The 144,179-nt window shown below is 48.4% G+C and overlaps 1 protein-coding gene across 10 annotated transcripts; it reads right to left on the reverse strand.

Annotated features, from left to right (window-relative positions):
• Positions 1-3,134: 3,134 nt before the first annotated feature.
• Positions 3,135-120,139, reverse strand: Tox2 (TOX high mobility group box family member 2). 10 transcript variants are annotated; one of them, XM_057780729.1, is made up of 9 exons: positions 119,990-120,139; positions 73,468-73,533; positions 45,608-45,853; positions 10,117-10,356; positions 9,222-9,449; positions 7,500-7,580; positions 6,371-6,763; positions 5,495-5,622; positions 3,135-4,065 (listed from the first exon to the last, which is right to left on the reverse strand). In XM_057780729.1, the coding sequence occupies exons 1-9, from the start codon at positions 120,086-120,088 to the stop codon at positions 3,999-4,001; spliced, it is 1,548 nt and encodes a 515-aa protein (XP_057636712.1). In that variant the 5' UTR covers positions 120,089-120,139; the 3' UTR covers positions 3,135-3,998. The 10 variants fall into 10 exon arrangements, with proteins under 10 accessions (XP_057636712.1, XP_057636715.1, XP_057636711.1 ...); XM_057780732.1 differs by having other exon boundaries at positions 3,135-4,259; XM_057780728.1 differs by having other exon boundaries at positions 119,978-120,139.
• Between the last annotated feature and the right edge of the window lie 24,040 nt (positions 120,140-144,179).

Raw genomic sequence — 144,179 nt, forward strand, 5'->3', positions numbered from 1 at the left:
CCCCTCTCTGACTGGTGTCCCTGGGGCCCAGTGGGGAGAGACAAGGTGGCTCTCAGTTTCATTCTTGACGCACAAGCAGATTGAGTTCCAGCATTGTGGACATTGGAAATTCTTCTGCCTGTTGCCCACACTCTAACATGGATAACCTTCCGGGTCTCTTCCAAAGGAAGAGGTCCCTGGACCATCTCAGGGTCAGCCAAGCCTTCCTCTAGGAAAGGACAGCAGGAATAACTGTCTCCTGTTGGGGTCCCCTCCTAGCTGTGGGAAGGGGTGGACAGAGGGACTCAGGCAGAAGTCTGACTTTAGGAAAGAGGGGAGGCTCTGGAGTGGCGGAGACAGGCTGCTACAGCAGTTCAAGGTTTTCTCAATGACAGGCTATGGCTCTTAGGTCCAGACCACAGATTGGCCCTGGCCATGGCGGGCACTGCAGCTGTGGGAGTCCCTGGCCCATACCACAGCTATGAGATGCAGAGCCCAGGCACAGCCCACAATGCTGGACTGGGTGCTCTGTGGGGTGTGGCTGTGGTTTCTGTAGAATGAAGGGGACTCCACTTCCCACGGCTTGGGCTGGTGCTCACAGGCTGGGACTTGTGTGCATAGAAACAACTATTTATGAATAGCATGGATGTGGCCCGACTGTGGCCATGGACTCAGCTGGCATCCGGAGTCTGCTTCTGTAGGAACACACAGGACCGCAGACGTAGATTCTGGTTGAGCGAAGCTCTCAGAGTGGAGGGAGGCATTGGCTCCAAGCGGTTAAGGGAGGACAAGACTCTTGCGACCCTGCTCAAGCTGCCTCCATAGTGAGGCTTCTCCATTGCCAAGGCATTAGCTGTGGGCAGCTCTGGGGGTTCTCTGTCCCCTGCCCTTCCTTCTGGGACAAGGGTGTCCTTATAAGTGGGAACAGCTGCCAGTAAAGGAGACCTGGGGGATATCAAAACACCCACTGTATTTGGTGCTACAAGCTGCATGTCTGTCCCTCACCTCTCTGGCTCCCAGAGTCATTAGAACCTTAGCCCTCAATATTATAGATGAGGAGGTTGTGGAAGACCATTAGGTCGAGAGATGAAGCCCTCATTATTGGGATTTGTGCCCTAATAGACCCCAAACAGTTGCCTGGACCTCCGCCGTGTGAGGGCACGAGGCACGTTTCTATGATTGGGAATTCATCCCTCAGAAGCATCTCAGCCTCACCAAAGATATCTTTGGTGATGAGCCCACCTGTGTACCCTGTTATGGTGGCTCAAATGGAAGAAGACAGTTGGCATCCACTTCAGCACCCAAAAGGCCAGCCCAGGCATGCAAACTATTTGCAAATGACCCACCCACCTGGCACGACCATGAAATGTGGGCACACCTTGCTGGACTCCTATGGCCTCAGGCTCTGCTGATTTGGGACTGTCCTTGTTGGTCTAGTGGTGTCTTATAAAAGCAAGAGATGGATATTCAGTTGTGGAAGCCATTACTACGGCTCCAGCGAGTTCCACATGTTCACAAAGGACAGCGCAGCTCCACTGAGGTTTGTGTTCCGCGTTGCCAGGCTGTGCCCGATGCAACTGCGCGGTGATTGACTTTGCTCGGAGTTTTCTTCTGTTTCTCTCCCAGGAGGATTACAATATGCCCTTGAAAGGAAACTGCTCTCAGCAAGCCCGCCCCTACATCTAAGCGTCCTCTGGATGAAGGGTGTGGCTCGCTGGGAGGATGGGAGGTTCTGAGATGATGTAAATGCGGAACCCCTCTGTGGAGAGCAGGACAGCTGCCTCTGCCTCAAAGAGTTGGGTCAAACACTGGGAAACCAAGCCAAGAGCGGTGTCACGGGGTGTGACAGCGGCCTCCCGACCCCTCCCTGCCGGGCCGCTGGCATTCCTCCCCACGAAGTTCAACTTGTGACAATTATTACCTTGAAGTGTCACCACTAACAGCTGCTGGGGAGCCTGGGTGAAGGAGTCTCTGGTCTAGGATGCTTCCTGAAGGAAGGTTTGAAGAAAACCCTCCCATCCCTTGGCCTCACACTGTCTCTAGCTGGTGTGTGTTTCTGAGGGGTGACACTGTGCCCAGAACCCCACTCCTTGCCGCCAGGAGCCCACGGCTCTGTCTCATTGATATTTTCCCCTCGGACATTATGTTCACATCTACACTGCATAGTCAGATCTATTTCACACCGACATCTTTTTAGAAGATGATTTCTTTATGTAGTTCTGAGAATGGAAACTAGGGTGTCTGGTCTGCTAAACGAGCACAGAGACACATCCCAGCCCCGCCGTGAAATCGTATAAAATCTGACTGTGCATATGAAAACACCAGTGTTCTCCAGGATATGCTGACATTTGGGGACACTCTAACCGCTGGGATTTTAGCCATGCTTTTCAGTGGCTGGAGAGCTAAGTCTCACCTGGAAAGTTCAAGGTTGACCCTCTCTTGTATCTTCACACTGTTGGGTATGATCACCTTCACCCCGACAACACAGATCTACTGAGCATTTACTCTGAGCCACAAAACCGAGAGAGTTTGTTATCTCCTTCTGCCCATACCACAGCTGAGGTCAGGGGTGGCTTTTGCCTGGACACAGGCACTCAAGCGGCTTGCGGAGTGGCAGGCAGGCCTCTGCTCTTAGTTTCGCTCAGAAGAAACTCTGACCTAGGGAAGCCGTCACCACGTGCCACTTCGGGAGTCCAGGCCTGGCTCAGATGCAGGACCAGTCTTGCAGTCATTGAATGAAAAGAACTTGGTCATGATGTATGATCTCCTTAATGTGTTCTTAACGTCTTCTTAAAAACTTATCGGTACATTATTTGTGTGTAGAGGTCAGAGGACAACTTCCAGGGATCAGTTCCTCCTGTCTACCAAGTGGGTCCCGGGGCTCAAACTCAGACTGTCACATTGGCAGCAGGTGCCTCTACCAGCTGAGCCATCTTGCCAGTCCTCAATGTGTTCTTAAATCCTATTTGTAAAAGCTTTATTGCAAGTTTTTGTCCCTGTGTCATCAGGGACATCACTGTAACATTCTTTTTTTGTTTGTTTGTTTGTTTGTTTTTCACTGTAACATTCTTGTATCTGTTGTTTATTCATCTGGTTTGGGGCATTGGGTAACCAGGCCTGGGTGAAAAAGTGCTGGAAGACACAGGATCGCTTGCCACTTTTCAGAAGTTTTATTACAAAGAGGTCTGAGCAAAGCACGGGGGGCACCAGGACGGACATTGCAAGGGCCGGGAGACAGCTGCGAACAACACAAACCAAAGCCTAAACCAAACCCAAACCCCAAACCACACACACTTGGGAGAAACCACAACATTGTTCTCAACTTTTCTTCATAAATAGATGGCCAAAATTGTTGCTGGCAATTTTAAATAGGTGGGTATATGATCAAAAAAGAAAAAGAAGAGGAAGAGGAGGAAAAAGAACATGAAAAGGAGGAAGAAGAGGAAAAGAATGAAGAAGAAGAGAAAGAGGAGGAGGAGGAGGAAGAGGAGGAGGAGGAGGAAAAGAAGAAGAAGAAGAAGAAGAAGAAGAAGAAGAAGAAGAAGAAGAAGAAGAAGAAGAAGAAGAAGAAGAAGAAGAAGAAGAAGAAGAAGAAGAAGGTGGAGGCCCTGCCCATTCCCTCTGTGTGCAGATAAGAATCAGTTTGACAGCTGTTTGTGCACATGTCTCTCTTAAGATAAAACTTCAAAAAAAAAAAAACTGTGCTAAAGGTCTTATAAAATTTTTTTTACTTTAAAGGAAACTTTCTTTCTCCCCACAAAATAATCTTGCAGATGTCTTCAGCACGGTTCTAAAACAGTGAACTACTTACACGGAACCCACAGCACGTGGGTTTCAGCATCTTTTGTGTACACCGAGAGCACACCTGTAGCTGGCCCAGCATCTGGGGTGGGTGTCTGTTGCTAAGCAACCTCGAGGGGGGGCAGCCCGGTGAGCTTGGGCTGGGGCCAGAAGTCCAGACGCAGGGGACTGTGTGCAGGCCAAGGAGTGGGGTCCACAGCTACCCTGGAGCAAGCAGGTCAGCGGGCGGAAGGTTCCTGCAGGTTCTTTGGGCTGGTGGTGGGCGGTGGGCTGCCTCTGCAGAGTCTGGTGGGAGGTCGAGGGAGAGACTCAGCCCTGGGGCATAGGTGTATCACTGCTGGCCGGTCACCCTGCCTGCTGCCATGGCCTCTCTCCTGCGGTCAGCCCTTCCGGCTCGGAGCAGTGCCCTCCGGAGAGCCTCAGGGAGGGAGGGGAGGCGGGATTAGGTGAGGTAGAGCGATTTATCTCTGGGGAGCAGGCTGCAGGAGAGAGTAGGGGCCGTCAGCTACTGGAGCCCACCCTGGTGCCCCTGCCCTGTGTCCCTCATTCTCATTAGCTGTCTCTAAGGCTGAAGGAGGGGCTGCCCATCAAGCAGAACCAAGCACCCCTCCTGGCATCCTACCAGGGACCCTCTAATTATTTTTTTTTATCATTTGTTTCATGTCTACTGTGTTTGCTTGTATTTTGAGGCAGGATCTTATGTATCCCAGGCTGGCCTTGAACTCGCGATGTAGCTGAGGGTGATCTAGAACTTTTGATTCTCATGCTTCCATCCCAACCTCCACCCTGAGTTCTGGGATCCTAGGTATACATCACCACACCAGGTTTGGCGGTGCTAGGACCAAATCCCGAGCTTTCTGCATTCTAGGCAAACGTTCTACCAACTGAGATATGCCTCAGCACCCCCATCATGTCTACATTTAATCATAACACCATCATCTGTACACTTCAAACAGAACTACAGGAAAGTAGACACCTTCCTCTCTGTAGAATACTGCACAGGATGAGCCAGATATGTTGACCTTTGCCCGTGGGAGGATGAGACAGGAGGCTCAAGAGTTCAAAACTAGCCTGGGCTACATCGAAAAACTTCACATTTAACAAGCAAGACTAGAACAGGCTGTTGAGGATCAAACACTGTCACCCAGGGGAGAAGTTCACATACAACGTACTTACTCTTCCTTGGCCCTGACTTTTGGGGAAAAAAAAAAACTGGGTGGAGGGGAAGGGCTGGGGGAGAGTCTGTGCCTGTGTGGGCTATGAAGGGAACCTTGCCTACCGGAGTCTGCACACCTTCAGGGGCTCTCCCTAGGAGGTCAGGAGTGGAGGCAAGGGCAGGGTTGATAAAGGGCCAGGAGCACTAGCAAAGCGAGGAGCCCAAGTCGGAAGGCTGGTGGCCAGGAATGGGGAACACACTGCCTGGTGATGGAGATGGCCACTGTCTGCTAAATACTCAGACCTCACCCTCCATTCGTGAAAACGTGGGACAAAAGAAGAAAAGGCATGAACCAAGGCCAGCCCCAGTTTCCCTGATGGCCTGGGCATCCAATCAGCTGCGCCCCCCTGGACCTTTAATCTGTGTTGTTCCCTGTACTCTAAACATCCACCACGTGGGCTGGGGGTGCCCACTTCACATCCCCCAGTGTCCCCTGCTCTCCTGCCACCCCTGCCCCTATCAGGAATGGAGAGTGAAGGGGACCCGAGGAGGACTGACCTGCAGGTGCTGAGGCCGCGCTCCCCGCTGGGGTAACTCCCATCCCAGTCCGCACTGCTGGAAGGGTTGGATGGGCCAGGTGAGCGGGAGCCAGAGCCACTGGGGAACTCAGAGATGTGTGGGAAGTCCTACAGGGGAAGGAGGGGTGGGCAGTGAGCAGAGGAGAGATGAAGGGGAGCCTCTCTAGCAGTTGGCATCATCGTGTGTTTGAGGGTGTCTGTGCTTCAGAGACACATCTGGGTCCATGCAGAATGCCCACTCTGCCTCTCCCCCCGTTTCCCTAGTAGATCATCTTTGGGAAAATTCAATGTGAGCTGATCATGTGTCCCTGCCTGGTGTGTATGAGACTCTGGCTTCCACCCCCAGCATGACAGAGAAGAAAAGGAAAGAAAAAGTGAAAATGAAAATCCAACCCCTGTCTCAGCTGAGTTCTTTTGGAGGGCAGGGGTGGCTTTGCTTTTTTTTTTTTTTTTTCCTTTTCTGGACTTCAGTTTCCCAATCTGTAAAATGGGGTTACTATGCTGAATTCCTGTGCTGGAACCATTTGTGGAACCATCACTGGAAGCTAGGGCTTTGGAGATGGCAAACGAGCTGGGACAATCTGGCAGAGGTCACAGCGGTCTAAAAGAAGGTTCTGGAGCAAAGCTTAGCTGGCAACTAGTCAACTGCCTGGAGTAGCCAGTGTCTCTCTGGGTAGGTAGGTGTTCTAGACCCATTTCAGAGAATTGGAAACTGAGGCTTAGAGAGGTACAGTGCTGTGGCTGATGTTGCACAGCTGTTGAGTGGCCTGGCCAGTATATGAAACCCCCCACCCCCACCCCAGCTGCCTTCACTCCTGGTGAGAGTCACAGGCGGCTGCTGCTTGGTCCTGCTTACCTGTGGCCCTGGAGGCGAGGGGCTCATTGCCAGCTGCACCTGGAGTGCCATGGAGGCAGGCAGGACAGGAGGCTGAGGGGCAGGGGACATGCTGAGAGGTGGGCTGAGGAGGGCGCCCTGCGCGTGAGGGGGCAGTGGCAGCTGCTGGTGCAATGAGGGGCTGAGAGGAAAGGAGGGTGGTGGTGGGGATGTGCTGAGGCCTGGCAGCAGGGCCTTGGAGCCCAGCGTCCTGGCCAGGCTAGCGGAAGTGGCTCCGGTGCGGAAGGCCTGCAGGTCCGAGGGCGTCAGGAAGGAAGCCAGGCTGGGCATGGCGTACATGGGCTGCTTGGGTGGGAGCATTTTGGCTGGTGGATTTGCCTGAGCAGTCTTGGCCTCGCCTTGGTCCGGAGGGCTCTGGAGGAAGATAGAAGCCAGGGATAAACCAGAGATAGGGCAGAACCTGGATGTGGACTAGGTAGGCTTGCAGCCTGCAAGGCCTCTGGACAGCTCTGTGTTGTGCTACGGGGCCCACTGTGAACTAATAAACCATAACTATGTAGGGACCTGTGGGTATGCAGTTTTGATCAGGCAGTCAGCCCCACCTTTACCCTCATGTGGGCTTCCCTGGAAGTATGGTCCCGCTGTCCTCACCCTGGCAGCAAGATCAATGCCAGCAATGCGCCACGCTGTTTATGCCACCCCAGCCCCCCACCTTTGCCCATGCAATTCTCTCAACTCTGTAAGCACCCTTTGCTTGGCCCTTTCGAGCCCAACCCAGGTGTCATTTTCTTTGTGACAGCCTCCAGGACAATGCTCTGCCTCCTTTGGGGCCTCAGACCTACCCCTTACCCCTGTGCTCCTGGTGTGCACAGAGAGGTAGAGAGCATGGTCAGGAGTTAGGACAGCAACGCTGGGTTGGAACCTACAACAGCCACTCACATGGCCAATCCCAGGCTCATTGCGGAGCCCTCTGAGTGCTAGCCCCTCCTGCTGAAGGAAGCCAATGAAATGAGCCTCAAATAAAGCCTGCCACATTGGAGGTGCTCCCAAGGTGTGACATACACATGTCACTCATCCTCTCTGAGCCCCAGCCTTTGCTCTACCCCTCCCGTGGTACACTCATCAGGACGTTGCCTAGGGATTTAGTTACCTTGGAGACGAGGCTAGCTCGGTAGGCCGCTAAGGCTTTCAGGTACTCCTTCTTGGCAGCTTCGGTCTTCCTCTTATACGCCTGAAAGATCCGAGACATTGGGCAACTCTGGAGAAAACGTCACAGAGGAGCCACAGGGCAGAGGCTGTGATGACAAGAGGGGCTTCCAGGGCCAGGCATGGATGAAGGTTGTGGGGACAGAGGCCAGGATACCCTCCAGTTCCTCAGCCATGATGTTGGCACAGGTGACGACAGAAAGGTCACCCAGAAGCCTCTCTTTGGCCCAGAACACCACCAACGTCTTAATGCCGCACTATCTTTGTATTCTGACACAAACCCGGCTCTTACTCATACGGCTGCCATTGCTCCTCTTAGCATTAGACCTAGGTTTCCACATTCTAGCAGGAGTGGCCCACGTGTCTCACACTCCCTCTGCCCATGCCCTGTAAGTAGAACTCTTCCACCATGACTTGGGGCTCAGCCTTGAGACTATTTGGCCAGTGGCATAAGAATAAACTAATGCAGGAGACTTGGAAAGTGTTTAGACTCTGGAAGAGCTCTAGAGCCCATGCCAGGCCCAGGATCTCTCTCTCTCTGTCTCTGCCTATCTATCTATCTATCTATCTATCTATCTATCTATCTATCTATCTATCTATCTGTCTCTCTCTACCTCTCTCTCTCTCTCTCTCTCTCTCTCTCTCTCTCTGTTTGCAGATCAAGATGTCATTCTTGGTTACTTTTCCAGCCCCATGCCAGCCTGCCACCATGTTCTCTGCCGTGATGATAGTGGACTAAGCCTCTGAAACTGTAAGCAAGCCCTCGACTCAGTACTTGGTCATGGTGTCTCTTCACAGCAATAGAACAGTGATGAAGACACCTGTCTAGCCTGTGGGACCATGAGACACGCAGCTATCTATCTTCTTGAAGAAAAGTTGCCTCGTGTGTTGCAGCCGAATGTAGAAGCACAGACAGTTCTTATCAAGGTCAGCTGATGAACCACCCTGCTGAGCCCAGCACAACCCACAACACAAGGAAAGGACAAAGGTCTACAGAATCTCTACACTGCCAAATAGGACCACAACTCACATCTGTGGTCCAGCTTGCTACTGCTCTGGGCTTCCCACAGGCTCAGTGGACAACATCTCCATTCCCCGAGGTGCAAGGCAGAATCCTAAGGAGACCCCACCACACACTCCACTTTCAAAAGAGCCAATGGATGGTGACTCCCTGGGGTGTTGTAAAGATGTGATGTGGTGATGGAGGGGGGATCCCCATGGCGCTTAGCCTAGGTGTGCTCCAAGCATGGTAGTCAGTAGGTAGGGAAGCCAGGACTCAAAGAGGTTAGGCAGTCAATCTGAAGTGAGTAGCTGGTAAGGCATTTCCAACGGCAGGAGCCAGCTCAGCTTCCTTCCGCCTGGAGGCCTTCAGAGAGCCCACATGGCCAGTGGAGCAGAAAGGACCGAGTTAAGGGGACTGCTGGATGTGGGGGGAGATGTTCCCTGGTTTATGGATGGGGAAGCAGGGGCCCAGCAGAGGTAGTAGGACACAGCACTGGAGGTCAGCAGGGATGGAAGAAACCCTGCTTCCCAGCTTATAGATGGGCAAACAAAGCAGCAAAGCCCCTTGCAGGAGCCTCTAGCCCCAGAGGCCAAGCCTGGTATCACACTCTTGGTTCCAGGGCCCCAAGTCTCAGGGACAACTTAGAAGGGGACCAAGGCTCACCTGTTTCTGCTCTTCTCCCAGGCTGTCCCACATGGAGGCCACTATTTTGGACACATCCCCAAAGGTGGCACTGGGATTCTGCCCCTTGATGGCGGCCTGAGTGTCTCTGAAGAAGAGAGCATAGGCTGACACTGGCTTCTGTGGCTCGTTGGGGTCCTTCTTCTTCTTCTTCTTTGGGTTCTTGGCCTTTTTGCCTGGGTCTGCTGAGGGTCTCTTCTCTCCCGAGATCTGCCAGGTGGGAGGAGTCGGTAAACTGAAGAGGTCAAGGGGCTCCTAGCCAAAGTGACTCTAGCAACCCTTGGGTGAGCTAGGCTTTCTCGGCAGCTTACCTCAGACCCATCTAGTCCTGTTCTCTCCCAAGCAGAGAAAGGGCTGCCTAGCCAGAGGTTCATACCCAGGCAAGGATTTAGGGTAATTCCCCAGGAATGTGTAGAAATAAAGGAAAGCAAAACAGGGGGGAGGAAAAGACAGGGGGAGAAAAGAAGAGGTGAGGGAGAGGGGTGAGGAAGACAGAAGTCATCCCCACTTGGCCTCTGTTTTGGCCAGGGTATCCTCAGAATGATGCTGGATCAAATTGAGAAGCATACAGACCCCTGGTCAGTTTAGGGCCTCCTGTCATGGACACTGTGGCTGGACCCTGGGCCTCTTCAGGGGCAGCATTGCCTGGAGGAGAGGGTCTCTAGTAGATTCAGCAGCCACAGCCGCTACAGCCTGATGTCCCAAGGGCTCAGGTGCCAGCCCTCTGACCAGAGGTCCACACGCTGACTCTTGGTTTCCAACAAAGGACTAAACCTCCTTTCTAGTCTTTTCCAGAGGGTCATGGTGGAATGACCTGGCAGAGTCCCTTCTCCACTTGGGGAGATAACCTGGTAGCTACACCTTCCATTTCACGCACCTTGAAATGGGCATCTGACTCCTCCTCCTGTGTGGAACTGGATGGAGAGGGGGTCGCTGACTTGCTCCCTGGGGGTGATGGGGAGCTGTGGGCAATGCCACTCCGGATGCCCATCTGGGAGATGAGCTGGGACTGGCTCAGGGCACTCATGTGGCTGGCCAGCATTGCTGGGCGACCCAGAAGAGGCCCTGGCCGGCCGGAGTCATAGGCAGCTACCTCCGAGTGGACCATCTCCTGGATCTGAGAGAAGACAGGATGATTTCGTTAGAAGGCTCTGCCTCGCCAAATGCTGCACTTGCCTCTCAGGCTCAGAGGAGAAACCTGTGGATGAGAGGAGGCAAGTGGCCATTTCCATACTGGCTTGTGCTTCCCATAGGGATCCCCTTAGGAGGATCTCAAGGTGGAGTGCCATTCTCCCTAAACCTCTGCATAGTGTAGAACACCTGCGAAGCCCCGAGGGTCCCTTGGCTGTAAACGGATCATCTCATGATACATGCTCCATCCTGAACATGGCTCTGCCTTGTCTGCTGTGTGACAATAAGCAGCAGCGAGCGCAGATGCTGGAAGCACACTTCTGAATCCCGGCCCAGGCCCTGGCCAGGTGACACTGGCCACGATTGACCTCACTGGGCCTCAGCTTCTTCATCTGTAAGATGTATAATCATACTGCTCCCCAGGATCTAGAATACTGTGTACTCGTGACCCAAACAGACACAGTATAGATGCGTGATTCATGGAGGCTTATGTGAACATTCTTAGAATTATTTTTTATTTCCTCTACATTTGTTATTTATTCTGTCCGATTTCTAACGTTAAGCACCCCCTTGTTCTCAGCTTTTCCTTCATTAAGCAAGCAAGTGGCTTCCTATTTTATGTGGGGTTCACAACTTCTCTTTAAAAGCATGAGATCTTGCTGGGCAGTGGTGGCGCAGGCCTTTAATCCCCCCCACATGGTAGGATCAGTCCAACTGTCTCCATCTCATCCCTCCCCATAAATGTTCCTCCACAGTTGGCTAGCAAGATTAGCCATGTCTCTGGTGTCACTGAGCTCTGTGTGTGACAGAGAAGAGACAATGGGGGGATAATTCCTGCCATCAAATTCAGATGATTGTGACCACTCGAACATGCATGCACACACACACACACACACACACACAAATGAAGAAAGAAAAAACTCGAGGGGAGTAGAGGAGAAGGTACGATGGTTGCCTCTGGCTTCCACACAGCCACTACGCATGGGCGCCTTCATGCCCACTCTCCCTACAACTCAACTCTTATTTTAAAGCTAAAAATGTCCTTGAGTGTTTCTCATAGACGTTACTGTGAAAGTTTTTATTTTTTTCATCATTTTATGTGCATGGCTATTTTGCCTGCATTCATGTGTGTGCACTTCTTGTGTGCCTGGTTCCCTTAGGGACCAGAAGAAGGTGTCAGATTCCCTGGGACTGGAGAATCCAGTGGAGAGTTGTGAGCTGCCATGTGAGTGCTGGGAACTGAACTCGGGTCCTCTGAAAGAGCAGTAAGAGCTCTCAACTGCTGAGCCATCTCTCTGGCCCCAAAGAACACTGTTAGACTTTTGCTATTGATCTCTTTTATATATAAGTATTTCATTCTTCAATTTTTTTTTTGACCCTAGAGTTTGGAAGCAGAATCCAGTGACTTCCAAGTGGATAATTTTGCTTCTTGCTGTTTTGTCTTGAATTTCTAGTCACAGAAGAGGTGAATGTTTTCACAGTGTGCCATTTGTACTTCTGAGAATTTGTTAAGGTTTCCTTTGGAAAACAAATATAATTAAAACATTACCTGTTCCAAAGTACTTCCAGGCAAATGGTGGGCCGTGGCCATATTGCAGGAGGGTACCATCTACTGAGGTGGGCCGTGGCCATGAAGCAGGAGGGTACCATCTACTGAGGTGGGCCGTGGCCATGAAGCAGGAGGGTACCATCTACTGAGGTGGGCCGTGGCCATGATGCAGGAGGGTACCATCTACTGAGGTGGGCCGTGGCCATGAAGCAGGAGGGTACCATTTATTGTACTGTTTAGATTCTATTCTTAGTTTTGGGTCTCTAATATTACATTAACTTGTCTAGGTCAGGGATTTTTAAACTTTTTCTACGTGTGACCCCTTTATCATCTAAGAAACTTTTATATGACCCTGCAAAAATAAAATAGGCATATAAATCAAACACTTAAATGCTGAGAAATTGTGAAGGGATTTATTTAAAAACCAGTATTTGGTACACATTAAAGATGGAGGCAAACTACATATTAGTGAGATTGATGTGTTTACTTATTGCTTCTATATGAAGATTAGCTCTTGGCTGACTCTGGAACTGCGAGATGGAGAACAGGGTCAACTTTTCAGAACTGATCAATATTTTGATTTTTATAATCATTGAGGCTGAAACTGCTTTGCACAAATACATAGCACAGAATGGCAAAAGTATATTTAGCACCATTTCAGACACAGTTGGCAATCCTGTCCTAACCCTAAGACAAAATCCACCAGACAACTTCTTATGAAACACGTCAGAAACTCGAATGGCAATTAAGAAAAAGAACATTCAAAAAAAACAAACAAACAAACAAAAAAGAACATTCCACAAAAGTAGAATCCAAAGATGTAATAATTTAATGCTTAAATGCTGAGGAAGCTGGTGTGAAAATATCAAATTTTTGTTTTCCACAACAAAACCATGATTTTAAAAATATTTTTAAAAAATTAATATACATACATACATACACACACACACACACACACGCACGCACACATATGTCCACAGAGGTCAGAGGACAACTCAGGTCCTTGGTTGTCAGGCTTGAAGGAAAGGGTCTTTCATTTATTGCTGTCATTTTGAGATTTTATATTTTTGTGTACAGGTGCACTGCCTTCATGCTTGTCTGCGAACCGTGCGTGTTCAGGGCCTGTGGAGGCCAAGAAGGGCCTCAGAAGAAGCAGTTCTTCCATTAAAAATTCAATTCAGCAGCTTCCCTGTCCTTATTGAACCCTAACCACATGTGCCACAGGCTATTTTTGATTCAGATGTTTCAAATTAAGCAATCTACGGCATGCTTTCTTTATTTGGTCTAGAACCGCCAAGATCCAGATGAAGGGCTCAGACAGGAGCAACTTCACCAGGAGGAAACTTCAGAAGGTGTCTAAAGACATTTTCCGTTCTCACAACCGGGGGTCTGCTTCTGACACCTGGTGGGTGGGGCAAAGGACGCGATTAAACTCTCTACAGTATGTAGGATGGCTGCCCTCCACCCTTGCCCCCAAACAAAGACTCTGTGTCCCCAAATGTGTGTATGCTGGGATTGAGCAGCTCTGCCGCCCCCCACTCCCGCTGCCCCCCAGGAAAATCTCTGCTGTGTTCTGTTCATTTCTGTCAAGACTGAAGATTTGACTTTCTTCTCTCAGGTTGTTCGGAAGAGCGCGTTAATAGAATGTATCCTTTGCTATCATTGTGGTCAGGGGACTCGAATCCTAGAATTTTGTGTTTTGAATATGCCAAGGCTTCCATTATGCCTTAGGACAGGACCACTTCTTGCAAAATTTTCATGTAGAACTAAAACAACGTGGCTCTGGGGGTAGAGTGCCTGCCCTGCATGTGTGAGGCCCAGGGTTTGATTCCTAGCACTGAGGGAAGAAGTGATTGATGTTTATTCTGTCACATAGAAAATTTCCCAATGTCTATTGAAGGACTGTTTTGACATCGGCTGTGAAACTGAGGAAACTGAGCTAGAGCCTAGCGTCCCTCCTGTGTCCCTATCAGTTCTCCGGGGCATTTGGAGTGAAGGGGTTTTCTTCAGGTGTGCTGACGTGAAGCCATCCAGATGTCCCAGAATGCTCTGTCTTCATGAGGGCTTCTCTTTATGAATAGAAGCATTTTTGCTCTGATGAAAACGAATGCTTCTGCCTCCCATCCTACTCTGTCAGCTGTTGTCATGGTTTCCTTCGTGTTTTCTTCTCATCCTGCACCATTTCAGATGTGCATCATGAAAGCAGCATATGGGTGAGTGCTGGTCTGCAACCCAGTTCGCAATACATTGTGAGCCGTGTTAGTACGTTAATTGCAGAAACCTGAAAAATAGGCTTAGCAAGCGAACTTCTTTAACGTGTAGAAGGTTTTATGATTGAGCCTCTAAACATCCCCCTCCCTTTCTACCACCAATACGTACACGCCTTTTATTATGTGTGTGCGTGTGTGTTTCTTTTAGGCATGGCCTTACTATACAGTCCAAGAGATTTTAAATTCTCTATCCTCACTTCTGGAGGTATCATAATCCCTGAATTCAAATTCTACTACAGAGCCACAGTACTGAAGACAGTCTGGTATTAGCACAAAAACAGACAGGAGGAACAATGGAATTGAATCGAAAACCCGGATATCAATCCACACACCTACGAACACCTGAGTTTTGACAAAGAAACAAAAAATATCAAATGGAATAAAAAAGCATATTCAACAAATGGTGCTGGCATAATTGGAAATCAACATGTAGAAGAATGAAAATAGATCTATATCAATCGCCATGCTAAAACTCAAGTCCAAATGTATCAAAGACCTCAACATAAAACCAAGCACACTGAATCTCATAGAAGAGAAAGTGGGAAATACAGTTGAACGCATTGGCACAGGAGATCACTTCCTAAATATAACCTCAGTAGCAGAGACACTGAGAGAAACAATTAATAAATGGGACCTCCTGAAACTGAAAAGCTTCTGTAAAGCAAAAGGACATGGTCAACAAGACAAAATAGTAGCCTACAGAATGGGAAAAGATCTTCACAAACCCCATATTGGGCAGAGGACTGGTCTCCAAAATATACAAAGAACTCAAAAATTAGTCATCAAAAGAACAAATAATCCAAAAAAATGGGGTATAGACCTAAACAGAGAACTCTCAACAAAGGAATCTAAAATGGTGGAAAGACACATAAGGAAATGTTCAGCATCCTTAGTCATCAGAGAAATGCAAATCAAAACAACTCTGAGACTCCATCTTACACCTGTAAGAATGACTAAGATCAAAAACACTGATGACAACTTACACCTGAGAGTATGTGGGGTAAAGGGAACACTCCTGCATTGCTGGTGGGAGTGAAAACTGGTACAACTGCTTTGGATATCAGTATTTCTCAAGAATCAAGATCCAGCAATACCACTTTAGGGTATCTATCCAAAGGATGCTCAATCATGCCACAAGGACATGTGCTCAACTATGTCCATAGCAGCATTGTTTGTCACAGCCAGAACCTGGAAACAATCTAAATGCCCCTTGAACGAAGAATGGATAAGAAAAATGTGGTACATTGACATAATGGAGTACTACACAGCAGAAAAAATAATGACATCTTGAAATTTGCAGGCAAATGGATGGATCTATAAAACAGCATATTGAGTGAGGTAACCCAGACACAGAAAGACAAATATCATATGTACTCACTCATAAGTGGCTTTTAGACATAAAGCAAATAAAAGCCAGCCTACAATTCACAATCCCAGAGAAACTAGACAACAAAGAAGACCCTAAGAGAGACATACATGGTTCTAATCTACATGGGAAGTAGAAAAAGACAAGATCTCCTGAGTAAATTGGGAGCACGGAGACCATGGGAGAGGGTAGAAGGGGAGGGGAGAGAAAGGGTGGGGAGTGGAGAAAAATATATAACTCAATAAAAGCAATTTAAAAAAATTTCTATCCTCCTTCCTCAGCCTCTCATGTGCTGGAATTGTAGGTGTGCAACACCGTGCCTAGATTTTAAGTTTCAAACAAGAAATTGACATGATTTTCTCCAGGGAAAACTGGCTATAGCTTGTTAGGGCATGCTGTATTCTTCTTCCCAGCTACCTGCAACAGAATTCTTCAACCACATATTCCTGACATTGTGATTTAATATCTTGCTGATATTTGATAAATTTAAAGGCATTTAAATTGTTATTATTATGTTTTACAAATACCCTAAGTGGGAAACATTCCAAGTCTGATCACTGGTGAGGCAGAATGCCATTCATAATCAGTTAGGTCACTTGGGTTTGAACCAGAGGGTGTGGACAGTGGCAGAGCTCAGCTCTTAGGAAGGCTGGGATGTAGCACAAAGTCCTGGGATTGATCCCAGTACCTCATAAACTAGATTTGGAGGTGCTTGTCTATAACCCCAGCCCTTGGGAGGTAGTGGCAGGAGCATCAGAAGTTCAAGGTCACCCTCCACTGTATTTGGAGTTTAAGGCCAGCCTGGGCTAGGAACTCTCTCAGAAACAAACCCAACAAAACTCAATCCTTACTAAAAGAGTTTGAGATGCTCAGCATAACACAGTTGCATACATCTTGCAACCTGGTGATTCTCACTCTCCCACACACATGAAACATACAAGCTGTAGGAAAAATTGTGAGACTTTGCCATGGACAAATGAATGTCCTCTTGATGTTCTGCTGGGCATGGTCTACTGGACCTCTGGGGTTATATGCTTCCATCTGAAGGTCACCTCTGAATTCGACTAGGCTATTCTAATTCTACATCTTTGTAAATCATGGGGGAAAGGCATTATTACAACTGGTTCTCTTTTAAATCATTAAAGATTGTATTGCGGCAAAATAAAATTTTTCTTGTAACAATTTTATTATTGTTGTGTTTACATAGGCTGTGTGTAGGTTCATACACCATAGTGTGCATATGTCAGTCAAAGGACAACTGTGTGAAATTGGTTCTCTCCTTCAACCTTTGTGTGGGTCCTGGATGTCAAACTCAGGTTGCTAGCTTTCTCTGTAGGTGCCTAGCATCTGAGTCAACTCCCCAGCACCAATGTAAGCATTTTTAGACATACAGCTGTTATTACATCATCATGATACTATTCCTACCATACATTTACAGAATTATCTTGACCTCAACACCTGTTAAATAATAACTTTCCATTCCTGTCTCACCTAAGTCTCTGAAAAACACAAATCTACTTCCTTTGTATGTGGTATGTGTGTGTAGGGTGTATGTATACATGTGTACGGGGATGCTCGTGCCTCAAGGCTAGAGGAGGGTGTTGGGCATCCTGGTCTATTGCTTTCCACTCAGTCCCTTGAGATGGTATTTCTTACTGAACTGGAACTAGGCTGACGGACAGCAAGCCTCAGTAACTGGCTGGCCCTGCTATTCACAGCACTGAAGTCACAAGGACGCACCCTGTTCGTGGCTAAGGATGTGAACGCGTGTACTGTGCTTGTGCAGAAAGAACTCTTACCCACTGGATCATTTCCCCAGCTGCCATTATTTTACTTTCTTTTTCTAGGTACCTCATAGCAGTGGAATCATACCATATAAACTTTCTTTGGTGACTGGTTTATCTCCCCTAGCATGATAACCTCAAGATTTATACACTTGTAGCATGAGTCAGAATTTCTTTGTCTTTTTAAGGTTGGATAATATTCTGTTGTATGAACATGCCATATTTTGCTATCTATTTATCTGTTAATGGGCCTTTGGAAGATTTTTTTTTAAGATCCAAACTTTAATACCAACATTGGATGAGCGTCAGGGAGATGGCAACTAATTCGTGTCCATAAAAGCACAAATATATTTTTTTGGTAGAGATATTGATCCTGCACTACAGAAAAGACGATTCTAATCATCATATTCAATTGCTCTATTACACCAATCAGTTTTCTAGTTCTTAGTACATTTATTCCAGCATCCCCGATTGCTTAAGCGTTTGTCTATTTTTCAAATTCTTCTCTGAACTGAGTGTTACTGTCTTACTGGCTTCCTCATTCATACTCAGTTAAATACAGTTTTGATATGTTCACATGTATTGTTTGTATGAAAGTCATAGTTCTACCCTTAGAAATTTATACAAAAAAGATAATACAGAAGAATTTTAGATTCTAGAGAAAGCTGGAACTATCGTGGAGGCTCACCATCTGAGGAAAGTGACCAGGGCTTAGCCACATAATAGAGTTCTTCTCCAAGCCAGCGTGAATGGCTAGAGCCACACTCACCAGTGTGGGTGAATGAAAGAGAAGCAAGGAGCAGTTGAATGAGAAAGCACAAGGAGTGAGAGAGCTCGGAGGACATAGGCTGCCCCATGCCTTTAACTCTTTATGTAAAATGTGTCGCATGGCGATGCTGTGTTCAGAGTGGAGGCCATGAGGGAGAGCTGAACTGGCTCCTCAAACACCCTTTATTCTGTCAAAAGCAGAGCTGGTGCAGAAGGGTGATCACAGAGGCTTGTCAAAAGCAGAATCTCCAACTCGAGGGTGATGGGCCCTCGGAAGTCTGGGATGCAGACGTGGCTGGCATCCCCATGGCTTAATTGGCCATATTACATATCATGAAACATTTCACATAAGATGATGTCAAAGACTGGGCCCCTCGTCTTCAGGCTAGCTCCAGGCTCTACATTCCCCTTGATTGGCACCCCTTTTCCAGAAACACATCAGGCAGAGTACGAAGAAAATCCTTATTTCTCCCTAGCTCTACCAAAAACTGCACATGGCACCTTCATTTCTGCAGCTACCCAAGCCACGGACATGGGAAGTAACTTCCACCTCCCCCTTCCCAAACACCCATGGCCTAGCCCTGGACACACTGAGCACTGTTGGCCCTTCTTCACGGTGAGTCCTAGACTTCACACACTTCTCCTTACGAGAACTGTCACCCTTCTAAGACATGAAAGCCAGTTCCGTCTACCCTTTACTCTCAATTTAAAATGCTCATTGCACCAGGCACAGTGGCTCACACCTCTAGTCTTCGTGCTTGGGAAGCAGAAGCAGGCTGATCTCCGAGTTTAAGCCAGTCCAGTTGTCTAGAGAGTTCTAGGCCAGCCAGGGTTTCATAGCAAGACTTTGCCTCAAAACAAAGACACAAACAAGTTTCCATTGGCCTCCTGAGGTGGATCTAAATTGTCTAATAATCTGATAGTAAATAATGGCTTAGTGTATATACATGTGTATGTGCATACATAGCTGTGCATGTGCACGTATGTGCTTCTTGGGGGTAGGTATGGAGACTAAGGACAACTTTAGGGGTCACTGTTCAGATGCTGTCCAAGGCTCTCTCACTGCCCAATGAGGCTAGGGTGGCCACCCCACCTGTCTCCATCTCCCCAGTGCTGGGACTCTAAACACGGGTCCCACATCCCAGCTTCTTCTTCTTCTTCTATTTTTTTTTTTTTTTAAATTGAGTCCTGGGAATGGAACCCAGGTCCTCATGCTTGCAAGATAAGCATTGCACCAACTAAGCCATCACCCCAGCCCCAATAACGACTTTTTAAACTTTAAAGGTTCTTTGAGATTAAAAAAAAATCCCTATGACCCATATTTATGGAGGCAATATTTTTAATTTTACTGGTACTCCATCGATCCCTTTGAGCAGAGCATTTTCTGCTTCGTCAGATGAGTGATGTCTACGGCTATTGATTCGATGGCTGCTCTCGTCTTTCTCTGACCCTTCTGCTCCACACACACTGACTTGTTAGGCTCTTTCATCCTTGGCCGTATGTTGAGCGAGGAGTTGGGAAGAAAACCCTGAGCTTCTGGCTTCTGTGTCAGTGGTCATTGCTGTGCTGGGCCGTGACGCCACTAGATTTTAAAATCCGAGCATCCCTCGGTTTGTCAGAACACATTCTCTCCTGATTCTGAATTTTCTGTCACTTGGACAGTTTATCAGGAAGAATCCTCCGACTCCCATTTCCCTGAGCGTGGGCCTCAGAAGGCATCTTTAGATCTAGAGATTTCTACAGTTGTTCAGGGGGTTCCCTCCTAAATCCTCCAGGAAAGGCTCCGTGGAGCACTTGGGAAAAGAAAGAAAAAAAGCCAGACAGCACATCTGGATGCCTTCTGGGGAGATTTCCAGCTCACTATCAAGCTTGCTCTTGCTGAGCTCACAGGCGCTGGTCGGCCTTTCAGGGACTTCTGTGTTGACGTGGACCCGGTGCTAAACCCCAGGGATGAGAGCCCTGAAGGCTTCACAGTCAGTCAGGGCACAGGTCTTTACTTTGGGACAATATGCAGTTACAAACTAATAAGAGTGAGAGTGTGGCCACCAAGCATCCCCAACTTTCTAAGGTACTTCATGAACTCCGTCTTAACTCCCCAAAGTAAAAACGATACCCCCAATTAAAGGCCTGCCGCTTGAGGCTGTCTGATGTCAAAGGATATGTAGTGGTCAGACCTGAGCCCTGTCTCATGCTGATGTTGCCAGCTCTCAGGTGCTGGGGACACTGGCACCTGGCTCTTTACTTAGAGAAGCATTGACTAAATGGGAACTGCTTACCAACCCCCATGCCTGCCCAGCAGCAGACTCCCTGGGGTCCTGAGGGCTTCTCTCTAGACAGGAACTTTCTTCTGTCACCAACCTCTCAGAGCTGGCATTCCTCCCCCAAAGCAGCTCCCACCCCTCCTCTGCTGCCAACTCTCCAAGATCCTGCCCTGGGTCCTTGGTGGCTCGATGTGCAGAGACCTTTATCAGGGTGAGGGCCTGGCTGGCACAGCCTTGCTCAGGAGATGCCTAGGAATGGTATGAAGTGTTCTGCTCCTACATGCAAACACGCAGCCTGGCAGGAGCCACATCTGTACCCCCTCCTGCAGACCCAGGCAGAGGAGCAGGAGGGAGGTGGCAGCCTTGCAAACATAATTAGACTTAATAGATTCTCAGGGTTGTAGAATGCCAGGAGCTTTTCACACATGGCCAGCTGCAGTCTCTGTGGAACGTGCTAGATGCCAAGAGCAGTCCCACTAGGGACAGTGAGAAATTGCACCTCCCCTCAGCGTCTGCCAGTCCTCAGAACTGAATCCCATCCTCCTCCTCAGAGGAGATCAAGGCACTGAGCTATCTTGAACAGACCGGGGAGTTGGAATATTTTTGTTTTTTCCATGTAAGCTACAGACGTTTCCTTTCTGTTATATTCTGTCATGTAAAGCACCAAGTCCAATCTCATCAGAGACCAAAATGGGGCTAGAGGCCACTGGCTAGCATTTTATTTTATAATCTTTTGACAGTCTCGGGGAGCCTGTAGCAACAGACGTTAGCACCTTTGTCTACGGAGCGCAGTAACAATAGGTACTTTGCTGTGTTTGCTGTCACATTAGTGAGCGCTCACTATGTGTGTGGCCCCGTTGTGCATGTGTGAGCATATGTGCACCATCTATGTGCAGGAACTGTGCCCAGAGCGCTGCATAGTAAGATTGTGAGTAACTCTTGGGTGCAAACACATCCCCAACTTTCCATGAAGCTACTGAAACTTGGGATGGAGTACTGTAATCTTGCGACTGCCTCAGAATCCTGCATCTAGGAAAGGGGGGATTCAGAATTCCACCTAGCTGCGGCCTGGGGTCCTCTGTGCCCACAGAAACCCAAGCAGTTCTGACAGGGGAACAGGGTGACCATGAGCCTGCCCTTTGGGTACCAAAGAGAGGTAGTATTCTACAGAACAAATCATATGAGTATCCAACCCAGAATTTTCCCTCTTCTTCTCCCATGAACTTGCTCATAGTGTGAGTTTGAACAGGATCTGACCTGAACTAAGATGAGTTTCTGGGAACAGGGGCAAATAGCCAGGAGGGAGACATCCTTGATGATATACACAACAGGATGAAGCCTGGACCAGAGTTGGCACTTCACAAACGAGACATCATAGTGCTTATTACCAACCAGGACTGGCGAGCTTCTGTGAATGGCCAGGTATTAAGTATTTTAGGCTTCAGATGGGGTCTGTTGTAACTGCCTAACTCAGCTGCCATAGCAGAAAGGCAGCTACAGGCAACAGGCGAATGAATTGCTGGGGCTGTGTGCCAATAAAACTTTATTCACAAGAAGACTCGAGGGCCTGTAACCCCTGGCTTTATACTGTCAACTTCCTTATTACTGAAATGCCATTTATAAAAATAACAGTGGTACCTCTGCCCACCCTTCACCGGCAGTCCCCACTTGCCTGGCAGCAGCCAGCTCCCCATACTGAATTCTCACTTGGTTCTAGAAGGAGAGTTTGTCTTATCTTAGATTTTACAGATGTGGCCGTCACAGAAAGGAAGGACATTGTTCAATGTTACTTAGTGCTGAGGTTCACGTCTAGGTCTGGGTGACTCCCAGGCCTGTGTCTTTAGCTGTAACCAGCAGTCCATCCTCCTGCCCTCACAGCAGAGCAAATACCTGCTGTATAGTCTTCCTGTGCCAGACCTTGCCTTGGTCACCGCTAGGGTCTGGTTATGACCTCAAGCTGCAGTCTCTCTCTCTGGCGCGACCACTGTGGCTCCTGTAGGGAATGCTCTGGCATATGGCCAAAGCTACTTCGGGACCTCAAGACTCTGCAGCCGACTTCTTCTTCTTCTTCTTCTTCTTCTTCTTCTTCTTCTTCTTCTTCTTCTTCTTCTTCTTCTTCTTCTTCTTCTTCCTCTTCCTCTTCCTCTTCCTCTTCTTCTTTTTTTTTTTTTTATTTTCGAGACAGGGTTTCTCTGTAGCTTTTTTGGTTCCTGTCCTGGAACTAGCTCTTCTAGACCAGGCTGGCCTCGAACTCACAGAGATCTGCCTGCTTCTGCCTCCCGAGTGCTGGGATTAAAGGCGTGCGCCACCACCGCCCGGCTGCAGCTGACTTCTAATAATCTATTTACTTACATTCATCTCTAGGAACTGCCCCACCCCCTGGCTACATTCCTTCCCAAGGGGTTCGAAGCCAAGTGGGGTTCGAAGGTCCTGTCTCCTTGATGAGTTCATTTCCAGGAGGGCCTTACGGCCTGCAGTCCCTGATAGCCAAGAACTTCTCAGCTTAACCACATCTATGAGGACCCTTGAGCTGTGTAAAGGGACAGACCCATGGGCAACTAACATTCTTAGATGTCGCTATGAAGGGGCGGGGGAGCCTTTTAGTCCACCATCCCTTGGAGCCAGTGCTATGGGATGTCACAACTAAACTCACAAGCCGCCTTTCCCATGTGCATTCCACTCTGAAATATCTGTGGGCTTGGGGAGACAAATGTTTGAAAATCGCCCCCTTTAAAATGTCCAGGTGCACGCATGTGTATGCGCCCCCCCCCACACACACACCCTTAGCAGCAGAAGAAAAGAAAGCCAATAGCAAACCTTTCCCAGTGCCTGCCCCTCGCCTGCAAGCTCCGTTGGCAAGTATTTCTAATAAACTTTCATGCTTGGCGGGAGATCCTTTGCAGGCTGACAAATTCCTCCTGAAATGTAGACGTCTTGTTCAGAGTTATTACCCACGTGCACAGGTGCCCAGCTGCTATTGCAAAACCAGCAAGCATTTAATTGAAACAAACGACTATAATAATAGTACATTATCCCCGCAGGCCAAGCGCCATCCTAGTTTTAATTATTGAGTTAAGAGTCTCACTAATTTATCCTTTAAAGCAACAGCCCACTCCCGGTTAGACTGATCATCTTGTTATGAATATGAAGGCCCAGCAGGGAGGATGTGAATCAAAAGCCATTTGTCCCCTTCAGGGCTGTTTTTGTCTTTGAAGAAAGGTTTGCAAACAGGCAGCTGAGCGGCTTGGCAGGCCCCACCAGGATAGGAGGTTTCTGTTGCGGTTGCAATGGGGCCCGCCAGGTCCTTGAGTTTCTTCCTCTGGGAGGCAGGCTCTCCTTACAGAGTCAGCGCTAGCTTTCTACTTGGTCACAACCAAGAGTGCGGTCCTTCCTAAGCCACAGTCCCCCAAGCAGTCTTAAATCCCAGTGTCTGGTACCTCTCTGGTCTCACCCCTCCCTACTGTTCCTTGAATACTCAAGTGGGCTCTTGCTTCTGGACCGTTTTAGAATTGGTGTATTTTTGCCCCCCCTGGGGACATTGGTTGGCATTTTTGGTTGTTGTAACTAAAAGACAGAACTAAAATAACAGGAAGACTTAGAATTCAGAACAGCTCACCTCCAAAGTCACTCACTTTGTGTGGGCTGCCCTGTTCATGAACTGCTCTTCCCCATGGAGGGCAGCGTTCACTCTGCAAACTCCTTCACTCCTGGGGGACTTGGTTCAAGCCTCACCTTCCCTGGGAATCTTCCTGATCAAGCAACACAGTGCTGCAACCTGTCCCCCTAACACACACTGGGGAGCAGGCAGAAAGTCCTAGCCCCTTGGGCTGCTGTTGTCTTTTCTCCAAAGCACCTGCCAACAGTGCGCGGCATGTTTATCAGTTTGTTGCCCCCCCACACACATAACCTGCACAGGGCAGAGACCTTTGCTTTGTTCCCTGACTACTGGCCAGCACCTAGCAGGGTGTGAAGGCCAGTGAGGACCAAGCGTGCTTTCTAGAGTTACGTGCCTGAGGACGGGTCCTGGTTTTCCCTGTCTGCTCACGCTTGTCATACCTGGAGTGCTTGTCCCAGCCCTGTTGTGGCTGTAAATAGTTATTTTTAGCATTTGGCAGCTCTTTGGCAATGAGCTGTTGGATACATGACAGTCGTCATGTCTGTATGTATCATTTCCTCTGTACCAGGCACCGTATGGAGCCATCAGGGAGTTGCAGTGACAAGCACAGGTGACTCCTGCCTCATGGCGTTAACGCCTCCACCCCAAGAAGCGGTGAAGTCGAACATCAAAGTCAGGCTAGGGCATCAGTAGGGTCCTGCACGGAGTGGTGGAAAGTGGGAGGGAGCGGCAGGGATGGGGAAGGACGAGCTAGAGGACTAGGCAGGACAGGACTGGGGGGATCTGAATACCATGCCTGAGTCCTGAAGCTGCAGGAGGCTGTAGACAGCGTGGCCACTGAGAGCCCCTGACAACAGGAGGTGAGCTGACCCTTCTGAGACTCAGCTAGAAGGGGTGGGTCTGAGAGCCAGAGGAGGAGAAGCAGGGTGGAGACACACAAAGGGTCCGTGAGTGGTGTCACGAAAGACACCAAAAGTGTGTCGCATGGAAGGGCAGAAGGGGGAGTTTCTGGAAGAAGGGAGAGAGGTCAGTCAGTCTGTCAGGCATGAGAAAAATGTCACATATCAGTGGATCTGACAAATCAGAGGCCACCAGGGTTCCTAATCAGGGCAGCTTTACAGCCATGGGGAAACAGAAGCCAAAGTGACTGGGAGTGAGGGTGTGACCAGAACCAGCAAGGTACATGAGACTGGGGCTTCTGGAAGTTGTCAGGGGCTGCCTGGCTTTCCATTGAGGTGCTAAAGGGAACTGGGGAGGTGGCACTGTGACCTTGACTCTCTGGGTCCTGTTTTCCTCTGCATCCTCAGGCAGCCCTTTTAATGCCCCCAGGCCCAATGCTGCTGTGGCTTAGGCATGCCAGATGGGGCAAGGGTACTGCATGCAGGCGTATGAAGTCTACTGCTCCCTGTAGGTAGCCTGTGTGGGGCAGGACCCGCCTCTGAACCTGGGTGATGCTAAGCCTTGTATCAGCTCCTCACTACTGAGAGCAGAGGGGCTGCCACGGGTTTGCTGGCTTGACCGTGTCTCCTCGCCTGTGGTGACAGTGTTGTCCCCAAGGGTCTGGGTCTTCTCGTCACACTACAGGGAGCCAGCACAGTTACCTGTCTTGCTTTGATGAATCTCTGTGACTTATCTTTCTGTGTCTTTGAAGAAACGGGAGGGACCTGTTGAAGAGTCGGTGACTAACCACCTCAGAACTTCTGTGATCACAGAAGATGTGTGTGTGTGTGTGTGCGTGCATGTATGTGTGTGTGTCTGTGTGTGATGTTCAGAAGCATTTCAAGAGGCACAGGAGCTGTGAGGACTGTTGCTCTCTGGGCTTGCAGCAGGAATAAAGCTGGAGGAGTTGAAGGGGCCGATCACTAAGGAACTGAGCTCCGTCTGTAAGTACAGGGAACCCTGGGAGGTATGTGAGCCAAGAATGGCCCAGGGACCTCCTGATTCAGCTTCATAAGTGAGAGGTGGCTCTAGGGCCAGCCTTGATGGACAGGATGAGCTGAGGAAGTGGAACCAGCTGGCCTTGGCCACGAGTGGTGGCAGTAGGGGTTGGCAATCAAAACCAGCCTGTTTATGCTCTGACTCTTACGTGTTCCTACACCTGAGAGCTTTCACCTCTGCCTTCAGCCTGGGGCTGTCAGGATGGAGGACTTCCAGAAGGGTGCACCTGTGTACATGGCAGAGACCTTTGCTTTCCCATCTGGGCAATGGGCATCTCTTACTCCTTTATCTCATCTGTCGTCTGTCCCACTAGAACGTCAGTTCCACAGGTCAAGGAGGGTTGCTTGCTGTGTTCACTGCCTGGGGTTCGAGAGTGACTGGGGCAGAGCAGGGACTCAGTACAGGTCTGTAGAATGGGAGAGTAAATGCCGGAGTACATCCTAATAAAACAGGGCGGAGGAACGCCACAGGTCTTGCTCAGGGTCGTGCTGCTGCAAGCACTGTGCCCAGGACTTGGCACCAGGAAGCAGAGGATGACTTCCCCACCTAGAGCTAAGCTCCCCCTTTCCTGTACCCAGGTAAGTTTCTCCTGGAGGCTCCTCCAGCCCCATTCCATCTCATCCCATCTCTAGTACCTCCCTATGGAGTGAGCAGTGCCAGCGCAGGCCAGCCCCTCCCCCACAGACTCAGTTCACCTTTCTAACCAATTCTCACGTTAAAAAAAAATAAAATTAAATACCAGGCATGGTGTTGCACATCTTTAATCTCAGCACTTGTGAGGCAGAGGCAGGAGGATCCCTGAGTTTGAGATCAGTCTGGTCTAGAGCAACAGGACAGCTAAGGCTACACAGAGAAACCCCAGCTCAAAAACAAAACAAAAAATCTTTTAAAGTGATTTTTACTAGTTTGTACATGTGGGATTTTTGTCTGTCTGTATGCATGTCATATATGTCTGTGTGCCGTATGCATCGAGTGCCAGCAGAGGCCAGGTGAGGGTTCAGAATAGGGCATTGAATCTCCGGAGACTGGGGTTACAGATGGCTGTAAGTCACCGTGTGGGTGCTGGAATTTGAACTCAAGTCCTCCGGAAGAGCAGCCAGTGCTCTTAACAGCTGAGCCAGTCTTCCAGCTTCCTCAATTTTCAAGGCTCTGCTCAGATGCTCTGCTTCCAGGAAGCCTCAGCTCTATCGCCTCACCCAGGCTCCATGAGCTCTCTCGTGTACACTGTCATGCTTTGCGGGCAAGGTGTCACTACTGTCACCAAACCTCCATTTGAGTGGTCACACGCATGCCCGGCTGTGGATGGGGAATGGTGGCTGCTTTACTTTGGGCTTAGCCCAGGCCTGGCAGACAACAGGCACTCGGTAAAGGTGACAGGGTGAGCCTGGTAGGCTGGGAGTGGGGAGCTCAGGGGCAGCTTCCTGCAGCTCCTAAGCGAGACCTGTCTTGAAGGGACAGGGACATCACAGCTGGATTCTGTCCTTGACTTGCTTCTCCTGGCAGTCCCTTAGTGAGCCTGTGAGCCCATGTGCCTCCTCACCATTGCCCATGTGGTTCCCTTTGCAAGGGATGCCCCATTCACTGGCAAGTACCTAGCCATTGACTCACATCAGCCGGCAGTGTCCTCCGACTTCACATCCCTCAATTAAGGGCAGATGGGACCAGATCTGTCCTTAGGAAGGTTACACTGGCTGCTCCAAGGGCATGAATGGGATCAAAAATACTGGGCCAGAAACCCAGTTTAAAGAGTGGTCCCTGACTGAAATGTCTGAGCTGGGATGCCAGATACCGGAGCAGGGCAGAAATCAAGGAGTGGGTTGCCAGAGCTTGGTGGTGGGTTCAGGTGGGCTGCCCTACTCTGTGCTCCCTGGCAGAGGTGAGAGGCTTGGGTGAGAGGGAAGCCGAAGGAAGAGCCAGAGTGATCCATCCCTCCTACCTTCACATGGAACAGTTGACATTCTAAATTAGCACATGCACTAATTAAAACCGTCTTTCCAAAGAATTTATTACCGGGTGTCCTGAGCTAATTATAGATTCTCTGTGGCTGATCCCGAGCCGTCTGCTAATACAGTGTTGAAATCTCTCCGGCCACCCTTGTTTAAATTATTCACCAGCCCCGGCAACAGTTGTGAACTGTAATTTAAACAGTCAGCTCATGAATATTCAATCAACACAACAAACACTGCCGTGTTTTACTGCCTTGCCGCTCAATATTTTGTATCCTCGCCTGTGTTTACGTGTTTTTATGAACTCTCGAGGAAGGAGGAGTGTGCACTGCCTGGTTAAGCTGCGCCTGGAGTGCCGGGGTGGGGGAAGCAGGAGGGATGGGAGTATGGAAAGCCGCTCTCAGAAGATGGGGCTCGGTGGCATCACCCCCAAAGGGGCTGGCGGGAGGCGCAGGTTCACAGAGGTTAAGTCTGTCCTGAAGTCGCAGAGTGGGTCCCTGGCACAGACAGGACTCGGTGTTCTGGGGGTGATTCCTGCTGCCTACTTGGCCACAAATTAATCAGCAAAGAGATCTGGGGAGACCTGGCCCTTGGGACAATGCCCAGAAGGCAGATGAAGGCCATTATTGGCTCCAGACCTCCATGGTCAGTGGTTATATATTGCTGAGTCATGCTATGCCACTCAAGGCCTAAGGTTCCCCTCAGTCCTTCAATCTGAGGTCCCATTGCCATGTTCCTTCTCCCATCACACACTTCAGGGCCTCCCAAGCCACGAACACCTGGGATGGATGCTTCCCCAAGTGGCTCCTCATTTAGCCTCATGGATTTCCCAGGGGCAGGTGAAGGTTCTGATGGTTCCAAAATTGTCTCTGATACGCTGGCCTGGGTTGGAGCCTGCTAGCCCTAAAGTTCCTTCTCTTTCCCCTGCTTTCATTTGCTCTGCCACTGAGGGTAGAGGTCATGCCTTGGGGTCCAGGGAGGGCCCCTCATTCTTCTTAGGACTCAGAAATGGGACAAAACAAATCATTCCAGTCATCATATTAATTAAAAGAAATATTAATCCACAAATCCTGGTGACAGAGGGGGAAAGAGTGGCATCCTGGCACCATTGGTGGAGGAATGGCTGTTACAGCCTGTTCTTGGGAAATCGGGGTAGCAGAGCAGGCCTGATGGGGGCACTTCCTCAGGGGTTCCCAAACCCTCAGCTGCCTTTCCTGTAAAATAGGAGACTCTCGGCTGGTTGCGTAAGCTTGAGACAGGGCAGATGACACGGCATGAGGCAGACAGTGTGTGAAGAAATCTCTAGATACTTTGACTTCCCTGCTCGTCCCACCAGCTCCCCTAACTAGTTACTTGGCAATGGTTACAAAAGTGCCTACCTTCTAGGCTGTTACCCATTCAGGTTTGTTACAGTTATGACGTGCCTCCCCTGTGCTGGGCACCGCGGCGATGGACAAGAGAGACCTGCTTCTTGCTTTCAGGGAACCTGCATTCCCATGAAGAAGACCAAAGTCACAGAGGACCCGCCTGTAAGTATATTGTATTTTAGATAGTGCTAAATGCCATGGAAGAAAATAAGGCAGGAAAGATGAATGGATGGGGAGTAACAGATGGGGGTGGGAGGCAATTTTAGAAACGGGTGGCCAGACAAGGCCTTGTGTAGGATGGGACATTTGGGATCCATCTAAGATGTGTGGGAACAACAGGCAGCGAAGGAGAGAGCTGCAGGCTAAGGGAACAGGTGGGTCAAGAACCTGCAGTCAGCGCATGCGTAGGAAGGAGGCCTTGGGGAAGATGGAGGTGGGCAGGGGAAGTGGAAGAGCAAGGCAACGGCCAGGACTTTGGCCATGGAGATTTTAGAACTTGGAGAAATATTCAGGGATTAAAAACAAGTTATTGACACATGTAGAACATTCGGAACCACAGACCCAGATGAGAGGATGATGTGCCCAAGGGTAGACAAGAGGGGAGGAGTCTGAGGTCTCAGCCTGGAGGCCTCCTGTCCCTAGAAGGTACCCCACAGACCATGACAGGAGAAGCAGACTGGACAGAAGAGTTTGTCCTGGGAGCTAATGAACTGAGTGTTTGAGCAAGGATGAGAAAGTAATTGTGTCAAAGGTTGATGATACAGGTGGGATGCAGAGCTTAGTAACGGGGAGCCATTAAAAGCAAGAACAGGGCAGTTTTCGGAGGAACTTGAATGAAAACCAATGGAGGCGTGACACAGAATTTGAGAAAAACCAGACAGCTATTGAAAGGAGCCACTGAAGTTCCAAGCCTCCCACCCCTTTACACACACACACACACACACACACACACACACACACACACGCAGAGAGAGAGAGAGACAGAGAGACAGAGAGAGACAGAGAGAGAGACAGAAAGAGAGACAGAAAGAGAGACAGAGAGAGAGAGAGAGAGACAGAGATCTTAACTGGTAAGTTGAGCTGGTCACATAGTTCAAAGGTAGAGTACTTGCTTAGTGTGGGTAAGACGTAAGATGGTTAGCATCGCCCATAGCCTCTCCCAACTCCAGTTATGACAATAAAAAAAAAATCAAATATCTCCAAGTTGGGCCTGGTGGTTCAGACCTAGAATTCCAGCTACTCGGGAAGATGAGGCAGGAGTTTTGCAAATTCAAGGCCAGTGTGGGAAACTTGACCAGATCCTGTCTCAAAATAAAAAGCAGCAAGTGGAGTAGAGTTCAGTGGTGGAGCATTGCTTAGCTAGGACGAGGCTCTGCATGGGTTGAACTGTCTGCAGGGCCAGGGAGATGGCTCAGTGGGCAAAGGCACTCACCACCAAGCTTGACAGTCTGAGTTCAACGCCCAGGTCCCACATGGCAGAAGGAGAAATGACTGCTACAAGCTGCCCTCTGACCTCCACATATGTGCTATGGAGCGCGTGCACGCGCCCGCGCACACACACACACACACACACTAAAAAAACCTGTAAGCATTGCCAAATGTCTCCTGGGATCTAAACTACCCCAGTGGGGCATCGCTGAGGCAGCAGATGCTCTTACGGCCCTGTCCAGATGAGGCCAGCATCCCAGGTCCAGCTACTAGGAAGGCTGGCCAGCTCAGCTACCCCCTCTCTAGTGAATACCTCTCAGTCAACATGAGGTGCTGACCTCAAAAGGTCACTCATGCCCCAGTCTATGGCCAGGCTGGTATGGTGTAGAAACTCCATGATGTCACCACACTTCAGCTCTCCATGTGTACAAGTAAAGGTACAGCTTGACTCTGGCTGAAAGGGATGTCTTCTCTTGATCTGACCCCCTTCACCCAGGACTCCAGCCTCCAAAATGGCTTTCACCTCTCCTATGCAGCCCATCTTGAGATTATAAGGAGACAAGTAAGAAATAGATCAAAGTGCCAAGTTCACAGGCTGGGCACACAGCTCAGTGAGCAAAGTACCTGGTGTGCAAGCATGAAGACCTGAGTTTGAACCCCCAGAACCTATGTAAAGCAGATGTGGAGGCCATGTCTGTAACCTCAGCGCTCCTATGGCGAGATAGAAGGCAGAGAAGGGCTAATTCCCAGCAGCCTGAAGGTCAGCTAGCCTGCGGTCTGCAGGGGCAAACAAGAAGGTGAAAGGAAAGAAGGACACCTAAGGTTGTTCTCTGACTTCTGTATGCATACCGTGGCACACACACGCTCACACACACACACATACACACACCATACATACGAAGAGTTGTTTAAGTTCTTGAGGGAACTTCAAACCATGCAATGCTATGATCCTACCATAAGAGGGCACTGTGGTGGCCTGAATCAGAATGGTCCCTATTTGCTCATCTATTTGAATGCTCCATCACCAGGGAGTGGAGCTGTTTGAGAAGGATTAGGAGGTGTGGCCTTGCTGGAGGAGGTCTGCCACTAGAAGTGAGTTTTGAGATTTCAAAAGCCCACACCAGGCCCAGTCTCTCTCTCTCTCTCTCTCTCTCTCTCTCTCTCTCTCTCTCTCTCTCTCCCCCTCCTCTCCTCTCTCTCTTCCTCTCCCTCCCCCTCCTCCTTCCCCCCACTCTCCTCTGGGTCTACTACCTATGGAACAGGAAGTAAAGCTCTCAACTATTTCTCCAGGGCTATGCCAGTCTGCTTCCCACCATGATGATCATGGACGAAGCCTCTGAAACTGTAAATGAGCCCCAAGTTAAATGTTTTTCTTTTTTCTTTTTTTTTAAAGTAAGAGTTGACATCATCATGGTGTCTCTTCACAGCCATAGAACAGAGACTAAGACAGGCACCATCCATAATCCCACACATGGAGGCATGACCATTACGAAGGCCACAGAAAACTGGTGGCTCACAGATCGGCTCTGACAGAACAGTCCAGAAATTACAGAAAAAGATGCCATTTTGTGGGGTTGTCTAGGAGTCTAAAATGTGAAAATGACTGAAAAATACTTAGCAAATGGCAAGACTAAAAAAATTATTTATGAGTAGTAGCATGGTTTTAATAGATTTCCTTCCTTTTTTAATATTTAAAACAATGGAAACATGACATTTTAATAAAATCCACAAAGCTTTGTCTGGGGAAGAAAGAAGAAAAAGATGTAAGAACACTTCGTTGTGCAATTTATAGGGCACAGCCAATGCCATACTCGGAAAAAATATGTACTGCCATAACCTTTATTATTAAACAATAAACAATAAAAGTAAATGAACAAAGGGACATGAGGTTCAAAAATGAAAAATTGAAGATGCTACAAAGGAAGGTAAGATTAATAAACATAAAGACAGAAATGAATAAATTAAGAGGAAGAAAAATAATAGAATTCAAACATAACTCTGATGGCCAACTCTAATAAACAACTAAATAAATAAAACAAAGAAAAACTAGCAATGGGGCGATCTCTGGTAGAGAAGAAGTCGGAAATGTAGCATCTTAGGAATGTGCCTGGGGCCTAACAAACACCTTCAATCAGTGCTGACAGCTGAGGAGCCCAGCGTCAAACATATCTGTTTCCTGAAGCTGGTCTAACCCTGCCACCGACTTTGTAAGGAGCTCTGTGGAGATGGCTAGTTGGTCAGGGACTTGCAAGTCTGAGGTGCTGCATTCAGTCCCCAGCATTCACAGGAAAAGCCAGGCATGCCTTAATTCCAATGCCGGGGAGGCAGAGACAGGAGACATTCTAGCTGAGCCAGTGGGCTCTGGACTCAGTGAGAGACCCCCTCTCAGAAAAACTTAGGTAGAGGGCCAGGGAGATGAATCAGCAGGTAAGGGCACTTCCCACTAAGTGTGATGATCTAGGTTCAATCCTCAAGACCTACGAGGTAGAAGAAGAGAACAAATTCCTCGAAGCTGTCCTCAAACAAGGACTGCAAAGCTCTGGGCTTCCAGTGAAGGGTTTGGCACTGGCTGCCAACACCACAGCCTGGCCGCAACACCTCTGCTGGTAAGCCCCACTCTCCTACTCGGGAGGCAGAGGCAGGCGGATCTCTGGGAGTTCGAGGCCAGCCTGGTCTACAAGAGCTAGTTCCGGGACGGACACCAAAGCTACAGAGAAACCCTGTCTCGAAAAACCAAAAAAAAAAAAAAAAAAAAGAAGAGTTTCCTGGAAACACGTGTATCTGGAGTCTCCCAGGGAGCGCATGCGCCCTCCTGGAGCTTTTCTATTTAGATGAGCTGTGCCTGTCTAGCTGTCTTTTGTAAAGACTCCTCCAAGTTCTACATGGCCAAAACCACAGCTGAGAGAAAGAACGGACTTTTTATTATCCAGCCGGAGCAGGGGGGAAAACAACTCCCATAAATCTCAAGTTTTATGTGCTCCTGACACTCCGCGGAACCCTCGATGGCTTCTCAGCTATGCCGATGGTACATTAAAACCTCATTTTCCCAAACATGGTACTGAATATGCCCTCGGAGGAGAGGGCCATTATACACAGCAATATCGGCGCTGCAGCTGACGAATGTCGCTGTGATTTCCCCAGAATTCTCTCAGTTCACACTCTGCTGCTGAGCTTGGCATCTTGCCTGGGAGACTGTTAAACACCTGGCCCCTGCGCGCTCCAAGGCCAGGGGGTCACGGCTCCGATTAGCAGCTTGGCAGGGGGTGGAGGGGTCGGTTCCAGAGGGCAGCTAAGCAACCATAAAACATCTCAAACTGTTTCCGAGTCATAGCAGGAGGGTGGCGCCTGGGACTGACAGAGAGATCGCTACAGGGTCACGATTTTTCTCTGACTTTTGCAGATGTCTTCTTGTCTGTCGCCAAGGCTCAGTCCTAAAGTCACCACATCCAGGAAGCCCTCCCTGACACTGTGCCAGAAGAGGGTGGGGAGAAAGGCATGGAGATTCACAAGGATAGCAGTGGGTAAAGATCTAGAAATCTCCCCATCAGGGCTACACGTAAGGGACAGAGCATGCCCAAGAGAAGTAGGAGGCATACCACTGTAGGAGAAGGCGGGGCTGGGGAGCCGGCTGTGGACAAGATCCATAAAAGGTTGAGATCCTCACGGCCCAATGGCATTTGAGCTCCCAACCTTTCCTAGCTTCTGGCCCTCTCCCACGATCTGTTTCTGTTTATTGCCACAATCGTTGTGTCCCTGGTCCAAACCTTCTTGTTTGTTTATTTTGTTTGTTTTTGAGACAGGTCTCATTGTAGAGCTCTGGCAGTCCTGGAACTTGCTACACAGACCAGGCTAGCCTCGAATTCACAGAGAACCATATGCCTCTACCTCCCTAGTGCAAGCGTTAAAGGTGTGGATCACCACACTTGGTTATATGTTATTTTATTATGTGTATTATGTGTCTTGTAAGTATATGTCATGTGTGCGTGGGGTGATGGTGGAGGCAAAAAGAGGAAGTTGGATGCCCCTCTCCCCCAGACGGAATTACATGCAGCTGTGAGTCACCTGATGTGGGTGCTGGGATTCAAACTTGGATTATTTAGGAGAGAAGCAGGTATTCTTAACAATGGAGCCATCTCTCCAGTCCCCCAACACCCTGCCCAACTATTCTTTATTCCAGAACACAGAAACCTGGAGATCTCAGCATGTGTCCTCTAAACTCCCATCCATGCCTACAATACTAGACACTGCTTGTCTTGGAGCACCAGGGAACTTCTAGCTTGGAGTACCCCACATGTCATGTGATTTTCAAGAGCCCAAAAGCCTCCTATCAGAGTGAAACACACAAAGCAGGTCTCAGTCTTGACTTGCTCACTGGTATAGAACCAAGGCTGAGGGGAGTCAGCCTTCTTGCATTCAGACCTTGACCTCTCATCTTGATAGCTGGGTAGCCAAGTCATTTCTCTCTACACTTCGCCATCTCAACAAAACAACACAAAACAAAAACAAAAGCAAACTCCCAAACATCAAAACAAAACTCCCAGCACTTCCTCCCCAGAGTGGAAGAGTAAAGGACATAAGAAGTACCAAAGGAGAAGTGTGCCAGGCTCTTAGTCAGTGGGAACAAAGTTAGCAGACTATGGTTAGAGAAAAATGGACTCATTCACTTAGGGGAGGTTCACAAGAAGATTCATGGCCAAACAAAGTGTGCTCTGTGTGCACCAAAATGCCAGGATACACAAGACCACATGTTCATGGGCAGTACCTAAGGCCAGCTACGGTGCTTCTGTTCCTGAGGATGTTTGGGTCCTTGCTAGCTCTTGCCTGCCATGGAGTTTGTGAGGCTGAAGTGAGGCAGTCTCGGGGAGGGCCACGTGGATGTTAGCCAAAGTCAGGGATTGCCGTTCGAGTCCCACCCCCATACCGGGAGCACCCAGGCTGCCTTTGCACCTTTACAGCTTGAGTACAACTCTGGCAATGGCAAGCCAGCCTATCCATTTAAAGGGTGCCAAGAGCAAGGGCTTGGAGTCCCAAGCGTGGCCTCAGGTTCTGGCTCTGTACTTTTCTAGATAAGTGATTTTGGGCAATTAATTCTCCTTTCCCATTCGCCCAGTGCTGACCAAACATCAGCAGCTAACTGTCCTCTTCCAGAAGCCTGTGTTGGAGAAGGTAAACACAGGCTTGTCTCAGGTTGTCCCATGTAGTCTAGAAACAGATAGTGGATGCTCCCACCTGTATGAGGATGCCTGATACACTCACAGTCTGTGCTGTCGTGTGGGCTCTGGTATGTAAAATTACTGGAGTGGAGAAATGATGCCCACACCCGTGTTTGATGGCCCAAGTGTGATATCTGGGATCCACACGGTAGGTGGTGAGACCAGCTCCTGTGAATTGTGCTCTGACAGCCACCTGCAGACCATGGCCTGTGTGCAGGATCCCCGCTCCAAACACACTAAATAAATCTAATACAAATCTTACAAAAGACTGATCAAAATATTATTTGTCCTGACTTCTGAGCTTTGTGGCACTCCCTTGTACTGCATGACTGATACCTTTGCCTTTCTCAGTCCTAGAGCATAGAGAAGCCTTCTGAGCAGAGGGAACTGTGCCTAATGGTTCCCGGTTAGAAATGATCATTGCTCCCCCAAGGGACATTTGGTAATGTATAGAAACAGAGTGAGTGGGGGTGGGTGGGGGGTGCACGTGAGTGTGTGCATGTGCATCTGTCTATCTGTTTGTGGGTGTGTGCATGTCTAAACAGATATACACACATTGATATACATAATTCATGAATGGAGGTTGGAGGGCACTCTCACAAGTCATTCTTCAGATGCCACCCACCTCTGATTTTTGATACAGGGTCCCCCCGAACTTGAAGCTCAGTAAGCACACTAGTTTGTCTGGCCAGCGAACCCCAGGAATCTGCCTGTCTCTGTTGCCCCAGCATTGGGATTACACGTACATAGCACCACACCTGACTTTTTAAACTAGGGGTTCTTGGACCACACTCATGTTCTCACACTTGCAAGACAAGTGCTCTGTGGTTTCTCTGACTGAGCTACCTCCCTGGTCCTGGAGAGATTGTCTGCGTTTGCTTTTGAGGAGGAGATAGGTACTGGACCCTGGGCATAGGGAGTGGCAGCCAGGGCAGCTGACAGTCATCACGCTGTACACATGACAGCCCTCCACAGTGGGCTGTCCTGCCCAACATGTCAGTGGGCTCGAGACTGAGAAATCCTACACTAAGACACATATGAGGACTTCATGGCGCACACTGTTACCCTCACCCCTCCTAAGCCTTCCTTTCTACATCAGACAGATGTTGAGGGCGCAATGGACCCACACTTTACACAGCAGGTACTCAGTGCCCCAACCTTGCCCCCATTCAGCACACCCCCAGACTTCAGAGCAAACGGTTCCTAGAAGAAACAGCGTCCCTGGATTCCAAAGAAAACTTCGACACCGCGAAGAACATGCTTTATTCTGCTCTGACTTTCCTTCTCAGAAAAAAAACTCCATGAATCTTATCTCTCAACAAATGTGATCCATTCGTGGAGAACCCGGCTGTGTGCTGGCTTATCGCTGCCCTGAGCCCTAACGGGAAGTGAATTTTTATGACCGAGTTGTAAACCTTCGCAGAAACCATTTTTAAACTAAAAAAAGAAACGCTGACAGCTTCTTAACTACTCTAGTTGTTAAATTAAGCATGAGGAATGGGATGGCGGAGGGTGCAAAAGAAAACAAAAGTGCTCAGTAAGAGTTAGTGGAGGTAAAGTGATGTTCATTAAAAATAGAAACACACACTCACACACACTCACACACACTCACACACCAATCTTTTGTGTTCAACTTCACACTCGTACATCATAATGTGCCAGTAAAAGGGCATTTCCCCTGAGATAATAAAAGAATTGAATTTTTCCTTATCGGTCATCTATTTTTCTAGCCCAAGCTATTACTCCCGCTCTAGGGTTGCTAGGCAACAAGAAATATTAATAGCAGCTTTTATTAGCTTAGCTTTTGCAGCGGAGAACCAGAATGAGAAAATGGGAGACATAAATGTGTTACATAAATCTTTCACCCTCTCAGAGCTGGTGTTAGTCTCTGTTTTCATAATGATTTATTGAAGTGATGGTTCATTTATGAGCAAAAGGAGTCCGGGATAAGAAGACGGAGCAGTCCCCTGCAGGAGTGTTTGAAAATAAATAATTATAGCAGGGGAGTAAAAGCTGTTTAAAGCCATTTTTTCCCTGAGTTTTATAAAATATAAAAAGACACATTTCTTTGGCTTACGGCTTCTGAAAAATGGGGGAAAGAGTTGCACCCGGACTCCAGTGCATACCAAGAATATTTGGGGCCTCTGAGTGTCCCCATTTCTGTCCTTCCAGAGTCCATTTTGGAAATTTGTCTTTCTCCCACTCCTGAGATAAAAACATGTCTCCCTCTGTTTTCCCTGTGATGGGTGCCCCCACCCCGGCCTAGTCATGGAGCTAAGATGGGTTGTTTCTTGGGCCCTCGTTCTTTTAACTAGAGGTAGGGCTGTCACTGATGTTGGTTTTAAATGCCAAGGCCCGAATGACATCATGACATCCTGCCATAATAGATATGCTCCCTCCCACAACCCGACTCCTCCCACTTCATCTCCAGCCATCAGAGCATCCCACTTGGTTTTCCAACTGCCCGTCTTGTTGATTTGCATTGGCGAACAGACTGGAAACTTGCCACGGCAAAGCTTACACCCAGCAGGTCAGGCTGACGGAACTTAGAGAAGACAGAGTCTGGTCATACCCAGTAAATGAGCAGAATGCTTTACTAACCACAGTAAGTCACTGAGGTTGGACCTACTGTGTGCCACGTAGATTCCTCCAATCACAGACTTTTTCCTACAGGGCAAGTGCCTGACCTCCATGGTACAAATGAAGAAATTGGGGCACAGGACGATGAATACCTTGCTCTTGGTCACAGAGTGCTGGAAAGAAGTACGGGATCTGGGTTCTAAACTGAGGTCAACCTGAGCACAGGGCCTATGACTGTGACTTTTGGAAGGTGCTAAAAATCAAGAAAGCAAAGCAAAGCAAACAAACAAAAAACACCCAGAGAAGCAAAACAATAAGTGTCCTAGTTTTATTTCTATTGCTGTGTGATAAAAATATCCCAACAAAAGCGACTTTTGGGGGTGGGGCCAGTAAGATGGCTCAGTGGCTATAGGAGCTGGCTGCCAAGCTTTATGACCTGAATTTGATCCCCAGTTCAGCATGGTGGAAGGAGAGGGATTTGATTCCCTCAAGTTGTCCTCTGAAGGACAGACAGACAGACACACACACACCAAACAAGATAGATAGATAGATAGATAGATAGATAGATAGATAGATAGATAGATAGATGGATGATAGATAATTTGTTTTAGGTAAGGTTTATTCTACTGTGATAAAACACCATAATCAAAAGTAACTTGGTGAAGAAAGGGTTTGTTTCATCCTATAGCTTACAGTCTGTCATCCAGGAAAGTCAGAAGCAGGGATTCAAGGCAGAAACCTGGAGGCAGGAACTGAAGCAGAGGCCATGAAAGGGAGCTGCTTACTGGCTTGCTCCTTATGGCTCACTAGCCTGCTCTCTTATAATGTCCAAGACAAACTGGTGAGGGATGGCACCACCACAGGGGGCTGGGCCTTCCCATATCAATCACCAAGAAAATGCCCCACTGGCTTCCCCATAGACCAATCTGGGGTGCCTTTTTCTCAGTTGAGATTCCCTTTTCCCAAATGACCCAATTGTGTGCTAAAGTGGCAAAAAACCAAAAAACAAACAGACAAATAAAAAACTCACCAGGGAAATGCTTTAAAAAATGTTTTAGGGAAAAGGGGGTTTATGTGGTTATTCTGGACCACAGAATATCATTTGGGGGAAGTCAAAGCAGACACTCAAGCAGCTCCTCCCACCGTGGCCACAGCTAAACCAGGGAGAAGAGAATGCATGTTTGCTGCCTGCTTGCACAACAGGGGATGCTGCCGCCCACGGTGGGTTAGGTCTTCTTACATCAATTAACAATCAGTACGATCCCCTATAGCCATGCACAGTCCAACCTGATCTAGACATTTTTCCAGTCGAAAGTCTCTTCTAGGTTGGGTAAAGTTGACAGTGAAAGCCACAGGTTACAGAAATGGCCAGCATCCTGTCTCTTGAGCCCTTTCCTTCTGCATGGCTCTGCCATTTCTCCCTCGGCGAGGTGGGTTTAGCACTCCATTGCTTGGCTCTCGGGGTTAGTCATGTGACTGGCTTTGGCCTAAAACTGATAAGAAGTTTGAAAGTTTGCACCCTAGGGCCACCCTTTCTCCATGCTTCTCATAGCTAAGATACCTCAACTGGTTCCAGGGCACACAAGACAGGGGCTGAAGTATGACTATCCTAGACTCTGGGCTCAGGAAAACGGCTACCTGACCCCAGAAATCACAAGAGGCAGTTCAGCTGACTCAGGAATCATAGGAGATAATTAAAATAAATTGCTTTATGCTGTTAAGGGTTGTATCAATTTGCTACAGAACAGAGCTAACTATACAAGCACAAAACAAAAACACACATTAAAAATGATAAAATCAGTGGGTTAGCCTTGTGGGGGGGAGTTGTCCACTCCCACGTCACTAGGAAGTTTGGTGAACAGTGGCTTGAGTTGGAGGTCTGTTAAAGACCTGCAGAGGTAACACACAGGCGGGGCCCACCACTCCCAGGCTCTAGGCCCAGCCCAAGGCTGTGTAGATTCTCTCATGGAAACCATCTCTAAGGCAAGCTGGCCAAGGGCACGTAGACTGCGGGTCTGCCTCTAACAACTACCCCGAGCTACTTCACCTGGGTTGGGAGCCCCCAGGTCCGGCCCAGCTCTAGTGTGTTGGGAGAATAACCCTGATCTGTGAGCACTTCAGAATAGGAACTAAGGCACAAAGGGATTAAAGCTGAGCAGTGGGGACTTTGATCTTAGTTTTTGTAGGTTCCCAACTAGTTGTCACAAGCAGTGGTGGCTCCGGGGAGTCTCCCCACCCCCAACCATTTGCTTGCTTAGTCTAGTGGAGCTGGCAGAGCAGCTATGCCATTCTTTCAAAGCTGGGGTCCTAAACACAGTTCACTGGTAGGAAAACTGAGGTTGAAGGAGGAGTGGCTTGCTTAAAGTCCCAAGAAATCCAACAAGACACAAAGTAGGGGCTGGGAAGATGGTTTGGGGGAGAAGTGTTTGCTGCATGAGAATGGAGATCTGATTTTGGATCCCCAACACCTATATAAAAAAGCAGGGGATCTCTGTGCCTGTAATCCAGTGCTAGAAGAGAGACTGGAGGATCCTGCATGCTCTGACCAGACCATTAGCCAATCGTTGAGCTCCAGGGGCAGTGAGAGACCTTGTCTCAACATACAAGATGGAGAAGGGGCTGGAGAGACGGCTCAGCAGTTAAGAGCACTTGGCTGCTCTTGCTGAGGACCTGGGATTGATCCTCAGCACCTACAGGGTGACTCACAACCATCTCCAACTCTAGTTCCAGGGGATCTAACATCCTCTTCTGCTCCCTAAGAGCAACGTACATAAGGAGTATGCAGACATACATGCAAACGAACATTCATACACATATAAACAAATAATTTATATATAAGGTAGAGAGTGATTAAGAAAGACACTAAGCATCCACCTTCAGCCTTCACACAACTAAGCACACAACCAGAGTCCTCAAAGATGGGAGGAGAATATTTGCATGACCTCTGTCCTGCTCCTGCGCTGAGGACTGGGATGAGACCACACCACTCCAGTGGACCAAAGGGCTCAGGATCCCAGTTTCCTGACTACCATTGTGGCCATGGTGAGTCTGCTTCCACCTGCCCAAGTCTCTCCCTTTCCCTTGGGGTATCTCTGGTTCCCCAAAGGTAGGGTTTTCCTTTGTGGTAGAGATGAAGCCCCATCCCTTCCTGGCTTACCCCTTCCCCTTAGTACTCAGAGACTCTGAACTGTTTCCCAGAGGATTCCAGAAGTGATCTCAGACTCCACGAACAGCTCCATAAATTCCACTCTCTTGAGTTCTGCGAGCATTTTAGAGGCTGATTTATAAATACAATATCTCTCTCAAAATGAAACAATCAACATAGGATAAAATTATCGAGTTATGAAAATAGAGGTCAGACGGAGGTACAGTGCTTTAAATTAAACTGGCAAAATATATCTTTCATACTAAATTGACTCTTTTTGTCTTGGAAATGAATGTTTAATCAGTTAAGACATGGAAGTTGAGGGGGAAAGCGGTGAGCATATTTAATTTTGTAAAGGGGTCTGGTTCCAGTGTCGTTCATAATCCCCCCTGGCGGCATCAGGAGAGGAGCCGCCTCCACATGCCCATGAGACTTAATAATCAAGCAGGGGACCAGAAGGCATTGGTGGCCTCTGGAGTCAGCACTACGGGGGCTTTGGCATTGATGAAATGGCTTTCAAAGAGCAAAGTCTCACCTACTCATGTCGAGATGGCATCTCTGGGAACAACACCTGACATCCAGACATCCTCGGTGCTCCCCGAGCCTGGCTGTGCAATCCTTCACCCTCTGGTCAAAGCGGGAGGTGGTTGGAAGGACTTGGTAGGTGTGACTTCCGGAAGTTCGTCTTGAGAGTTGGTGGCATTTTCACTCACAAAGACAGCATACAGGTCTGCCTCCTGCCCAACTGTCACTTCCCATGTGAGGGACAAGGCAGTTTACAGAATCATCTGCTATCCTGTGTTGCGCTGCGACTCCACCACTCGCCAAGCCACAGTCAGTATTGCTAACGATGGCCTCGGGCAGACAAGGTCGCTGAGGTACTGGGGTCTTGTATTCTGAAGAAATTGTGTTTTATCATATTCCCACCTGATACGAAGCTATTGCCTCCCCCGTCCTAGTCAGATGTCTATTCCAGGCACACAGACCCCATCCACTAGCTGAACATCTACAACGTTGTCTGGGAAGCAGACTACATCTGTTAGCTTTCCAGCACAATAACACAGGGTTAGCCAAGGATTGCTTTGACCTGGTGGAGGGAACGCATGGCTTTAGGCCTCTGTTGAGGGTAGCACAGCATGATGGGAACATATGAGTGAAGGACCACATCTGGAACCAGAGAGAAAAGAGACCAGAATACCACAACCCCTTTGTCCCTAAGGGCCTTCCACTAGGTTCCTCATCTTAAAGGTCCAAAGCATCATCATCCTGGGGTCTGAGTTTTTCATATAGGCTTCGGGGGACAATACCACATCTGAACTTCATCACAGACTCTTGATCCTCTCTCTGCTTGCATCTGGTGTATGTAAAGGAGTCCCAGAGATCACAAAGCCTGTAGCCATGCCTGGCACCCAGAAAGGGTTCAAGAAGATCAGTTGGCAGGGCAGGTGGGAAAATGCCATACCCTACTAAAGATATTAAATCATGGCCAAGTGAGAGGGCTCAGAGGGTAAAGGCGCTTGCTGCTAAGTCTGACAGCTGGAGTTTGATCCCTAGAACCCACATGGAAGAAGAAGAGTCCTCCAACCTTCACAGGTGTGCTGTGACACATGCATGCACACACACGCCACACATCAGAAAGAAAAGATACTAAGCCGTAGTCCTTAGAACCTGCAAATGTCACAAGAGCAAGTGGCCTTTACAGACGAAGTTCAAGCTAGGAACCACAACATTGGTCTAATTCTAGATTAGACGTACAGTCCATCATAAGTGTCCGTATGAGAAGGGCAGGGAGCTATCGTTAATAAAAGAGAAGCCAGAGACCAGGGAGAGACAGAACCACAAGCCAGGGAAGCTGCTAGAACAATGATTCTCAACCTGTGGGCCATGACCCCGTCACATATCAGATATTTAAATTATAATTCATAACAGTAGCAAAATTACAGTTATGAAGCAGTAGTCAAATAATTTTATGCCTGGGGTCCCCACACCATGAGGAGCTGTATTGAAGGGCCGCGGCATTGGGAACATTGAGAACCACTGTTCTGGAAGCTAGAAGAGGCAAAGACGGACACCCCAAAATCTCCTGTGCAAGCACAGATTCCCAGAACCTTGATCTCAACTTGAGGTACTGGTTTTGGACCTCTGGGGCTGTGAGTAGTTGGATCTCTGGTGCGTTTGAGCCAATGGTTTGTGGGGATTTGCTAGAGAGGTCATGGAAAGCAGATGCCTCCAGCCCTCCGCATCACTCAGTGGAGTGGCCCTCCCTGCCTCTCTCAGTGGAGAGGAACGCAGTGTGAGGAAGCATTTACAAATCCCTCTGCATGCTGCTTGACACCCAGCAGGTGCTTCCATAATCCCTGCTTCACACACACAGCTGGCGTGGCACACCCACACACACTTCATGCTCGCAGTTCTCCCAAATTCAGAAGTCCTGTTTGTTGTCAAGGCCTCTTGCCTTCTTACCACCCCACCTCACCCCAGCGTATAGCTCTTATCCGGCTTTCCCCTTCGGTGGGGGCCTCTGCCCTGGGTAACAAGGTCAGGCTTAGCTCTCATTAAGTAAGGAGGGGGATATAAAATCGAATGAACCCCCGCAGTTCTAGACTAATGGAGAGCTGAGACCGTGCATTTGAGACGCATACTAAACATGGGCCAGTTGTGAGGAAAGCTGCAAAGGACTGGTTTGCACGGTGCTCGCATAAGCGATGGTTTACTTCCAAGGGGAGTCAGGGGTGGTGTGTGATCCACTGACAGCAGGCCGTGTAAGGATCAGAGCTGTTGTGGTCGGGTAGTTTGGGAAGGCCGCTGCGAGACTGGTCACAGTACATATGTGTGAAGGCCAGGAGGCAACTACAGGTACTGCCCACTTGGTTTTTTGGACAGGGTCTCCCATGAGCCTGAAACTTTCCTCGTAGGCCTGGTTGTCAGCTGATATAAGCAGAGGCAAGAAGGTCATGAGTTCAAGGCCAGACTAAACTACATGGTGAGACCTTGTCAATAATTAATGAAAAACTCAATGGAAATGTGTGCTCTGCTCTCCAGGGATCCTGATCTTCTGTCCCTCTCAACACAGCAGTAGCCCAGTTTCCTCTTCCAAGTGGGTGACTGGTTCAGACTCCACAGTCATGTGGCCTCTGTCTGGTCCGCCCCTGCCATTTTCTTAGCTCATTTTCTAACACATTCTTACTACTCTGGGTGCCTTTGCTGTGATTTTCCTACAACACAAGGCAGGGCAGAGCCAGGCCAAGCACTCTGAGAGCCATGGTACAGGGATGAGGAGTGTCATGGTCCCACAGGTCCCTGCCCTGGGCTGCCACACTTATAAAGACTGGGAGGGGAGTGGCTGCTGGACTTTGGAGCCCTGGGATTCACATCAGGGACTCTTTCCTTGTCTCTGAGTTGTAGCATCGGCCATCAAGGTCTTGTCACGGTGTTTGAGATGATGTAGGTAGAGTCCTAGCCACTATTTGACAAAGTGGACAAGCAGGAATGGTTGCTCTTGATGTTAGTCACCAGGTTGAACTGGGCTCGAAAGGTATCACATTAGTAAAGTGCTTGCCTTGCAAACATGAGGACCCAAGCGCGGTGGCATGCGCTTGTGTTTCCTGCGCGCTGGGATTGCAATAAACACTACTTGCAAGACTGAAGCCTCTTCCAGTGTGTGTGTGGGGTGCGGGGAGAGGAAAACATTTTCACAAGGATTGTACAGTTTCCCACTCTATGTTTGGGAATTGATGACATGCATATATCTCAACAAATCTGCTAGAAATAAGATTAAGGTCATACTATCAACAACCAATAAAATCAGTCCCAAGTCGCCACAAACAGAGCTGTAGAAGAAACAGTTTCCTTCCATGCCACTCCCACACTCTGCAGATTCTCTGAATTTAGCCAGCAGAACTCAATCCAGGCACAGGATCAGGGCTCCTCAGCTCAGCCCTGACAGTTGCTCCCCTCAAGCCCACCCTTGCTGGAGCCATGCGGCCCATGCGGAAGAAGGACTCACCGTGGGCAGCTGTCCAGACAGCAGGTGGCTATCCTGGGCCAGCATGTTGGACACCATGATGGCTGGGAGGTCCATAGCTTGGTACGAGTAGGCAGGGAGCAGCCCGTTGGGCGCAAGGCCGTGGCACAGCGAGTGGTAGCCGGCTTCGTGGTCCCCCAGGTGCAGGAGGGATGGCTCAGGGAGGTTGGGAGGCGTTATAGGAGGAATCTCATAGTCTTCATTGCTCTCACTCTGGCTGCTGTAGGTCTGAAAACATCAGAGGGACGGGGGCGGGGTCAGTGCCTCAAATTCTCAGAACACATTTGATAGCATCAGTAACAGCAGCAGTGGAAAACAGTGTCCTTGACAAAGAGAGGACCACCATACGAGGCAGAAGGCCTAGCGACCTCCTGACTCAGGTCCTGCTCCACTCCTCAGTGAATCTTCCTTCCGCTGAGAGTCTGCAGACAAGAGCCTGGACTCCTGGAGAGCGGATTTCCCTCTCCTGATTTCCCAGCAGACCTGGCCCATGGTCACCTGAGAACCACCCTCCCTCGGCCACCCACTTTACAGAGCGGGACTTGGTCCAGAGGAGAATGGTCAAGCAGAGTAGGCAGATGAGCTGGGGACTGGAGGCTTCAGGCAATCAACATCTCCTTGGCATCCCTAGGCATCTTGTGGTCCTTATCTCGGTGAGTGACATTTGTGCTGTCGTGGTACAGACTAGCAGTTAGTAGCCCTCCTCTAGGTCAGTCCTCCTCTAGGTCTTACTGGGCCATTTTTCCCACCCCAATGAGCAGGCCTCAGGACAAGGCTAGTAGACGGTAAGCACTACGTTTGGCTTTCTCCTTGTCATAACTGTCCCAAGTTTTACTGTAGATCATGGTGAGCATGTACTTTGAGCCCTGTTTTTTTGGCACAGGTCCTGGGTGTGCTTCAGTAGGTGGAGGGGACCTCCATTTGTCATTGTGAGTGAATTTTTAAAAATCATACATGGGTTATAAAACTTTAATTACGTGTGTGTGTCTGTCTGTCTGTCTGTCACACCATGGTGCATATGTGGAGGTCAGGAGACAACTTGTGGGGGTCCTTCCACTGTGTAGGTTTTGGATATCAAACTCAGTCCTGACTTGATGACAGGAGCCTCTTGTCATCTCAAAATTTTCACTTTAATCTCATCAAACTATTTCCCCCATAGTCTACTGAAAGTCTCGGGTGCCCTTCTCATTGTCATCTAGTTAATATCAGAGCAAACTTGCCTTGTTTCTTTTTATTCCACTTCCTCCCTCCCTCCATCCTTTCCTTTTTTTTTCGGAGAAAGTGTTTACTTTGTAGGCCATGCTGGCCTTGAATTCTCAATCCCCTGAGTGTTGGGGGTCACAGGTATGTTGGACACCTTGCGCCCCTAGGACAAATCCTGCTTGGCCCTGATCTGTCACTCATATTGCAATGTTGGACTTGGTTGGTAACAGCCTTCACATCAGGCCCACTTGTGAGATTAGCTTCGATCTCCCTGTCTTTGATGGCCATGTCTGGAGAGCCAGTCTTCCCTCTCCATGTTCTGGAGATGAGACCCAATAGAAGACAGCCATGTGAACTAGAAGGCAGAGCTGAAGAAACTATCCATGACCCACCAGAAACAGACAAAGAGAAGATGTACACAGAGGATAGCAGATGTCTCATGGGCTCTGTTTTAATGGGCCAGAGGAGTACCAGAAAAGGCAATGCTTGAAGATCTTCCAGAAGCGATGGAAGACACCAGAGGTATTTGTGAATAGGAGAAAACCTTCTTTAACTTGTATGTGCAGAGAATGGAAGGCCTGAGCCACAGGAGTATGTGGGACTGGAGAGGTGGCTCAGTGGCAGAGTGCTCACTCAACACTTGTGATGTCCTGGGCTCTGTCCCAGAGGGAGGAAGAACATGGTTTGCTGTTCTGTAATTGCTCTGTGAATCCAGCATGCAGACTGAGCAGCTAGCTAGCTATCCTCTGAAGTCTAGCACTTGCCTTTTCTCATGGATTGATGGATGAAGCTGCGCATATAATGAGGTTTGAGTAGAGCTATGACAGAGCAGGGGCACATGGCTTATTCTTTATGTTCCAGAATGAACATCGCTTCTTGCTCCCTGGCTCCCTCTACAGGGTTATTGTGGAGTTACCACACAGATAGGTAAATTGGTCTGGAAGAGGTGGCCACACCTAACTGCTGACTTCCCTTGGCTTTCTTCTCAGGTTGGAGTTTGTCTTGGTCAGTCCTGAGCTCTCTTCTCTTTCTCCCTTACACTCCCTTCCGGATGCCCCAACAACCCTCGTGCTCAAAGCCCTTGTAGGGGTCAGGTTCAGCCTCTGTTCTTGGTTGCTCACCCAAGCACCACAGCGGGACATCTCCATACCCACATGTCATCCCCTTCTTCTACCTTGCACTCACCCGTATTCTCTGACCTCATCAGATGACATCACCCTCCATGCACAAACCCGACGCTCCCCTTCACTCACCTCTCAATTCCAATACAACTACTCCAAAATACGTTTAAACTCTACATAGTCCACCGCCATCTCTCACCCCACCCGGGAAACGATGACAGCCTCCTCCTGGTCTCTCACAGCTCTTTCCTATCCCTACACTCCTTCTTGTAACCAGAAGCTTCTCTAAAAAGAATTATCTCGTTCCTGCCCCATGCCATGCAGCGGGGCAGTGGAACTCAACGGATCGCAGCCAGCAGCCCGGGCTTTCTAGCCAGACTTGGAGGTCTCCAGCAACACCTCCGCACCAACCAGGAGCTCACTGAGTGAGACTGGGCACTATTATGATGTTTTTAAGTTGAGGGAGAGTGGTCCTGTTATGGGCCACAATGTTCTAAGCTGGACAAGGAGCCCCACACTCGGGCCTGGGACAGTGAGCCCCAGGTTCTGAGGAGAAAACACTGGCCCTCCAGGCACCTTGAGGCCACAGGCAGATGGGCACTGCTATGGTGTGTTGGGACTAATGAGTCCTGGCTTTCAACTACTTCCCTGCTAGAACCTTCTAACTGAAGTTACTAGAAGCTGTACCTAGCTTAGAGGATCAGAGGATGGGATTTTCACCTGTTGGCCAGTGACTGCAGTGTATTTAAGCCTCCATGGTGCTATTAAAGAGGGGCTTTTGGTACCAGTGTTGGAAGGTCTGTGTGTCGGTCTGTCTCTGCGTGTGTATTCTCAACCTCCAGCCCCTTGCCCGAAGCTCGCAAACTGGATTCTAGCGCATAGAGCGCAGACGGGGGCCGCGGTGCGCGGCAACGGTGAGCAAATGTATGGAGTGATAAGGGGCAGAGAGAAACAGAATATTTATGTCCTGTGGATAGAGGCATAACTGGAAAGGTAAAAGAGATCGGGAGAGGGTGAGGTGGATGGTTCTACTGCCACCCAGGTCCACAGGGATGTCTGGGCCTGAGCTTCTGCTCGGGACATGTCTGGGTTCAGACTCTGATGCAGCTCCGGGCTCTGCTGATGTCTGTGGCTCCTGAAACCACCAAAGGCAGAGAGGATAAGACTGTGCAGAGTTGACTCCGCCCCTCACTGGCCGCAACACTGGGGAGAACTGGTCCTGCCCCTCATTGACTGAAGCACTCAGGAGAAAGGATTCTCTGCTCTCCTGGGCTGCACAGCAGAGCTGAGCCTGTTCACAGGGGCATGGGTGAGCGGGAATGGGAGTGTGGGAATGGGAGGGCTGACACGCCCCTCACCTGCCAGGTGGTGGCAGAGGGGAGGGAAAGATTCCCTCCTAGGACCACACCTCCCCTGGGCATAGAGTCAGCCCTGTCCGTGGAGGTGTGGGTGAGCCAGCACCAAAGCCGTGACCATGGGGGAGGTGTCCCTGCCTCTCATCAGCTGCAGCACCTGGGACCCAGTCCCAGAACCAGGGTTATGAGTTAGCCCACCCCAACATCTGCCCCATCTGTGACCTGCTGGAGCACAGGGGAGGAGCCAGAGGATATCTACGACACAGGACCCAACAGGATGTCCAGGAAGAGTCCCAGTGAGGGCCCAGCATTGGTGGCGCAGCAGAGACCAGGGGCCTTGAACCGTACCAATGATTGTTTTCAATAAATGCCTGCATGTAAAGATATATGGATAAAGGGTTTACTGCGTGACTCACTGTGTCATACTGCAACTTCCATGACAAGATTTTCCTTCCCTCCCTCCCTTCCTCTTTCTTTCTCCCACTATTTCTCTTAAATTTTATTTTGTTTTATTTTGGGTTGGGGCAGGAGATGGGTGGGATTGGGAGGCAGGATGTAAAAGACAAAGAATGAATGAATGAATGAATGAATGAATGAATGAAGAGACAGAATCATCCCACTAGTTGCTTGTGCTGCGCATGCTCAGACAGCTGCCCTGGCTTTATCACTATTGCCAGCGTTTCACTGCACAGAATCACGGGTTCAGTTCCGACATTTTCACAGAGGTGTACCATGTACCTAATAAATTCCTCTCCTTTCCCAGTTTATCCCCCCTTCCACTTTCATGCTACATATATATGCCTATGTATATGTATTTAAATCTAAATTTCACATATGAGAGAAAGCAAGTGATATCTGCCTGAGTCTGGACACTGAACACGGGGAGCTCCAGTTCCTATCTTTGCCCTGCGAATGACATGGCTTCCTTCCTCACGTCTGAGTAAAACTCCGTCATGCCACCTGGACGTGTGGCTATGCTGGCTCAGTTCCTTCAGGTACACATCCAGGAACCCCATGGCCTTTGGGTTCAAGATCTTGGTCTCAAACATGATGCTGTAAGTCCTCCCATGGTCTGGCCGTTGCCAGCTCGGGACTGCTCTTCCTGGATTTGCAGGGCATTAAGGGAGCTTTCCAAGGAGACAGAACAGGTGCCAGCTGCTCACTGGCTCGGCATTCTCACTGGTGTATTCTTTAATGTCTATGCCACAGGTCCATGTCCCGTGAGTTAGCTTGTCTTCAGCTTCACCACCAAGATGGGTTGGGAGCAAGCGTCTGGATGGACTCAACCACGGGTATCGCATCACTTGAGAATGCAAAGGCCAGTGAGCATTCTCCTAGTGCCTGCGCCCCGCCCGCCCCCCCCCCCCCACCATCTGCGCTCTATGCGCTAGAATCCAGTTTGCGAGCTTCGGGCAAGGGGTTAGAGGTCAAAAGTCCCTCTCTAATAGCACCATGGAGGCTTAAATACCCAGCAGTCAATGGCCAACAGGTGAAAACCCCATCCTCTGATCCTCTAGGCAAAGCACAGCTTTTAGTAACTTCAATTAGAAGGCTCTAGACAGGGAAGAACAGCTGAAGGCCAGGACTCAATTGGTCCCAACATCCTAGGGCCCTTCTCAACTGTCCCGCCCATCCTCTGCAAAGACACCTCCAAGCCCCACACATCGCAAGTCTCTCACGGCGCTCGGTACCTCCTATAGCTGTTTGTGGTTCATCTCTACCTTTGGCTTGTGTATCCCTTCCACAAAGCCCTGGGCTCCATGAAGGCTGGAGGTAAGTCTGGTTTGTTCCTGGTACCTAGTACAGTGATTGACACCTAGAAAGAACTCAGTTACAATGCACTGAACGAGGTCACAAAAATGGATCACTCCAGGATCTAGATTCAAGCCTCACCCAGGTGTTTCTGTATCTGTCCCTCCCAACAGACTACTGTCCCTTGGCTACCTCTGTCTCAGGCTATCAAACGCTACCTCCCTGCCTGTCCTCCAGCATCCAGAACAGGTGCTGACACAGGGCAGGATGCCAATAAATCCCAAATGACCACAAAAGTCCATTCTTTTAAATCCAAGCCAGAACCCCAAGGTTCTGGAACACATCCAATCAGCCAGAAGCCTTTGAGAAAATTAAGCATGTGTTGTATCAAAATATTGAAATAACACAATTATGATAATCCCTCTAAAGAAGAAATTAGCACACTTAAAAATAAGCATGGAACACACACTTGCCTCTTTGGGGTGTAGTCAGATCCCCGACACCTGAGCACAAACCTGCCTGTCCTGGGGCTGATCCACACTGAGTCCCCACTGTGTGCCTGCCTCAGTTTCTGGCAATTTCCTACATTCTCCCCTAAACATGTCTGTTCTGAAAAGGCGTGTCTATTGTCTTTGTTTTTCAGACAGGGAAGGCGGAGCACAGAACATGAGAAAAGTGTCTCGTAGCCAGAGTCTCTGACTCAGGCCTTGTGAGTGTGACGTCAGCACCCCCCACACTGGGTTAGAAGACTCACAGATGCTATTCCAGACCCTGCTGTGCAAGAGATCATGCCTACTCTGCTCCTCACCACAGGGGTGGGGCTCATGAAAACCCAGAGGGCAGCTTCAAGGTGCCAAGGGTCCTAAGGGCTCTGGGACACACAGAAGGAAGGCGTCGGATGTATTTCATATCCCAGGTCAAGGGAGAGAAGAGTGTGGGCCCATTTGAGTGACCTGGGGCTAGCTATTGGGCCAGAGGAGAGCTGATCACCCCTGGATCTCTGGGAAGAGGTTCTTAATGCCTAGCATTGTATCTTACTTTATTATATGTTTTGTGTTATTATATAAGGATCTCACATAGCACTATCTTAAGCCAACCTTTCTGGAAAGATCCTCAGAGTTAGAGCCTCAGGATAAAACTCGAACCCAAGAGATTCTAGTCACAGTATCGAGCTGAAAACCACCACAGTGTCTGTCAGACTAACTAGATGGCTGTCAATCTGTCTGTCAATCTGTCAATCTAACTAGACAGCTGTCTAGTCTGTCAGTCTAACTTGACTGTCCAGTCTGTCAATGTAATTTGATGGCTGTCCAGTCTGTCAGTCTAACTTGATGGCTGCCTAGTCTGACAACTTAACTTGATGGCTGCCTAGTCTGTCAATCTAACTAGGTGGCTGTCCTGTCTGTCATTCTAACGTAGTGGCTGTCCAGCAAGGCTTGCTGAGATGGAAGGGTAGCTTTAGATTAAGGTAGACCGAGAGGAGCAATCCAGACTTTGTTGGAAGAGGTCCCTGACACCGAGGTGTCATTTAGATGGCAAGGAAACTGAGACCTAAATATATTTGCTACAATGACTAAAATTTGCTGAGACACCAGATAATGTTCAGCAGTCACAGGTACATCATAACCATGCCAGCTATGTCTGGTTCTTAAATGTTTTCATCATCTCAAAATGAGACTCCATTCCTATTAGGCAATCTCTACCTGCTTCCCTTGGCTTCTCAACCATCGGTGTCCACCAATGTCACTCTGCCTCTAAGAATTTACCTAGTCTGTTTGTAAGTAAACTGAATCTGACTTCTTTTACTTTGCATTATGTTTTGGAAGCTCATCTATATAATATTCTACTTAGAATAAAGTTTACATAATGTTCATTTAGCACAGAAGCGTTTTGAGATTTGTGACCTATATCAGAGCCTTATTTCTTATTTCATGGTCATGAGCTATTCCAATATATGGATGTGCTGTTCATTCGTCCTCTGATGGACATTAAATCTCCTTCTAACTTTGGCTGCTGTGAGTTGAGTAACCACTAATAAATGTATACATACATTTGTTTATTTTTCAGGTTTTTTTCATACATACACAGGAGTGGAATTGCTAGGTTCATGTGGTAATTCCGTTTGACTTTTGAGAAACGGTCAAGGACCTTTCCACAGTGGCTGCTTATCTTCATGGTTCTGCTGACAATATGTGACAGTTCCAATGTCCCCACATCTTCAGCACCAAGATTTTCAATATTTTTGTGATAATTATCTTCATGGTATGAAGTAACAACCTCTCGTGGCTTTGATTTGTATTTTCCTAAAGACCAATGACTACCTTTGCATGTTTTTGTTGGCAGTCTGAACTTTAGAGAAATGTTTTAGTTGGGACAAAGCACTGAAATAGAGTCATTCCAATTTAACTTTTGATAATTTTTTTGTTGTCCATAGTTTATATTTAGGCTCCATATTCAGGATATCCTACTCAGGAATCCACAGCCCTGATCCACAGTTGCATCATTGTGTATGCGGCAGGAGATAGAGTCCTACGTGGCTGTGACTGTTCACATGTCTGTCATGACATCATTTGGTGAAGAGACAGTTCATTCATTGTAAACGGTCCAGGCACCTCTGCCTGGACAAGAGGCCCATGGACATATGAGTTTAGCCTTGGACTACGAAGTTTATTACATTGATCTACATGTCCTTATCCAAAGACTGTGTTATTTGTGCTTAGAGAAATTAGCAACTGTGAGTCCTGTTCCGTGTCCCTCTTTCAAGATTACTGGTGCTACCGAGAGCCCTTTGCAATACCACATGAATTTTCAGAGTCATATATATTTTTTTTCATTTCTGCAATAAAAGTGTCCTGACTCATTTTAACTGTCAGCTTGACACAGCCAACTGTCACTCGGGAAGAGGCGGTCTCAATTGAGGGACTGCCCAGATTAGATTGGCCTGTGACCATGTCTGTCTTGTTGACTTGTCTGGTTGTCTTGATGATTGATGCGGGAAGAACCAGCCCACTGTGGGCGGAGCCACCCCTAGGCAGGTGTCCTGGGTAGCATGAGAAAACAAGCTGAGCAGGAGCCAGAGGGAGAAAGCCGGTGAGCAGCCTCCTCCACACTTTCTGCTCTTGTTCCTGCTTGAGTCCCACCCTGTTTCCTCAGTGATACCGGGAAGTGTAGGCCAAATAAACCCTTTCCTCTCTAGGTGGCTTTTGGTCCTGGTGTTTAACACAGTGACAGAAAGCAAACCAGAGCAAAGGGTCAGTGGGAATCTGACAGGAGCAAACTGGGCATCCACGCTATCGTCTAATGGCCACACACAGGGCAGAGCGGCCTTCGCTGTGAAGGTTTCTACTCCCGTTCAGCTGTGTTCTATAGCTTTCCATTGTTGAATCTTTCACATCCTTGGCTAAAGTTACCCCTCCTTATCTCCTTATCCTGGTGCTGTTGCCTGTGGAGAGTCTTCTTAGTTTCTTTTTGAGTTGTCTATTGTTGGTTTATGGAAACAAAATTGCTATTCCCACGCTCCTTTTATACCCTGACCCTTTGCCAAGTTCATTTACTAACTATCTTTTATAACTTTAAGGGAAGGAAAGCAGAAAGTCCATACCACTGGAAAGGGGGGGGGGGAGAGGAGAGAATAGAATTTGATTAAACTAGAGTCTGAAAAGATCAAAGTGCTAACTACGATGATGTTCATAAGGAACTGTCTTAGAAATGGCAGCTGGACCATGAAGACCAGCCACAAGGGATCCTCAGCCTCTCAACTGACTTCCTGAGAGATAAAAAGTCAATATTCTGATTTAAAACAAATGAGTCTAGCCGATAATGTTTATAACAGACACGCTCCAAATAAAATGTCAGGAACAGTTTAAATAAACAGATGATAGCAGGCAAATGAAGAGTAATGTGGCAAAATTAATAGCAAATTAAGGACAAATTCAGAGCAAAACGTATTAAAGAGACTTCGAGGAATACTTTTGCTGACAAACGATACAATCCATGACGGAGTGGCAGACACAAACTTTCGTGAACATTGATAAATTACAGGAGTATAAAACGTTAAAAGCCATTAAAAGCATAAAAGTAACCTGGCACTGGTGACACTCATTTGAAATCCTAGTGCTCAGAAGGCTGAGGCAGAAGCACTGTGAATTCCAGGCTAGCCTCGGCTATGTAAGGGCCCATTTAAACAAGCAAATAACAGTAGAAACCCAGGCTAAAGCCATAAACAGAGTGAGACATTTTGACACATCTCTAAGGAAATGAATAAGGGGGAATGGAAAGCTGCTGGTCCAGTGGTTAGGAGCTCTTGTTGATCTTACAGAAGCCTTAGGTAAGGTTTCCAGCAACCATGTGGAGACTCACAACCATCTCTAACCATCAGTTCCTGGGGATCCAGCCCCCTCTTCTGACTCAAATTATAAAACTATTACCTTGATAGAATCTGATACATGAACAATTGGAAACTGATACCATTTACTTAATATCTTTATTAGAAGATTTAAAAAAAAGGGCAAAGCAAATGGATTCAGAACTCACTTGAAGAAGGTAAAAACAGAAAAACTAAGCAACAGTCAATAGATGAAAGAAAAATGAAACAGAAAACACATCATAGATAAGAAATAAAAGATAGAGTTAGTTTCCCTAGAGAAACTAACAGAAAATTAACAAGGGGCTGGAGATATGGCTCAGTGTATGAGGTGCTTGCTGCACAAGCGTGGGGACCTGAGTTCGAATCCACAGTGTCCATGTAAAATGCTAGACAGAGCTCTGTGCATCTGTAGCCCCTGCACTGGGGTCCGTGAGACAGGATTGCTGAACAAACGCTGTGCATCCATTCATCTGCTGATGGACACCTAGACTGAACCACCATCTTGGCTGTTGCAAACTGGGTCTCAGTAATACAGGTGTGCAGAGGTCTCTGTGGGGTGCTGACTTAGCCTCCTCCAGGTCTACATAGGCATTCTAGCTTCTTTTTTGTGTCTGTGTAAAACACATCAAACAAGCATCTTAGGGGAGAAAAGGTGTTCATTTCAGCTTTCAAGTTACCGCTCATCATTGAGGGAAGACCAGATGAGATCTCAGGCAGGAACTTGAAACAGAAACCGTGGTGGGGGATACTGCTTGCTGGATCACTCAGACTCCGGTTCAGCTTAGCTTTCTTAAACAGACCAGGACCGCCTGTTCAGGGAATGGTGCCACCTACAGTGCTCTGGAGCTTCCTAAGTCAATTAACCCCACAGACCAATCTGAGCTGGGCCATCCTTTCATTGAGACTTCCTTCTCAGGCAGCTCTAGGCTCTGTCAAGTTGATAAAACAACACAGCAACATTTAAGGCTGTTCTCTTTCTCTCTAAACGCGTTCCGGATTGGACATTAAGTTATGTGACCACCTGCCACCACTTTACCAAGAAAACCCTGCACTCCGTAGGTGCATCTCAGCTGAATGCCTGTAAACACAATTCACCATTGCACAGGTCTGTTTTCCCAACAAGGAAAACGTTATCTTACCCAAATTCTATCAACTAGAGTGGCTATCCCAACCCTTAACCATCTTATTATACCTGCAGAGGTTTAAGAATTCTGCAGGGAATGGAATGTGGGTTGTTTTTTTTTTTTTTTTTTTTGTCAAGCTTGTCTGTGTCCATAATGCCCAAGTCAAGTTAATCATCTTTGATAATAATAGCCTGCGTCACCCACCCCAGAGCTACTTAATAGAATCTTTCTGACTCATGTCTTACAAGTATATCAGATATGGAATCGGGGAGATTATGCCTGCTGACTGGTCTACCACCTTCCTGCACTCAAAATGCTTCTTGATAAATAAAGAAATAAAAAGCAAAGCCTGTAGTATACATTAAGCAAATGGGAGCAGGAAAGCGGTGCTATGCAAATCAACTGTGGACTCTGTATGATGTGGGGGAGGGACATGACATTTGTTAACCCTTTGTTCACTGGCAGAACCTCAATCAGATCTGGGCAGGGCCATCCGGAGGAGTATGTCCAACATCCTCAGCTACTGGCAGCCTCAGCTGCTTCACGGCTGTCCCTGACAAGCTTGGATTGCCACAGATGGACATGGAACATGAGCTTTGTTTAGCGATGCTGTCTATGGGAATGAGTGTGATAACACCATGAGTTCTGGCTCAAGAAATTACCAGTCTCAGAGGCTCTGGGGGCTTCCTGGATGATATTTACCTTTGAGGGGGGACAATGGGCTCTGGAAAGATGCGGGGCTATAGGTTGGGTTTGGGGCTTTGTTAGGAAAATGTACTCCCTGGAGAACTTCGAAGCTCAGGTAGTCTGGAGACACTGGCACTGGAATGAGACATAGCAGTATGAAGAGGAAGCCACCATTCTACACAGGAGGACTCTCACTTCCATGGCTAAGGACAGAAATGCTTTGTTCATTTGTTTGGTTAAATAATACTTTAAATTTGTGGACAGCTGGGGCTGGAGAGATGGCTCAGCGGTTAAGAGCATTGCCTGTTCTTCCAAAGGTCCTGAGTTCAATTCCCAGCAACCACATGGTGGCTTACAACTATCTGTAATGAGATCTGGTGTCCTCTTCTGGCCTGCAGGCATACACACAGACAGAATATTGTATACATAATAAATAAATAAATTTGTGGACAGCTATTTTGCTTGTGTGTATGTATGTATGTATATACATATGTGCACCACGTGTGTTCAGTGCCTGTGGGTCAAAAGAGGGCAACCTCAGGGGCCAGTCTTCGTCACCCACCTTTTTAAAGCAAACTCTCCTGTGTGCCTCTATGTGCTCCAGGCGCTGCTGTCAGCTGCCTGAGGAAGGAGTGCTGACTGCTCTGCCCAGGGCAACATCTTGGCAGCTGCTCCACTGCCCACCACACAGAAGGCACTTAGTCAGCAAGCTTTGGTTTTGTTTTGAGACACAGTCTCACTGTGTAGCTCTGGCTGACCTGAACTCACTATGTAGACCAGACTGGCCTTGAACTCACAGAAATCTGCCTGCCTCTGCCTCCTGAGAGCCAGATAGGATTAAAGGTGTGAGCCACCCTGCCCAGCATCAGCACATCTTTGAATGGGGACGTGTGTGTCTGAGGACTGGTGGCCCGCAGTCCCAGGCCCAGCTCTGTGTTCCCTTCCAAACAAGTTCTTAGAAGCCAGTCAAGCTCAGAAACAGCTTTGCCCTGAGAGTAATTGCAGGGGATTCTAATTTAGACGCAGGGTGGTGGGGGTTTCTTGCCCCCGGTCATCTTAGAAATCATTTTTTTTCCATGAAGTATGGAGTCCTAGCGGTGGTCCCAATGGGCTGTATGACCTTGGCCAAGTCATTGTCCTTTTCTGGGCCTCAAAAGTTGCCTGTAAAAAGAGGGACCTGGCCTGGGGGTTTTCAACACAGACGTCATTCCTGCCCCTGGGCCTGGTTTGCAGGTAGGAGACAGACCTGGGCAGAGCTGCATTTAAGAGCATTTTAAACTGATGAGCATGCTTTCTGGTCCTTTCTGTGCTAAAATAGCTTCTGGGGAAATGTCTATTATGTCTCTCTGCAGTTCCCACCCCCCACTACCCACTACCACCCCCCTTTCCATCCCTGCCTTTTGGAAACCACAGAAGTAGCTTTATCAAAAAAAAAAAAAAATGTGCAGAGCCAGCAGCGGAACAAAGCTGCAGGAGTTCTCAGAGCATGCAGCCCTTGCATAGGCCTGAGAGAGGCTGAGCAGGGCAGATGCGAACTCTGGGTTACCTTAGGAGTACTCAGACACTACAAGGTTGGCTATCTTCTGATCAAGGTTCTAGCACTGTCATAGCATTGTGGGTGCTTGGACCAGACAATATAACCTCCCCTGACACCAGCCACACGCCTCATCCCCCCCCCCCGCAGACAGTGCATACCTCTGGATGTGCTGGCTCCACTGCTCAGGCCACTAGCCCGTCCCCCTCCCCATGCCTGCCCAGGTGATGCTTGCTCATTGACAAGGCTATCATGACACTCCTCTGCCTTGCCAGATTGGAACGAGCACAGCAGGCCTGCTCTGAGCAGAATGGATAAAGGTCTGTTCCTCCAGTAGTCGGGACCCCACGCTCCTGTAAATGACCTCATTGTGGGGCTGTAGCTTGAAACTGATCCACTCCCCTGAGATTTACTGAGTACCCATCCTAAGGCTGGTGCTGGGACCTATAGAGTCACTAATGAAGAAGTGACTCGGCCCTCAGGTTTGTCCTCTCTTTCTCTCTCTCTCTCTCTCTCTCTCTCTCTCTCTCTCTCTCTCTCTCTCTCCATCCTTCCTTCTTTCCTTTTTGCTTGTTTATTTGTTTCTGTGTAGCTCTGACTGTCCTGGAACTCACTCTGTAGACCAGGTTGGTCTCAGACTCAGAGATCCGACTTCCTCTGTCTCCTGAGTGTTGGCATTAAAGGCGTGCATCACCACTGCCTGGCTCATTCCACTTTTCTACATCTCCATTAAAAATATAATGGCTACATTAACATTTATATAGTATGTACCATGCTATATAAAATTTCTGCTCCGTGAAATTTTCATGTATGAATGCTGCCAACCATGCATGGTGCTGTCATCTTAGCCATGGTATGACCGTATGTCATCTTAGCCACCATATAGACCGAATGACCTTGAGATGAGAAACTTGCCCCAAATTCAAGACAGACTATGAAGCCAGGGATGCACCTGACAGTCTCGGTCAGGGGAATTGGCTGTGGGAACGACTATCAAAGCGACTTTGAGATGTTTCTTCCTTCAGCAGCACCCTCTCACTAAGCCCACAGTCCCAACTACCATATTAAACTTTCCCGAGAGACCTTGAGCCAGAGGCACCTAGCTAAGCCACTCTGAAACCCTCATCTGCCAGAAAGATTTGTATTGGCTTTAAAAAGAAAAGAATTTGGCTTGTGAATTTGCATTCTCTCTTTTATTTGTTTTTTGCTTGGGTATTTTTTTATTTTTTTTCTTTTTCTTTTTGCTTGGTTTTTTTGTTGTTATTGTCTTTTTGTTTTTGAGACAGTTTCTCTGCAGCTTTGGAGCCTATCCTGGAATTCACTCTGTAGACCAGGCTAGCATCGAGCTCACATAGATCCACCTGCCTCAGCCTCCTGAGTGTTGGGGTTAAAGGTGTGCGTCATCACAGCCCAGCCCCTTTTAAATTCTTATTAGTATATATATTTTGCATGCATCTCTGGGTGTGCTTTGCATGCAACATGTATTCATGTTCTTATGTGCATGGGAGCATGCCTGTGTGATGTCACGAATCATCCTCAATCCATCTCTCACCTTATTCGGTGGGGCAGGATCTCTCAATCTGTAACCAGAGACTGCTCATTTGTTTCCCGGCCGCCCAGCCCCGAATAATCACATGGAAACTATACGATTACAACACTGTTTGGCCTATGACTCAGGCATATTTCTAGATAGCTCTTATATCTTAAATTAACCCATTTCTACTAATTTATATTTTACCACGAGGTTCGTTGTTTGTTACCTCTTGCTTTCTGAGCTGCTACACAGCGTCTTTCTCCTTCTGCTGCTACATGGTGTCTCCTTGACTCCCCCTACTCTCTCTATATAATTCTGTTCGAATTTCCCACCTGACTTTACCCTACTTAGCAATTGACCAAAACAGCTTTATTCATTATCCAATAAAAGCAACACATATACAGAAGGACATCCCACATCATCAATCAAAACCAGTACTCAGCAATATGGCTTGTCTTACCAGGCAGCTTGCTTTGGGGATTCCGAGTCTCTATCTTCTGGTGCTGGAGTTATAGGTGGGATACAATGCCCACTTAGCATTTATGTGGGTTCTGGGGACCTGACATCCAGTCTTCTTGCTTGCATGTCAAACACTGAGCCATCTCCACAGACCTGTTTGTGATAGTGTGTATGGTACTGGGGGTTTGAACCTAGGGCCTTATGCCTGACATTTGGCAAGTGTTCTACCACCCAGCCCTATTCCCAGTCCTCTTTCCCTTTTTTTGTCTCGAGACAAGATCTCACTTAATTGCCCACATTAGCCTAGAGCTTGTATTCTTAATGACCATGTACTTTTGCCTCTTTAGAAACAGAGGACTTGGGCTTTCTTGTGCACGCTCCTATGTTTCCCTGCTGTCTTCACAGGCAACTCCTTCTCTTCCATCTTTAACTGCTCTATAGTGTGGGTCTGTTCCAACCCCACCTAGACACCCCTAAGCACAGGCGCTCTACCTGCCAAATAATTTAGGCAGGCAGTGCTCCCCACACCAGGCTTTTGGTCTGTACTGCCCACACAACAGAGGCCTTGTAATGGCAATGCACTCTGACTCCAGAGGTGGGTGAAGTTGGAAACTCCAGGATGCTGCTGGTCCCACTACACTGTGGGCACCATGACCTGGGGTATCAATAGCATAGACTTTGCCGTAGACAGACAATGGCTCAAAGCCTAGCTCCATCACATCCTGGCTGGAGAGTCCTTAACCTCACAGAGGAAGAGACACTTTCTTGGACTCACAGAATAAATTGCAGCTGCTTAAAATCAAGATGGGTGTGGCACTGGGTACCTGAAATCCTAGCACTTGGGAGATGGAAGCGGGTGAATCTTTCTTAGTTATACAGTGAGTTTGAGGGTTAGCTTGGGCTACATGAGACTTTGTTGAAGGAAAGAGGGGGGGGGGGAGGAGAAAGGTGAATGACTAGGTTAGAGACATATACAGAACTCTGTTCTATCCCAATCCAGAGTCTTTTAACTATAGCCAGACTCACCCTCCTGTGTGCTGAGTCTAGACACTTGTTTGCACTCATTTCTACAAGGCAACATGTCTGCAGATGTATAAATCCCTTCACAAACCCACGTGTGAAAGAAAAATTCATCAGCACCTGAACCAGGGGGCCTTGGGGAGTTGTTCTCTAGCTCTCTTGTTCTCTCTCTCTCTCTCTCTCTCTCTCTCTCTGAATTAACTCAGCTCTTCCTAGAGGCCATGTCCCCAGAAACTCACAGATTAGAAGAGAGATAGTCATTGAACAAACGAAGATAAGAATCTCAACAATGTGTGTGTATGTGTGTGTGTGTGTGTGTGTGTGTGTGTAGGAAGTATAAGTGAGTAAGCCCCGCCTCATAAGATTATTATCTTCATTTCTGGGAAGAAACTGAGGTGCTGAGACCCTGATTAATTGCCCTGTGGAGGAATGCTTGTGAGTGACTGTGTCTACATGCACGTGTGTGTGCATGTGCTCGTATTTGTGTATGATTGTGCCTGTATACAATTGTGTGCATGTGTGTGTGTATGAGCACACCTGGCTTGGAGAAACTTCCACGGGCATCTTCAAATATTCTATCAGCCAGATCTTCCAGGTCTGTAGCATCAGATCATTACCAAACCCCATCACACACGTGTGTGCAAACTTAGAGAATCTGTGATCTGAACACGCCCTAAAACTCTGTTAATGAAGATAAAAGTATTAGCCCCAGGCTGCCCGGCCAAGCACATCCCAGGAAGCCCCCATGTCTGCTTCCCTGGGGCAAGCCATTGCTGGAGCCAGGCCCGACCTCGCAGTCCATCAGTGGCTAAAGGAAATTTCCCTCCCAGGAAGTTACACAAACTGTACAAGGCAAGTCCAGCCTGGCTCCTACTGGGAGCACACTGTCCAAGATATAAATGACCAACCCTGGCCTTTCCCTTCCCAGTCATGGCCAGGCTCCACACGTAGGGACACCTCAGTAATGGCCAGACTCTACACATAGGGACATCTCAGTCATGGCCAGGTTCTACACGTAGGGACACCTGAATGAGACTTGTCTTGAGGGCAGTTTCTCTCGGAAGCATCTTGTTTCTCTCCTCCTGATAAGGACCCTGAAGCACCATGGTGGCAGGGCATGGGAGTGGGTGCTACCAAACAGAACCACACTGAAGTCTTTATTCCTGCTACAAACAGAGCTTTACCTCGTTTGTCTTAAATTTACACGTCCTTCTCTCCTGGATGACCATGACTGCAAAGAGGACGTCACTGACACCTGATGGTAGGAAGGTAGTTTGTGACACCACTCTGTGGATGCTCCAAATGAATCCCCTCCCCCCAAAAAAGCATACTTCACAAGCAGATGCTGTGCATAATCACAAGGACATGTGACCACATGTAGAAGACCAGATTAGATGACCACAGCTGTGGAAATGGTTCTGTGGGTAAAAGCTCCTGCCACACGAACCTGACAACTTGAGTTTGGATCCCTTGTCTCCAGGCAAATGCACATGTGTCTGCCTGTCATCCCAGCAAGCACTCTTAGGGAGATGGGAAGCAGAGACGAGACTGCAGAAGCTTGAAGGCCAGTGAGCCTGGGTTACACAGAGGCAGAGACCGTCTGTCTCACACAAGGTGAAAGGACAAGGAAGGACAACTGAAAGATGTCCCCTGGTCTCCACACATGCACCCTGACACTCAAATAGTCCCTCACACACACAAGCATAAACAAACACATTGACACATCACACACACACACACACACGACAAAGGCAAACACCTTGAACAAGAAGGACCCGCAATAGAACAACACAGCAAGGTATTCTTCACCACCCAGCCATCGCCAGCATCCTCATGGAAGGGACCATGGCAGCATCCAAAAGACAAATGGTTGAAAGTGGGGCTCTCCAGAGAACCCTAGAAGAATGTTACCCCATGTATCACTCGCTGATCATAAAACGTACTTTGGCGTATTTACTAACATATGATCTAGCAAAATCATATAAGTGTCCTCCATCTAAAGGAGACGCCTGTCTGAATACAAAGTCTTGGTTGAGTGTTTCCTTTCAGTGACCAACAGAAAAGTGAACAAACCGCCAGCAAAGAGCTCAACAAAACTTCACAAAGTGTGTGTACATGTCCCACCAGCTCGAGGGGAGAAAGATGGAGCCACCCCTGCCTCAGACCTTCAGATCCCCTCTGTTCTTACCTACTCTCGAAGGCAGGAGTTCTCAACCTGTGGGTCACGACTCCCCTGGCAAACCGCTATATCGAAAAATATTTATATTACTTCTCATAACAGTAGCAAAGTCACAGCTATGAAGTAGCAACAATAATAATTGTATGGCTGGGGTCACCACAACGTGAGGAACTGTATTAAAGGCCGCAGCTTGAGGAAGGCGGAGAGCCACTGCACTAAGGGGAACCAGACTTCACCTTTCTATCACCCTGGACAAGTCCATGGGATCCGTGTCAGAGGCATCAGACAGGATGATCTGTTTTGTGGTCTGGCTCCTTTTTCTCAGAGTGTTGGTGAGTCATGCACATTACTGCAGATTGTCATAATCATTCAATGCCACCACTGCAGAACATGCCCCGGACAAGATTCATCCCGTCTTCCATCCAGTTTACCCTTGATAGATGCTTGGATCTCTGCCAGTTTTGTGTTTTAGTTTTTTGTTTGTTTGTTTGTGCTGCTTGGGACTGAGCCCAGGGTCTCCTGCGTGCTAGCTGTGCTCTCTGTCAGTATTCAGTATTCCTCTGTCCCTTTTTAACGTTTGATTTCGAGAGGACAGGACCTTCAGCTGCATTTCCTTGGAGGACACTGAAGAGCCATTTCACGGTACAAAGCAACTTCTTCCTCGTCCCTTGTCTCTCCCACTTTCTGAGTGACAGCCACTCACAAAGACACCTTTGTCCTTCTCAGTCCAGCCCCATCTCATCTCTAAATTGCCAAGGCTGACCTTGAACTTTCAATCCTCCTGCCTCAACCACTTAAGGAGCTGGGGTTTCAAGTCTATGCCACTAAATCTAACCAACTTTATTTATTTATTTATTGCTTTTATTTTTTAAAAATGCTGCTATGGACATTCTTGACGCATCCTTCAGTGAACTTCCGGATGCACTCACGGTGCTGATCTGCCGGCCACAGGGCTGTGCGCTCAGCTGTTGGCCCTGAGAAACGGTTTTCTAAAGCGGTTGTACCGGTTGACCCAGCACCGGACGAGCACGCCAGGTCCTCCAGATTCTCGTTAATACAGTGCTTTCTGTTTTTTTGTCCGTGTGGGGGGCAGTATTTCTCAACTTTAAAGTGCCTTTCCCGGCTATGCCTCTATTGCCTCCTCCAGTAACCGCTCAATGGGGGTGGCAGTAAGGATAGACTACTCAGTGATCGCTCAGTGACACAAATGTAACCACAAGTCACAGCCTACCTTCATCTCAGCACAGTGGACAGCTGAGAGTAACACAGAGCCGAGTCCAAAAGCCCCTGAGCCTCTTCTCCAGGCCTTCACGGTCTATTTTCTTATAGGACAAGCCCATCACAAGGTGCAAGGTAGACCCACCTCTCAGGCCTCCTGCTTCACCCTTCCCTGTTTAGGTGGCACCCCAATCCTTCCCAGCTTGGTCTAACCTCCTCTGTAGAATCCATACCCCGTTTCCTTAGCTCTTTAGGTCCCCAATTCACCAGTCCTATGAACCACCTCCTCTACATCAATCTAGATGCCCCTAGGTGTTTGTAAGCAGGGCTCGGGCATGAAGCGAAAAGATGCATTTCTGCAGTCCAGGGCACTAGCCTGGCTTGAGGGTCTCTGAGCTGAACCTTCTCCTCATCCCAAACACAAGCTTTAACCCTTTAGTCACTGTGCCCTGTCCTAGGGTAAACATCCAGAGAAAACAGAACAAACCTCCTACCTTCTCCACTGCTTCTCGCTTCTAAATCACAATGCAGCTTTATCTGAGGAGCGGGCTCAGATCAGCACACACAAGCCAGTCACCCCACGTTGCTTTGTGGGTCTCTTGACTTCTCTAAAAGCTGGGCATTCACACTCCCATTTTATAGAGGTGGAAAGAGAGACTGAGAGAGGTCAAGCAATCTGGTCAAAGTCACAGGGCCAGAGCTGGGAACCACAGGTGCGCAAGGGCTATTTCAGGCTCCATCCTTCCTGAGGAATCTTCAGGCGGAAATGCCAGGCCTCCATGAGGCACAACCTCACTCCTGGGCCGTTTTTCCCATGAGAGACTGGGCTTAGAGTGTATGGGAAGCAGGAGAAGGGCTGCCGGGTGCCATTGAGACTTGTGATCCAGAGACCTAGGCAGACCAGGCACTTACATGGCAGGGGGTGGTGGGCGGGGAGGGACTGCCTACCTCCAAGGGACTTGAACAGACTGGAGGCATCTTTTACTAGTTTGTGATTTTTCTAGGGACTTTCTTAGCACATTTGAAAGCAAGACAGCTTCTCTAGAATCCTTCTAATTTCAATGCCTACCCTAATCTGATTTTCACTGAATAAGCAAGCCATTAGATCCCGTGGGCTCATCTTTCTGAAACTGCATCTGACTCCTGAGCTGGCCACATCTGGGGCAGATACAGCCTCAGTTTTTCCTTCCACAGACAAAGGAACCTTACTAACCCTTTCCAATCACCACCGCTTGCCATGTGCCAGATGCTGAAATACGTTTATCTGGGTGTCCACGCATCTTATCCACCCTTCCCTGCACCCCTCTAAGGGACTTCTAAAGATGCGCTGGTGTCTTGGGCAAGCTGGTTAATTTGTCTAAACCCACAGTCTTCATGTTAGCACCGTGACAAGCCCATGGCACCAGTAAAATGCCTTTATTGGAGCTTCAGCAGATTGACAGCTGTCTCAAAGCCACTGACCTCATCTTCAGGTCCCGTCTGAATTGGTGTGACTTAGTCAGGTAGAGAAGGACACTCACTAGCTTTGTGGACAGACATTGTCCCTCCTGAGCATTCCTGGACAAGTACAGAAGAGAAAACTCCAAGTGCTGAGAGAACCTGGAAGGTTCCTCAAATACATCTATCGGTGCTTACCCCCAGTTGTTGAAGACAAGGCCCAGAGAGGGCTAATGACCTGCCCCAGTGCACAGAGTGAGAGATGCCACCTGGAGGCCAGACTCAGGCTCACAATCCTCTAGAAGCTAAGAGTCCAATGCTATTCTATGTGGTCCCTATGTGCGGTCATGTTTCTCATGTTCGTGGGGTTAGCTCACACACAGCGATGAACACATGGGGCAAACCAGGGACTCTGTGACTCTCGCCCAGTAAAAAGCTAGGCCCTACAGGGAATAGTAATTTCGAGATGGGCTGGGAGATGGGAAGCGGCTCCATTTTTATGAACACCCTTGAGATTACATTTCCAACCCGCCGCCAGCCCCTCCCTAACCCGCACCCCCCAATCCTCTTTATTTGCATCACGTTTTAAAGAGCGAATGTTTCCTGGGTTCAATTTTGCTCCTAATAGTCGGAAGAAAACAAACGGGAGGCTGTAAACACTGACTGCTGCACATGAGAAATCTCTTTATGACGGGGACCCACGGTGACTAGAACGCAAGTTCCTCCCCTCAACCGGTCCTCTAATGTCTTCTATCTGGACCCCTCACAGGCAGGGACCTGGAGCTTTAAAACAAATGTATTTTTAGCCATCGGGATGCAAACATAGGACCGGAGAGACGGAAACACCCGCTCCCTCTCGGAGCCTTCCTTCAATGAATCCCAGAGACTCATGCATTTTTCTGAGCCTGTGCTTCAGAAGGATGTGTGCACATCGGCTCCCCGTGATACACACTCCATTTTCTCCCTCTTCATAGGGTGGGGCTTTGTTCCCTCCCTGCATTTTACTCTCCAGCTGGGAAATGACATTAAATTTCATCAGATCCGAAGCAAATCTATAGTCTTGAAGCCCCTTCCTTCCCGGCCCCTCATATTTATTCAGAATTCATGAATCATGTTCCAATAACATAGCCATAATTATTTTTAAAGTGTGATGTTTGTGGCTTCGACAGGAAATGGTTGCAAAAGACCTTTTCTCTCCGATTGTTTGTAATCTCAGGCGTAATCGCTGTCGCTGCCTTCTCCACACCACAGTGGGCGAAACACAATTTTCATTTTAAATCTGAATTGCAAGTCTTCACCCCAGTTTTAATTAAAGCAATAAAAGCCATGTCATCTTTGCCCTTTGCAATGTACACAGACTTGGAAGCCAGAGTGACTAAGCGCAGAGCCTCGGATTTCAACCCTGGCGGGAGGGTCTCCTGTCTTGCCATGCATTTTCTGGGAAGTGATTTTGCTTCATGAGCCCTCAGCCACCTAGGCTCTTCCTCACGCATTACTGTGCCTAAGTAACAAGGGATGTGTGTGGAGTAAAGGGAACCTTTGACTCCAATGTCTAAACCCAGGGAAGTGCACAGCAAATATTAAATATTACCACCATCAATTTAAAAACTATTGTGTGTGTGAATATTTTGCCTTTATGTATGTATTTACACTACATGTGTGCTTATTGCCCTTGTCATAAGAAGGCAAGGTCATCAATGCCCTGGAACTGGAGTTACAGATGGTTGTAAGTCACCCTGTGGGTGCTGGGACTTGAACCAGTGGTCCTCTGCAAGATCAACAAGTACTTACAACTGCTGAGCCATTTCCCTAGTGGATTTGAGTGTGTGTGTGGGGGGACAAATCCAACACCCTTTCCTGATTATTAGTGAGAAAACTGAGGCCCAGCAAGAGAACAATATAGGAACTGAATGAGGAGAACCTTGAGACCAGAGTTTTTTTCCTTTTTCCCATTCTGGGCATCCTACACTGCCCCCTACTGGAAGGAGGCTTTTAATACAAAGCCACAAGGAGTGGTGTATATACTCTATACAACAAAGTGTAAAATGTTTTCCTACAAGAACTCTGAGGGAATGTGTCATCAGACCTTGGGATCTGTTGCTGGCATGAAACGTCAAATGAGAACTTCAATGTTTCCCTTATGCATTTCCTTTTGGTAAAGTATTGGCTCGGATCTCCTTCCCTTCTCTCCATGACGATTTTGAATTGATTTCTCGTAAGTCTTTATTTCTTAAGGAAGTTCATCCTTCATCTGGGTTGTGAGCTGAAAGTGCCTTTGCCCAATTTTCCACCTGCATCTTCACTCTGGCGTTCTTGTATTACAAAAGTCATTCTATGTTAGTTTGCGGTCTAGTTTTTCAATCTTTTTCTTCTAAAGTATACCGTAGAAGTGTCCCCTTGCCCAAAACTGTGAAGTACTTTAAAGGAGGTCTTATTGGTTCACTTACAACTTATCTCAGACATTTAAATCTTCAATTGATTTAAAATTTGCCTTTAAATTTTTTGAGACAGTTTTGTGTAGTCCATGCTGACATTGAATTTGTTTGTGCGACTGAAGATGACCTTGAACCTGTGATCTCCTTGCCTCCAGGGTTCTGGGCTGCTGTGCCTGGTTTTAATTTTATCACTCTAGACAGGAAAGGCACTGTGGATCCATTTTCCCCTAACCCCTCCCTTCCTCCTTGACACACTCTGCCTGTGGCTTTTAAGACTCTATGGAAGGACACAGAGATATTCCATCTGAAAAGGAGGGGATGGGGCCTTCGTTCAGCAATCTGCTCTCCCCATTCATCTCACTTTTCATAAGTTTCATTGACCCCCAGGGTTTTGTATGTGATGGGCCCAGACTCAGATGGCCATCTAACTACTTGGATGTCTCCATTAAAATGAGCCCCTCATGTGTCAGATGGCCAAGACGGCTCCCATCAAGCCTGCCCTTCCCCAAGGCAGAAGACAGCACAGCCATGTAGCCTGTGGATGGAGCTAGAAGCAGTGACAGACCAGCTGCACGCCTTTCTTCCTTCCTTCTTTCTCTGCATCTGTCATCCTCAACATCTACTAGCTTGATTTCCAAGCTCACACCCCCCACCATCTACTTGTCCGCATCTCCTCTACCTCTCCTACAGTCTAGGATCCTTCGCCTGCATAATCCAGACCCTCCCTTGGGTCTCCTTGTGTCCATTCATGCTACTGAGAGATTTGGCAAACCTTGTATCATTCATCTCAACCCATTCACCCCTTCCTCCCTCCCCGCTTCTCTCTCTCTCTCTCTCTCTCTCTCTCTCTCTCTCACACACACACACACACACACACACACGTTCATAGGAAAAACTCTTGAGAACTCTCATGTAAATATTATTTACAGTCATAAAATTGGAAACTATCCACAGCCAGGAAGGCGTCATGAGACTAACATTTGCGGTACCTGGAAGGGACAGACATTTGCTGGGCAGGAATGCCTAGGGGCTTCCCATAGAGGAAGCAGTGTTTGTACTGACACGGAGGTGACCAGATGCTCATCCCGTGTAACCAGAACTTTATTTATGGGAATAAAACAATAGAAATAAGTCGTCACTGATTTCTCTGAACACTGGTGTTTTGCTCTTAGTTTAGATTCGCCCGAAGTAAGCCTGAGATGAGACTTCCTCTGACGAGACTCAGCGTAGGAAGGAGCGGGAATGTCGGGAACAAGAAAGGAGTGTGGATTGCAGCATGGCCAGGATGCAGCCTCCGTGGGGGTTACAATGGGGATCTGCAAAGCAAGTTACCCTTTGGAAAAATAAGCTTGGCTTTCTGACTGCCCCTCTTCCTCCTAGGACCTGGTTCCCATTTGTCAAAGGCCAGTTTTCTAGCTAAGTTAGCAGTCAAAACTCACAGCAGCTTGACCTGGGTACCTTACACTGGCACAGTGCCAACAGCCCCTACGGCCCTGCCTCATTTACTTCTCCCAGAACTCCAGGAGGTGGGTGCCATCCTTCCTGTTAGTAGAAACCTGACATCATTACATAAAGACATCTGGCCTGTACTGGGCACAGAGGAGCAGGGATGTGAGTTCAGCTCTGTGGGAGTTCACGTCCTTCCCTGGTAGGTTCCCCTTCTTCCTGGAGCATGCAACATGAACCTATGGATCCCAGCAGCTCTGGGGCTGCTCTCAGCCAGGAGAGAACTGATCTTTATCAGGCCGACTCCTAAGGCTGCTGCTCGGAACATCCTAGAAGCTAGTGTTTGCTTGACACGGCTTCCTGCTCAGATCCAGGACCTTTGAATCCTAAGGTGCCCAGGGAACCTTGCTGCTTTGGTGAACCTGGGAGGTAAATGCACAGACAAGAAATAAAATGTCTTTGGCCTTTGACACCTTCATTCTCTCTATGCACACATGGGTCCTACGGCAACTGGAACGGGACAGTTCCTGCAAGTGATAAGAAAACACCCCATGATGGGGCATGTGTGTATGCGTGTGTGTGTGTGTGTTCAAATACAGACTCCAGGGAAAACAGAGAGTACCTGGCCACCTCTCGCCATTAAAAACCAGAGGTCAGTAGAATCCCACTGAGCCTCAGCGTCCTAGAAGAGCCTGAGTTACTCCATCAGCAAGACCAGCATGAACTTCATATTCTCCATTTCCTTCCTGGCCATTTGAAAAAAGCCTCCAGTATCTTCCAGTTCCTCTGTTCAAGAGCTAGCATCTACTTTCCACTGCTTGGATCTACACTTGCCCTGTGCCTAGCTTTGACCAGTGGATGGAGCCAGAAGCAATGATAGACCATGTCCATGCCTACGCCTCAAGAGGTCTGGCAGCTTCTGAGCTTGCTACTCCAGGAAACTTGTTCCTCACCTGTGAACAGCCTCAGGCTAGCCAGCTGGGGCATGGTAGCTTTCAAGGAGCAGAAGCCAACTTCTCCACCAACTAGCGAGAGGCTTTTCCGGATCCTACCGCTGCCAGCCAAACTGCCAAACAATACAAGCCTGGACCGCTACACACGGAAGTCTTCATCACTGCATTGTGAAGCGCTTGCCTTCTCAACAAAATGGTATACTATGAGAAGTGTGGGCTGCCTTTGCAAAGTTGATGATAATAAATTTGGCTTGTGTCACTGGCTGAGCTTAATCTTACAGAATTCTAGTTATTATTACTATTGCTGCTGCTGTTATTCTATGGAGTATTGCTAAACTAGGTGTATGCACTCGGTAGCTAAGCCTGGTCTCAAGTTCACTATCTTCCTGCCTCAGCCTCCCAAGTGCTGGGACTCCAGGTGTGCATCATTATACCCAGCTCCTAATGTCCTCTTTTAAGGTAGGCAGACCCTCTGGTGACAGCAAAAAGATCTAGAAGAATTCTTAAGAAGCCCACCTGTCCTGTTCTCCTGTTAGGGAAGGTGGGATTCAAAAGACAGATTAAAAGGCCACCTTCACACATCACACCAATGTTCCTGGAGTACTTTCTGAGTGACAGCCACAACCTCACGGAGTGCATGGCAATTTTTCCATGGAGGTCACAGTCTTGAATGGAAACAGACAAAAGCTAAGTCATCACACACATACAGTAGATGACCACAGACAGTAACGAAGGCGGAAATTAAAACCAACTGGTGTCGTGACAGAAAATCATGGTCCCAGTTTGGAACTGGAGGTCACAAACAGCTCTCTGAGGAGGTGCTGGGTAGTTTTTGAAGTCAGAGCATGAAGTTCGCTGTGGACTTGGGGACTCAGAGGTCCAGAGTAAGTCCTGATCATCTGGGATGACCGTATTTCCAAGCTGATTCTGGACAACCAGATATAGCATTGCGACATGCCCAGGACTTGGAATTATTGCCCACCATTCCTGCAGGCTGGCACATGCAATAGCAACATAAAGGCAGCTTTGCAGTGGCAACACAGTGCTCATGTGGGGCAGGCCAGAGAAGGGGTGGGGTGCGGCACCCGGTATCGGCATCTCTGCAACTTGGACTACACTATATTCCTCATTAGCAGAGTTTTCCATGGGCCATGGGCTCATGTCTTCTTTATAGCCCCCTGGGACCTGCCACAGAATGAGGCACATTATGCCTGTGAATTAAGAGGCCTTTGTTTCCTCCAGCCAGAAAATATGAACCAATCATGATGGCTGAGGGGCCAGCCAACTTCTGTTGCCAAGCCAGAGGTAGAAGCCAAGAGCAGGGTCAGGTTTGTCCTCCAGCTCCCCAAGGAAACTCCTTGGCTCCATCTGGCATCTTTAGCTGTTGCTATCCTGCAGGCTCTCCTGCCCTAGGGTGCCATTCTCCATATTGTCACAGACATCAGCAAGGACCCCCTCCCTGGTCACAGTCTATAGTGAAGATGCTTACAGGTGAGAAATGTCAACTTTCTATTCTCTGTGGAAAATCTGATCCCATCTATGGCCCCAGAGGCCCAGATCACCAGAGAGGACCTTCCAGGAAACCTCTTCCCTTTGCCCTTTGCGCTACGCCCATCAGCCTCCTCAGTGGTCTCAGACAACTGATTCTGTGTGATGGGTAGAATCCTGTGTGTAGACATGCACTCCAGATGCTATGTAGGCAGGAGACAGTAGCAGAGAACATGGGGCACCTCAAATCACTGTTGTGAAATCTGCCCCTCACACAGGAAATGTGGGCAAGACACTTGGAGTGTTAAGGTCTCAGCGATGCCCACTGTAAGCCAATGGTGTTCAGGGACTTCATTCACAGCCGGCACCACAGTCCTGCCTTGACTGCCCCTCATGAGGACTCAACTGAGAGAACAGCTTTAGGCCATGTCCTACAACTCTGGCAACTGCAGCCCTCCTACCTCGATGCCAGCCTCATCTTGGCTCCACCAGCCCAAGGCTCAGACCCCCTCGGGGAGGAGGGGCACTCACCTGGCTGGTTGGCAGGAGCTCTGGATTTCCGTCACTCATCCCCACGTAGGCACTGTCACCATCAAACTAGAACAAAGACAGAAGTGGCTCTCATTAAAATGCTCCTGGAGGGAAACAGGACTTGTGTCCCAAGGAGGTCGGGGGATGGTGCTGAGATAAAGGGGATGTGAGGGCTGCAGAAGCAGGCACCGGCACCCAGGATGCCAGCGGCCCCTGTTCTGTTCTGTGGCCCTTAGAAGTTCAGGTCAGGACCATCAGTCTCACAGAGGACAAAGACAGGCAGTGCCTTCTGCTGTTGGCACTTTGCCTTCTGACACAGCAGGCTGCCTTGCCGGTCCCTGAGCTGCCTGCCCCTGCAAGTATACAAATGACTGATGCTAAAGCTGGAATCCCATGTGCCGGGGAAGGGCCTTGAAGTCCATTGCCTTGGAGCCAATGACAGCCTGTCCCCCAGAGATGCCAACCACATCTTTCTACCCTAAGTGACTTTGTCCCCACTTCTGTCTCCTTTTAGGCTCATGGCCACAGGTGTGAAGACTGCAGTGGACCCTGACAAGAGGACACAATGTGTTGGAGAACCTGCTACTTCTGCATTTGGGCAGAACTGCCTACCATGGGCAGAAGCAGCACAGGCCCCATCAGCAGTTACTGATGTGTCTCATTTTTCTGATGGAAACCCATCTTGGAATGTGACCTATATCAGAACATAACCACTTTTGCCAGTCCCCAGAATTCCACAGTAAGAAGGCAGCATAGACAACTAGCGGAGCTTGTGGCCCAGCGAACTTTCTCTCTTTTGGATTTCAACATGGCCACATTAGTCATTGCACAAGGGTGTGCACTTCTCTGGGGAACTAATTTGCGTGAGCACAATTGTGCAGCCTCATGACGTAGAACTCTACACTCCCTCAGCCACGTGGATGTCTGCTCAAGCCCTTCCCTTAGAACTGTGTTTTATCAGCCTGCCCGGAGGCCAGACCCACCCCGTGAGAAAGCCTCTCCTGCTCCCACCTCCTGTCTAAAGACAGCCTGTGTCCTTCTAGTACGCTTTAACGTTTACTGTGTTCACTGCTCAAACTGGATTCCCCTACCACGCCCGATGTTCCCAGGGATCCAGGACTTCATGCTCTGCATGGAGGAGAAGCTTAACCACCGAGCTAAGACATTTTCTAAAACAACAGCAACTACACAGAATGCTGCAAGTTAGTGATACATCATAACAAGAAAACAGACTAGAAGATATCGCCCAGCTTCTGTGTAACAGCCATCAATTATTAAACTCTGGTTAAAAGACAGTTAGAAAAAAGAAAAAGGCCTGTCTGACAAAACCCAATGTGGTGAATGAATGACTACCTGGCTCTGAGCGGCATTCTTTCTCTGGAAGATTTCAATGCTCCAAAGAGGACAACATTCTTTCCTCCCTGAACACCAAGGAAACACAAAGAGCAAGCTAGTCGCTCAGCGGGGAAGAGACCACACAAGTGCCATTTGCTTGCTTCGCCAGGTTTCTTCCCAATCATGCTGCAAGCTCCCTCTAAGCAGAGACCAAGGCTTTTCTAGATCCTTCCATGCCGTCAACATTAGCCCAGGGCCCTAGACACAGCAGACGCTTGAAAAGTGTGTTAGAGACTTGGGAGAGGCAAGAGTTACCCAGAGTGAGCAGTGGAATACGGCCTTGGACGGGAAGCCCTCCTGGAGTTTGACAAGGGGGTTGGGGGCAGATAAGGGGGGTGGGGTAGTGGACTCCTGTGAGGTCACCAGAGTCTCACGAACAGGCTCACCATTCATTCATGCATCCGTCCATTCAAGCAATCGACGGATTGAGGAGGAAAGAGCTGTCACAGGCTAGAGGAAAGCTTGCTCTGGCTTAGAGAAAGGACTTTGTTGGTGGAGTCTTCCTGCAGAGCCTTGGTCTGCCTCAGTTTGGGGGAGTCGTGGGCACCTCACACAGTGTCCTGAAGTATGCTGGGCTAAGCAGCTGTCTCCCCACCTCTGTCAAAGCCATGTCCGGCAGAGAACTCGGATTCAGGAAATGAGGTAAGGGTGATCTCCAAGGGCTCAGGAGCTTCCTCTTCCTTGGCCTCCAGGAACAAAGGCCTGAGGTTTCTCCCTTGCTCCCCTCCTCATGGAGGACTCTTTTTGGTAAAAGGACGAGAAAACCAAGGAAAAAAGTCACAGGCTACCCCTTCCCTCAGACAGAGCAGGGCCTCCTTCCTGCCTGTGTACTCAGACCCGAAGGCAAACACATCTTCCCAACAGAGAGTATGGACACCCGTGTTCCTCAGACCCAGGCTTGTGTGGACCCACGTCATACCCAGCTCAGCCCCACATCCATACACGACACAAGCAATGTGCTCAGAGCACAAGCACGGGGTACATTGTCAGCCTGTGGGAAACGGGCACACACTCCCAGTGCACAGTCGGGAAAGGAGGGGCCGGCGGCAGAAACACACCACACACGCGCAGCTGTTTGTGGAACTCACACCAGTGCGAAGGCGACATGCATCTCTTGTTCCGAGACACATTAAATGGCGGCACGGGGGCGAAAGTCTGTGTATATCTCAGTCTCTCGGTCCCTCCACCAAAAGCCATTTCTCACACGACACAACCTCTGCGTGCTTTAAAATGTGCAGAAGAAACACAGGGGGACAACAGCCTAAGAATTACTGTGAAACGTCAGGACATCCTCTTACCATTGCCTGGAATAGATTAATTTTCCCCATTTCATATTCTAATTATAATTCCTTTCCCTACTGCCATCTTCAGTACTCATTACAGCTGGAAGATTGTTCTGCAAAAGCCAGGCCTTCATCTTCTCTCCCCAAGAGTTTTGTCATGGAAATGAGTTTTGGAATCTGAAAGAACCCACATTTTTTTTTTTTTTGCAAATATTGAATGTGTGGGGATAACCCTTTCATGTCAGCCACCAGGGATAGGCTCACAGAGGCTTCTAAAGGGTCTGTCTCTCTCCACACTGTGTGGTCGCCTCAGGGATAGGAGCTCTTAGGCCTCTATTCCAACAGCCACCCCCAACATAAGCTTGTCATGTTCACCCAAAGGATTGTTTTTATCTTAAAAGATATCTAACAAATAAGCAGCCAAAGTGAAAAACGAGGAGCCCTGATCTGATAGAAACAGAGCCTAGTTCCATCTGTCCCACCTTAGGCAAGTTCTTTATAGAGAAGCCTTGGTTTCCCCATCCTTCTGACCCTCAGTCTCTGATTTATATAGATAAAAATATCTATCTCACAGATACGGGTTATGAAATGGAGATATGTGGTAAGTGAGAAAGATGAAAGAAGGAAGAAAATAATGGACAGATTGCTGCAGGTACAGATGAATGAGGGATGGATGAGGGATACACAGGCGGATCAGTAGATGTGGGCTGATAAGTGATGGATGGATTGAGGCAGGGACTGATGGAGGATGGATGAACGGATGGATGAATGGATGGATTGGTGGCTAGATAGAAAAGGGATAGATGAATGAATGATGTATGCATATTTATATGGATGGGTGGATGAATTGTGTGTGAATGCATAGATAAAGGAAGAAACCAAAGAATGATGGGTAGATGGATGGATGTATTAATATATAGATAGATGGATAATAGGTGCATTGGTTGATTGATCAATTAATACAAGGACCAATGAATGAATGATGGACAGGGGAATAGATAGGTGAATGGTTGACGGATGGATAGGTGGGTAGATGAATTATGGGTAGAGAAGTGGTAGGATGGAGGATACAAGGATGACGGATGACGGATAGTATAAATTCTCACTGTCTAATGGGAATATTAGGTATGAATGTGAGCCACGTGTGTAATTTACATTTTTCTAGCAGTCACGATGTAAGAACAGGGGAAACTCATTTTCATAATGTACTCTATTTATCCTAGTATGTTTATAATGTGATTTCAACATTGAATTAACATTAACCTATTAATTGTTGATTAGATGGCTCATTAGTGAGGTGGAGGAATGAAAGGATGCCTGTTCATTCACTGATCCTTAGGTGATGAACGGATGGGTAGATAGGGTTGGGATTTATGGATGGGATGGTTGAGTCAAGAGGGAGTGGTGGACCTCCCGCCACCTAGGGGCCCTAGGTGGCTGGGAGACACCCAAGCACGCACCCCGGCAAGCACCACTATGATGAACAAATATGTGAAGGGAGATGGGAAAGATAGCGTTACATGGCAGAGAGATATGAGAGAAAGAGAAGCAGAGTGGTTCGTGTGCCATGGAGAGAGGTGAAACTGGAGACACGTGAGAAACAGGCTGAGAGGAGCCTGCACAGCCCCCTGCACAGCTCCCGGAGGCCATGGTAATATCCAGGCCTGGGCTACTGCAAAGGGTCTGGGTCTGTGGTCCTACCGTAGCCAGAGTCTGTGTTGATATCTGTGACCCGTGTTACCACCAAAGGCCATGCAGATGTCTGTGGTCTGGGCTGCCATCTGAGGGTATATTGATGTTCTGTCCTCAAGCTGAGCTGGCCCCACCCTCACTGGCTGCAGGAGAGCTGACCTCACCCCTCTCTGGCCTTGAGCACTCTGGAGAGCTGGTCCCACCCTTCACTGACCTGCAGCATCAGCAGTGACATGGGCACAGGACAGCTGGCCTCACCCCTCTGGGGTGGGAAGGCCCGGCAGAGCCCAGATCCGGGGCCTTGAGTTGGCCCACCCTAACATCTACCCCATCTGTGAGCTGCTAGAGAAAGAAGGGGCTGGTCCTGCAGAACCATGGCCTCAGGATCTCCATGACTCTGGGCAACAGCAGGACATCCAAGAGGACTTTTGGTGAGGGTCCGGTATCAGTGGTGTAACAGAAGCCAGAGGCCTTGAACCAGGCCAGTGACTCATTGCAATGAACATTCACAGGTAAAGCTGCTTGGGTGGAAGGTCCGCTGCATGACATCGGTGGTTTCCAAAGCCACCACGAGGAACTAATGTGTGATGGAGACGAGGGAAAGACAGAGGAGCGCGTGGTACATGCACGGCGGAACTGGAGACGCAATGGCTGAGACTCCTGTGAGAGAAGACGGAGGTTGATAGAGGAGCAGGTCACTGCCCGGAGGGGTTGCCAAGACTTCTTCGATTTCTTTCTGAGAAAACGATTGGAATGGCAGAGAAGACAGACAAATGGGTGGTGGGGGTGGGAGTCTGGGAAGCATGGAGAGCTGAGTGGGTGCCTGGGAGAAACAGGCTAAACTGCATGAGTGAATTAGCAGAGGGCTGGTGAGTTGGTGTGTCCTCCCCACTCCGTACTTTCCCTGAGCAGGAAGACTGTGTGCTCACCGCTGCAGTATGCCACCACCCCTCGGTAACTCATCTTTAGCTAAGCCACCCCAAATTCCAATCGGCAGTTTCTCCCTGGCCACTTTCCCATTTGGTCCATGGTCACTTCCAAGAAGACACCTCCATGACTGACATCATGGGCACGGACTGATTCGTTCCCCAGCAGTCTCTAATCATAACAGATGTCACCGCACCCAGGTCTAGCTCAAGGTCCCTGGGCGACTCTAGAATTCTACCTACACACGTTTCCCCAGCCTGACCACCCACAAGAGCTTTCTGCTCCGCTCCTCCACTGACCTGGCATTGTTAGTCAGTCTCTTCATTCCTCAGACAAGCCCTTTTGGTCTCTATAAAAGTCTTGAGCCTTGTAACACACTATCCTAGATGCTGTTGTCCTAGACACTATTGGCCTAGATGCTGTGAGGGCCTCTGCTATCTGACTCCTTGTTTTTACATCACCGCAAGCCCACAACACTCTTCTCCACGTCTCTGCTCCCTGAATCCCAACTCTCTCTGAGTTCTGTTTCTTTGAAGGGGATCTGTCTACGCACTCTACCCTAGAGTCTAGCACTAAAACTCCACACTTCTGAGTCCAGCCTAAAAGCCTCTGTCCCAGGAAGATCAGCTTTGGGCTGTGAAAGCTTTGGTGACAGTAGGGATGTTGGAATCTGGGCGCTGCTGCCTCTGTGTGCCAGCTGGACGGCCTTGGACTTCATCTCTCTTGCTCTCATTTCTCTTACCTATAAAACAGCGATGAGGGGTTGGGGAGGTCCGTGCGAGTGTAAGGACCAGGGTCAGATCCATAGAGCCAAGGTAAACGCCATACATGCTGAGATGGCAAGGAGGCCCACCTGTAACTCCAATGTTTGGAAGGTGCAGCCAGGGCGCTTCCAGAGAAAGCTGACTAGTGAGACGGCCCAAATCAGTGAGCTCTGGGTTCAAGAGACCCTGACTCAAATAATAAAACGGAGAGCGATGGAAGAAGACTCCATATGCACACATACATATGTACCTGTGCGCCCGCACGAACATATGTGCCCACATGAATTTGAGCATGTATGCACACATGCACACACTTTTTAAAAAGCTATTATTCCTATCTCGTGACAATTATGATATCTTTTATCAGACATCCGATAGCAATCAGATACCAGCGGCAGTTGATGTCTGCAATACAGTAACGCAGTGTTTTAAAATGTTAATTATGTCTAACAGTTGCTTAATAACTTATTTAACTTTGTAATTATAAGCTCACGCATATCACTTTATCGGTCCCAATCCTCTCATCTCACTGATGACCTTGTCTCCTATGTCACTGAAAAGCAGCGGCCCTCAGGCACGTCCCTGACTCCCCCAACCTACCCGGCTTGCTTACATCTCACTCATTCTGGTTTCCTTCCCTTCCACCCGGAGAAGCTCAGCACTTCCGTCCAGCTCACGGTTGGTCCCTTCTCTTTTACCTCACACTACTACGACTGCCCTCCCCCCACTCTTGGTCCTGGTTTAAGATCTGATTTAAGTGCTTGCCTGCCATGTTCAAACAGCGCACTAGATACCAGGTAGGTCTTGGTGATCAGACGTCGCCCCAACTTAAGGCACCAGTCCAGTGGGTAAGCGATGGCTCATCACCTCCTGCCTTTTTCCCTGGCTTTGCAGATGACAGACCAGCTGGTTTCAGTCCAACTCTAAGCCACCCCAGATGCCCACGACCCAGCTGACAGCCCATCTTGACCCGCCAGCGAAAGCTTTGGATTGACCAGCCTCTGAGAGCCAAACAGCCAATAACAGTCCTACTTCAGCAGCCTCAGGGACACAGCTGGGTCACCGTGCCAGCCCAAACACGTCCTTTTCCTGACTATTTCGTCTAGGCTTCCATGCTTCTCCAAACCATGCAAATACCAGCCTCAGCTTGACTTGTAGCTCCAAAGCCAAGGCAGTGAGCATGACGTCTCATTGCACACCTAAGCAATGGTGTATTCTTAGATGCCTGTGACAGGACTGGGTTAGCAGAGGAAGAAAAGCAGGAAGGAGGGCTTTTCAATACAGGTGCTGAGGCAGGGGTCATGCGTAGGAACTGACAAGACAAAGAGGAGGAACATGACATCCAGGTTGTTGTGAGTGTGCCAGTGACCACGTTCCCAGACCCAGAGCTATGCCTGGGTATCTCATTAGAATCCCCTAGAAATTTCAAGGTTGCCCCACTGTAAAGATGAACAAGGTGAGATTCAGGGTAGTTGCGAGCTTGTCTGGAGCCAGCAGAGACTTTTAAACCTGGCCTTGATCCTGCGTACCAAAGCAGCAGCTGTGAAGAAACGGCTGATCCCCCGCTCTATACAGAGACATGGGTCAAAGATGAAGGATGCACAGCTCTCTCTGCTCAACCAGTCGCAGGGCACCAGGCAATGTGCCTGTGGTGATCTGAAGAGAAATGATCAAAGCGGCTTGCTGCTCCTGCCAGGCCTGATGCAGCCTGTGACAATGCTCGGTCTGCTCAGACGGGGTTGAACGCAAGAGACAGTGACAGAGTGTGGCAGCTGTGATCTGGGCTCTGCTGAAAGTGTGGAGAGCCCGGTTTCACACGGAAGTCTCAGGAGACACACACGGGAGAAAGGCCTTTGCAGACAGAGGAGAATTGGCCTAACTAAGGGAACCCTCAGCCTTGAGCAAACCCAGGCCCACCATCACATGGAGAAGTGCAATTACAGCTCATCCAGACACAGCTGCCAGACTGCCAGGGTTCAAACGCTGGGCAGGCCACATTCTTCAGCCACATGTCATGTTTACTTTTAGCCGATGACTCAATCTTGCCTTCCTCGTCTGAAAAATGGGTATGACCACCAATGAGATTAAACAAGTCAAATCACGAGGAGTGCTTGGAACCTTTTCTTTCAGGTCAGAGAAAGGTATCAGTCACCTCTAGCTAAACAGCTTGGTTGAAGTCTGTAGAGGGGCCTCCATTCTGAGGTCTTAAGTATGTCTGCCTATAGCATACATGACATGAAACATGTAAGAAAGTCCAGCTATCGGGTGATTTTTTTTCCCTACATGATAACTTGTTTTGCTTCTTAAATACAACCGTTGATTTCCCTCCAATGACATCAGCCTCCTAACTGATGCCCCTGCTCTGCTGTGCACAATTCTGGGTGTTCGTTCTTAATGGTACCCACGTTGGAAATCCAGCACTCCGACTGAGGCCCAGAGAGGTTAGGGGTTTCACTTATGATCACACAGCCTTGATACCCAGGCTGAGTCATATGTCTAGGCTGTGCAGAACCCCCAAAAGCTCACTTTCTTTGGTGGTATAGTCACTGGTAAGTTCCCACATTCCTGTAAGTGACCCTAATTAAACTAATCAGCTCACCAGAAGGGGGAAAAGGAATGGAAGTAGAGAAGAAAGAGGACGGGGTCGCAAGTATGAAAAGAGGACATAAAAGAGTAACGGGGAGCGAACGCTGTCAAATACGCATGTACGCTTACGAAAGTGTCACGTTAGAACTCATTAGGTATCACTAATTTATACTAATTAAAAAAAATCAAAAATAAAAGTCACACGGTTTCCCACCTCAATTTCATGCAAGCTGTGTGACCAAATCAGGTGACCTCATCACCCTTCGCTTCAAGTTTTCTTGGTTTATGAGGAGAGGCAAAGTCTTGGCCATAGCCTGGGAACAAGGGTCTGGGAATGGCCTTGTGGGCAAGCCCACAGCCCCGGGCCACTGGGGGACCTTTCTTCCCACTGCCCACAGAAGTGGTAGCATTTTTTCTGCCACTAAAACCATCAAGAGATAGTGTGATGGTAATGGTACCATGGCTGCCAGGTGCCAGGCTCCTCTGGAAGGTGGACCGCATCTCCACCTCACAGATGGGGACACCTAGCCCTCCCACCCGGCACTGCTCACCAGCCTCCTAGAAATGTGCTTTGTCAACACCGAAGCGTTTGAGTACCAAGTGCACACCGGATCTCAAAGGCACCAGGAGAGAAAGAATGTCCAATACTTCATCAATATTGTCATATTGATTACAAATAGAAATGATCCTTTAGCTGATCTGGGTTAACTATAAGACACAATAAGTTAATTTTGCTTATCTCTTTTTACTTCCTTTGCATGTGGCTAAAAGGATATTCAAAATCATATTATGTGGTTTGTCTTACATTTGATGTGTTTCTGTTTTCCCAGCATTGGTGGACGGAACCCAGGGTTTCCCACATACTGCCCAGATGCTTTGTCACTAAGTTACAACCCAGCTCCATTTGCACTTTTTTCTACTTGACCATGCCCATCCACCATTTGCCCCAGACCCAGAGCTCTGGACAGTGGAGACTCAGTATCAGCAGTAACCGAATCCAACTCTCTGTCAATATGGGGAAACAGAGGCTCATCGAGAGAGAGTTGCAGAAGATAAGAGGCTGACAGAGTCACTCATTCATTCAACAGACATCAACTGGAGACTTATAATGCACTCTGAGTTCTAGGATGCAGCCAAAAACAGAGTCAAGGACCGTGCTGCAATCCAGGGTTCTGCCTTGCTGCCATTTTACAGGATGGGGTGAGTTTGCCTGCGGGGTCTGGCTTGGTCAGGTCATCCTGGGGCCAGAGCAGGAAACTGAGCAGAGGCTCCTTTCTCCCACAGTTGGCTCGGTGACAGATCTCTCGGCCTGCAGGTGGGTGCTCCAGTTCTAACCCGGAGAAGCCCCCTCCGCCAATACCACTGGTGGGTCCGAGCGCAGCACCTCCTTCAGCTGCAGCTGCCCAATGGGCATAGCATGGTGGCCTGGTGCTGCCTCTGGTAACTCGCAGATCGAGTACATTACCGCAGATTTATGGCAAAAATTATCCTCTCTCTCAGCTCCATTTAAAGCCATTTGGAGCTCGCTCCCGTCCCCGATTATAAATCTAATTGCACATTCCAAACAGACAAGCACTCATTAAGCTTTAATTATGCACATGTTGTTTTCAACAAACATTTTCATTTGGCCGCTGTGAGGGGGAATGGTGCCAAGGGGGCTGCAGGCTTGGCTGTGGTTGCAGGGGGCCAGGGTTGGGAAGTAGGTCAGGGTGTGGTCAGATGTGCTTGCCCAAGGGGCAGGGCTGGGAACCCATCAGACTGGGCTTAGGACCTGGTGATCTTCCACCTGGCTCCTCCGTGGGAGTCCTAACATATGTGTACTCAGCTGCTCCCAGCCAGATCTGTATGTCTCCCTGGTCTAGCCTAAGCTATGCCAGGGAGCCTCTCTGAGGATGGGGAGAAGGGAAGCTAGGGACCCCCAACCCCCACAGTGCAGTTGGTACCCTTGATCTTCATTCCCGCCCCTTCACTCCAGACCCCCATATCACTGCTTTCAGCCAAATCACCTTCCACTGAGGAAGGCTCCAAGTTTTTGTTGTTTCTTGGTTTCTAGACAGGGTCATGTGATATAGCCCATGCTGGCCTTGAACTCACAGCAATCCTTCTGCCTTGACATTCCAGGTGCTGGGATTTTTAGGCTTTCACCGCCCACCAAATGTCCACTAAGAGGCAACATCCCTGAAGTAGTTCTCAAAGCACTCGACCATCCGCCCAGTCAGCCCAACCATCCAGCCTGGGCTCACACCACAAACCAACACATCCATGGCTCTCTTCTGCCACAGGGCGGCTTAGGCTCCTGCCAGCACCCAGCTGGCTGCATCCTGGAACTGTATCTCTGCAGCAACTCTCTTCCCATCTCTTTCTACACAGCTGGTCCCTAGGCAACTTCTCCACTATCCCATCCAGAAGCCACACCTCTGCCCCACGTCCCACATACTGGGGACATTTATAAGGTAAGATACCCGGTGACTTCCTCCAAGGAAGAAAGGGACTCGGTAGCTCACTGAGTGAGTATAGACAAGTCTTCTACTCTCTCAGTATCTTTATATGTGTCTGGAAAGACTAAACAAACCCTGTGGGTCCCTTGTTCAATAGCCAAGTTCCTCCTTCCATCTAGAGTGCTGAGGGATGGAGGAGACCTGTCCTGGCAGAACCGCCATCAGGCAGAGGTGCCTATGGGGTACACACTCCGACCCTGGAGGTCTGGGTGACAAGGACCCCAAAGCCCCTCCGAGATGTTTATGTCACATAAAAGTGAATGAAGTAAGCATGGATTTTCATCTAGAAGCCAGAGTTCCCTCAGCATCTAGGCAGTTCCCTGGAAACAGACTCTGAGGGTGAAAAGCTATAAGTGGAAGCTCTCTGGGGAGCGCGGCAGGGAAGCCAGGAAGGAGGAGCCACAGTGGGGCATATGCAGCCTGTCCCAAGGGGACTCAGGAGCCAAGACAGTCCTAAGGAGATGTCCCAGATCAGAGAGCCAAATGCTATGTTCATGAATAGGCCAGCCTTTAGCTCTAGGCTTCCTCCTTCACCCGAAACCATCGCCAGGGTGATGCCAGACTGAAAGGTACCAGGAACACGTAAGATGAGTGTCTGAGTTCTATAGAACTGGATGGATCCTATGCCCATGTTAAGTAACTTGCATAACAATATCATAGAGCCTGCTGCATTGATGTGGCCACATTAACTCATTGGATCCTCTGAAACCCGTAAGATAAGTTACCATAAGGATTCAGGCTTCCATTCTACAGGAAAGGGATGAAGAGGTCCAATGAGGTGAAGCAGCTTGCTCAAGACCACACAGCTAAGAAATAGGGGATACACGGTTTGAACTCAGAGAGACCATGCTCCCATGACCAGGGTAAGCCCCTTCTGAGCTCTTGCCCTGTCCTTCTCTGGAGACCTGCTGTGGTTAGCAGCTTAGAGCCCCAGGCTGCCAAGAACTGCCAATATTTGTGCCTGACAATGATCTATCTTGTGTGCGGTTGGGAACCAGTCCCAGAACAGATTCTTGCCAGAGACAATTAACTAAAAGCCGCAAGAGCCCTGTTGTAGGGTGGGACACTGTGGTGATGGGGGACTGGGGCGGGGGTGGGGCTGAGACAATGAGCGGCAGATGATCTGGAAGATATTTTCTGCCCAGTGCTGCAAAACAAGCCCCTCAATCATTCCACAAAGAGCTGGCATTGTTGGATGGGAAATATGTCAATGACAGTGCTCAGTGTTGGATCGCAGGGTGGTTTTAAAAAGAGAGAGAGAGTCCTTTGAAATTGTAATTCGACCTAGAAAGGCTTTTCTAGGTCACCTGAACCTGCCACTTGTGCGTCTAACCCCAAAGTCAACAAAGACAAAATGCCAGGATCCCTTCCCGCTATCCAGCTCCAACAGAGGGGAGCGTGTTTGTAAACACCGTTGGTAGATATTTAAAGCGCTGTGTTACAATCTGTCTTTGGACTGCCTGCACGTGGAGAGGGTACTGGCTGCATCTCCGAAAGTCTGTAGACTTGGGTTCGAGTCCAGACTTGACTGCTGTGTAGTTATGAGCAAAAATTTTGGCTCTCTGAACCTCAGATTCCTCCCCTGTAAAACAGGACTGGAAGCAGGTCTGGCTGCTTACTGCTGCAAATAGCCTAAGGCAGGAGAATCCAGAGTTCAAGGTCAGCCAACACTACTTAGGAAACAAAACGGGGCCACGTGCCTGACAGTGAGCAGCACGACACAATGCCTTAGAGAGGCTAGCTTCCTCCTTTCACGTGGGCAACTTTCTAGGCCGAGGGCCACCTCTGGTTTCTTGACCACTGAACCCTTATGCTCCAGATCTTGGCTCTCTCCTGGAGCCCAAGGAAGCAGTGGGGGTGGGGGGCTGTCTTAACAGGCTTTTCCCCTCAGAAAGCAGAGATGTAAACTACCGTCTACAGCACAGCCCATATCTAGGAGTTACTCTAAGCTTTCTTCTCAACTGTGCTGCCCAGCTCAGGAGAAATCATGAGGTGTCCAGGCTGGTCACACTTCAAACTTCCCTGCATACCACTAGGACAACCAGGGGCAAGGCTGGTGGATGGCCCCTCAGTTCTTGGCAATATCATATCAGGAGTTACCAACATCACAGTGTTGGATCCCCTGAGTCTGTGTGTGCCTCCAGAACGTTCTAGATACTGCCCCATTCCTATCAGAGCTCAAAGGCCTTTCCCAAGCCTTGACTTGAGCATTTGTGATATTGTAAGCCAGGTGTGGCTGTAAGGCGGCACCTGAAATACAGCCAGATCTCCAGGGAAGCCCAGGACATCCTGGCCTTCAGAAGCAAGAAGCACTATGGAGGGGACTGGCCACACAAATGCAAGTGACAGACATCTGTCATATAGAGACAGAGTGATTCATAGGTAGACCGCTTGGGGGTGGAGTGAGAAAGCTGGTGTGTGTGTGTGTGTGTGTGTGTGTGTGTGTGTGTGTGCGCGCGTGCGCGCGCGCCCACTAGGGGATGATAACTGTCTCCCAGTCACTGAGGTGGTTTCCAGTGCAGAATGGGAGAGATGGGACCAACAAGCACCAAAGAGAAAGATGAGGAAAGCTTGCAGCACTCTTCACAGAGCAGGGGCAGGGAGCTCGCTTTGGTGAGAGGGTGAGACACTCTGCAGAGCAGCTGGCAAAGCAAGATGGCAGTGACAGAAAATGAGAACACGCGTGGATCCAATGCCATTTTCTGACCTCTGCAGGCACCAGCACGCGCGTGATGCGCATATGTTCATATAGGTGTTATCTTATACACATAAAATAAATAAGTCTTTAAAAATTAAACACGTATGTGTGCGTGCATATATGTGTGTGCATGCATGCGTGCTGGGGGTGGATGTTAATGGTGGGTCTCTTCCTTAATAGCTTTCTACCTTAACTTTTGAGACAGGGACTTTCACTGAAGCCATGGCTCAAGGAGGTGGACAGCAAGTCCCAGGGACCCATGTCTCAGGCTCCTCAGTGCTGAGTTACAGGTGTGTACCAACAGATCTAATTTCTTTTTAAACAAGGGTGCGAGTGATCTGAGCTCTGGTCCTTGCCACTGCAGGGCAAGAACTTACGCACTGTGTTGACTGAACCATCTCCCCAGACCTAAAATAAGGACTTTACAGCAACAAAACAGAGGATCAAATTTAGAAAGTTAGCCCAATGAGGTGAGGAAACAGCAGCCCTCTGTGCTAGGATCCATGAGACAGTCTTCGCACAACAATCCCATTTGACCCTGTGACAGCCTTGGTGGGGGGGGGGGATGGGAACATGACATTCTACAGAGGAGAAAAGAAGTGGAATGTCATCTGCAGGCTGCGGGGTCACACAGCGGGACCGTGGCAAAGCCAACACATAACTCCGCCAAAAGCCGCGCTCATAACAACTCCTCTATTTAGTCTTTCCTTTTGGGAGCAAAGAGATAAAGACCAATTATTTAATAAACACAAGACATCGGGCTCGTCCTGTTTGGGAACGTTGAAGTAGATAACCACAGCAAGCCACCAACCTCAAGCATGGCAGAAGGAGTAAGAGTTAAGTACACAAAGCCACGTTGGAGGGGAACAATCAGAGGAGAGAACACTGTGTTTATCAGATCCGCAGAGGCGCGGCAACTTCCTCAGCCCTTGAAGCAACCACGGAGGAAGAGATTGACATGTTCAAATATACACGCATTAATATCTTCTGTGGAAGGAAACGCAATAAAACTGGAATGAAAAGGACATCAGACTAAGAAAATATCAGCACCGACGACGAGACAGTTAATATATACGATGTAGAAATGGCTCCGTCAACTTCGACAGAAAGCAAGATGCTGCGAGACAAAAAGACATGAGATTCAAACAGGAAAGTCGCCGAGAGGCAACATTCCAAGAAATGAATGCAAGGGGGAGTGTGTGCTTGTTTAAGTGGCAATGGAGAAATGCGCATGAGCCAAGCCAGCAATTGTGGAACTAGCATATTTTACATCACACACAAACGTCTTTAGATGACAAGGGAGAGTACCCAAGACCCTTGCCTATATCTGAAGCCATTCCCTCCTTCCACTGTCTAACTGCTTCAAGGACACCCCAGTATCTATGAGGTACAGAGAAATCTTTGTCCTCCTGAAGCCTAGGATCCAATGATGAGGTCAGAAGCAGGAGTTCAAATCAGAGTGAGTGGCAGGCTTGCTGGAGCCTTGACAGGGTCCACGCTGGAAGCAGAGTGGGCGAGGTGAGGGGGGTGAGGGCATAAGATGAGAAGGGGGTTCTTCTCCAGGCCTGGGAGCTGGAAAGAGAGAAGGGCCCACTCAAGAATTGGGAGTGGTAGTGGCAGGAGGGTGGAAGAGACATGGGGACAGAAAAGCAGAAGGAAAGCAGCAACTGAGCTACAAGTAGGGAATGGACATAGTAGGCCAGAATTTGAGCCATGGTTCAAAGAGCAGCTGCAAATGGTCCTGGGGGAGACACGAGTCTGCCCATGAATGAGCAGAAACAGCTGTGGTCCGAGGGTGGGGCCAGGAGAAGATTCTGTGTCTGGTGTGCACACAGAAGAAACCCTTGATACTACACCAGTAAGCAGAGGCTGGGGGATGGCTCAGTTGCTCCACAAAGTGCTTGCAAGCATAGGGACCTGCGTCTGATCCCCAGGACCCACATAAAAAGCTAGGCATGGCAGCACATGCCTGTAATCCCAGTTCTAGGGTGATGAATATGGGCAGATCTCTGGAGCTCCCAGGCCAGCCTTGCCAAACTGGTGCCAGACCTATGAGAGACCCTGTCTCAAAAGAGAAGATGGGGAGCATTTGGAGAGGACACCTGAAGTCTGGACCACTGATTGACCACACATATACATGCACACACTCGTACACACGTGTGTGCACACACACACACCACCACCACCACCACCACCACTACCACCATTACCACCAGCAGCTGTAGCAAACGGAACAGAAGAACCATGCCTCTGAAGGAGAAGCACACACTGATGACCAGAACAGGTAGTCTGCAGCCAGAATAAAAGCAGTACAGCCCCAGGATTTTGCAGAGCTGGTGCTGAGAGGATCAGGGGTGAATGAACCAGGGCAAAGGCCCCACTCAGGGGACAGAAAGGGGGTGACTCATGCTGGTGGCAACCCCTAATTTCCTTTCCTTGGTCACACACTTCCTTTTTATTTCTTTTTCTGACAATTCAAAAGAAAAGGATATTTTCCTTTTAAATTCACAGCAGTAAGGTTTACATGTGTGGGCTCTTCCTGCCCTGGGTTTTAACCTCTGCCCTGAACCAGCAGAACCCAACTTAGCCCCAGGGGACAGAGAGGATGTGGGCTACTGGGAAACTGAGAACAAAGTGTGGGTTCCAGGCACCATGGGACTGGAGGGAGCAAGACTCAGGGCTCCTTACCAACCAGAACCCATGCTATTCCAGAATTCAGAATCTTCTTGGTTGGCTTCCAGAAGAGCAAGAGCAAGACAGTGACACAGGAAGCGAAGCATTTGCATTCGCAAATCGGTAGGTGAGGATTTACACAAGCAGGGTGGTATTACATGTGCAGAGCCATGCTGCAGCCAGGCCAGGTTTGAGGGCCAAAGGAGCTGGCTGTATATTTACAAAACGAGGTTTGATCACAGAGGCCTATTGCTCCCTCTGCCCATCAGAGGCTTCTGATAAAGAAGTTTTTGAGCTGAACCAAGTACCATTATCTTTGCATTTGTCCCTTGCTGCTTCCAGCCCCTCCTTGCTAGGGGACCATCTGCCTGAATGTTCACTGTACAGCTGGGGAATGAAATTCAGAAAAACCTGCTCACACTTTCTAAGCGACTGGCCTGGGCTCTGAACGTGATCTGGCTGCCAGCTTGCCCCATACCCTCCTGTGTTCCCCCAAGAGGCTGAAGTGCCAGGCAGAGCAGGGGACACAGAACCCCATGAGAGCACAGAGATGGGAATGCTCCGTCAGAGCAGATGGAGCTGCCCAGACAAACCACTGTAAACTGACTAGAGCAAAACCACACAGGCTGGTGGGGGCTCCGATGTGGAGTGCTTGCCTAGCAGGTACACGGCCCGGGCTCTATCCCCGGCAAAACCACAAAGGGACCAAAGCCAAACAAATAGTGACAACAACATACAAATTATCTTCTCATAGCTCTGGAAGCCAGAAGTCCCAAGCTCATCCTTCAGGCTTCAAACCATGTCAGGGAAGGCAGCTCCAGAGGGTCCAGGGGAACTGCATTTCTTGCACCCCCAGCTTCTGGTAGCCACCTGCATCCCTTGGCCTGTGACTCCCTTCTTCACCTTCAAAGCACAAGGCTCACCACTTGTCTCCTGGCGTCATCTCCCGCCTCAGACTCCCCTGCTCTGCATCTCTCTCAGAAGCTACCTAGAATGACTGGGCCACCAGGAAAGCCAGGACAATCCCCCCAACTTATGATATTTATCTTTATTATATCTGCAAAGCCTGTTTTGTGCCATAAGGTGACAGGATTCAGAGATCAGGACATGGATGTATCAAGGGTATACACTTTCAGCCAGCACTGGGTAAGTTCCCTCAGGCTGTGGGTTAACTGTGCCTCTGCCCAGAGACAGCCAGGCAGGATGCTCCCACCATGGTAGATTTGACCATAGTGCTTCGGTGTCCTTCATTCCTCTCTTTTCAGCATTGGGATCCTGGGTCTAGGTTCCCCTTATGATGGTGCTGGCTTAGACCAATGGGCTAGGGGCAGAAACAAATGATCTCTTCTTATGGAAGTGCAGAACGACAAACATGGGAACTCCAGGCTGGCTCTGCAGGAGTCATAGGACTCTAGAGGGAGACAAAACTGACCTTCACCCTGAGTGACTCTATGGGGCAGAGCCCGACACCTACTTCTCTGCTAACTGCCATGGAACATGTGGGAGGCACAAAAATATACCATACTACTCACTGAGATGAAGAAGGAGTGGGAGGAGTAAAGGAGAGTAATGGGGGTGAATATAATATTAAAAAATAAATAAATTATCCTTGTGATAAATGACTGAGTTTTGGGGGCTGCTTGTTACTGAGGCATAGCCCAGCCTAATACACTCTGAGCGAACAGCCTCTTACTGACCTTCTACTACAAGGGAAGGACTTCACAGAACTGATACGTAATCCTGCAAATTACTCAATCAAGATCAGAAGATCAGAATCACTGAAATGCAGAGGCAGAGGCGATGGCCACACAGCTGAGAAATGGGAGAGCTGGGTCTAGCCAGAGGAGTGTGGTCCCAAAGCCAAACACATGAGCCAGGCACAGTGTCACTTCTGTGTTCCCAGCACACAGAGAGCTGAGGCAGGAGAATGGAAAGTTTGAAGTCAACCTGGATTCCATAGCAAGATCCTCTCTCAAAAGCCAATGAACAAAGTCAAACTCCTAACAACTCTCAAAATCAACTCTTGCAAAGTATAATATGGGATTCCAGAACCCGGTCTGGACCCAGACATCTGGCATTTCAAGGTCAGCAGGGACTTGTATTCAAAGCTAATAAAATCCTGATGCCAGAGCCCCCAAAGACAATGAGTCCTTCCCTCAGTCCTAAAGCCCCTGAAAACATACCAAACCCAGCTTGGCCTCTTCTGGTGGCCCTGATGGTTCCTCATACCCATGTGTGTCCATGAACTGAAAGAATACTTATTGAGTGTCTGGTTGGTGCCAGACCCTGCTATGGGTATCTAGGGAGTAGCAGTGGGGCTCACTGTCCTGAGCTGAAGAAGCCATCAATATTCAGAAACGACAAGTGGCTCACACAGCACTTGGAAGGCCGAACACACATGGAAGGGAGGCAGTGAGCAGGTGAGGAGAACATGTAAGCCAGCCAAACTGGACTTTTAAGACGAAGTTCAGAAAGATGGACAGTGGTGGCGGGGAGGGAGGCAGCCAAGATGACGCAGCCTTGGAGCCTCCATGCTGCATCCAGGCCTTCACGTGGAGTGTGCAGATGCCACCGTGGTCAGCAAGGGGACATCAAGGTGGGCAGAGCAGGCCGGGAAAGGGAACAGAGACCAGAAAGAGGATGGGAGGCAAAGCACGCCCACAGACGATATTGCGATCACCCTCCCCAGAGAGGAAGCCAACAGCTGTCCACAGGCTTATCTGATGCTGTGGTGGAGGGAGCAGCAAGGGCAGGCGCGAGGGCCGCTTCACGAGCACCTCTGAGCAACCTCATCCCCTGGAGGCAGCTGGCATCCGCTGGGCCTGTGGCTTCCTCTGTGGCTTCCGCATCACAGGGTGCCCTGGTGGCTGCTATTTTTGCCCCCGTTTAGAGTCCTATGGCACATTCTTCCGTGTGGGGGCACTGAGGGCTAATGTGCCTGACCTCTCTTCAAGTTTTCTCTGCTTGGAGTGAATGGAAGAGGCCATTTAAATGTTCCAAGTGTCCCAGGAGAATAATTATACCCGGCAAGAAAAAGGGATGCTGGTTCTCATGACACTGCACGCTCAGAGAGGCTAGGCCACACAGCCACATCAACCACAGACTGAGGATTCTGAAGGGGTCTGTTTATGTGGCCTGACTTACTATTGCAGGGCATTCTTCCCCACATCACATAGGCCTATGTGAGTTCATCCCAAGCGGAAATGCCCAACAGGTAGGAAAATAAAGGTGCATGGTCCATAGGCGAGATCCTTGGGGGGACCACGACATACACAGAGACAATCAGGGCGGCCTTTGGCAAAGCCTTAATGTCCTAACCAGCTCTGCAGATTAGTGGGGGTTGGGGGGTCTAACGCAAACCTACCATGGACACAGGAGCCTGAAGATTTAAGAAGAGACAGGCAGCCTGGCTGGGGAAGGAGCTTTAGCGACCTTCAGACAAAATCCTAGAGGAAGCAGAAACCCCTGAGTGTGGAAGTGGATGAACCCCAAGCAGGCAGGAGAGGCTTTAAGATGGACACAGTGGTGTGGAGGAGTGGCCCGCAGCTTCCAAGAATCCACGGGAGGGACGGACACATTAAAGCAGTTCACTGAGCTGGCCACGGGGAGGGCAGATTCTAATGGGAAAGTTAAGGACAGTCACCCAGGTGGCAGATGATGGAGCTTGGAAGGAACAGCCAGCATCATGGGTGGATTAACTACAAGGTGGAAAAGGGGCCAGATTGCATCCAGGTCTGTGCCTAAGTTTCCAGTGGGCAGTAAGGGTCACTAAGAGGGGTGGGATAAAGGGCATGGTGGGGATGAATCAAGAGAGGGCTACCCCCAGCCTCCGCTCCTCCAGGATGAGCCCTGCAGGGTGTCGGTGCTCATTCATGCCCACATCCTTCATGGGCCATGAATGGCCTCGGAGCCTCAATAGCTCCTCAGATGGAAGGAAGTGACATGAATTTCCTAGCCAGCAAAATGCCTTTTCCCCCTCATAATTGCTGCTCTGGTGATGTCATTGGTGTGGTAGCCCCCCTCGAAAATGACCCCCAGAGCCCAAGAGAGGCAGGAATCCATCACCTGTGACTATTTTTCAGGCCCCTGTCGGGTCACAGAGGCAGCCACAGCGGTCTGAGCTGCCTCCTCCAATGGCGCCCACCTCAGTACCTGATCTCAGCAATGATAGGCTGGTTCCTTTAGAAGGCAGCTGAGAAGGGCATGGAGGACCCTGTGGGCCTCAGACAGGAAGTTAATCTCCAGCAGGAAGCCCACTCTAACCGTGCCCCTCACACCAGTGACCGCCAGCATGGGAGAACAGGAGCCGTTGGTGGGACCAGCTGGAATTATTTCTCTGAGGAGCTTGCCAGGGAAGACACAATGGCCGGACTTCACACTCAGGCTACCTTCCTTCTTCATAGGAGCCTTCAGTGGGAGCCTGCCGCACGCCAGTCTGCGGTAGACACCGAGCCTCACCCAAAGCTCTCTGGGTATCTTGTCCCTTGTCATCCTCTTAACCTGTTGTTCTGTAGGATTGGAGAGGTAAAGCGACCTGTCTGAGGTCACACAGAGATCCCACGGAAAGGAGACCAGCTCCAAGCCAGTTTCTATTCCGGGCAAGAAGTCTGCACGGACTGAACGTTCTCACCTTCTAAGCCATTCCCTGTATCCAGCCCAGACCCCTAGCACACAGGTGACAATCAGCAACTGGTGACTGTCCCTGGAAGACTTAAACAAACACCAGTTTACCTACAAGTCTTCAGGAAACTGTAAGAAGTGTTCAGCTAAGGGTCAGTTCTGGTTCCAGGAACAGCAAGTCCCATAGTGCCTTCCCTTCCCCATAGGGGAAGCCATGGGGGTGATCAGAGCCCCACCCAGAACACAGTGCCCCCCACTCTAGACACATGGGGAGGCTCTCTGGACACACACGCTTGCACCAGAACATGTTGCCCCAAGTGTCCTGGCCTCCTCCCCATCTGAGCTGTTCTGGGCCATCCATCCCTTCAACATGGATGGAGATCCTTCTAGCTGCTAGCCTAAGTATGAGCGATGTATGTATGACTGTGTGCGCACACACATATGTGCACACACCATCACAGAGAAGGTGCCAGTGCCCACTTTGCAGGTGTGAACACCGAGACTCAGGCAGCTTGAAGAGCCCATGCTATGTCACAGACCACTCAGGGTGAAGTTAGGATTTGAATGTGGTCACTACCCCAGGCTGTATTGCTTGACTGGCACCCATAGCTATTCCTGCCCTGGTCCGCAGCCTGCGAGACCTTCCCTGGGCAATTTGTTGTGACTCTTTGGGGACCAGGAAGGGTGCTCTCAGGAGGCCTGAGGGATGCCGGTTCCTGGTCTCTCTATGCTCCCCTGATGTCCCACACGAGGAGACATGGGCCTGAGCTGTCAGCTTCCATTTCTGGGATGCACACACATGAAACCAGATCCCCAACAATGGCTGTGGGAAATGAGAGTGCCAGAGGATCAGGCCTTCTGCTCTAGGTATAGCACTGTTAATAGCAATGAATCGTGGCTCTCCCCCTCCCCCCCTCGCTGTCTATCCCCCCCAACTAGGCCTCCTCCCTAGGGGCTGCTGGGAAATGCCACTGACAGGATCCTCTTTCACCTGCTACATTGTGCGTCTGCCCCTGGGGCCGTGACTATGTTCCTTCCCTTGTCACTGCTTCTGTCTCCAAAAGGGTGGCCATGGAGAGCCCAGCTGGTGGTTTCCTGTCTCCTTACTTGACAAGAGGAAAAGCGGCCTCTAGTAAATGAGGGGAGAATTTTGATTGCTTCTCCAGTCTCCCAAATCCGATTCCTGGTACCATCTATAGCTGCACCACACCCCTTTCTCAGAAGACCCCCTCCCACCCTCCAGCCCAGGGTCTTCTAGGTCCTTACATCTTATGGGCTGTCACCATCTCTGCTCTCACTGCTTCCTATCTAAGTGAGCAAGACCCCGCCCCAATGTACTCCCACCTCCCACAAGCACCTACCTCTGGCGAGGCCTGCTATATGTGAGTTGAATGCAAGATGAATGAATACATCAATATATGTATGAATGCATGAAGAAACGCATGAAGGAATGAATGCTTCCTGAGTACCCTGAGCATCCAGACCGGTGGCTAATCCTATTCAGTAGAGCCAACGCACGCAGAATTTCTTATCAGAGAGGAAAAACTATCGCCAGGCCCTTGGACCCTGCACAGCATCCTCGCTGCAGAACGTGGCAGGCACCAGTTCCTGCCTGGCCCCACCCAGGATCCAGCATCACCCATCTTGGCCCTACAGAGCCAGCCTGAGCACCTCCACCCCTGAAGCAGCAGACAGCGCTGCTTACCTTCAGCAGAGACGCACCTGCAATGCACCAGTGTCTTGAGAGGAGCCTGAGCCTCATTCCACAGAAGCCCAGGCAGCGAGAGAACGCGCCCGCGACAGCCTCTGTGAGATGCTGCTGCATAATCAGCAGAGAAAGAGAAAAAAAAATGCCAGAAATAGACGCTTTATAAGCCCTCCTGACAACTCTTGGCCCTCTATTGGCTGGAGGCCCGGCACCCCCGCCTCCCCCCATCCCGTTCCTACAAGGTGAAATGGAAAAACCTGTTATTTAACCTCTTTGATCCAAATCCATCTTCTATCCCAATTTGGGCCCACATGTTTGGAGCGCCACGCCAGGGCTCCGGGAGCAGAAGAGAAGGCAGCCCTGCTCTCTGTCACCCCTGGCTTCAGAGGCATGCTGCTTGGGAGAAGTTGCTGCACAGGAAGGCCCTTGAGAAGGCAAATTGGCAGCACCTGTGAAGGTGTGGAATCTGCACACCTTTCATCCAGCAATTAGACTCCTGAGCACCTACGCTGTGGCAATACCTGCAGCCCTCACACAGGCACGCGGGAGAATGTTGCTCATTATACGAACCGGAGGCGGGATGAATGTCTGAAGCCCGAGCCGACTGAACACACGAGACACGTCCTTCTATGGACCAGGGAGGATGGGGCTCGTCTGCGGGTGCCAATTTGGAGGAACTGGTCAGAAGAGAAAGTGAAGGGCACAGTCCTGTCTTTACAAAAGATATGAACTCTCTTTGTGTGTATGTATGTGTGTGCATGTGTGTTCACGTGTACATGGATATTTATGTGTGCACGCATGCATTGGGGTGGAAGCATGTGCACTTGAAGTCATATTGTCAAGGGCACCAGGCTGTTAGCTGTGATCACCCACAGATCAGGAGGAGGAGACTTCACTGCTACTTCTGTAATTTTTTTTTATTGCACAGGCAAAAAACGTTACATATGTAACAAAATACAAACATGGAAATCTCTCTGTGAATCACTTTTTTTTTTTTTACCTGTTAATCACTCTTGCTAAAGTTAGGCCAAGGGGTCAATGTTACCCATTACAAGGAAATGAGGCTTGAGACTGTATAGGCCCCAAGCTTTATGGACTACCTAGTAATCTCATTAGCTTTCATGTAAACACAGCTAAATTAGAGCTCCATGAAGAATATGGACTCTAGAAGGAGGGAGCTGGGTTCAAATTCTAGCTCTGCTGGCTGGGACAGCTGACTTCCCTGGGCCTCAGTTTCTCAGTCTATAGAATGGGAAGAGTAATGTTTGCTGGATGCCATGAACTATGGTCTATGCTGTTTCACGGATGGGATGTTTGGGGAACACACCAGAGCAACAGAAACATGGGTGCTGTCAAAGCTAACAGTGTTCCCAGTCCTGAGAAAGAAGAGCTCTGGGGAATCCCACCACTGGTAACAATGATTGGCTCAGGGACAAACAAGGGCCAGGGCACAGCAAAGCCAGGTGATAAAAGGGCCAGTGCCCAGAGTGAGCAAGAGGGAGCTGTGGAATGGGGGTGGGAAGGGTCTAGTTCCTGTGACTCTGTGCCTTTCTCCTGCTGTTCCCTTTGCTTATAACAGTCATCCCCAGACTTTCCCACCCTTCCAAATCCACTCCAAGAGCTTCCATCCTGAGGGAGCTGCTGTGGAACAATGCTTTTGTACACTGTAAAGATTTGTCACTCATATTGGTTTAATAAAACACTGATTGGCCAGGAGCCAGGCAGGAAGTAGAGGTGGGGCAACTGGACTAAGAGAATTCTGGGATGAGGAAAGGCAGAGAGCCAGTCACCAGCAAGCTGCAGAGGAAGCAAGATGAGACTGACTTACTGAGAAAAGGTACCAAGCCACGTGGCTAAATATAGATAAACATTATGGGTTAATTTAAGTTGTAAGAGCTAGTTAATAATAGGCCTGAGCTAACAGACCAAACAGTTTATAATTAATGTAAGTCTCTGTGTGTTTCTTTGGGACTGGGAGGGACAGAAACTCTCATCTCCAGGGAGCCCCTCTGATCTCTCCAGCATGAAGCATATTCCCACAGCATGCTTCTTTAGTCACACCTGCTATGTTTCTGTGTTTACTGTGTATCTTCCCCCATGAGATTCTCATCTCCAAGATGAGAATACCTAGTAGGCATTCAAGACAGAGAGCACACAACCATGGCTCTAAGGTCAAAGCCAAGTACATGGCCCTCATCGGAAGGAAAAGGAAGTGTGAAGTATGTTATAAAGACCAATAAAAATTTCAGAGGAGCACTGAAGATGTTAAAGCATATTAAGGCTTAAGGGTACCACAAGAAACTATCTGTCGGGGCTGGAGAGATGGCTCAGTAGTTAAAAGCACTGACTGCTCTTCCAGAGGACCCAAGTTGGATTCCCAGCACCCCATGGTGGCTCCCAACCATCTGTAACTGTAGTTCCAGGCCATCTTGTGCCCTTTCCTAGCCCCCATGGGCACTACACACTCATGGTACAGATAATACATGCAGTCAAAATCTACATCCACATAAAATAAAAATAAAAAGAAGTTATTCGTGAATATTTACATAAACCTAAGATGACAAAGAACTGTCTGGGCTCAAATTCATGTGGATAAGGGTAGTTATTGTATCACTATTTATAATAACATGGAAATGATCAGGTATTCCACAAGATGGGCTTTTTTGAAGCATGACATTCTGTACAGTAAAATGCTATGCAGTCAGGGGAAAATAAGCAGCATTTGTTGACGTGGAAAGGAGCACATGTATCTTACTGAACGTCAGGAAATGTGTTCTTCAGCAGTGGGGGACTCTGCTAAATCTGGTGTGTGACATCGCAGATAAACGGCGGAGGTGAAAATCCTCTTGTCATCATTCACCATTCACTCAGCCACTCAACACATCTGCTCTCTCTGCCCGCCCACCGCGCTGTGCCGGTCAGGGTTCCCAGGGGGAGGCAGGTAGTGAACAGGATACTGTCTCCACCCTCCAAGGGTGCTCACACAGGACACCCATAGGTATGAAATCTTGACTGTTCGAACTAAGGCCCTCGGGCTAATCCATGGAGTGAGGGCTTCAGCTGTCATTCAAGATGGGATACAGGGCTCTGGAGACAGCTTAGTTGGTGACATGTTTGCTGAGAAAGCATGAATATGTGAATTCAATCCTTAGAAACCACCTATCCTAGCTGGGCACAGGCCTACATGCTAATAAGCCCACTCACCTCATCGGAGAGGCAAAGACAAGCAGATAACGGACTCATTGGCCAGCCAGGTTAGTCTATTCAGTGAGTTTCAGGCCAACGAGGGACCCTGTCTCAAAAAACAAAGTGGATAACACCGGGGGACAACGCTCAAGTTACCCCCTACGTATGCGTGCACACACATGCTCGCACAGCTCGGAGGGATTTGAACAAGGAGCAGAATCAGGGTGCACAGGTACTCCTTCACTTACAAAAATACCCGGTAAGCTGAAAATATCCTAAATCGAAACCCTACTTCAGATGTCTCAGCTTAGCCCAGGCCACCTTAAACAGGTGCAGGACACTTAGGGGCACTGTGGCTGAGTGTCTCAGGGAACAGACCAGCCGACGGTTGTCCTCACAGAGGTCATTAGAATGGGTCCCCAGCCTCTCGGCACATTTTGGCCTTCACACCATCTCGCTTTGCCTTGCTTTGGTTTTGGTATTTGTTTGCTTTGAGACAGTCTCTCTCTGCAGCCCAGGCTGGCCTCAGACTCACAATTCTTCCCGCCTTCACTTTCCAGGTGTTGGAGTTACAGACAGAGGCCACCAATCCGCGCTGCTTTTGCATGATTGCGAACAAAAGAAACCTCAGGTCTCACTGTTAGTCAGGGACAATCTGGTTAGAGAAAGTGGGTGCATTTGAAGAGGCTACAGCGGGTTAACCTGGGATAATCCCGGGAAGTTCTTACAGTCTTCTCTCAGTCCTGAAATCCTCCCCTGACACCCTGTCTATGGGGAATGGCATCACTCTACGGGACCAAGGCCAGGATGACAGGACTGGGTTCTTCTGCCCTTGCTGAGAGGCAGGATTCTGGGTATGGTCCCACACACATGCAAAGGTGACAGTGAGCTTTCCAGCCATGATTTACACACCTCGAATGTGCCAGCAACACGGCTGGACAAGGCTGGGATGGGTATCCCCCTACCCCAGCAGGTTAAATACCCGGGCTTCCTTGACAAGGTGAACCTCAGAATGTGGGTCAGCCCTGCTCCAGGCCCACTGCTCTCTGCTTAGCATTGAACACATGGCCAAGGCACCCAGGGCAGGCTGGGGGAACTGCAGCTGGCATGGATGGGGGAGGGGCCTTGCACCTGCAGGCCCCCAGCATTTTTTTTGCTTTTTTTTTTTTTTTTTTTTTGAGATACTTAGTTTTCAGATTACGAGGCTGCTGGGTGGCTATGGTTCAAAACAGAGACACAGCCGAGAGATGACTCAGCTTCCTGTGGAGGGGCTGTGGCCTGCTGGGAAGATATTTCCATTTCTGCCCTCCTCTCTAAAACCCGAGAGACAGCTCTTGTGTGCTCGTGGGGAGAAAGAGGTCATTCCCAGAGTAAGGGGTAGGGACCACCACAGCCTGGCTCTGGGGCCAGCTCACCTGGGTTCAAACTTCGGACCCTACATTTCCTTGTTCAGAAACCTCTCTGGGCCTTCGTTCACTAATGTGAAGACGGGAATAACAGCCCCTTCCTGGGGCTAGTGTGCAAAGGCGTACAGGTCTGCAGGCGTTACCTGTGGGAAGAGTCTGGTACAAAATAGGAGGTTCATAGACATCCCCGCTAAGAATGACAGCCCCCATACAAGGCTCTCCCTGACACCTGCCTGGCACAGGTGAGGCAACTGAGGCTCAAAGCAGATTTGAATTTCTGTCTTCCTGTCGCAAGGATCCAACACACAACCAAGCCACTCGACAGAGATTTCCCATGACCTACCAGGAATCAGTCGTGAGCACACTTGGCCCTGCACTGTCTTCGTCTACAAAATAGGGACATAAGGAGACAATTCACAGAAACTTAAGGAAAGGCACTAGGGAGATGGCTCAGTCATTAAACTGTTTACTTTGCAAACATGAAGATCTGAGTTAGACCAGATTCCCCAGAACACACACAAACACAAACACACACACACACACACACACGAGAAAGATAGACAGAGACAGAAACAGAGACAAAGAGGAAAGAACTCCCATAGAGGGGTAAGGAACCTTCGGCCATGATCAGCCATGTCTCATGGCTCTTTCCTCTGCTCAGGAATCCAGAGTGGAGCTCTCCGTGGATCAAGTCTCACGGAGAGACTCAGGAAAGCCCCTTGAAGGTCTAAAGGAAACACCAAGGCTGAGGACGCAGAGGCAGGGGCGAGTCGAGCAGGAAACAATATCAGCCCTGAGCTCCAACACTGGAGCTAATTGAAAAGGAAAACATCAGAGCAAGTGTGCCCACAGTAGCTCAGGCTGCCCAAACCTGTCCCCACCCCTGCCCCCTTGCCTCTGCTGACGGTGCAGCCTTAATAGTAACGAACTAATTTTAAACCCTGTGATTTCCATGGAACCTACTTTTCGCTGCACCAAGAACCTCGCAGGAGCGGTAATTGCCAAGTTCCATTTTAGCTCTGTCGCACCCAACTGTCGGTGCTAAGGCAGCTGCTACGTCGCCAGGTAAGCTGGTAATGAAGTCAGCTTCGGGCGTCTCATTTCACAATATTGTGATGTCTCTGTCAGCACCTGTAAGAGCTGAGAAGCTGTGAGCTTCCACTGAACGAATTACATATGGGGGAAGTGACTGAAACTGTTCTGCGCTTCTGGGGCTCTCTGTAGAGCCCAGGCCTGCAGGGATACCGTGGCTGCTGAGTCCTGGATGACTCCCCCTACAAAGCCTATACTCAGGTGCACCGCACACTGCAGGCATCCTGATCATCACCCTTCGTTGGTCCCCTCATCCTTGTCCTGTATCTGGTCCTCCTCATGCTGGCGGGCATTCTCAAAGGACCCTCTTGATTTACCACGCCAATCAGGTCCCTTGCAAAGGAAATAATGAAAAGGGATCCAGCACCCACCGTTCCCATTTAAAATCATCAATGAATCCCACTGTCCTCAAGGCCAGAGCCCAGATGGAGCCCTAAGCACACTCAGCCCCACTGCCCGGCAACTGTCCCGGGGCTCCAGCCCTTTGGAGACCTGGCTTGTACTGCCCAGCTAAACAGATTCTCCAGGCTCATTTCTATTGGCTCCACTGATCCTTTACAAAGACGAAAAGCTCTGTGTATCTGAGCAAAATCCCATTAGCAGAGGGACTGGGGACACAGTGCAGTCGGTAAAATGTTAAACGTGTGCAAGTGTGAAACCATGAGTTCACACCTAGGCACCCACAAGGTGGTACACACCTGTAATCTCAGCACTGGTGGCGCGGACACTGGAAGATCCGGAGCACAGGAGGATCAAGTCATGGCTCAAGCTGAGGACACATCCCTTCTCCTGAGAGCTTGCCTCATCAGGGGCCTCTCCCAGAACCCTTGGGTGGGCGCGGATGCTAGGCATTTCAACCTTTCACACACACACACACACACACACACACACACACACACACACCTCAATGCTCTGGTCGGTCCTCCAGCAACTTCTAGACCAGCAGTTCTCAACCAATATGCGGAGACCCCTTTGGGGTCTTATATCAGATAACCTGCATATCAGATATTTACATTATGATTCCTAACAGCAGCAAAGATAGAATTATAAAGTAGCAAAAAGAAAGTAATTGCATGGTTGGGGGTCACCACAACATGAGGAACTGTATTTGAGGAACTGTGTTAAAGGGTTGAAGTGCTAGGAAGTCGAGAGCCACTGCCCTAGACCTGAGCAGTGCATGATCTCTAGCCACCCACTCCACTTACTGCACCAGGATCTGCATTTTTATGCTCCCCTCCCTGGGGCTCACTGTCCTTATCCCGCTGTGGGGAACCGTGATTGATGTATTAGCCAAGCCTGCTACTGTGTGGTGTACACGGCTCCTTTTACCTGTGCGGATGGAAATCCCGACACTGCCCAGGTGGAAGTGTCATGTCCTTCCCACACACCTTCCTCACCTCCCAGAATTCTGCTTCTTTTCAGCCCCTAGTCACAGCGCCTTCTAAATGCTTTGCATAATCCCGTCCCCCACCCTCGAGGCACCATCCAACCTTCTGGACAGGCCCACCAAAGCCCCGTGTGGGGACACTGTGCTCCCAGGAAACCCACAGTGCTGCGCAGCCACGATGTTTGCATTAGTCAATTAAAGCCTTCGCTTCCTTCTTACAGAGAGCAGGCCCACAGGAGTCTGCGCTCCAAGGAAGAAGTCCTCATCTTGGTTAGAGATGGAAATGGGGGGAGTTCCTTTCCCCTCAAAAGTAACCCCTCTCTGGAGACCCTGATCCAACCCACCAGGGGTTGATCCCCGTCCGAGGGGTACCCATGACCTTTACAAAACTAAATGCAATACCAGACTCCTATGTGCCGAGCAGACCCCAGGGCCAGCCTGGAGGTTGCAGTAATCCAGCTGCGTGTTTGGACAGGAGCCACCCCGCAAAGCTCCGTCAACTCTGCCTGTCGCCCGAGGAGGGAAGCCCTCACCTTTGCTAATCACCCTAATTCATTTTTTATTACCGATTTTCCCTGCCTCTGTTTGCCCTCTGATTGAGGATATTACCCCAGGCATTTAAAAAAACAACAGATCAGACCACAATGGCAAACACAGCTCTTTGCGGAAATCTGCACTGATGGGCGTATAATTCCACATCACAAAGGCCTGGGGTCTGCGTGTTAGGCAGCCTGGGCAAGAGGTGTCTGTGTGATTGAAGGTTTGTCCAAAGATAATGAGTTGTGTGTAGAGGGCACAAGAAAATGGGCACCTCCTCCTGCTGCAGGTGAATGTAGTCAACCCTTTTGGAAATAGCATGCCAGGGGCTGGGGAGATGACTGAGCAAGTCGGAAGACCTGAGTTTGAGTCTCCAGAACCCATGTGAAATCGGACACAGTAGTGTGTGTCTATAACCCCTGTGTTCCTAAAGTGTGAAGTGGGGGACAGATAGGACAATTCCCCGCAAGCTTGTGGGCCAGCAGTAGCAAGCAACAAAAAGATCTGTTTCAAAGTGGCAGGTGAGGACCAACAATCTACATGCCCACATGCATACATGCATACACATCATACACAGAGAAAATCAGGAGTCATAAATATACCATACACTCTTCTATTTCTTTTTTTTTTTTTTTTTTTTTTTTTTTTTTTTTTTTTTTTTTGGTTTTTCGAGACAGGGTTTCTCTGTGGTTTTGGAGCCTGTCCTGGAACTAGCTCTTGTAGACCAGGCTGGTCTCGAACTCACAGAGATCCGCCTGCCTCTGCCTCCCGAGTGCTGGGATTAAAGGCGTGCGCCACCACCGCCCGGCCTTCTATTTCTTTTTTAAAGACATAGTCTCACATAGCGCATGCTAGCATCAAACTCACTGGTTAGCCAAGGATGACCATGAACTTCTGACCCTCCTGCTTCCTTCCACATCCCAAGTGCTGGAACTATAAGGATGTGCCGCCCTACCTGGTTCATAGGGCACTGGGGACGGAACCTAAGGCTTTGTGCATGCTAGATGCTCTACTAACTGACACAGTTCCCCAGAGACCTCCACGAAGCAGTGATTCTAGAAGGATAGGAAGGGAGGAACAGGGCCTACAGACACAATGACAAGGTAAATGACACATTGTTTCCAGGAGAAAACAAAACAAAACAAGAATGGGGCATCTCTGACTGACTGGGCTGGGGCAGCACCTTTGACAGCACTGAATACTAAAAGGGCAAAGGGCCAACAGGAACAGAGTTCTGGAATCCGCAGTGGGCTAGAAACAGTAATTCTGGGTAGAAAATATCACGTCCATGACTCCCAGCTTAGTAAAGAGAAGGGGAACCATCTTCAGGCAGACTACTCAGAAGTTTGCTTGCTCAACAGCAACGTTCCCACACCAGAAAGACGTCCCCTTATCTCCGAAGGCCAGGCTGAATGCCCTAGATCCTCCAGTCCAAGCAACAGGGAGACGTGTATCCCTCCTGGAAAAGCCAAGGTCACCTTGGCAGGGATGTGGGTCTGGTCTGATGGCCTTTGCCTTAAAGGTAAACATGAATTCAAAGCCAGAGGCTAAGGATTTCCACCTTAAACCCAGCGGACTGGCATTCCCTCTTTCCTCCCTGGCTCAGCTAGCCATGTCCCTGGAGGGATGCCACCAAGAGATTAGTACTGTAGATACTTGAGAGTCCCAGGCTTAGCTTCTCCTGGCATGGAGGTAGGGGAGGCCCAGAGAGGGTGAGTAAGATTCTTGGAAACACAGCCTGGATGCATTATGGGGGCATTTCTAGAAAACATCTGCCTCTTCCCCTCCTTTCTTCCTTTCACGGCTTATCACTGAGCACTTATTACGTAGCAAACAACACAGCAGGTGCTAGATGTTGCTCTGCTCATGAGGCAAATCACTGGTTCTCACAACCCACTCTCCAGAGGGGAAACAGTCAAGCAATTCCACAGACAGATGCCCCCAAAGGAATGTGTACTAGACGGACGGAGAAGAGGGCAACCATGTCAGGAAGCAGAGTGCGACAAGAGGCTAAAGCTGAGACAGTGCCAGTCTCCGTATGAGGATGCAGGGTGGAACATTCCAGGCAAGGTCAGACGGCACAGTGGCATGAGAACGGCCACCAGGCAGGCAGCAGGGATAAAAGGAAGGCGATAGCAGAGCTGACTGTGTTTCCAGAAGGGAGCCTGGAGCCTGGGACTCAACGCAAAGTAGCGGAGGTGATTTTTGGAAAGCAGGAAGTGTCTAGACCCCCTGCGAGGATGCTGCACAGGGAGGTTTAAGCAGAGCTCTAAGAGGACACAGTTTAGGGCTGTGCGGCTCTGAGCCATAACTCACTTCTGCAGGCAGAATAGATGGACCTGATTCTGTCACGGGAAGATCTCCGCAAAGCCCTCCCAGCATGCAACACTCAGTCACCGGACAGAAACTGTCTCTGAACTGCTTTGAGAGCTGAAGGTCCTGGGCTGTAATGCAGGAGGTGGTCGCCTTTCAGATAAACAGGACAGCAACACCAAACAGGGCACCAGAGAGAAAACTGTCCTGGGGACGCCTGGACCCATAAGTGCTGACTTATTGTTAATACCAAAACAGACAGACCTCTTTAAGTTCAAGACCAGCCTGGTCTACATAGTAAATTCCAGGATAACCACCCCGATCCTGGAAGACAGGACCCAGGGTCCTTTGTCACTGTGTAGGACTCCATCTGAAAGGACAGAAAAATGACCCTTGGAAGTGTGACAACATTGGGGAGACTCTTTCTATTATTTGGGCATGTGCAGTTAGATTTGAAAACGGAACTTGAGTTAATGCTGCCAGGTGCTTAAACATGAGATCGTACCTTACTGAATTTCATAAACAGGCAAACACTGCTGCTTCCATCTTAGAGATGGAGAAATTGAGGCCTGGAAATAATGGATAGCTTTCCAAATGTTCCCCTCTCTAGCCTCACCCCTGACCCATCCATTGCCTCTGTGTCTCTACATCCGCTGTTCCTTCTACCTGGAGTGACTGTCACCCAGGCTCTGGTCACCAGTGAGAGCAGACATGCATCCTTCTCACCGTCTGCCTCTGGCCTGGCTGATGATCTGTGGTATCCCGAGTTATAATACCTACCGTGCACATTTGAAATCACCCTTGTCACATATCTAATAAGACAGAAGGTCCTTCAGGGTAGGGGCCATATATGACCTACCCATCTATACCTGGCACCTGCCACAAAGCCGTGGACATAGTGAACTGGATATGGATTTTGGATGGTGGGATGAGGAAAAGATAAGTGCACTGACTCACATAAGGTGTTGCATCCAAGTAGGACTCCAGGTGAGTATGATAAAGCCTTGGACAATGTATGTACATGTGTGTGTGTATATATGTGTGTATGTGGTATGTGTTCATGTATGTGTGTTCATGTATATATTCATGTTTGTTGGGTTTTCATGTGTGTTGTGGTATATTTGTACATATGTGTGTTCATGTGTATGTTATTCATGCATGTGGTATATTCCTATGTGTGTGAATATGTCTTATAGAACTCAACCAGAAAATGTGCAATGCACAATGCAGTATAAAGCATCCTGAAGACTTTTATTTATTCTTCCAAAGGAGACTGAGATTCAGCAGTTAAAGCACCTGCCAAGTAAGCTTAGGGACCTGAGTTTGATCCCCAGCACCCATGTGAAGAGCGGGTATGCCTGGAATCCCAGCACTGGGGAGGAGGAGAAGAGGGGGCATCCCGAGACTTTTTGGACAGCTAGTCTAGACCCAGGTTCAGTGAAAGACCCTGTCTCAAAAGATAAGGTGGAGAACAATTGAGGACACCCAGTGCCACTCTCTGGCTTCCACACACCCACATGTGTCTGTAAACTGCATCCATATGCATACTTGTGCACATACGCGTGCTTTTGAGTGTGTGCACGCATGTATGTGCACGTGCACCCACACCCACACATACACACCACCCTTGAATGAATGAAACAGCAAATATAGTTTAAGATCAACCACCCCACATCTCTCTGCCAAGAAAATCCTATGCTGTGAACTGGCTGTGAACCCACTGGAAGCAGATGCTACTGACATACCCTCGGTCAGTGTGCTCACAGTGAAAAATGACTCTGGCTGACGTGCACCCAGATAGGGAGACGTGATCTACCGAAGATGACTGTCTGATAAAGTAGCCATACTGCGGGGTTTCCTGAGCACAGTGACAATTGTACTGCAGTGCCCCTTATGGGGACCCTGGCAGCTAAGGGGATATATGGTTGCTGTGGAGGACAGGTTTTGAGGGCGAGGTGGCTCCCAAACCACCTGCCACGATGTACTGATCCCTCTGTACTGCCTGGACTAAAATCCAGAGGGAGGGGACAAAGGAGAAGATATTCTGGTCCCACTATCTCTGGGACCCCTCCAGGACAGAAGGCTACAAGACTATCTCCTGTGGAGAAGAGCAAGCTGTGGCTCCCATTAAAAGTGCTTCAAGGACACTAGTGTGCCCAGATGCCTCATCTGGGTTAGTCTTGGGAGTTAGGTCTGAGTGTACGATTGAGGCTTCCTGCGGGCACTGCAGTAAAAAGCTTCTTGAATTCTCTCCTGACGATGTAAACTCCTGGCTGGAGGCGATACTCGCTGCTCTCCCGAGGGGCACATGACCTGAGCAGCCCCAAGTAGCAAGAATGAGGTAGAAAACAACCGCTCTGATCTCCCAGAGATCTTAACACCAACATGAGGTGAGAGTCCAGTACTAAGAAAATGGAATTCAGGAGACTGAGAAATAGGTTCAAGGTCACAGAGCATCTGCCTCAGCCCCAGAAGTTGAACCCAGATACTTCATCGGTCTCACGGTCACATGTGCTCTGCCACCTGGCTTTGCATTCAAAGTTAACTGAGCTGTCAAGTGGGCACAGAGAACAGAGGAAGCATGGGGCTCCAGAAATCACCCATGGGGCTGTCAGCAAAAGTTTGCAGGATGAACAAGCAAGCCTCGAAGCCCAGGGCCTACCTCCCTCTCTGGAGAGGCCAGGTCCATCCGAAACCCAACACAGCACAACAACAAAATTTATGCATGAGATTGACCTGGGGTTAACTCTGGAGTCAGAATCATTTCTAACAGGTTTCTGAGTCATTCTGAAAATGAGGCCCGGCTTCGAGATAAGCACACTCTAATTAGTTCTAATGTGGAAGCGACCTTTTGGCAAATGAGGCCTGAAGTTGAGACCTAAGGCAAGGGGCCTGGCTGGAGCTGCCAGACCCCTAGAAGAGAAAGTTCTACAATGGGAAAAGCAAGAAACAAGCAGCACACAGGTCTCTACACGTGCGCACACGGATACACGCACATAGCGTGGCTGCACGCACACTTGCACGCACAATACCTACACACATGAATACACACGCACACGCCTCTCAGGAGGGAGCTTCATGTGGAGGCCACCCACAGAGAAAGGCAAGGCCGGTTCCTCTGCCACCTGCAGCACTGCAGCTATTTGAATCAGTTTCCCCGCCTACAAGTGGTAATGGGTCAGTAAATGATTTGTGCTTATTTCTACTTTACTTTTCCCCACCAAAAAAAAAAAAAAAAAAAAAAAAAAAAAAAAAAAAAACCCACAAAATTTCAAACTCACTAAGCAGGAACTAGGTACTTTAGGCAGCTGCTAAACATACTTTCACCTTCTCCCCTTGCTTCTAAATCCCAACAGAATGACAAAAATAAGAACCTACCTACCTTAATCTATCGTAGATAAGGCAGAGGTAAATATATATCCCTTCATAACGCATATATGGTCACAATTCAGATACAGATCTGTATATCGGAGAATCCGATCGGTCCATTAGAGCCCAGAGGGCAGCAGGAAGACGACAGCAATCAGAAACACTGAGACACCACTGGATATAAAGACGTCAAAGGACAGACTGACAATCTGGGAGCCCTAAGGAATGTGCACCCCAACCCACAGTCCCTGGTAAAATGCTCCTAACCCAACTCTGTAAAATCCCAAAAGAAGCAGCTGAGGTTGGGAACTGGGCAAATGAAGAGATCCATGCATTAGTTCAAAGCCTTTGATCACTGTCTTGGCCCCAGCCTACAGCTAAAGACCAACCATATCTTATATTTTTGCTGTGAACTCAGATGAAAATAACATACGTGGTAGAAGTCGCCACATATGAAAATAACATACATGGTGGAAATCACTGCTGGCCCAGAACATCGCTTCCTTACCCCAGCACAGCCGGTACCTTGGCCTTCATCATACACCACGACAGAACCTTTCCTGTACATTATAAATCTTGCTGTAGCATCCCTGACCCCCCGCCCCGACTAGATGGCAGAAGAACCCCCTCCCCATGAGCTATGACAACCAGAAATATTCTAAAACTGTGCCCTGGTAGAGAAGCCCCGACCTGGGAACTCAAACACATAGCAGGGGCTGGCAGGATCACGGGGCTAGGTTTTCAGCCCAGTACTTCATCCCTGAGTGTTCCTGTCAGTAAACGCCGTATCTGCACAGTTGGCAGTCACTGTATTTACACAGACCCAAACCTACAGGGTGATTTATCACCTCAGCTCGGGAGAAGCAATAAAAACATATGGTCGGTAATTATTAACTTAATGAGTCATGGTAAATGGTAATTTTATATCTTAGAGAGAAGATGTTGTGTAACACAGGGTGATAAATTTTGATCAATTACTTTGATGCTTAAAACTTGCTACGGTGCAATTGGGATTTCTGGTGCCTTCTGGAGTGAGCTGGAAGATCAGGGCTTTACGGTGCATGTTGCTGGATTGCGGGCTTTCTCAGCGACATGGTGGACTTTTCTAGAGGGCCTACTGTGTGCTTGGTGCCGAGAATTCAGTCCAAACCTGAATTCTCAGCCACTCAGTGAGAAGGTTTGCATTTACCAGATGAAAGATCGTATGGATCTGTGATCTACTGAGTCAAACTGTAAACCAACAAGCACACAAAAAATCGCCAGGGGCAGTGGCAGCGCTTGATCCTTGGGAAGATGTCACATAGCTGAGTCTCAAATGGGAGTGGGGTTGTGTGGAGACATGACAGTCGTGGGAGGGTGTCCCATGCAGAGGGAAAACACCTTGGGAGATCTGTCCACCCGGTGGTGAGGAAGCCCACAGGCTACACTTCAGCCTGCTTGGTTTGGAGCAGGAGGGAGCAGGAGCGGGGGAGTGTAGAGGGACAGAGGCTTCGCTTTAGCAAATTCAGACCAGTCTCCATGATAGTTTCTTGGTCTTCTGCTGAAGAGAAAGTTCAACAGCCTGCGTGTGGCTCCCCTCCCTTGCCAGGAGCACTCAACTTCTCAAATGCTGGCCCAGTGGCTGGAGGGCACCAGGCCACTGGAGTTAGGAAACCTAAGAGCCAACCGGGAAGCTAGCACTGCTGACAAGAGGGTGGTGCCAATCCTGTTGGTCAGGGAACTGGACCACTCAGTCTTAGCCTGGAGCCTGGGGAGCAAAGCATCTTTCTGTTTTGAACACGAGGATGTCTTGTAGCACTTGGGTATGTAGCCTGGACCTGAACAGTCAGGTGGCCTCCCTAGACCTCCTGTAGGTTCTGAGGGGGTTCCCTTCACCTTGGGTTCACCTGGGCTTCATGAAAACATAATCAGAACTGGAGAGCTGCCCAGGGATGGTTTATGTCTGAGGGAAGATTGGGGACATAGTGGACACCCAGAAGGAGAGGGACACGTGCTTGGACAGAGGAAGAAGTTGGTCAGAGATGTGAATGACGACAACCACCCAGCTCTGGAGCGATAGCTGTCTCTACTGGAGAGCAGTTCCTGGTAAAGCAGCGTGTGACCCCAGAGCTGACGCTGCAGCCCGGGGGTGGGTGGCACTAGTGTGTGTTTCAAGGAGAGACATCTTGGAGTTGAATACCTCCTATCACAGCCCTTGTATGTCCAAGAAAAAAGGCCTAGAGTGGCTAAGCCGTGTGCCCAAGGTCACCAGCCCAAGCCATGGATACACTAATTGTCCTGCTTGTTTTCCCTGCCACCTAGAGAAGGGAATGGATGCTGGGAGGAAAGCCAGGCCCCACCCTTCATAGAGACAAGAGTGGACCCTTAATGGCCGAACTCTGGTGCTCTGTTCCGAGGGGATGGGAATGAAAGTGTGTCTAGCTGCCGTGAGGACTGTGAGCTCCAACCCTCAGACATGAGCTGCTGATTTGCCATTTGACAGAGAAGAGACTGGACCTCCAAATAACTTCTCTGTGTTCCTGACGTTTGAGGCAGCATGTAATTCCAGGTCTGCTGCGTTCCACGGCCATCCCACACTGGACAGCCATCCTGGGACTCTAAGAAACCAAGGAAGCAAAAGAGATGACCCAAAGGAATGACAGGCAGCCACACCGCGGAGGATCTGGGGAACCTGTGCGGTGTGCCCAGACCCAAGTGCTCCATCACGGCTGGCTGCTCCACTCACTAGGCACCGTCCTCTGGGCTGGCTCATGGGACGGTTCTGAACTCCATCACTCAAAATCACTTGGACCCTGCTCTGCTCTAGACTCCAGGCTTCCCACAGTCTTCAAATTCTGGGGCAACCAGAGACTGAGTTCCTCTAGCTTAGAGACAACCGGGCAGCCCTACACTCAGTCATTCCCTCATGTCCCCAGCAAATGTCTATTGAACCCTTATCTACCAGGCCCGCTCTGGGAACTCAAGAGTCCTCCCTTACCACAAGGACAACATCTCAAGACCCGCTCAAAAGGCCCAGTGGGAGTTGCTCACTGTAGTCAAGAGGCTGGGCTCCAGGACCCTCAGGTTCGAGGAGAGGGATGTTTTCATGGCAGCAAGTCCTCCTCTGCCAGCTCTGTGGTCCTGGTTTGAAATAGAATCGATCACTTGCTCCCACACCTGCTCCTGCCATTAGTGTCTTTGCCACAAGGTGAGGCAGTCGAGAGGCAGCATTCAGGAGGCCCAGGCTATGTTTTCTGGACTCTCAGCCTCCAAGCATATATATATGCTAAATTACCTTTTTTTAATCTTTTACCTTCAAGTTTGTTTATTTTATTTTTTTATTGTTGAGACAGTTCCCTTATGTAGCTGAGGCTAGTCTGAAATCCAAGATAACCTCTCTCTTATAAAGTTAGGCTGCCTCAGGTATTTTGTTATAGTAATGAAAAGCAGGCTTACACGGTCTTCAAAAAGCATCACCACTGCCCCCTGGTGGAGGATCCCTCCATGCACCACAATTATAAAAGCTACCCAACTGCTCATTTCATTATATCTCCATACCACTCTGTTCTGAAAGAGTGATGGTCACTGATTCAATTCTCCTTTGTACACAGGGAAGCAGAAACCCAGGGAAAGCTCATGACATGTTCAAAGTCTCAGGAGACTGGAGTGAGAAGTGATAGGCCTGGGCTGCTGTTTCTGATATATAAAAGCATGATCCTGGGAGGACCCTCTACGAGATGGGACATAACGAGTTTCCTGCAGAGATGCTGGCCTCCTGGCAGAGCCCCTTAATTCCAGCCAGGCCATAGCTCCTCCCACAGGACCATCCCTGCCCCCTGCAGAAGGAAGCCGTGACAATCTCGCCCCCACAGATGCTGTAGAGTCCTCAGATCCCCCAAGTACAGGATAGGTAGTAAGAGCAACCTCCACTTCATGGATTTTGCCAAACGGAGCCTCCAGTCATTCAGTATCCATGCTTTCCAACTCCCCATCCTTACCCGATCCTGGGCCCAGAACTGTGTGGGTGGAAAGCAAAATAAGTCACCCACCACCACTTACTTACTGAGCCATTATAAGAAGGCACTGTGCCAAGTGCTGGGCATGGTTCCTGTCTGCCAGGAGCCTACACAAAACTGTACACAAACAACCAAGCCACCACTACGCAGACTGTAACCTGTAACGTGTGACCAGCTGCAGCATCACATGGGGCCTCATATATGTGCAAATTCCAAGGGTCCATCATCCCCCAGGACCAAATGAATGGAAATCCCTGGGAGTGTGGTCCAAGAATCTGCTGTTTCAAACTTACCAGAGGCGGGAGTCTGTCTCTGCGGTTGGGCTCTCTAGCTGCTCCTGCAGAGAGCCAGAATTCACTCCCCATCACCCACAGGCTCACAACTGCCTGCAGCTCTAGCTCCAGAAGATCCAATGCCCTCTTCTGGCTCCCACAGGCATCTGTACACATGTGTACACACACACATACATACAAACATACATACAGTCATAAATAAAAATAAATGAAGCTTTGAAAAAAATTTACCATGTACCTCTCATTATAAACATAAATTTTCAAAATTTCAAGAGCCTGTCAGCAACCTTCCACCTTAAAACCACAGAATGGGGGCTGGGGTGACGGCTCAGTGGGGAAAGAGCTTGCCGCGTAAGCATGAGGACTGGCGTTTGGATTCCCCAGAATCCAGTGAAAGCCAGGCATAGAGGTACACATTTATAGTCCCATGCTGGTGGGGTGGAGGCAGGTAGACCCTAGAGAACTCTAGCAAGAATGCTGAGTTCAATGAGAAACTGATCTTATAACGTATATAAAGGAAGACGTCTATTCTGATTTGCTTTCTGTTGCTATGGTAAAACACCATGACCAAACCAACATGAGGAAGGGTTTATTTAGCTTACAGGTTACAGTCCATCATTGAGGGAAGTCAAGGCAGGAATCTGGAGTCAGAAACTGAGGCAGTAACCATGGAGGAATGCTGCTTACCGACTCTCTCCCTGCTGGCTTGCTCAGCTTGTTTCATATACAACCCAGACCCGTCAGCTAGGGAATGGCACCGCCCACGGTGGGCTGGACCCTCCCAAGTCAATTGGCAATCAAGAAAGTGCCCAGCAGACACACTCCCAGGCCAATCTTATAGAATCAATGCCTCAATTGAGAGTCCTTCTTCTCAGGTCTAAGTGTGTGTAGCATTGATAACAACTAACTCTAACTATGACAACACCCAGTGTCAACCTCTGCCTCCACATGTGTGTGCATCAGGGCACACAAACACACACACATACACACACTCACACAAATAAACACACATTTGCAAAGCCACACACCACCCTAGGCCATGGCTCACTTTAACCCTCTTGCTTACTTCATACCCAGAGACTTATTAATCATATTACTATGTATTTCATCCACAGACAGATAGATAAGCTTTGGGAGCAACAATTCGGGCTTGCTTTGTCATTGCCATAGCATTGGTTACCTAGCAAAGTTCTAACACAAAGCAGTGATCAATAAATATTTGTTGATTAAATAACAGATGATAGAACATGCCACATCCCACTCAGTAGTCACTGGGAGAGACTGGAGGAAGAGAGCAGGCGGCTGGCCACAGAGTGCTCCATGACAGTGGCACCCAGGTTAGCCTTTAAGGGGTATCAAACAGGGATAAAGGATGCCCAGAGCAGAGAGGTTAAACCTCTTACTGGAGTAGATGGCAGGTGGTTGATACCACCATTAACTAATCAATAGCTGGTCTGTGCCAAGAACTATCCTATCCTACATCTCTCCTGAGTTTCAGAAGTAGGTAACGTCCTCCAGAAGGTGGGGCTGGAGCTGCCACTGCTCTTCTAAAGGACCCAGGTGTTGGCGGAGACTGCTTGTTCATTCCTGGCCTCCCAGACTGGAAATAATCACACAGAATCTATATTAATTGCAACATTGCTTGGCTTATTAGCTTGGACTTCTTATTAACTTACTCTTACATCTTAAATTAACCCATTTCTATTATTTTATATTTTATCACAAGGCTTGTTGTTTACCAGTAAGGTTCTGGTGGGCAGATGTCTTTCTCCTTCAGTGGCTACAGAGCATCTCCCTTATTCTGCCTTCTTTCCTCCTCTACCTCTGCTTGGAATTCCTGTCTTGCTGTGCTCTACGCTGCCATAGGTCCAAAGCAGCTTCTTTATTAACCAATGGTAATAAAACATATTCATAGCATACAGAGGGGAATCCCACACCACCCAGGTTTGATTTCTACACCCCCCCCCATGGTGGCTCACAACCATCTGTAACACCAGTTCAGGGGATCTGAGGCCCTCTTCTGGCCTCCAGAGGCATTGTGTTCCCATCATTCTGCATATACAGACAGATAGACAAAATAACCGTACCCATAAAACAAAAATAAACAAAGCTTAAAGAAAAAAATTTAAAGAGGCTACCTAGGCTCAGCAATATTAAATAACTTGCTCTTTCCACAAAAAGACTTGCATAAGAGCACTCGTGGCAGACTTTATTTACAATTTCCCAGACTGGAAACAAACCCAAACAAAGTACCAAGAGTGCTGTATCTGCACGAAGCAATGTCACTCGGCAACGAAGCAGAACAAACTACACACACACACACACACACCGCACACACACCAAAAGAATCTGAAAGACAGACCGAGCTAAAAAGAGGCCATACTCAAAACGCCTATGTTACATATGAAATTCTGGGGCTTAATTGGAGTTAATAGTCCTAAATTGATCTGAAACAAAGCGTGGGGATAGAAATCAGAAAAGAAACTGGGACAGTGGATGGCTGCTGACCGGGAAGGGCACAACGGGGCTTTCTAGGGTAATGGAAATATTCTCTACCTAGACTGGATTAATAGGTACATAGGTATTTATATCTGCCAAAGCTCATTTACATTTTATTAAACTAAGTCATACTCAGAGCCTAGAGGTGGCTTGGTAGGTAAAGGCACCTGTTGCTAAACCTAGCAACCTAACTTTGACTTCTGGGGCACACACAGCAGAAGGAGAGAGCCTCAAGTTGTCCTCAGACTTCCACGCATGCCCACATGCCTACATAAATACATGTATTTTAAACTTGTTTTTTAAAAGCTATAAATCATTTTTCTCTAGTTCACAAAAGCACATATGGAACTATGAAGCCAGGTTCACCCTGTCCCAGTGGCTAACTGGCATCAGACTGCCTTGGCTGAGTTGGGAGCTTCCAACCTGGTAAGGTACCTTCCAAAATCTAAATGGAAGGAATTCGAATCTCAGTGGCTGGAAATCATAGGTCCCCAGCCCCCAAACCGCGACAGAGACTCACAAGGAGGCCAGACTACTGTCCTGCTGTGAACTGAGAAACAGAAATGCAGATTCAACCTCAACTGTGCCTTTCGCCTGCTCAGTAACCATAGGTATACTGCTCCATGACTCAGTTTCCCCATCTATGAAGCAAAGAGATCAATAGTCCCCTTCATGAGATCCCAGATCCTCCACGCCAGAGGCTAGGAGCCGCTGTGCTTACCAAGCACCGATACTACATTTTTAAATGTAACATACTTGCCTTTTATCTGGTAAGCGATTTTTCTAATGCATGGCTAGTGTTACCGTGATTAATAAATTACACAAGTATTCTGAAACTAAAATGAAGCCACGGCGGCTTTTTATCATTGTGTGTTTACTCAAACAAAAAACACCAAAAGAACAGCTAGTGCTCATGACTTCAATTTAAAGAGGCTAGGAATCTCTGTGTAGAGGATTGCTAAGGGGACAGTCACCAAGGGGATGGTCGCCAAGGGGACCGTCGCCAAGGGCCCTTCCAGGTCAACTACCCCACGGTTGTCTGACATCGTTTGGGCAAATGCTTGAGAGGCAAGCCTCTTGTCTGGGCTGCAGGAACAGAGCCCCCAGTGTGTGGGCTGTGTTCTGGCTCTGTAAACCATTTTACAGACACACCACCCCAGTTGGGCTATTACCACACCTTAGGTCTCAGTTTACCCTCCAGCTCTGATAGTGAGCCGCTGTGAGGGAGCTTGAAGCTTGGACATTTTCTTTTCCACAACCTTTCTACATCAGTTTCTGGAGTCTGAAAAAAAAAAAAATGGAGTTCCTAGTCACAGTGAACCCCATGAACCATCACGGAAGGCCACAGCCCGCTGGAGAGTCTGCCAACAGGACTCTGGCTCAAGCTGAGCCAGGTGCTCCATCACCCCACCCACACCTAAGCGCATGGTCACACCTTCCGTTCAAGCATTCTAGTGGCTTGTCCCACCCCGCTATGCTCAAAACTTCTCCAGCTATAGGCCAGGGTTCTACAGCACAGATAGAAACCTAAATCTCCACCCTCCACTTCTGCGCTCTCCCCAGCGAGTTGCGATCTCGGAGGTTCTTGGTGCTGAGTCAGAGGTTTCTAAAGCTTCCGAATAAAATACGCGGTGTGGGGGTGGGGTAGGATGGGGGGCTCGGCAGAGTCCTGCTTCCCAAAGGTGGCAGTGAGAGACAGTTTGTCCCCACTCTGATAGGGTTTGCAGATACATCACCTCCAAAAGACCTCTTTTAGCTAATCTCTACCTCCTTCTCAGCCTGGGTACCCAGACTTGAAGGCACAAATGCCCAGTCTCTATCTCGGCCTCTAAACCAGAGCGTGAACCCTGTCTTACCTATTTGGTGTTTTAAACGTAACAAAGCCAGAGGCAGAAGATGGCCCAATGCCCCATCCCTTAGCTCCTTGTAAAAAACTCCACTTGCTGTTTTTAATCTATTTTCCCACCACCACAGTGGAAGCGGCTCCGCAACCCGCCTTCTCTCTAAGGCACCATCCCCCTCTCAGGCTTCCAACTTTGCGGATCAGCGCACAAAAGATAATCTGCTCTCCCCTCGGCGAGATGCGTGCCGCCCACCTCCGCCCCGGGACGCCCCCCGCCGGCGCGGCTCACGCCTCCCGGACTAGGGTAAACTGCAGAGGGCTCCTGGCGGCAACCGCTCCCTTAGGGCCTGAGGACGCACTTGCAGAGGCCCAGCCCCGGAGGCCCTGCGTCGGCCGGACGCTCTGCTCCCGCAGTATCCCGGCAGCACCCCTACAGCCAGGAGCTGGGCGGACAGCCTGTGGGGAAGGGGATAGACCCCAGGGGGTCGCGGATCCAGCCACCCGACGCGCACTCACCACGCAGCACCGCAGAGCCCGCGCGTCTGCGCCCCGACCGCCCGGAGACCCACGCGCGCTGTTCAATCCGGGCTCCGAGTGACGAAAAGCCGCTCTCGTCTCCAGCCTGACCCGGACCGACGCACAGACCCGGGGACGCACCGACCGTCTGGTTTCCCAACTAAGTTTCAAAGTTCCCTTCCCTGCGAGGGAAGAGGATTCGGACAGCGTGGCTGCCCCTGACCCTGCCTGATGGGCTAGAAGAGGATCTGGGGTCCGACTCCTCAGGTCCCAGGATCCAGGCACAGTCTCCTGACGGCGCCGCGTTAAGGGGACCTGCCTGGAGTTGGGGACAGAGATTCTGGAAAAATGGGGGATGGGGGGCGGCTAGAGGTGCTTCCTCACTGCAGCCCAAGACGAAGGGACGCTAGCTCCCCGATCCAGGGAAGGGACAGGCCTTGATTGGACGCCACCAACATAGAATCCCAGGCGCCATGGGGGCAGTGACGACCAATTAGTAAACGGCCCAATTAGTGCGCGGCAGCGACAAGTTAAAACCCCGACGCGCGAGTGTGGACGACCAAGGGGTGGGGGTGGGGAGTGAAAGGTGTTGGAGCCCGTGACTGTCTCTGGGTGTGCCCGGGTATGACTGCGAGGCCGTCAGGGCGATTCGTAGCTGAGGCTTCTTGTCCAGGGGATGGATCAGTGTGACCGTGTGCACTTGTGGGTCATTGTGAGTGTGAGCTGGGACTGTCGGAGCTACTTCTTTGTGTGGCTGTCTCCGGTTGTCACTGGATGTGACAGCGGATAGGAACGTGGGCAGCAGCGTTGTGTGTGCGGATGGGTGAAGTGACTTGTGTATGTTAATATAGCCGTGTACGTGGGCGAGAGGCTGAGTGTGGTTGACGATAAATGACTGGCACAGTGACTTATGTGGGACGGTGAAGGCTGTGTGTGGTGCCGCCTGGTTGGGTGACAGAGAGTCGCTGCGCGTCGGCTTGTGAATGAATACGAAGTGTGGGTGAGTGTGTCACCGTGTCGTCGTGCGGGTGGCTGTCGGGCTGACTTCTGCCTGTGATCCACAACTCGGGGCGTGTGTGTGACCGCGAGGGTAGCGGTGTGAGCGGCACGTGCCCATCGACGGGGCTGTTGTGTGCGTGTCCCCCGTGTGAGCCCCAAAGTGGCCGCGTCCGCAGCCGCGAGGTGACTCCTGCCCCACGCTCGAGCCCGGGACGCTCGGCCCCTGCCTACCTTGCCGCCTACCTTGCCGCAGTGGTAGTAGTCCAGGTGCGCCAGGCCGGCCGTCTCGGCCCCGGGCCGCGCACCGACCGCGGGCGCCGAGGGATACAGGCGGACGTCCATGGCGGGCGCGGCGGCGGCGGCGGCGGCTCCCGCGGGCAGTGCCTGGGCGGGCGGCGGTGGGAGCCCTCTGCGAGCCGGTGTGCAAGCGCGGGGGGCGGACCGGGGGCGGCGCCCGGAGGGGAGCTACGCCCTCCAGCCACGCCCTCCCCCGCCCCTCCCGCAAGCGCTATTGTTCGGGCCTCGGGCGCCGCCGAGGGCAAGGGGGCCCTGGTCCTCGTCTGGGTTGAGCAGTCGCCCGGGTTCCGCCCAGCCCTCCGCCCCTAGTGTTACTTGCCAGTCCAAGTGAGCCTTTCCTGTCCCGCCTTTTGTCGCCAAGAGCGAGAGGAAAGAGAAAAGCCCCTAGGCCACACCTGTTTAGAAATGGGACATTTCCCACCCTAAATATTGGGGGCAGTGTCAATTGGCACCAGGCATGCCGGGCCGTAGGAAGTGGTGGCAGCAACACCTATCTGGATATGGGTGTTGTCTTAACTGTCGAACTGAGCCCCTTGACTCACACGAATCTTAGACTAGTCTCCCTGCCCCTCCCCAACACACACACACACACACACACACACACACCGCTCGAGTTGATCTGAGTTACTCAGAAAGAGGCCAGGGACCAAAGTGCATAAATGTTAATTTTATATATGGGGGAAATCGAGGCGGGGACTTGCAGCATCAGTAACGGAGAATATTTAGAATTGAAAGCACTTGGATGGAGACACTGGAAAGTCCCCGCCCCTTTTAGTGTAAGAACTAAAAGGCTCCAAAGCTTAGTACAGTGAGCCATCATCCAACACCTTCTGGACAACAGAGAAGCAGTGTAGATCTGCCTCCCTTGCCCTCTGTCAATGCATCAAACTTCCTCGGACACTTGCTAGCTGCAAGAACTGTCAGGCTCGATCTTCTCCTCCTTTATTTCATTAACCACCATCACCACTACCACCACTACCCGCTAACCCCTCGCACCGCCCCATTCAGTTTCGGGATTCTGGATTCTGGAATACTTTCCAGGTCTGTCTGGGAAGGACCACTGGGGAAAATGGCTCGAGCCTCGTGCCCACATAGAAGACAGCTAGGAACTAACAGCTCTAAATGGCTGCTTGGGCTTGGCTGGTCCTAGCCAGGAGCAAGAACCTTTGTAACCCCGAAATCCTGGCATGGCGAGATCAGTGTGGGAACTGATCTTTCAGTGGAGGTTAGAGAACAACAGAGGGAAATTACAGCCCAGAAAGGAAAGAGCTTCTAAATAAACTTCAGTCATTGTTTCTAGAAATACCAGGCTCAGTCTTATCAAAAAGGAATTTCCCACAGCGCCCCCCCCCAATCTGGATACCCAACTAGTCTGACAATATTGACTGAAACACATGCACACGCGTGCGTGCACACACACGCACGCACACGCACTCACACACTCCAGTTCTCCGCATCACTTTATCATAAATCAAGTATTTCACATGCTCTTGGGCTGCTTCTGCGTTCTCTGTCTCATTTACTTTTCTCTCCTGTGCCATTAGCACACTGGATTACTCCAGCTTTGTAATACATCTTAATTTTAATATTAAGAAGAAGCCCACTCACTCTTTAAGTTCTTTAAGGCTTCCTTGGCTATTGACTTTTGTACTTTAATAAAAAAAAATCAGCTGGGGTTTTTATAGTTCTCACAGTAGATCTTTATGTTGATTGGGATGAAGTGAGTATTTTTGACGTCAATTATTTTTATCCATGAGCATGGTATATCCACTTATTTCAGGTTTCTTTACAATTTCTCTCAGCAACGTTTTGTATGTAAAAGCCTGGCACATCTTTTATTAGATTTACAACAGGCTTTTGTTGTTGCTGTTTTATGCTATTATCAATTATTGATTTTGTTTGTTGCTAATACGATAGTGAAGACTTTCTAACAGCTCCATAAATCCTTGGACACTCCTCCCAGGGAGCAGAGTCTAATAAGCTCCCTCCTGAAAAAGTCCGATCTTACGGAATGGGTCTTAGCAAACAGAGAGACTTCTAAGGCTGCTAGTTCATAAAAGCTGATACAGCCCCACCCGCTTGCCTTCTTCTTCGGGTGCTTCAGGGCCTGGAGCTGTAAGCCATCATGTAAGAGGTCTGGAATCACAAGAGGAGCCCCCCAAAGGACACAGCTGAGTCTTCCTCTAACCCAAAATGTTCAGTATTTGGGCAAAGAGACTGGTAGGATCTTCATGAGTTCAAGACTAGCCTCATCTACATAGTAATTTCCAGGCCCACCAAAGCTATATAGAGAGACTCTGTTTCAATAAATAAATAAATAGATAAATAGATAAATAAATAAAATGTTCAGTTGTCATGACAGGTAATAAATGATTGTTGTTTTAAGCTGCAAAATTTTGAGGTTGTTTCTCAAGTATATAAGCCTGGAACATACTAGAAATAATGTTTTACATAATGTCCTTATACCCGGCAGCATTGCAAACTCATTTGTTTATTCTAATCATGTGTTCATGGATTCTTTGGCTTTTAAAAACCATAGAGCTATTTCCTGTCCCATTTGTGAAAATGAAAGCTTGCTCGTACCTTTCAATCCTCGTACGTTTTGTTGCTTTTTTCTTACCTTGTCTCACTGGCTGGCATCAGCAATAGAACATTTGAGAGACGCCACCAGCAGCCAACCTTGCTCCTTCCTGAGCACAGAAGGAATAGCAATACTCACCACGAACTGTGTGCTTGCTGGATTTGTGTGTTCTCATTTTTCTTTGCTTTATGTTTGTTTTTTGGGGTTTTAATTTTTCAAGAAAGGGTTTCTCTGTGTAACAGTCCTAGCTGTCCTGAAAGTTGCTTTGTAGAGTAGGCTGGCCTTGAACTCACAGAGATGTGCCTGCCTCTGCCTCCTGAGTGCTGGGATTAAAGGCATGTGCTACCACCACCACTGGGCTTGCTTCGTGTTTTATGGATTTCTCTACTGTGTGTGTGTGCATGCATGTGTGTGTATGTATGTGTGTGGAGGAGAGAGAGACACAGAGAGACAGAGACACAGAGAGACAGAGACACAGAGAGAAATAGAGAGAGAGAGAGAGAGAGAGAGAGAGAGAGAGAGAGAGAGAGAGAGAGAAAATCCTTTGAGCTCAGGAGTGAGAAGTGCTCAGCAAGCAATGTGAAACACCCCAGTGCTGATCAGAGAGTCGGTCTCTCCTGTCCCATTTCCCACTGCCCACTGCCACAGACTTGCCCTCACCAACTCTAGCCAAAACTGTCAACCAAGAGCACCAGGGTTTGAAGGGTCATGTGAACAAAACTGCCACAGGGTTCTCTGGAATCTGCCAGAGAAGAAGAAGGACACCAAGTCTTCTTCCCTGAGAAGAAGAAGGACATGGAAGTCTGGTGTGAAGGCCACCAGGGAAGCCAGACAAATCCCAGAGCTTGGCTTTATCTTGTTCTGTTGCCTCATCAGGTAGGACGCTCTCCTGAAGGAACACCACAGACGTGTTTGTTGGCTTCAGGATAGCAATGGGTCTTGAGCCCTCCTCTCTTCCTGTGGGATGCCTAGAGAAAATGAACAGGCTGACTCAGGCCAGCTTGGCTGTTCCTTGCCTACAACAGCTCCAGACTGGGGGAGTCTGCTGAGGAATCTTCCAGCTTTCTGCTTCTTTGGGCATAAGTAGCTAACAGTCAACATGCGGATGTGCTTGGGTATGTTCTTATTATTATTCAGATATGGTCAAGACAATAGGAGATGATTGTTATTTTTTAAAAAAAGGACAACCCTAATATAGTTTCTCATAGGAGGGGGGCACACTGTGTTGGGGAGTACATGGGGTCTTCTGGGGGGGCAGAGTATCAGTTGGAGTAGCAGAAGAGAGTAGAACTTAGACAGTTATCATCGTTTCTACAGATGGGCTGCTTTGAATACTGTCCCTGCATCTAGGATTAGAGATTGCTCCTAGTTGGCTGGTACCTAGCCCCTGGGCAGTTTGAGCAGGTAAGTAATGACCCAGAGTACAGGTACCCAGTAAAAGAGAAAGTTAGAAGCAAAGACTCTGGATGTCTGTTTTCTTTTGAAAAGTCTGCTCACAGGCAAATCACATTCTGTTGGGGTAGGGACTGGCTAATCATAGAAAGGGACTGTCCCTTCAGGGTTTGCAAGACCCCAGTGGTCAAAGCATCAGATTACAAAAAAAAAAAAAAAAAAAAAAAAAAAAAGCATGGCTAATACCCATGGGATCCCAAGGAGCAATGAGTCCAGCTCCACCCACAGCTTCTTTACCCAGGGAAGGTTATGACTTTCATTCAAAGTGACCAATGTCTTAACAAGCAATAGTGGCGGAGGAGCTAGTCACTCGTCTGTGGAAGGCTCTGGGTATGCCATAGAACCGTGCTCCTTTCAGGTGTGTGGTAGGATTGCACCTTTTTTCCCTTTTGAATTTGAGTATGACCACGTGACTCACTTTACCAAAGGGAATGTGAACCAAAGGGACGTGTGTCACTTCTGAGTGGGAGCTTTAAGAGACTGGCTACTTAGCTGAACTTGGTGGCACATACCTTTAATCCTAGCACTCAGAGGACAGAGGCAGGTGGATCTCTGTCACTTTGAAGCCAGCCTGGTTAACACAATGAGTTCTAGGACAGCCAGAACCGCATAATGAGAGCCTGTCTTAAAAAGACAGCATGCGATGGTGGCACACGCCTTTAATCCCAGCACTAGGGAGGCAGAGGCAGGCGGATCTCTGTGAGTTCGAGACCAGCCTGGTCTACAGAGCTAGTTCCAGGACAGGCTCCAAAGCCACAGAGAAACCCTGTCTCGGAAAACCAAAAAAAAAAAAAAAAAAAAAAAAAAAAAAAAAAAAAAGACAGCATGCGGTGAGGCTTGGGGGAGGGTGTATTTAACCCTCTTCTTTTTCTTGGTCCATGAAAAACAGTAGCAACACTTAACTAATATTTTACGATCCAGTTTAACTTGCTTGTTGGGTGGAGACCGTGAGGTGCTAACTCAAGGCTTCAACTGTTCTAGAAACTGTCTTCACACAGAGTCAACAGTGCCCACTTTGCCAAAATATAACAACACACGCACCTTATGAGTTTCTCCGGCAGAGGGACAACGGTTTCCCCATTTTGGTGACTGTGATTAATATAGGGGCTGACATAGCAGGTATCCAGGTATGGTGGGACATAGGCTGACCTGGGCATCAGAAAATGGGGGTCCATAGAGAAAGGCTCACGTGTCCTGTGGGAGATCTTCAAAAGCCAAGAGATAAGAATTGTTTGAGCCAAAGATTCTAGTGCCAGGAGTTTACTGGCACTAGATCCCAGGACACACAGGTGGAGGGATGAGGAAGAGAGCCAGGGAAAAGTAGCTGTCAAGAAAAGGCTCATTGTTGTGGGACTGAACTCCATTGGAGGATTCTGGAAGCCAGAGTAGTGCAAACACAGAGAGTTAGTTATCCCATTCAAGGGGCAAGGAACTGGGAGCTTTACTTAGCAAGCCCTAACAGCTGGGATTAAGCCGTGCTGAGACAGAATATTTTCCCCAGCATTTTGTCCTGGCATTCAGATGTGAAGACCCTGAATCAGAGATATCCTGTGGGTAAAGCTAACGCGGGACTCAACAGGCAGCGGTTGGGGGGGGGGAGCTGGATTGCTGATGGTAGTGGGCATGGAGAAGGGGTTAGGATCAACGGGGTCTACCACAGGGCTCAGAACTCTGCTTTCCTTCCACCCTTCGCTCTGCCTGTGTACAAAACCATCATCCCCTCGGGAACTTACTAGAAGTAGGTACTTACTGTCAGAGGGCAGTAGTTGGGCATTCTAGAGCCCTGGCCACTGTACTCCCCCTCTGTATAGGACAATAACATGATGTGGGAGTGATTTCTTTATAATCTGTTGCTTTTATTGGTTAATTAATAAAGAAACTGCCTAGGCCCATTTGATAGGCCAACCCTTAGGTGGGTGGAGTAGACAGAACAGAATGCTGGGAGAAAGAAGCTGAGTCAGGGAGACACCATGATTCTCCCACTCCAGACAGACTCAGGTTAAGATCTTTCCTGGTAAGCCAGCTCGTGGTACTACATAGAATATTAGAAATGGGTTAGATCAATATGTAAGAGCTAGCCAATAAGAGGCTGGAACTAATGGGCCAGGCAGTGATTAAAAGAATACAGTTTCCATGTAATTATTTTGGGTAAATAACACTTCAATCTGTTCGTTATTTCTGACAAATAGCCAAGTCAGCCTGCAGCTCCTGCCAACTATGTCTACTGGGCAAAAGATCAAATGGATACGGCAGAGACTTCTGCACAAGGTCACTTCCTTGGTCCAGTACACCGAAGAACACAAGACAGAGACAGTGGCGTTCTGGATTCAGATCCTGATCTCTTAGCTAGACTTCAGCCAAGCCTCTGAACCTCCTTGGGCCTCAGCTTTTACTTCTGCAAAATCAGGTGTTAGTACCTGACTACGGGTTAGCACGTGGGAGAGAAATCAGCAGCGCTCAGTGTAAATGAATCACACTGAAAGAAATAATTAGAAAGGACCACGTATTATCTAGAGGGAAATACAAAGCAACATTAACAGCTAAGAATTTACTGCCTGCCTGGGCCAGGTGCTCTGAGGGGAGCACCATGGGCCCACTCCCTCTGTCAATCTTGTCAATCACCCCAGGAAGGAGGTGCTACTTCTATTCTTTAAATGCAGAAATAAAGCACAGAGTGTCCAACTTACCTGGTGCACGGTGTACTAGGAAATACAACTGGTCGTGTGTCTACAAGGCTTCCTCATGGAGCCCTAGGGATACACGGCATCTATCTAATCTTACCCACTGCAGCTAGAGAGGGAAAGAAAAGTATTAATGTTTTGGGTGGAATTGTATTTCTTTATTAAATGAACTCGAGACTTGAAATATTTGAAACACAAATAATTTTTAATTTTTCTATCTATATTAATATAGAAGAACATTATTGAAGTGTTGTGTGGTTATCTTGTGTCCAGGAAACTTTCCAAGCTCAATTTATTCTAGTTCCTTTTTTTCTGTCATTTTCTTATTTTCTATATGGAATATCATGGAAACCCCAGAAACAAAGAAGAAAGATGGCATTGGCTCTTCTCTTCTTTTCTAATTATTTCTTTCCTTTGTTTTTGTTTTCATCCCCTCCCAGTTTTTTTTTTTTTTGTTTTTTTTTTTTTTTGGTTTTTCGAGACAGGGTTTCTCTGTGGTCTTGGAGCCTGTCCTGGAACTAGCTCTTGTAGACCAGGCTGGTTTCGAACTCACAGAGATCCGCCTGCCTCTGCCTCCCAAGTGCTGGGATTAAAGGTGTGCGCCACCGCCCGGCCCCCTCCCAGTTTTATTAAGATACATACATACATTTTTGTATGTGTTTGTAGTGTAAGGACATATCCATGTGTATATATGTATATATATTATATCCATCTTCCCTTTGTAGTACTTTTCACAGCTAGAACATTTCGGATCTAATCTTAGCAACTTCCAAGCAAACCACACATCGTTAATATTAATAGCCTTTATCTTTCCTTATTGCGTTGTCCAGCCCCTCTAGAGTCTGTGCTGACTGTACCTAGTAACGGCAGGTCAGGTCCCCTTGTCTGTTTGCTGCTTGGATGAACGCACATCTTACACCCCACCTCTCAGCCACTGAGGAGACTACTAACTGGTAGTCTGGTGGTGCAGCCATGAAAACATATCCTGTGTCCACAGGCTGGAATTCTACACGATGTTCTTTTCAAATCCACTTCAATGGTGTCCGGTTACCCTTCGGATAAGGAACCCGAACAGGTCACCAAGGCCCCCGACAATGTCTGCAACAAAACTTTCACTCAATTTTCTTGTTCAGAAAAGAGGACACAGGCAAGAAAATGCAATGTTCTGTTTTCGTCTTGGCTGATGTATTATGTGTTGCCTTATTTCTGCTTTTGTGTGCTCGGTGGCCCCTTTAAAACACCCGGAGAAGGAGGACCACTCTACATAAAGAAATTTGAATTTTTGAATGCCCGCTTCCCATCTGAAATGTCACTCACACATTAAGTCTGTGTCCCTGAGTTGCTGTGGCAACCTCAGCCACACTCTTTGCCCAGGGTGACAAAGGGGCCCTTTGTTAGCTGGGAGGCCAGGTCTGGGTGCAGGGACATCCTATTCAGCCCATTCTAACAAAGGAGCCCACGTTCCCCCCTGTCTGAGCAGGCCGGCCACTGGCCCAGTGGTGGTGCCTCCGCTGTTGACAGCCTTCCGTGGGGAGATTTCCCCATGATTGGCCTCTTTGAACCGAAGTTGGTTTTCTTTTTCTTTCTCCCTCCTTTCCCTTTGTGCTACTTGCCCTACAACACCCCCACCACCTCCACCAGGGGCCCCCCTCATGCTTCTGCAAAGTAAAACACCCCGTTGTGTGGCCTTCCTGGAAGAGACACGAGGATTCCAATCTTAATCAAATCTCCTAAAGGTACTTATTAAAAATGGACGGTCTAGCAGCCGTGAGTAAGAAAACGGTCTCAGTTTTAACAAACAGACTGGCCCTACCATGGAAATAGGTCTTGGCTGCCGCTGGCCCTGAGTAGCCTTTGGACCCAACAGCAAAGGGGTTTTGCTAAATTTAGGCAGGCTTCCCAAAACAAGATCTGGGAGGTCATTTTCATCTAGCCTTGGACCAATTCCCACTCCCACCCCCACCCCCAGGGTTGAAACCCAGGGTGAGCAGGTATCTATAGCCCCATGAACACAAGGCTGGGAGACCAGCATCCTGACTTCTGGTCTTCATGTGACTTCAAGTTCACAGGTGAAGAGTAGCCCAGGTCTTAGCTACAACCTATAGACTCTGTTCAGCACCCAGAATCACGGGCTTCTGTGCCTAAAGTCTACGAAAGGAGGCAAAAAGAGCCCTGTGCCTTTTGCCCTTTGCTCCTTCATCACGCCCACTAGATTGTTACAAGTTTCTAGCTCTGATCCAGTGATGTAGCGGAAGCTAAGACAGCCTTCTCTGACATAGTCAGAAATAATGTGGAACCTGTGCACTGCAGCTAAGGGCCAGCATAGTGCCTGGCACAAGCAAGTGCTCACAACGTTATCTATGGACCCTTTGCATCATGAATGAAAGAGTCTCCGGGAATGGATTCGGTTTATCTTATCGAGCACTGACTGAAACCATTCTCTTCATTTCTTCTACTTTCCTTCAAAGGGTGCACTCAGTCCTAGTTCCCCAGGCACGTTTGTTCCTTAGTCCGGAGCTGGCTTATCTAGTCCCTGACATCAAAACTAGTTCTCCAGAGTGCACAGAGACTTCTGCACTCCTCCATGAAGGCGAACAGTACAGCACGGCACAAGCTTGTTCCCGAGTACTCAGAGAGAGAGAGCGTGTGGGCATCAACCTAGACTTTTGGATTTCTTTCAATGACTTCTTGGAGGAGGGACCTTTATTCTCTAGGTTTGGGGCTCCGCCAAGTTGGCCAGGCTGGGTCAGGAATGCTTCCTTTATTGCTCAGAAACTGTGTAACCAAGTGTAGATTTGTTAACATCGTTTTTAAATGGTATCATCTCTGCTTGTTACATTTTCATTTGTCCAGAAACTAGAACCAGAAAAACTATCTATCTTTCTCCCTCCCTTTCTCTCCCTCTCATCCTTTCTCCCTCCCCCCACACACTGGAATTTTTACAAAGTTGCAGTAGATTAAATAGCTGCATTTATAATAAGATTCCACTCTGTCCCCTTTGTGGGTTTTGTTATTGTTTTGCCGAGTACCAAAAATAAAATTCCAAAACGGCAGTAGATTTCAACAGCTTTGAAATAGACGAGGCTGATGCAAAGGCAATTTCATTTTGGATGCCCCATGTTTGGGTCTTATATTAAATTAACAAAGGCATGGCCGTGATCAGGCTCCTATTACTGATATCTGGCACAGTGCCTGGCCCACATGGGGCTCCATAAATCTAAAAAAACCTGCACCCTGGGTTCCTGTGACCTCCCTGAAAGGCAGCAGATTAGAGTTGGCAGGAAAGCCTGTTATTTGTGGTTTTTCTGTTCGAAATCCAAGCTTTTCTCCCATTGTGGTAAAACCCACGAACACATGCGGCTAGGACAGGATCCCCGGAGCCAAGAGCAAGTGGTGCGGCCCAGAATGAATTGCCAGAAAGTCACTGGTATTAATAAATGAATGAAACAGATAAGAAGTAATGTCTCAAGATGGGCTTTGTGCATCACATGATATGTTGAACATAAAGACATGAGGGGCCCTTCCTTTTTCCAGCACATTTTTCTTTTTTCCAATTTATTTATTTTTATTATTTTATTGCTTTGGTGTTTCGCCTGCATGTATGTCAGTGTGAGGGTGTCAGATCTTGGAGTTACAGACGGTTGTGAGTCGTCTGATATGGGTGCTGGGATTTGAACTCAGTTCTTCTGAAAGAGCAGTCAGTGCTTTTTAACCCCTGAGCCATATCTCCAGGCCCAATCTACATGTGTATGCATGTCAATGTGTGGAGACCCAAGGATAGCTTACTGAAGCCAGTTCTTTCCTCTAATCCCTATGCTGGGGGTTGGAATCAGGCCATTAGGCTTAGTGGAAAGTGCCTTTACCCATTGAGCTGTCTGGATGGCCCGAAGGACCCATCTTTGGAGCAAAGAGAACTCACTGCACACTGGTGATTGGGAGTGTCTGGAAGGATGTGTCCCTTCAGACACCCCAGCACTAATCTTGGCCCTTTCTTCCAGATCAGAAGCCCAGTGTGGATGGAAGGCAGGGGCTCTAATGGCTTCTCCTGCTGGTATTCTAGCTTATACCAGAATGGGACAGCAGCAGGCCTAAGGCAGACCATCTGAACAGATGGGTATTGTGGTGTGTGGTATGTGTGTGTGTGTATGTACAGCAGGGAGTGTGTGTTGGGAGTGTGTAGGTGTGGGGGGGAATATGTGCGGGGAGGTTCCATGTTTATTGCTTAGGAAGCAAGATCAGGGACACCTGCGAGATGGCTGGCTGGAGAGAGGACAGAATCTAGGTGCATTATTATTATTATTATTATTATTATTATTATTATTATACCACGTTTATTTATTTTGTGTGTCAGGGACTATCATGGCATTCATGTGAAGGTCAGAGGACACCTTCTGTTTCTTTTACTTAGCCCTTAACTTTTATCCCTACCTCCAAATCCAAAATTAATATTAATCCACTTGTATATATTTGAAATTCTGTTTCCTTCCACAATACTATAGATCTTTTAACTTCATGACTTCTTTTCCTATAGAAGTTTTCCCTTTTTTATGCAATTCAGTCTGTCAATCTTTTCCTTTTGTTTTTCTGGAGATGGTTAAAATATTCTCCCTTGTTTCTTCTACACCGTATGGATTGCCTCTGTTCCCTTTTCATCTTTGGTCTATTTGAAGTTTATTTAGGTGGGGGGAGATTTAAAAAAAAAAAGCTTCCTTTTTTTTAAAAAAAAAAGCATCCAAATGACTAGTCAATTTAAATTCTGAATACAAATTAGTGAACAACTTGCTGCTTCTTTCCCAAATGTGAGTCTCATGTTCATCACTGCCTTGTCAGTACCAGGACAGTCCCTGTCTAACCCCACCCCCACCCTTCATTTGCATACTCTTCCTAGGGTGTGGTGGTACAACCTTTAATCCCAACATTCAGGAGGCAGAGGCAGGAGGACCTCTGTGAATTTGAGGCCAGCCTGGTCTACAAGAGCTAGTTCCAGGACAGGCTCCAAAGCCACAGAGAAACCCTGTCTCGAAAAACAAACAAAAGTTGCATACTCTTCCTATACCACACAACCTTCTAAGTAGGTCAGGCGAATGCCACTCAAGGTCATGTTTCAGGCAATTCTGTTCTGTTCTTTCATCCCCATCTTTCCACAGACCCACACGGAGTACACACTGCGGGTGTGCTGTAGTTCAGTGGGAGGGCATCGTTTAGCAGAATCCCCAGCGTGGGAGAACTTGAACTCAAGACTAGGTGGATTGTGCACCATCGCTACACTAAATCTTCCCATTTAAGGTGTGGCTGTTTGCCAAAGTCTCCTTCCTTCTCTCTCTCTCTCTCTCTCTCTCTCTCTCTCTCTCTCTCTCTCTCTCTGTGTGTGTGTGTATGATGCAAGCTAGAGTTATTTGGGAAGAGAAACTCTCAACTGAGAAAATGCCTCCCTAAGACTGACCTGTCTACCATTTTCTTGATTAATGATTGACGTGGGAGGTAGGTGGGGCCATCTCTGGCCAGATGATCCTGAGTTGTATAAGAAAGCAGGCTGAGCAAGCCAAGTGGAGCAAGCTAGGAAGCAGCACTCCTCCATGGTCTCTGCTTCAGTTCCTGCCTCTAAGTTCCTGCCCTGACTTCCTTCAATGATGGACCCTGTCATGAAAGTATAAGCTAGAAAAAGCCCCTCCTCCCCAAGCTGGTTCTGGTCACAGTTCTCTATTACAACAACAGACACCCTCACTAGGACATTTTGTGTGGAGATCCTTTATTTCTTCATAAAAACCGTTCTGTGATCTTCTTTCTGGAAATGTCATTGAAGAACTCTTGACCCTCAGGACAGAAAGATCTTGTTTCAAAAAAAAAAAAAAGTTGAAAAGCTAAGACTCCACGTTGATCTGTGACGATTTGAGACACAAAAGCAGCAGCAACATTTAGCAGGAATTTGGTAGACTTCAGAGAGTGGCCCCTCCTGCCCTTGGCAGAGTGACCCCAGGAGCGGTTCAGTTCAACACTCCCTTTCCCTCTTCTCTCAAATTGTGACCTTGGCTCATCAAGGGTCTGACAGGGCTTTAGAGAACCATGTAAGTTCTTGTCACAGCGTCCTGGGACTGCATCACTCATGGGGCAGGAAGCTCCTGTGACAGAGGAGCTCAGGAAAAAGCCCCTACCCTCCCAACCAACTCTATAAAGGAAGTAAGACTTGTTCACTGCCTCTCAAACCTTGGTCCAGCCAGGATCCCCAGGGGGTGACTGTGCCCACCCCCTCCCCACTCCACCCCCATCCCATCTGTTATGCTTCATTAGGTCCTAACAGATTGAACGAAGGGAGCTGAAGTGCAAAGTGCAGGCTGCCCCAAATAGCCAGTCGCTCCTGGAGTCTGTTCCTGCTTCCCTCTGGCTCCTCAGCCTCAAATCCTGAACCTCCCAGCCCCGGGAGGGTGTCTTGGCAGGAGAGGGTTAAAAGCTGTGAGAAGTGGAGAGTCTTCTCTCAGGAGATTGGAATGTGGAGGGTTGCGCTGCCGAGTAGGGCTGGTGGTCCCGGGGCTGAGCAAGGCCATTGTTAGAGAACAAGTGAGCCCCAGGAACAAGCCCGGGACTCTAATTATGGGACACTCGTGTCTACTCTGATTGCGAGGTCTTTGTGACCACTAGTGGAAGAACCTAAGGACCTCATCTGCTTGTTTTGGTTCTAACTCTCTCCTCCCCCGACCTCCCGGGGGCTGCTCTGCTGGAGACTGTGAGGAGGAGAAACGGTTAATACCGAAAGGCAGTCCAGTCTTGTGTGGGTCACACTGGAGTTACACAGACACTTGAAACATGTAAATCTGGGCTCTTCATTAGATTCGGTGGGGGTGAGAAGAGCAAATGTGTCTTGAGTTGGTGAGTCACAGCCTGCCCTGTGGAAGTCCTGGAGCAGCAAGGGACATTTCCCGACTCCTCCCTCCATTCCTAGGGTTCTCAAGGCCCAGCCCGTGCTTGGGGCCTGAACCTGGCAGGTTAATCAGCACCTCCTCCAACATCGACTTGACCACAAAGCCCATTCACCTGCAGCAGCCCATCCCTAGCCACAGAGTCTGAGGTCTGATGGGAAGGCAGGAAGAGAAATCTGGAGTGGAAAGGGTGAAATCTGAGCTCTGAAAGGGCATGAAAAGCGACAGTAAGGGTCGGGGCCAACATTTCTACCTCTCTGTAAACCTCTATCAATACCTACATCCATCTTAAAAAAGAATATCAATATCCATTGCATGAAGCTGGACTGGGACCTTGTTATATATTCTAATTGCAAGTTCCTTATTAGATGTATTTTCCCCCTACTCTATACTTTTCACTTTATTTTTAACTGTCGTGCGTGTGTGTGTGTGTGTGTGTGTGTGTATGGGTGGTGTATAAATGCACATGTGTACCCATGCACGCTCATGTGAGGCGAGAGGTCAGTGTTGGTATCTTCACTTGTTGCTTTCATCTTATTTTCTCTCACTAAGCCTGGAAGTCACTGCCCCTATTAGCTGGTTGGGTTGGCCAGGGAGACCCCTGGGTCTGCCCATCTTCCCCCTCCATCCTCAGGACCGAGGAGACAAGCGTGTACTGTGTCTTTACATGTTTGGTAGGGATCTGAACTCAAGTCTTGTGCTTGCCTGGAAATCACTGTGTCAGCCGATCTGACTCTCTAGTTCCTATGCTCACCTGACATGAATATGTCAGTTTTAAATTATTTTTCTTACTTTTATTTATTGGGGGGAGTGGATGCCACAGAGCATATGTGGAGGTCAGAGCTCAACTTGCAGGTGACTGTTCTCTCCTTTTTCCATATGGGTCCAAGGAAATGAACTTGGGTCATGCTTGATGTCCTGTTGTGGACTATTCCTTAATTCTGTGTGAAGATATGTCAATGTGACTGGATATACATATATATATATATACATACATATATATAATATATATATTATATATATATATATATATTACACACACAACTAATAGCTAGGCAGGATTTCTGAGGCAGAGAGAATGCTGGGAAGAAGAGTGGAGACAAGAAGTCACCAACCAGATGTGGAATGAGTTAGATACACAAAATGGGATAGAGGTAAAAGCTGTGTGGTAGAATGTAAATGAATAGAAATGGGTTAATTTAAGTTAAAGGAGCTAGTTAGAAGCAAGCCTAAGCTATCATCTGAGCTTTCTTAATAATAAGTCTGAGTGTGGTTATTTGGGAGCTGACTGGTGGGACAGAGAAAGTCCAGCTATAAAAGCCCCTTAATGATAGACTGTAAACTGAGAGCAAAGCCAACCATAGCCTTTTCTCATTTAGTTGCTTTTGGTCAAAGTGTTTTCTCACTGCAACAGAAGGGAAAGGGGCAGTTTATAAAAAACAAAGATTTCTCTCTCACAGCTCTGAAGCTGAGCATCTAAGAGCATGTTGTAGCGTCTGGGGAAGGCTTCATGCTGTGTCCTCACGATAGTCCAGGTCCCTGCTCCTTTCCTAATTCTATCAGGGCTCCATCATGGTCTCATACGACTCTAATTATTTCCCTTAAATGCCATTAGTGCGTAAACTTAGAGATTAAGTTCCCCACACAAGACGTTTGGAAAAGGGGGACAGAACAAGAGGGGTGGGAGAAAGAGAGAGAGAGAGAGAGAGAGAGAGAGAGAGAGAGAGAGAATTTTGAAGAGATACTGGCAGAATGAGGCATGATGGAGGTTAGACATTGTCAAAAGAGAGAGAATAGTCAGAAGAATACCTAGATGTTTGGATCTGAGCAGCAAAGTGGTTGACCAAGCCAGTTACAGGGGCAGGGAAGACTGCAGAAGGGATCTGTTCTGGGAATGAGAGGGTACCAGCCAGCACAGAGTACTCTGTGTTGGTTATCTTAAGCTTGAGGTTCCTTGTTAAATATCAGTGGATGGTGCCGAGTTACCAGGTGAATATATAAACTGCAGATCTTGGGAAACATCAATACAGGAGGCGGAACACAGAGGGTATTGATGTACTTGGTCTTTAAAACTTCAAAACCAGGTTTCAGAGATGGCTTGATAGACAGAGTGCTTGCCCACGAAAACAGGAGGATTGAGGGTCCATGTGCCTAGAACTGTAAAACCTGGGCATCTGGGGTAGCTCCCTGCAATCCTAGCACTCAGAAGGCAGAAGCTGAAGCTCCCCAGGACAAGTTGACCAGCTAGATTGGCTGAAATTGGCTTGCTCTGGGTCCAGAGAGAGACCCTGCCTCAATAAACCAAGTGGGGAGTGATCAAGATAAATGGCCGAGTCATCCTCAGATCCACATGCATACATGCATGCATGTGCACCCTCACACATGCCAAAACACACATGTACACACACACACCATGCACATAAGCAAAAATAATAGGTAGGAAGATAGATAGATAGATAGATAGATAGATAGATAGATAGATAGATAGATAGATAGATAGATAGATAGATAACAGACAGAAAGATAGAATGTGAGCATTTACAGCCGGTGGCTGTCAGACTTAAGTGTGGTATCTGGAGAGGAGATGGCAACAATGGCAATAAAAGTTAACCATTGTGGAATTTACTCCAAACGTTACATATTTCCAGAATTTTCTGAAACAATATCCTTGAAATCTTTCATATTACGAAAATGCACTCTTAGTTTCTTTATTTCAAACGAAAGTCTCCTTTGACGCATAAACATCAGCCCAAAGTGGCCTCGATCGATGCTGGTTTGCGGTGATTAGAGATGTCAGCTGACAGAGCCAGTGAGTGAGGAAGGCGAAGACATTTGACACAGATTTAGTAATTATTGCTGAAGGTATCACTTCTCAATTGCAAGTGTCAGGAGCCTTTGTAAACAAGCCTGTTAAAGCTCTCTTTAAAATCAATACAGGAAATGGTTGTCTGAGGAAGCCAAGCACACTCGCCATCAGGACAAATTAAACAACCCAAAACATGGCCTGACATAATGGCTTATTGAGATTAAAATGTCTGAGAGTCACAATATAGATTCAAACACGAACGCATCTCAAGTTCCTCCGATGGAAATGATGACAAGTAAGGATTCGGGGGAACGGAGGGAATCGGGTGTCAGCGCGAAGGAGGATAATTTACACTAAAGAGCCCCAGCTACCTTCTTTGTTGCAGTCCATTATCTCTGGGAGCCATGAAGATTTGACTAAACATTCAAGAATGAAGTGAAGACCTGCTTAAGAAATAGTTGTTTCCTCTCTTCCATTCCAAGTCTTCACTTCCTGGTAGAAGGACACACAGGACACAATGGACAGCAGGCACAGTTAACAGAACCTGAGAATGCTGGGTAAATTTTATGGGTCTTGAGATGTTCATATTTCTCTCCCATCCAGTTTGTATATAACTCATTGGCAGTCAGATCTTCTTTCTTCAGGCAGAAGGTTATAAAAGTCTTCAGAGGTTCTCTCATGTCTAGGAAAGATCTTGAGCTTTAGACACAGGATAGGGGTGCACAAAGACCAGTCCTTGCACCTCCAGCAGTCCGGGTGACTGCCCTCCCACTTGTGGGCAGGGCTTCTGAGAACCTTCTCTGAGACGTGCAGCTGACTAAAGACGACCTGGGATTTGAGGAAAGCCTCTCCCATGCAGTCTAGAACAAAACAAAGGTATGTATGGTGAGTAGGATAGTGCCCCTTCCCAGATGTCTGTGCCCTAACCCTGAGATCCTATGACACATGGCACTTTCATGGGCTTGTGCCTACAAACACAAGTAAAATCATTCCTGAGTTGACTTTGAGAAGGATTGTGCAGTATGACCCTAGGGATCCTGATCTACCCATCTCTTCCTTTGCTCTGCTCTGGAGAAGAGAAGTAGAGACGCACTGTTGGCCTTGGAGACGGAGATAAGGAGTGATGAGATAAGCAATGTGGATAGTCTCTAAAATTTAGAAAAAGCAACACATGAAATCTCTAAAATTTCCAGAAGAAATTGTCCTTCTAACTCAGAGACTATGGTTCGTCAGTAACTGTACTCGTTGAACATCTAATCTATACAACTGTGGAACGATACATTTGTGCTGTGTTAATGTTTTACATGGCACTTAAGGCTGACCCAGGCACGTTCAGAGACAGATATGCTTGCAGAAGGTGCTTTCTTTTCTTTCTCTCTCTTCCTTTTTTAACGTATTAGTTTCCTCAGAGGAATGAAGTATTGCGAACACGGAATAAGAACAGGATTCTATTTTAAGAAAAGCAATATTCTGAGATCTGAAAAGAAAGTACTCTTCAAGTTAAAAATATGATAGGAGGAATTTTTTAAAAGTTGGCAGCTGGCTTGGAAAATATAGAAGAGGAAATCTCCCAGAAAGTAGATTAAAAAGACAAGGATCTAGAATCCAGGCAAGAGAAGATAAGTAGAAAAGCCATCCATTAGACGCCACCCAAATAAAAAGAGTTCCAGAGAGAATAGTCTACCAGCCATAAAACAATGCGAAAACCTGTACCAAAGGACAAGGATCAACAAAGAAGAAGGCCACTGGTACCCATGGTAAACACAGGCCCAGGCTGTGAACATTGAGGACATTGGGAGCAATGATCTATTTAAAAATATTTCTAATTCTTTTAGACTACCTTATCAATATAATAATAAAGGAATGTAACAAAGATTCAACCACAAATGAATTATGGCCCTCCCTTAATATCCCTATTATTGCTTCATAGATATTTAGTGTGTGCTCTTAAATGCATACATGTTTTCATGCTGATGTTATTTTCTGGTTGTCCCTTTTGTTACTATACTAATGTGTTTACTGAGTTCCACACTCAAGGCTACCTTGCCGTATGTTGACATTGGCCAGCTTAGATCTCTTGATACTTGCCTGGAACCTAGTCTTTGATTTTTACAGCATTCTCTGCCTTTTTGTGTCTCACATTAAAATCATACATTGTCTCCTTCTTCTAGGAACTTAACTTGAAGCTCGGCGTGGTGGGTGGCACATATCTGTACTGCCAACGTCCAGCAGGCTGAGGCAAGAAGACCATGGATTTGAAGATGGCCAAGACCACAAAGCAATTTACTGGATAGTTAGTGAGAGGCTATCTCAAACTAAACACAAGGCAAATAAATAAATAAATAAACGTTTGTGTCTTTCACTAGTGACTTTAATTCATTTGTATGTGTTGTAATTGGTGTTGCCGGGCGGTGGTGGCGCACGCCTTTAATCCCTCGGGAGGCAGAGGCAGGCGGATCTCTGTGAGTTCGAGGCCAGCCTGGTCTACAAGAGCTAGTGCCAGGACAGGCTCCAAAGCTACAGAGAAACCCTGTCTCGAAAAACAAAACAAAACAAAAAAAATTGGTGTTATATTAGAATATGTCTCATATTTTAAAGTTATAAGGGTTTAATCTCCAGAGCCTATGAATGAATAAGAGAGAACTAACTTGGTAAAGTTGTCTCCTGAGCTCTTCACATACATTGTGGCAAGTGGGCTCACATAATAGCAACTATAATAAAATAGTTTTAAACCTCTCCATGCTCATTTATTTACCTTGATCTCTTGAACTTGACAATATCCATATAGGTCTCTTCTCATACCTAATGTTTCCACTTGGCCCTTTCAATGATTTCCCATTTTTCTTCATCTGTTTAAAATTGTTTTTATTTCAATCATTATTTTTATGTCTGTCTTAAATTCTAGATCCATTTCTTAACAATGAGGCATCAGGTGAGGTCTTCTCTCTATTGTCTTTCTGCATTAGTGACATTCTGTTCTGGTATCTGGGCATTCTGACCCGGGAGTTCATGGTTCCACGAGCATCAGCTGTTCTGGTGAAGGGAAGCCCAGGGTCCAGGTTTTGCAAATCCATTCAATAGATGTCAGTTAAGTAGAGGGAAGGGCCTGGAGGTAGAGGGGCTGGCATTGTGTACCATGCTGCTCCTTCAGAAATACCTTGGTACGATTCCTACTTCATGACAGTGTTTGGACAGCCCATTGACGGTGGAGAGCTGGGCTGCAGTACCCAAGTTCCGTGGTCAATTGGGAGTCAGAGAATGCACCACACCAAGACATTCTGGAAGAAGTGGTAAGGGCAGGACTTTCAAAGGCTTCCCACCAACCCAGGGGGTTTCTGCCTGATTCTGCTGCAGTTGTGTGTAAAACTGCCATCACTGAAATCAATCAGAACGCCTGGGGGGCCCGGGGGTGGGTGCTGATCTGTTCAGTTAAGGATTGGGGGAGAAAAGAAAGAGAGGAATTCACCAAGAGCAATTTGAAATAGGGCAATGAGCTCTCCCTGGATTCATCAAAAATTATATTTGTTAGCACACACACACAACCTGTTGTGTACATTATAAATTATAATAGTAATTGCGGGGTGTGTGTGTGTGTGTGTTTGCTGAAACATTTGAAAGTAAATTGCAGCCAGGTGTGGCAGCACACACCTCTAACTCCATCATTTGGAACAGTGGAGGCCAGCCTGAGCTACACAATGAGTTTCCATCTAACCTGGACTACACTGTGAAACTGTCTCAAAATAGAATAAACAGACAGAAGAGTAAATTGCAAGCCTCTGGTATTTCAGCACGAACGTTCCAGAATGGAGGGCTTCCTCCCTCGTGCCATTGTTATCGCTGTAAATATTTTCTAGAATTTCTAACTGTGACATTTAGTGGGCAGCAGGGTTGAAAATCATCTCTCTCACCTTCCCGCCACTGCCTCGAGTTTCCCTAGCTTTTAATCCTCCAGTTTGCATGAATGTTTACACATAGGGGCACACAGATAGATGCGTAGACAGATAGGCGGACACACACTCCAGTCCACACTGTTCTCAGACTCCTCAGAGGGTTCCTGAAATCCCCAGGTCCCCCCATTTCCGCAATTTCTCCAGAGTGGAGTCTGAGGACTAGAGACATCAGCGCAGACTGCAAGGCCTCCTAAGCAGCAGCTCACAGTGCCTGAGTGCCACATGCTTCTTTTAAACAATTGATCTGTTTAGTCGAGTCCAGCTTCTGATAAAGTGGTAGAGAAATCAGAATTTGGGGCAAAACACAACAGTACAAAAATACTGGAGATAACCCTAGTGGGAAACAAACCCTGATGCTGAATTTGTCTGTAAGTGTTCTTAAAGGTATACAAACTATTTCTACTGTGGAGATGAAGCACCAACAAACAAACATGGCTTAGTCTGTTTCAATCTGGGTTGAAAATAGCCCCTGAATTAGCATTTAAGGCATGTGAGTGTGCCTTTAAGCTTTCTTTGTAAAACCTTTCTTGAGATAGTGCATCTTTCCCAACACCTTTACTGTAATAGATATTATAAAATTGTAATTATTTTTCTAGGGTGATACACAAGAGATAATGTCTGAGTGTTGCTTTAATTTGCATTCATTGGATCTTGCCAAGGTCAAGTATCTTTTTTACATGATAATCTAGTCACTTATAATATTTATTATGCTTGCCCATGTTTTAAAAATAAATAATTTATTTTTATTTTGTGTTCATTGGTGTTTTGCCTCCATGTATGTCTGCATGAGGCTATCAGAAACCCTGGAACTGGAGTTACAAATGGTGCAAGCTGCCTGGTGGGTGCTGGGATTTGAACCCAGGTCCTCTGGAAGAGCAGCCAGTGCTCTCAATCACTGAGCCATATTCTCTTCAGACCCAATGTCTGCCCAGTTTTAAAAAGAGAATTGTATTAAAAAGTTAAAGTCTCAAGCCGGGTGGTGGTGGTGCACTCCTTTAATCCCAGCACTCGGGAGGCAGAGGCAGGCGGATCTCTGTGAGTTCGAGGCCAGCCTGGTCTACAGAGCTAGTTCTAGGACAGGCTCCAAAGCCACAGAGAAACCCTGTCTTAAAAAACCCAAAATAAATAAATAAATAATAAAAAGTAAAGTCTCTTGCCCAATATTTCTATCAGTTCTGTAGGTTTCTAGATCTTTCTTTCAGTCATCCGAATATGATGAGTTCTGGGAAGAAGTTTCTCAGCACGCAGACGCATCTCACGCTGGCAGCTGAACTTGGTAACGTGTGAGCATCTTCTATGCGGCACTTGTTTGAGTGCATGAAATCCACATGGAGGGAAGCTGGGCTTGGCGCCATGTGGCAGGGTTGGAGTCCCTGCAGAGAGGCCAGGAGAGGCCATTAGTGAAGGTACGGCCTCATTTCCAGTAGAGATCTCGAGTTATCTGGAGATGCCAGGACCCTGTTATGTCCACCAAGGGCAGCGGTGGATGTGGAGTGAAACCAGCCTGAGCCTACTGGACATACTGTGTGTGGATGGTAGATCAGGGGAAGTGGAAACGTCTATGCCTTTGGGAGCAAGAAGAGCGAGTCCCGGACGTCAGACACGGAGCTTTGTACACTGCTAGATTGGGGTTTGCTTAATATGATTGCTGCAAAGCCCTGGTTCTTCCCTTTTGGAGTAAGAAGTCCATAACTTGTTTTGCTTTGACATAAGCTCACAGTTGAGGGAGCTGGACTTTTAAAGATATAAGAAGCTTTTGGATGTTGAAGTTTTTAAAGAGTGTGGGACTTTAAAAGTTGTACTCTATTTTATAGTATGATATTAACATAATCTCTTGGGGACAAACAAGAAAGGAAAGGCTAAGATTTAATGGTGATGTGTTTGGATGTCAAGTTGACAAGGGATGCATTTTCCTGCTTAGTTTTTGTTGTCAACTTGACACAGCTGAGAGTCACTTGGGTAGAAGAAATCTCAAGAATTGCTGGGGTCAGATTGGTCTGTGGGGCTCATCCTGACTGCTAATCAGTGGAAGAGAGTCCAGCTCACTGTGAGGATGTATAAGAAAGTTCAGCCGGGCGGTGGTGGCGCATGCCTTTAATCCCAGCACTTGGGAGGCAGAGGCAGGCGGATCTCTGTGAGTTCGAGGCCAGCCTGGTCTACAGAGCTAGTTCCGGGACAGGCACCAAAAGCTACAGAGAAACCTTGTCTCGAAAAAGCAAGAAGAGAGAGAGAGAGAGAGAGAGACAGAGAGAGAGAGAGAGAGAGAGAGAGAGAGAGAGAGAGAGACAGAGAAGCTGCGCTGTGCTCCTTTGTGATTTCTGCTTTTCCTCCCTCCTCGATCCTCCGCTCTGATTTCCCTCGGTAATGGAGTGCCACCTGGAAGTGTAATGTGAAATAAACCCTTTCTCCATGAGCTGCTTTTGGTCATGGCTTGTATCACAGCAACAGAAAGCAAATTAGGACACTCTCTGAAAATGAGTCTCATTGTGCTTTTAGACTTTTCTCAGAGTCTTGTATGGGCCCTCAGTGCAAGAAAAGCAAGGACACTGGACATGAGAACTATGGCAGGGGTGTCACAGAATGCAAATATTCTGCCTAAAGGGTCATCCTCACGTGGGGATCATCAGCAAAGGGACTGGTGGCCATCCCACCACCCAGTGCCCTTACATCACCACTGGGTCATGTTGACATTCATAATAATGAGTATCACTAAATTGCACTAAAATTACCTAATACCTTACATTAAACGAGACATGTTGTTTGTGCATGTGATTCTTATTTTCTATCAAACCTAAAGGATGCTAAAAAGCAAACATTTCCGTTTCTAACAATGTGCACTGCGAATCTCCCGGAAGCTGTACTGGAAGGGATAGCTCAGAAAACTACTCACAATAAAACGATTTCTACAAACGTAACCTTTCCCCAGAGTTCCACCGTGGAAGGCCCAGCCTGGCATTCCAGCTGCCTTCGCACAGATCCCAGCATAGGGATAAAGCATACGTTTACTAAGCAAAGTTCTTTGGACAAACTGAGAAAGGAAATAACTCGCCCAGTGCCACCTAACGATAGAGCAAAACCCAGGCTTGAGCTACCATCTGGGATCCATTCCCAGATCTTGATTTCCTGGACACGAAAGCTGGGAGGCAAAGGAAAGTATATAATTCTATTCTTTTCATTCCTTGCCAAGGGAGGTGAACCCAGAAAAGCTGGTCAACTTGCAATTGGTCACATAGCTGAGCTAGAATCATTGCATTATTTCCTCTGCGTATCTGCCCCACAGTGGGAAAGGAAAAGGGTGAAAACAGGCTGAAAACCCAAACCAGGAGGAGGCGGCAGGAGAGGGAACTCTGTTCATAATTACATTTCTAATAGCACCTGCTCTGAATGCTGTTGAGGGTTTTTTTTTTTTGCAGTTCTTTAACAGTGAGATGAGAAAAAATAATCATAAAATTTAAAGACTCTGGATAGTTGTTACAATTAAGTTCAATTAGCTATGCCCTTAGGTAGAGTAGATATGGCAAGAAGTGTCTTGTAGAATCCAATTTCCTTGACAAATACACTCTCCAGCATACAAGGAGGTTATTATTTCATTTGTGGAAAGGGAGTGTGGAGAAGCGGGAAGGATACAGAACTCAGCATCAGTGTATCCGGTCCGCAGCATCTCACCCTTCGCAGAAGAGTGACAACCGCGAGCAAATGGCACAATAACACCTGCTTCAGTGAGCTGTCAGAGAATTAAATGAGACGATGCC

This window comes from Chionomys nivalis, chromosome 9 (assembly GCF_950005125.1).
Source record: "Chionomys nivalis chromosome 9, mChiNiv1.1, whole genome shotgun sequence".
In the NCBI taxonomy this organism is placed as follows: Eukaryota; Metazoa; Chordata; class Mammalia; order Rodentia; family Cricetidae; genus Chionomys; species Chionomys nivalis.

Excerpts from the sequence above, each read along its gene's own strand:
- Tox2 (XM_057780727.1), bottom strand. The coding sequence starts at position 96,428 with ATGCAGCAGCATCTCACAGAGGCTGTCGCGGGCGCGTTCTCTCGCTGC. Across the intron at positions 73,534-96,308 it reads CAGGTGCGTCTCTGCTGAAG|TTTGATGGTGACAGTGCCTA; the intron begins GTAAGCAGCGCT and ends TCTTTGTTCTAG. Across the intron at positions 9,450-10,116 it reads AGTCAGATGCCCATTTCAAG|ATCTCGGGAGAGAAGAGACC; the intron begins GTGCGTGAAATG and ends CCCACCTGGCAG.